At 47.5% G+C, this 144,179-nt stretch overlaps 2 protein-coding genes and 2 non-coding genes across 4 annotated transcripts in view; 3 read left to right on the plus strand and 1 right to left on the minus strand.

Annotated features, from left to right (window-relative positions):
* Window positions 1-41,379: 41,379 nt before the first annotated feature.
* Window positions 41,380-117,528, plus strand: FSTL1 (follistatin like 1). The gene is made up of 11 exons (XM_032799902.2): window positions 41,380-41,393; window positions 41,529-41,585; window positions 100,331-100,435; window positions 101,775-101,904; window positions 103,026-103,058; window positions 106,723-106,853; window positions 111,101-111,219; window positions 112,392-112,504; window positions 113,522-113,632; window positions 115,482-115,579; window positions 115,915-117,528. The coding sequence occupies exons 1-11, from the start codon at window positions 41,391-41,393 to the stop codon at window positions 115,957-115,959; spliced, it is 945 nt and encodes a 314-aa protein (XP_032655793.1). The 5' UTR covers window positions 41,380-41,390; the 3' UTR covers window positions 115,960-117,528.
* A 17,663-nt stretch (window positions 117,529-135,191) lies between these two features.
* Window positions 135,192-144,179, plus strand: part of LRRC58 (leucine rich repeat containing 58) — a 21,275-nt gene continuing 12,287 nt past the window's right edge. Inside the window, 4 exon segments of the mRNA XM_075071853.1 lie at window positions 135,192-135,233; window positions 135,236-135,327; window positions 135,329-135,388; window positions 135,390-135,686. Coding sequence (XP_074927954.1) covers window positions 135,192-135,233; window positions 135,236-135,327; window positions 135,329-135,388; window positions 135,390-135,686 — 491 coding nt within the window.
* TRNAI-UAU (transfer RNA isoleucine (anticodon UAU)) lies at window positions 139,596-139,689 on the minus strand. The gene is made up of 2 exons: window positions 139,652-139,689; window positions 139,596-139,631 (listed from the first exon to the last, which is right to left on the minus strand). It is a non-coding gene; the product is annotated as a tRNA-Ile (tRNA).
* On the plus strand, window positions 143,327-143,399 carry TRNAF-GAA (transfer RNA phenylalanine (anticodon GAA)). Its single transcript has one exon. It is a non-coding gene; the product is annotated as a tRNA-Phe (tRNA).

Genomic DNA, 144,179 nt, shown 5'->3' on the forward strand with positions numbered 1-144,179 from the left:
AAAGACATCGACAGTATCTCAAACCTACTACAGTGAAACTCATCAAGTCCCAAAACATAAACAGCAGGCATGTGAATACAATACACCAAATGTGGAGCTACGAGGGCCAGAAACATTTAGAGTAGAAACTTTTAATTTCATAGTTGATCATTTGCAACATCTCTGCAAAATCACATGGAAACATATTTGTTTATATAAAGGATTTGGGCTTCCTAACCAATTTTAACACTGTGCCCCACTCTGAGATTTATTCTGGGCTTGAGTTGCAAAATATCCTTGAGATTTTGAAGAAAATTGAGTTTGAAGTGTTCTGTTCTTTTACAACAAATGAAAATTGTAAATTGCCTTTCAAAACAGCGGAAGGCTCTCTACTTGGAATCCACTTTTCCAGACCTAGATATCGCTCTTTGCATTTATCTCCCATTACTGTTTACAAATACTGATGAACAACTGTCATTCTCCAGAATGAGCAGAATTAAAAGCTATGACCACTCAATGATGGAGCAGTCCACAATGAATGCCCTTGCCTTCATGTCCACTGAGAGTATCTTGACATGAAGCCTGGACTATAGTGACATAATTGAATTCATCACTGGACTGGAAGTTGGTGGTTGCCTAGGAACCAGTGAGCGTGACCTGATTACATTCAGCGTGGGCAGAGGATAGTCCCAACCAGTGATGCATATATTTGGTGCTCCAAAAGGGCTAATTTCCCCAAAATGAGGAAAATTATGAGTGAAATTGATTGGGCCTGCAGCCTGATAGCCAGGAATCTGAGCAGCCTCTTGAACATGTGTGTCCTCCTTCAGTCTCCAGTCATGGTCAAGGAAGCATGCCACCATTCTCTCCTTCAGTAGGGCTGTCTCCCTCTGAGCTTTCTGCTCCTCCTTCCTTCTCTGGTACTGCAGCCAGGGCTGGCTCCAGGCCACAGCGTGCCAAGCGCATGCTTGGAGCGGTATGCCGTGGGGGGCGCTCTGCCAGTTGCTGGGAGGGCGGCAGACGGCTCTGGTGAACCTCCCACAGGCGTACCTGCGGAGGGTTCGCTGGTCCCGCGGCAGTCCACCGGAGCCACGGGACCATCGGACCCTCCACAGGGATGCCTGCGGGAGGTCCACCAGAGTCACGGGACCGGCGAGCAGCAGAGCGCCCCCCAGTGGCGTGCCGCCGTGCTTGGGGTGGCAAAATAGCTAGAGCCGGCCCTGACTGCAGCTGATCTCCTTGCCCACAACGTCTTGTAGCATTTAGTCCCTGAGCCTGTTCCTTCTCATACACTGGGAAGCACACACTCTCCAAGAGTCCTGGGTAGATTCCTCAGTCCATCTGAGGTGGAAGGGCCTACCAAGGCAATGAAAGAGCACACTGAGGAAAGAAAAGGAAAGAAGGAAGAAAGAAAACCTCCCCACCTGACCCCTTTTGTGTTCAGCATCATGGGAAGGCTATAGGTTGATATTTATCATCTTGTTGTTTTTTTTTAATTCATTCTTTATATTAGTCTGTTAAGAAGCTCTGGCCAATCACATTGCCAGCCCAGACACATTAAAGTAAGAATTACATTTTTTAAATTGTTTAATAAAAATCAGCCTTGGCTTGGGGGCAGCGAGGGATATGGTGGAGGGAGGGAAGAAGAGCTTCCTTCAAAGAACCTGTTACTAGTTTGGATTTCATGTTATTGCAGGCAGGGCAAGCTTTAGAAGACAAATTTGCTAGAGGTGCCAGACTGGAAAGAGGGACTCCTGTCTCAGGCCAGCTGAGGAACACCATCTCTATGGAAAGGAACTTTTTTGGTATCTGGTGATTGAATGGCATATCAGTGAATGGAAGGGGCTAGTGAACTAGAGTAAGCTGTTGTAAGTCAGCTCTGCCCTGGAATCTGACCCACCACCTAGAATTTTTATTGTTTGAAAGCTTTTCAAGCTTCATCAGCCAGGAGCAGGTGAACAATTTGGCAAATATAAGATGCTGAACTAGGATGTAGACATTTACCAGCTGTGGAACCGACCCTTCTCCCTCCCTCCCCACACCCTGGACAGCACAGGCATCCTGGACAGCATGCCACAACCAGAGGCCCAGCAAACCAACTGTAGTCGCCCACAAGGACCTCTGTTTGCCTGCCTCAGCCATTGGGATATATAATCCTGACAGCTTGGAAAATGCAAGCAACAGTGAAACTCAAAACAGAGTTCTGGCATGACACAGTTAGAAACAGAGCATTATATGCAGAAATGTGCACTTGTGCTTGCTGAGGCTGTGACCCTAATCCCTTTTTCGAAGAAGAAGCATGCATTTAGAAGAAAATAATTGATAGCTGTCTGTTTGAATCCTCCCCTGGTCTCTCTTGCTTGGAATCCATCTTGGACCCCAAGTGGCATGGGGCCAGGAAATGGCTTGGCTTCAGCCCTTAACAGAAGCGAAATACAGCCTCCTGCATGTCATTTCTTCACAAACAATAATTGCATTGGTCAGAGCCCAGCAAATTCTCCCATTAATGCTGTGATTCCAAAAACTAAATATAGCAGATGCCACTTATCAGGATCTAGGTCCTGCTGCATTGCCACATCCTCACCAGCCCCATCCCTAAACAGGTCTTCTGAATATGGGCCCCCAGCCAATCTGCTCACATGGCCTGGGGTCCACTCCTGAACCTCCAGCCTCTTTGCCACTAGGTTCTCCTCTGGTGGTGTCCCAGTCCTTTCTGCCTCTGCTCTGAAAAAACATACTGTCCCAACTCAGGAGATGGTCACGCCTGACTGGTCTCTATGCTGGGGGCAGTTGCCAGCATCTGGCGGAATTCCTCATAGTAAGGCAGGTAGCTGGGAAGTTCCTGGACTTACCATTCCCATTCTTTGCCCTGTGGTAGGTGGCACTGAGGTGTTTAATCCTCTCCCTGCACCACCCAGCAGTTTTGTTGGTCGCCAACACTGCTGGGCTCTTGGCGATTGTCATAGAAATGCAGGTTTCTGCTGATTCTGCCAAAAGTCTGTGGAGATTAAAACAAACTAATTCACATTTAGCCCCAGTGGAATTAAAGGATAGACCCACTCTTCTTGTGCCTCTATGGTTAACACAAAGGCAGTGATGGTGGCATTGGTAATTGAAAATGAAAAATTTACCAGCCTCTACCAATCCTGATGTCTTTGCTCAAAAGGAGTAGTGGAATTTTCCCAGAGAGCTTTTCTTATCTCTACCATTTAAACCTTCTCTAATAACGTTTGTAGCTACTCCTAGGACCCAGTACTCTGCCTGGATACATGAAAGGGCCATGATACATTTGACTGCAACACATTGAGAGCATTAACGACGTGAAGATGGTCTACCTGTTGCACCTATAACCAGCCAGGTAATACGTTTGCTATCTTGTATTCCTTAATGCTGAGCTGATTGAAAGAAGTGATTAAGGGATGCAATAAGAAGGCCACATCTTGACCTATCGCCCCAATTTTACTCGCTAGAACCTCTTTATCTATGGTGTTTAAGACACTCAATCCTGTGCCCACCAGTCCTAGAATGGTAGCTACTGTATCCCTCCTCTGATATTTGGGCTGCTTTGGGAGTACACTGTCTAGCCAAGCATACTACCCAGCATGTAATGTGAAGACATAAGGTGCACATTTGGGCTGCACTAATGACAAATCTAACCGCAGAGGCATAATAACCTTTTTCAAGGTGTACCTGGGATTTACCATTAACAACTTGTTCACATCACTTTTTGCCACTACAGGCCCAGTAATACTTTTCTGTGGTTCAGGAACCACTACAATTTCTTTGACCATTGTAGTCCCATATAGACTTGTAACTGTCCAGTTACCAGTGTCATTAACATTAACATTGATTTTAACATTTCCAGTACACTTTACATGAAATGTGACATTTTTTCTGTCACAAAACTGGTTTAACCCTTGTCAATTATCTAAACAAGTTGTATTATGCATTACAGATTGCAACTCACTTTCATGGCTCTTAGCGGGGGTGACCAAATTAATTTCAATAGATTCCAAGTAATACTGCAGGCCCATTACTACACTGATATTTCTGGCTTCTACCCGAATCCATTGACCAACCTTTGGAGGAGTTTGCGGTCATTGTCACAATAGTGCAATTATTCATAAAATTGTCATTGAGGAACCAAATACATTCAACATCAGATTTTTGGATAAAGGGGAATACCTCTTCATTACCCTCTGACACGGTTACATTTTGTTCCTATTCTTTCTCTGTAAAGAAAAGTGGGCTTTTTTTTTCTTTGGCTTAATTGGCTTGAGAGTTGCTTGTTGGCTAGTTTTTGGCTTGTAGCTTATTGCTTGTTTGGCTTGTAGCTTGTTTTTTTTTTTTTTATTATTGGCTCCCAGCAAGCAGGGGCAAGGGGGGGCAAGCAGGGGCAAGGGGAGGAGAGAGTCAGGGGTGCACAGCGGGCCCACCACAGTCCCAGACTGCACGCCAGGGGGATCTTGTCATATAGAGTGTTGGGGTTCTTAGGGATTGGCTTGTTTTGGCCTTGTTTTGAAATAAGATTAGCTTGATTTTTGGCTTATTGTGAAAGTCGGGGTGCTTATTTACTGCACGAAAGTTGGCCACTATGCCTTAGATCCCTGCTTTAAGCAATCATCCTGTCACAGCAGTGAAATCAAAACAAGAAACATTTATTGACAACAATATGCTCAGGTTAATGTCACAAGGCCCAAGGTCTGGACCCAAATTACCCCACCAAGGGCCACAAACCTTAACAATAACAAGGATTTCTACCACCTTATTTCTGTGTGGGATACCAGGAACAGAAGCCAGACAACAGGAACCAGGATTGGAACTGGACCCTCAGGAATTAGGAACACAAGCACCCCTAATAGGAGCCACCAGCCAAAAAGTTGCCAACAGGACAAAAGATCTTTTGGAACAGGTAAGTCTTCGTCTGTGTCTTGATCAGACAAGTGACGATGGTGCACAGGCATTGACTGCCACAAAGATGGACAGCATGGAGCAACATGTGCTGAGTCCTTATATGCACTCTCTGTTACCAGGCAGATTACATGCTCAGGTCACATGATGTTTCCCGCCTTTTGGGTTGCCAGGCAGACTACAACTGTCTCCAAGCATTTTTCGAAAGCTTTTCGCCAACTAAACATTAGTACCAAAAAGGGCGCCAACCATGGCAACAAGAAGGAAGCCCACAATGGACGATGAACTGACTGAAGCCTAAACAAAATTGCTAAACCAGGTGACACCTATCCCTTGGATGAGCCAGGAAGCCCATGTTCAGGGACATACAGGCACGTGTCTGAGGACTGTAAGTATGGATGTAAGAGCGTGGGGGATAGGGGATGGAGATTGGAGCCTAAATTTGTGTCAGACCCAGGGCCAGATTTTCAGTTAGGCACAGTAGGTACACACCTAGGGGTGCCTAAAAATTAAATGTGGGTTAAAAGTTAAAAAGTGAATACATACAGTTACCCTGTGGGTGGCCAGGCTCCTGGCACAGGTTGGTGCCCACTCAGCATGTGGGGGTGGAGATGGGTGAGCATCTGAGTCAGCCCACCTGGGGTGCTGTGAGGCGCAGCTAGGCAGGGTGGGTGCTGAAGGGGCTGGGAGCATCCCAGCCCCTTCCCAATCTCTGCCACCTCTCTGCCTCTGCCCCATGCTGGGGAGGGAGAGGGAGGGGCATGGCTGGTGCCCATTCACTTGCATGGGCAGAGCTGGGGCATGGCTGCCATGCCAGGCTGCAGGAGGGATGGAAGATACTCGGGGACTGCTCATGTGGGGAGAAGTACAGTCCCCACCTTGCACCTCACCTATGGCAGGTGGGCTGCGCCGCAGCCCTGGGTGGGACTGCTGTGTGCGGTGAAGGGTCTTGTGCCTTCCTGGGGAGACTGTGTTTTTATTTCTTTTAATTTAATTTTTTTACAGAAAACATGATGGTCAGCTGTAGGGAGGGGTGGCACTGAAGATGCTGTGCCTAGGGGCACATAAGGTGTAAATCTGGCTCTGGTCAGACCCACACTGTAGACATATCCTGAGAGCAAAGTCAATGTGTTTAAGAAATTTGTTTGCTAAGCCTGTGTTCTCTGCTTTCCTGTCACATTGTCCTCAAAGGGTTTAAACTAGAAGCCCAGGTGCCAGCAGCCTAGGTGGAACTCTAGGGGAGCATGAGTAAGCAACTGAGGGACTTGGGAAGTCTGAGACACTAGTTTTGGCATGTAGGATGGCTGGACAGCAGCATCTCACATCTCAAGGAAGGGTGTCAGACAAGAAATCTGAGCCTGAGAGTGCCCTAGAGTTCCAGAGCTAGAAACATGACTAGACTCTACATGGACTCAGTTAGCTTGGACACATGTGGGACCCAGCAGTTGGGTCCACTTGCAACAAGCTGGTGATCTTACAAAATGGGGTAGTTGGCCAGGGGTGAATTCTCCATCCCTTGCTGTCTTCAGATCAAGACTGGATGCCTTTCTGGACGATGCTTTAGTCAAGCACTGGTTACAGGGCTCAATACAGGGATAGCTGGGCTTAAGGAGAAGTCTAGGAAAATATGAAATGTCAGTCAATAGAGATAGTCGAGATGTCCTGGCCTCCTGGTTCTCAGTGCAGTGCATGTTCCAGTTAGCCAAAAAAATTATTTTGAACATATATTTGAGAGGGACGGGGTGGATGGGCAGAGAACCTACCATGTAGTCCATCAGCAAGTCTTACTGTGTCCCATTTGGAGTTTGAGCTCCATGGGAAGTGCTAGAGAGAGCCACAAGGGCAGTACATGCACAATGCTATTGAATTGTAAAGATCTAGTGGCATGCTGCCAAGACTACAAGCTATCCTCTGCAAGGCAGAGATGGGGAGCGGAGATTTTTGACATTGTGTAGTTCAGCCCAATCTGAACAGATTTTTATGAGACCACCCAAAGGTACCCCCTCTGCCAAATTTCAGTCTTGATGCAAATCAGGAAGTCTCAAAGGTTTGGGGGTTGTTTTTTTAAAACAACAAAAAAAGTCATAAGAATTTTTAATCAAAGGAATGTGTTAGGGAGTGACCGACTAAGTTGCCAACTCCCCTGTAAAAATAGAGGCGTTTGAAACTATCATGGTCAACTGAGTTGTGTTCATACGCCACCAAAAAAGGGTCATATGGAAGGAGCGCACAACAGTCAGTACATTCTGTCAGTAATCCACAGTCCAAAGGTAATTGGTTTTAGTGCCAGTTAATCAAAATATAGAGGTTCGTGAAGGGCCCAGCACATGGAGTTTCACTTCAGCCCAGATTCCAGAAGTAAACAGTCCAAATCTTCAGGCTGCTGCCCACCCTCACACTCCCAAAAGTGTGGCTTTCAGCTCAGGCTTCAGTCTCTCCTGATAGCCTCACAAAGAGACCTACCCATTCTCAGTCCATCCACCCACATGCTTCCTCTTCAACATCTGATCCCTTTTGTCTCTGCCACATCCTGATTGTCTCTTGAGCAATGAAAGAGGTGTTAACTGTTTCCCTGCCAGCCCAGACGTGGGTCTGTGCACCTCATCATGCTCCTATAAGGGGAAAAATCATCACTGGTATATCTGATCACTGAGGCCTTAACTGTTGCACTAGAGTCACTTAAACTTGATCATTAAACATGTTAAGGAGAAGGGAGACAATCATTAGAATGAATTTATACTATGGAAGCTAGAGAAAAACAGTAAATGGAGCAAAATATCTATGAAAAAAGACACAGGAAATACATCAATTCATCAAAAATACAAAGGGAACATAATTTATTAGTTGAATAGTCCTTGTGATCTCAGATGATTTATCACAAAATGTTGCTTTGTGATTGGCTACTATGAGTCAGCATTTCTATTGGAAAAATGGGATTAATTGCATAGGCAATATTCGTTCAGGCATTACCTAACTTTGGAATGCTAGTCTTTTGCAGACTTAATGTTCTGTTAACACTGTTTTTCATCTCTGTTTTCCTAGGTTATTAAAATATGCAAATTATCTTATGCAACTGTAGCAACCCACCACATGCCTCATCAGCAGGTTTGAACAGGACCTTCCTCACTACAACACAGATCTCTACCACTTCCTCTGAGGGGCTAATCCCATTACCTGGCTACAGCAGTAGACTGTTATCCGCTGTGGACCAGCTACTAGTGGGAGATACTGTACACAGCACATAAACCAGTGAGTTATATTCACAGAAATTACCCCTTTTTCAGGCATCATTCCTAAGCATAAAGGTTTGGAAGGTTCTTTCTAGGAGCTGGTGTCCCAGATCCACATAGGAACTCAGGTGCCTAAACCCAGTTTTAGGCACCACTGCGATCCACAAAAACCCAGCTTGGCTGCTGCCTAACCTGTAGGCATCTAAACTCACTGGGTGCCTATGTTTTTCCAGCACAAGTTCCCTGGGCACCTATGTTTCTGCTCCTGAGCACATGCACTGCTGCCTCACTCTAGGCATCTGGATTCCTATCTCATAGTGCAAGCCACAGACCAGGGGAAGATAGGTGGAGAAGCACTTGTCTTGTCTGCGAGACACTATCTGGTAGCTGTGTTCTCAGCATGCCTATCAAATTGGGTCTCATTCAAAATCCAGCTGAAGAAGGCATTTCCTTTATAACATTTAGCCCAGTGGTTAGCATGCTCACCAAGGATGTAGAAGACCCACGTTCAATTTGCTTCTCTGCCTGACAGGGAGAGAGGATGTGAACAGGGTTCTCCTACCTCTCAAGAGAGTGCTTTTGCCACTGAACTATGTGTGGAACTCCCTCAAACTCTCCTGTTGAAGCTGGCCCACATTTTATAAATATTTAAATAGTCACTGGGGCACAGAGTAAGAGAACGAACCTATAGTCTGGTGTTTAGGGCGCCCACCTCGGAGCTGGGAGATAGTGGGTATGTCTATACTGCAGCTGGGAGCATGCCTCCCAGCTTGGGTGAATGGGCTTGTGCCCCTGAGTTCAGACCCACTTGACCCCCTGGGTTTGAGCTCAGGGGGCTAGTTTGAACCTCTGCCTGCGCCACGACGTCCATACTGCTATTTTTAGTGAGCTAACACATGTCTGTCACCTGGGCTGGGAGGTATGTGCCAGCTGCAGCGTAGATACCCAATGTTTCCCACCTCCCAGCTAGGTCCCCTCAGGCTCCAGTCCCCCCTGCTCCAGTGACTCTATTTATACAAAGTGGAACAGCTTCAGCCGGACAGATTAGGGGACATCCACATCCAGTTTGGCAGTTAGAAGCTATTGAAAATGAGATTATAATAGGGAGTGCCCAGCAACTTCGATGTAGTTCACTACACCTGTAGTGATGTTTATTAAGGAAGTTACTATTCCTGCTGAGCCAGTGCTGTTTGATGCATGAATACCCCCAAGTTATTATTATGATGGAGAGGTAGCAAAACCGTAGCTAAGGTTGTCAGATAATTGTGTTTAACAGATTCCCTGACCCCTTCCCTTCACTGCTCCCGGCCCTCCCAGCTCCCGAGTCCTCCACAGACATACTCTCAAGAAGTAATTCTGCCTCAATGTTGCAGAGGTTGCCCTTGTAGACAATGTGAAAGCAGGAAGGAATGCAGGAGATTTCCCCCGTAACTTGTGGTTTCTATACTTTTAAGATTTTGAACTGAAGGGGTGCCTTTGTGCAACCTGTCTGTCTCTAAAGGAAGGTTTTGTTTGTGTTAAGGCTGCATTCCCACTATGGTTCACAGCAGTTGTCATTTTCCATCAGGAAGGGCTCACCAGAGGACAGTACAGAAAATCTAGCGCTATTCTGAAGGATACACTCTCCTCTGTCTTTAGAGAGCTCATTACACTGTTCCCCGTTGGTATATTTCCATACACAAAGAATAATGTATTTTCAATCTAAAATAACTTATTTTATATGAGAGAAAGTCAGTAATAAGAAAAAGTAAAAATAAACTTTCCCTGAGAGAGAGAGAGCGAGAGAGAGAGCGCATGGGGTGTGTGCATCACCACGCCACTGTACCAATTTGCAGCCACTCTGAGGAAAAAGGGGCTTGATCCAAAGCCCATCGAAGTCAATGGTAACTTCAGTGGGTTTTAGCTCGGGCCCAAAACGACTGAGCCGTAAAGGTACAGTGCACAGAAAACAATGGCAACATGGTTTCAATAGCGATATACTGACTTCTACACAGAGGACTGCCTAGTAAGCACCTTCTACACCTTTAGAGGTTCTGCAATCTCATGGTTATATAAAGACCATTGTTACTCCAGGCAAGTCCACACTACAGCGCTATGTCAGCGCAGCTACTTGCCGACAGGAGAGCACTCTCCCATTGGCATAATTACTCCACCAGGGCGAGAAGTGGAAGCTATGTTGGCTGGAGAGCATCTCCTGTCAATATAGTACCAGTGTGGACAGTCCGAAACTTGCATCACTCAGGAGATGGGGAGGTTCACACTCCTGAGCATCGTAAGTTAGTGTAGACCTGCTCTCAGTGTCAAGCGCATCAGCAAATGTAATAAATATTCCACATGTGAGAACATGTCCCTTTTCACCCCTCCCACTCCCCTATGGTCTGACATCAATTACACTTAAGAAATCCTGTAGGGTGGGTCAATTACATAGGAAGGATTAGAAATAGAAACAGAAATAAAAAGAATGATCTAATTTTCGTCCTTTGATCACAAAAAAGGGACTTTCATGTAACAAGAAAAGCAAGCAGAGACAACATACAGCTGTGTGTATTGACTCAATGGAACTATCTGTATCCTGTGAATTAGGGAACAATACTCCGTTTTGCCATTTTAAAAGAAAGCTGGCAACTTTTTTTATTGCGAAACTTGAGCGTGCTCGTGCTTGGGAAGATGAGCTTGAAAATTGGCAGTGAGATGGCTTTTGTATCAGGGATGTGTTTTTTGCCAAATTATAAGCCTTTATCTTATAACTTGGATATTAGGAAAAACTATTTCACTAGGAGGGTGGTGGATCACTGGAATGGGTTACCTAGGGAAGTGGTGGAATCTCCATCCTTAGAGGTTTTTAAGGCCTGGCTTGACAAAGCCCTGGCTGGGATGATTTAGTTGGGGTTGGTCCTGCTTTGAGCAGGAGATTGGACTAGATGACCTCCAGAGGTCTATTCCAACCCTAATCTTCTATGGTTCTATCTCAGTTCACACATGCTCAGTAGAGATTTCTTTGAGTTTAGCAGCTAAAATCTCTGAAGATTTTGTCTTCACTGAGCATGTTCCAACCCCTCATAGCTCCTACATCTACCTGGATTGCTCATGCACCATCCCCACAGAGCCACTGAGTGCGTTCAAGTCCCAGGCAACGGGCAAAGCAGGACTTTCCCTATAATGGCTGTGCACAAGCTGCTCCTGGTCACAGTGAGGTTGGGCACTGGCTCTGAGAGCAAGTAGCCTGTCTCTCCTCCGCTCTCAATAACCCCATATTTGCTTTCAGACAGCATGGAGGAGGAAGCTGTCTGATTTGAAGGGGACAAGAGCCGGACCTGCGGGGAATGGAGACAAGTAGATTTGGGCACAGAGTTAGGTGAAGCTGGGACTGGAAGTGGGTAAAAAAAACCCACTGTGATTAGAAAAGTGGTGTGGGGAGAGACTAGGCAAGGAGACTGGGACTGGGAACCAGTGGGGTGGGAAATGGGATGGTGGGTGGGAAAATACATCCAACAAGGAGCTGTGATGCAGAAGAACGGTTGCTGGCTGGACTCAGAGCCAGAGAAGGGGTGGGTGGATGGGAGACTGAGATTGGAGGAGGAGGCCATGGAGGGAGATTTGAACTAGGAGCCAGTAAAGGGGGAAGAGGGGGAAAACACGGGTAAGGGACAGATGGGGGTCCAGGGGAAGGGAGAGTTAACTCAGACAAGTACTGGGACTTGCTGGGCTGAAAGAATAGGGACAAGGAGTAAAGGACAGGGAGAACAGGGACTGGCTGGGTTTGGAGACTAGGATTGGAGAGGGAGACTGGGACTCGGACAGGGAGCCTGGAGGGGGAGCCGAGGACTGGCTGAGCAAGGGGACTAGGATGAGAAGCCTGAGGAGTAGAAACTGGGCCTAGGTAGAGAGAGATAATGGGACTGAGATGAGGAGCCAGCAGTGGAGAGGAGACAAGACTGGGACAGGGATAGTTTGGAGGGGACGGGGCAGAAACAGTCAAGTTTGTGAGGAAGAGGCAAAACCATCTGTGGTCACCAAAGCACACTCCTCTCTCAAGCCTGGAATGGAAATCAAGATTCTTGAGTCTCGTCATTCCTCTGCTTCCAGCAGCTATTTGTGAAACCCACTGGCAGACCGTGTCTCATCTAGTGCTGTTCCACACAGAGGATGACAACCTATTATTGCTATCCTTGCTTAGTTAGCTCAAGTGGCAGAGGTCTGTGTGGTGGATCTAAAGGTTCCAACCCTGATGGTGACATATGAGGAAAATTACTCCAGGAAATTACAGTACTGTGTTGAAAGAACATTGTTAAGATTTCAAAGTCAAGCACTCCAAAGCTATGAAATGCCAGAATTAAGGTTGCCTGTGCAACTTCTATTCAGTCCCCGTGTGTGTATGTATTGTGATACAGGATCACGTACTATGTTTTCCACAGGTACTCCAGATCAGATATTACTATTCCAACTTTCCTTTCACTTTCTTTGTCTTCTTCATGGGCGATTTGTCTCCTTCTAACCTACACACTCATTTTCCACACTGTACGGTATGTCAGGGGATTGTGTGTTTCCATATCGTGGACTAAATCACAAACTGTTACCAAGCCAACCTGTAACACTTGTGATTACAGCGTGCCCTCTGCTGTCTTGTTAGTTGCTTAGGTTACTCCAGTGTTTGAGCTTTATGAAAGCTTGAGGAAAATTAAAAGAAATGTAACCCCTTCCCCCCATACAACCCCATCATGTGTTGTTAAAGGCCTACCCATCGTAATGGATGCACTTTCCATGCTCCTGTAGCAGGCACTTCTTGCCTCCTACTTTGAGAAATGCTGGTGTTTAGCTCTTCCTGATATGACACTTCCTCTTCTTCTTGACATGCTGTGATGAGCAGTGAAATAGTTAACCTTTCCACTTCAGGCATCATTACTGGCACCCACTGAAATGAATGAGGCAGATTCCACCTCAGTTGCTGTTTCAGACTCTGCAAATTCAGGCAGAGGTCTCCACGTCAATTATACTCCCTTAACATTCTGATTTTTCCATCTTTACTCACATTAGTAGTCCTGAATGAGTTCAGTGGGGATTAACAGGACCAGTCATGTAGATACTATTCAACATGAGTGAGGGGGGGCAGGATCAGGGCCTTGATTTGTTTTTATAAGGACTAGTGATTAAAATCAATTTTTTAAAAATGAAAATTGCAAAGAGAAAAGCAGCAGTTTGGGTAGATCATATGCAGTCTTCAATACTCAAGCACTCATCTGTTAACTACTCTCTTGATTCACTCAATATCACATGTCTGCTTGTGGACAGATAAAGCCTTTTTCATCCTTCACTTCCCTTGACTCTTATTATCGTTACCCATCCAGAACAGTCTTTGATATATTCCACTATATGTGAATTGTTAGTTTATCTGCCTTAAGTCTGGCATGGTATTACTCAGACATCATGGTTTCTTCTTTTGTTTTTCTTCCGCTCTTGCTTTTTCTTTGCCATGATCTAATCTTTCTTCCTGGGCTTCCTATATCACTGTTTAAACTTCGTTGAACTGACAACTGATCTATTGCCTCCTTAGCGAAGTATCTCATCCATTCAAAAAAGACTTCAATAAGTTGGCATTCTTAACAGCGAGGGAAAGGTCACTGTTGCTTTATGGAAACCACATGATCTTCATTCTGGCTTTGAACAATACAGCTAAAATGTTTTTAATTTTATTTACTGTTGCAATGTCTTGTTGCAGGGGATGGATGAACCAGATATATCCCTGGAGAGGAAAGCAAATGAGCCAGGTGAAGCACTGTAACATTATTCTTTAGATAAACAGTCAGTTTTTCCTGTCTTCAACTTACCAGTGCATGAAAAAGGGTTGGGCCTGTAACTCTGTTCTCTTCATACCATGTTCATTGCATGAGGAAAACAATCAGTGAGGATTTATGTGTCTGGGTGTGGTGGGCTATATCTTAATCCACTATTAATGAGACAAAACACAGTGAAGGAATTTAAATAATAAAATTAATGCAGTTATTCATGTGTTTGGAGGAAACATTTTTGGTTACTTTGAGGCTGTTTAGATTGCAGAATACTTACAGTGTCAGGGCCTTAATGTGCAGTTTTAGGATCAGTTGTAAATAAACAGAGCATACTTCCTTTTATGATGTGAGTCTGTGAGCTTTCCACTGACTGTCTTAAGGAAACACAGTCGGTTTTGTTTACAGAAATTGACAAAATAGATCACATTTTATGAGCCCTTGAACTGACCTTTAGGGCCTGAAAATCCTGCATCCTTGACCTACACTGTAGAGATCTGCAGGTGGAAAAGCTGATCTGCTTTTTCCCCGAAAAAAGATTTCGAGCCCTTTGTGGCAAAGGGGGTATGTCTACGCTGGAAAAAACCAACCAAACAAAAAACACCAAACAAACACAGCAGCAGGTCCCAGAGCCCAGATCTACAAACTCAGGCTTGTGCTACGGCACTGAAAATAACAATATAGACATTCCCACTCAGGCTGGAGTTTGGACTTTGAGATCCATCCCTCTTGCCAAGTTTCACAGCCTAGGCTCCAGCCTGTGTAGGAACATCTACACTTCCAGCGCTGCAGCTCAAGCCCCACAAGCCTGAGTCTGTAGACCGTATCTTTGAAACTCATTACCATGGATGTTTCTTTGCAGTGTAAACATACCTGGAGGGCCTTGAAAATATAACTTAATTGCTGGCATGGAAGGTTTAACATTGTGATTTTTTGGGTAAAGCTGGAAAGTTACAGCCTCTTACAGACGTCCAGGACAGGCTTTTGAAGCCCAGGAAATCCACAGTCACTGACCACTTGAATTTTTGGGGAACTGCAGACTACTTAGCAGGTGTGGAGAATAGAGTGATGCTACCTGAGTTACCGCTAATTATGTCAATGGGCACTGGATCAGACCTCCAGGCAAACGTCCCTCCTCAAAGTGATCCTGACCAAGAGAATCAGATTAAAAAAGGAAGCTATGAATTGTTTTTATTTCCTTCTTATTGAATTGCATATTTGAAGCAGACTGCACCTAAACATAGCCTTAACTCCAGACATACAAATTAATCCCCTGAGTATGTTTTTACTTTCAACATTTAATATGCCTGGATATTTGTTAATGCATACGGTTCACTGGTCATTAGTTTCAAGATTAAAAATACAGGCTTAAATACGTCCAATCAAGCCATTAGTTTAAATTGTGGAAACCTGCCCTTTCTTTTTCCTTTTCAGCCAAAGGTCCCAGAGTGCTTTGCAAACATGAATTAAGGCATCACAAATTCCCTATGAGGCAGTGTGACGGGGTGTGTCTACCTCACACTGGCCCCACAGGGGTTAACTGTGCATTGCCAGCTGAGGAAGCCATGCCCCTCTGTCCCTGCTGGGCATGCTTAGCCTGGAGACAGAGTATAAAGGGAAGCAGCCCAGCTTAGTTGGGCTGGACTGCCAAGGAGGACAGACTGTACTGTGAGCTCCCTCCACAGAGCTGTGGCAGCCCCAGTTTGCTGAGGCCAGGCATGCCAAACCCCAGGTGGACACCAGATGGCCAGTGGAGACCTGGGAAGAAACTGAGTCACTGCAGACCTTGCCAGCAGATGACCCCAGAGAGCCAGAGGACCCATGGATTGCTGCACTGGGAGAACAGGTAGGATCCTTTAATTTGCCCCATGCACATTCTATGGTCATTCTGCACTTGCTGAGCCTGTTGTTGAAGCGCTCCTTGCTGCTGTCAAGGTTTCTGGTGTAAGGCTCCATGAGGCACGGAAGTAAAGGGTAGGCTGGGTCTCCCAGGATCACTGTGAGCATTTCGGTATCCCCAACTAGCATCTTTTGGTCTGGAAAGAAACTCTCTGAATGCAGCTTTCTGTACAGGCCAGTGTTCGTGAAGATGCGTGCGTCATGCGCCTTCCCTAACCACCTCACATTGATGTCAGTGAGACAACATCAGTGATCCACCAGCACCTGCAATACCATAGGGAAGAAGCCTTTTCTGTTGATGTACTCCATCATAAGATGATCTAGGGTCAAAATGGGGATATGCGTCCCATCTGTTGCCCTAATGCAGTTAGGGAATTCCATTTCTGCAACACTATCCACTATTTCCCACGTTTTGCCCAGAGGCACCATCCTTCTTAGCAGGAGATGGCCCTGCACACTTGCATCACTGCAACCCCCACAGTGGACTTCCCAACTCCAAACTGATTTGCAACTGAGCAATAGCAGGCTGGAGTTTCCAGCTTCCACCCAGTGATCTCCACTCGCTTCTCCACCATTAGGGCAGCTCTCATTCTGTTGTCCTTGCCCTGCAGGGAAGGGGCAAGCTGCACAGAGTACAAGGAAGGTGGCTTTGTGCATATGAAAGTTCTGCAGCAACTGCTTGTCATCCCATACCTGCATCACAATTGGATCCCACCACTCGCTGCTTGTTTCCTGCCCAATAGTGAAGGTCCACCATGTGCAGCTGCTCCTTGAATGCCATCATCAATGTTGAATTGTTCCTTTCCATGGCTCACAGCAGGGCAGGCAGCACAAATTCCTATTCAGATTTGTAGCTCATGAAATACTACAGGATCAGCCACCTTGTGTTCATAACACTTATCACAACACTGATGAGCAGTGAAGGATCCATTCTTTCAGGCAGAGATGGCAGGCGCAAAGTTTAAAGAGGCAGTTGAAAAATGGCACAAAACACAGTCAGAAGCCCTTGGAATGATGGGATGGAGAAAACTGCATCATGGGGTGATGATTCCACCCCCATGATGCACTGCAATCCATTCCCTGTACTCCTAGGAGAAGGTGGCGAGTAGCACAGTGGGATAGCTACTCACCATGCTCTGCTTTCTCTGCTAGAGCATGAAGTGTGGACACATCCCGTTGACACACGGAGTGTTGTGTGAACATGCTTGAGTGAGCTAATTACAGTGGGTTATTATCATTGATGTAACTTAAGTCGACTTAACTCTGTAGAGTAGACATGGCCTTAGTTTGTTTTTACTTAAACTGATTCCTAATTAATTTAGGCTAAACTGACCTGGTTTAAACTGAAATGTCCTCACAGGGGCTTGCACTGCTTTAACTAAACAGGTTTAAAATCACACCTTTAGTTAAATTGGTGCAATTTTCTCATATGCATAAATTTCTATGTGGAATCTGTGTGGGAGGTAATACAGCTACTGCTCTGAAGTTGAGCAGGGGTCAGCCAATGGCTGTGTGGCTTCCTTTGTAACCATGCTGCCAGTGGAAAGGGAAGGGAGCACAGAGCCAGATGCTCTATAGTCGTTTTCTGTTTCTAGCCCAAAGTCTGTAAGGAAGAGGGGTGGGAAGGGGCGCTCCAAAATCCATTGCACCCCAAAATAATCCTTTCAGCAGAGAGCATGTTTCAAGGAAAACTCAGAGGGAATCTTGCAGTGTTGCCTTCCCCTCCCCAGACCTCTCCTGCAGGTTTTCCACAAAAGAGGGCAATCTGGCCCTTAAAGAGCAAGGAGTCATTTGATCTCACCAATTATAAATAAGTCTGAGAGCGGAACAAGGGCTCTGTTGTGGTAGATACAGCAGTGCTAATTATCAGTCAAAATTGTCCCCAATCACGCTAGTGTATTTTGTACAGTATAATCATACCACTAAGCAGAGCTGATATGCAGTTTCAAAGAATGTACAGTGTATTCATGTGAGTGCCAGCTTCCCTCAAGTAACTTTTCCAACTGTTACCTTGGAAGAAGAACTCAGCAGTTTAGGTGGTCTTGCCTACATTTTGCAGTACAAGCCTTGCAAGCAGCCTGGAAAAGGGTCTCTCTGACCAGATCACTGGCTCCTTTTCTCAGCCTGTGATCACAGAAGCCTCTGGAAAATGGATTGGAGGACTAGAGGCAGTCTTGGTAATGGGAAACATCTGAAGTATTTGAGCGCCTGTTTGCATTCCATAGACTAAATGCTGCCTCATTTAGAAAAAAACAATAGAACTACAACTTTCATTCATTTTGTTAAATGAACATACACAATTTTCTTTGTGGCAGCAGGGCCAGGTTGCTGCTGTTAGGGCTGGGTAGCCCCAGCCTGTGGCATAAATGAGTTAAAGGTACATATATGCTATTTTAAGTTTGTGACTTCCAGTTGTTGACAGATGGTCTAGTCGATTGCTTAACCACACTTTGGTTCATTATGAAATATATTCAAGAGATGAAATAACCAATATCAGTCAGGTTTATTGCAATAAGCCAATAATAATATAGTACAGGAAAAAGGTTCTATATGATACCAGTCTCCAGGAAGCCATCTTGTTCAGCAATGTTACATTCAACTTACGCAGAAGGTGAGCTCCCAAAGTTACAGGATTCAGTTAGGACTAGTTATAAGATATTTGACAAATTATAAAACTCTTTACACATCACTAAAATACAACCCATCTGTGCATCCCAGGTCCCTGGCTTGCTGCTCTGTTTCTTTCCTTATCTTTATTTTAGATCAGGCCTACACAACTTGTAAAGCGGCGAGGGCCATATTACTCCAAAGAAAAAAACTGAGGGCTGAACCCCACAGTCCTGCTGACCCCCCCCCAACACAACGCCCCTCCCAGCACCACCCAGCCCCCCTGAAAGACTTCCCCACACCCCCAGCACTGCCTGCTCCGTGGAAACAAACCCTCCTTCCCCAGCACCGCCCCACCAAAACAGCAGTATTGAACCTTGGTAATATGTTATAGTGGGCCCCTAAGGTAGTAAAATTAAGGTAAAAGAAAAATGTCTTTTTGCTAGAAGTAGAATAAGCTCTTCTCCCAACGTTGTAATCAATTGCCCTGTTGAATGAATGAGGTGTGACTGAGGTAGGTGTGGAAGGTAGGCACCTCCAGACAGCTGCAACTCTTGGAGAGGGGATGGGACCCAGACCAGATCTGTAGAACAGGTCAGCCACTGACACCTCGCTCACCTCCTCAGATACCTTCCCCTCCTACCCCCTGGTTCACCTACTCAATCCCCGCCACTGCCTGCCCACTCGCCTACTCAGACCCCCGCCCCTGCCACCAGCTCACATGTCCCTCCCCACTGCCCACCCCCCTCCCTCACCCACCACTTGCCTACTCTCTCCATGCGGCTGCACAGTGAGGCTATGCGGGCCGCATGCGGCCCCCAGGCTGCATGTTGTGCAGGCCTGTTTTAGATACTAGCACTGCAGGTTCTGACTGTGAAGTTACCACACTAGCTTGTACTAAGACAGAAAAAATGTATCTTGATTTTTACAAGTTTCTTATTTGTTTATGCCAAATGCTGAGCTGTACTACTGCACGGTATTGTGGGGTGTAGCTTAGCATGAGTGAACAGAACTCTAGGAAGAACATAGGCCAATTCAGCTCTTATAACTCCCAGACATTTGTGTAATGTGTTATATACTAACCTAACATATGTTTTGGGTAACAGGTCCCCAGTTGTCTCTCTATTATTATATCAGGGTGACACCTTTGCTAAATTAATATATGAAGTAGAGATAAGAACATTTGTTTGGAAGTTATACTCTTTTAGCAAAATGTGTAAGAGGCTGTATGTAATTAGTACAATTAAAACGAATATTTTTTGTAAGCTAAGCAAAGCTTTAAATGCAACTTCTATCCATATGTGGTAAATTATTTTGAATTTTGGATTTATTTTGAGAAAGTGAATAAGCATTATTATAGTCTTACCCATAATGCTACCTAAATGAGGAGTGAAACAGAAATTAGTGACATTAAAAGCGAGGTCTTTATATGTAAATTTCTTGTAATTAGTAACTACACAGGTCTAACCATATTATAGGTTACCCTTACTGCTGGTTGTCACCATCTAGTAAGCTTTGCCAAGCAGGAGACAGGAGCAGCTAGCTTCTGTGTCTCATACTAGTCTGAGTCATAGCGGCCACACGCTGGAGTCTCTGTGTTAGAAGTATCACATTGGCATACACATCAATATCCCTTAATGGAACATCAAACCACGTGTTGTATCCTTTTAGGTTTGCATTGTTGAGCGATACACCAGTAGCTAAGGTAGATCCCAACATTCCTTGGAGATGCTGTCCATTTGGTAGCAATTAAACATTAGTTAAATATTTGAAAGCATGAATTTTAATAACCAATACTTCTTTTTTAAACACAGCACAAAGGAAAAGAGTATAAAATTAAAGCAAAATAAAATTTAAATGTAGGTTTATGCAAATACTTGAAGGGTAATAAACTTTCATGACATTTGCTTGTGCTTGTCAGTATTCTGGATAGCCTGTGTCCCCTGGCTGACAGTCCAAACCAGTTTTGGCTTCTCACCTTCTGGGAGTAGAAGACAATGGTGAATGCCAACAATAGTTAAAACTTAGACTTGGGGCTGTTATCAAGGTAGATGGTTCATCTTGTACAGAAATATATGACCATGGATCTAGCTGGCGCAGCTCTATGTATTTTGCCGCCCCAAGCACGGCAGTCAGATGGCTTTCAGCGGCATGCCTGTGGGAGGTCTGCTGGTCCCATGCCTTCAGCATACCCACCGCCGAATTGCCGCCAAAGCTGCGAGGCCGGTAGGCCTCCCACAGGCATGCTGCCAAAGACAGCCTGACTGCCATCCTCACGGTGACCAGCAGGCCACCCACCACGGCTTGCAGCCCCGGGCACGCACTTGCTGTGCTGGTGCCTGGAGCCACCCCTGGATCTGGCCAACTAAAGTTAGGTATGAGTTTGTGCAAGGTGAAAGACTCAGACATCTGGGTCTCGTCAGTGGGGGGGCAGTTTATTCACAGCGCAATTATGTCCTAATTTTTCTGGGCACTAAAGGGGCCTGTTACTACTAGCTAAAAGACCATCAGCCATTGCTGTAGCAGAAAATCATGGTACAGCCTGTGGAACAGTGTACTTATTGGAGGTGTGTCCCCTCATGGCTGGGCATGGTGTAATGACTCTCCTCCTGCTTTGGCAACCTCTGCTGACTGATGCTCCGGCCCCACAGTGGTCTGCCTCTTCCTGTGTCTTGGCCCTCCAGCCTGGTCACTCTGTGGCAGATGACTTGGGCTAAGGGGCTGTTTAACTGCAGTGTAGACTTCCAGGCTTGGGCTGGAGTCCAGGCTCCAGGACCCTGTGGGGTGGGAGATCCCAGAGTTCAGGCTTCAGCCCCAGCCCAGAAGTCTATACTGCAATGAAAAAGCCCCACAGCTGGAGCCCCGCGAGACTGAATCAGCTGCCATGGGCCAGCCCTGGGGTCTTCTTTGCTGTGTAGACATATCGTTTTAGTCCGGCCTCTTTCAGGGAAACTTGAGTCCAACACACTACTGTCCTGGCAGCACCATAGCAGGGTTTGGTCCAACCTCAGGCTTTTGGGCCTGCCAACCACTGGCTTCAGGGTCTTCACACCCCAGCCCTAAGCGGCCAGTAGGGGAACCCAGATCAGCCCTCTACACTGAGTTCCAGCCCAGGGACCCTGTATGAAGCAGAGGAGATCTGTTTGTTCAGACCCTCTGCTGGATCCTTGGGCTGCTTCCTACAGTGGCTGGCAGCTAGGCCTTCCTCACAGTTTCTTCCCCAGCTGACTTTTCTGTTAGTCCCAAAACAAAGGGGATCCGGACTAGTTATGAGAAAAAACAAAGTGGCTGCACAAGGCCTACCTGTCCCAAGGAGGCTCTGGCCCTTAGGAATCCCTAGTTAGGCCCTGCCCCAGCTGATCCTTCCTCCCAGGCAGCTTCACGCAGTCTCTGGTTAGACTCTGGCTCCAGCCGAGCCTTCCTTCACAGGGCTGTCCACAAGGTCTTTCTCTCCCAGTCAGTCACCATTGACCTGGGTTTTCCTCTTTTGTCTCCTCCCTCAGGTGTGACACTTTACATATGTGTAATGGCGTGGGCCTGACAGGCTCTCATTAACCCCTTCTTAGTCAGTGTGGGGTCTGTATACCCCATCTTCAGCCATTTCAGTAAAGACAGAGACTCAAGTTCAATGAACCTTGTGTTCACTTTCTGTGCTATGGGGCTAGAACCTGTGAGTTCAGATGAAGTTCTACAGTCGGATCTAGAAAAGGGAGCGCGGTACTTCTACTGCAAATAGTTGCCCTACCTCAGCCTTCCAACAATTGTTAGGCCCCATCCCAATTTTACCTCTGTAACCTGTCTGCCTTTCTTTTCAGCCCTCCTCTTGGGAGGGCTCTTTCATTATTGCCTTTCACTCCTGTTTTCCCTCCTCCTCTCTTCCAATCTGTTTAGCTGTCAGAAATGTTATCTCTCATATCCCTCGTCTAGTTGTCATATGCTTCCTGGGGCATTGTGCTGACCCTGCATTGTGAGCGTCATATTAGAACTCCCCTTCCTGCAATGCCTATTCTCTGATGGCAACTTGTCCAATTTGGAACTGCAGCTCCTCATCTGTATTACGTCCTGTCACCAGTGTTTCCAATCCAAGATGCTGGCTGCAACATCTTCATTTTCTTCCATAGTTGGAAGCTGTGATATTTTTTTTCTTTTACAAATATTTGCTCTGCTCTTGGGTTTAAATGCTCAACAATATCTGTGACTGTCCAGTCTGATTGATCAGTCTGGCTGTAATAAACAATGGCCACCATTTTCAAATGGGGGCTGTCTAAAGTTTGACTCTTCATCCATTCTTAGCCCCCTAAATAAGTGGCCTGATTCCAGATGTGCTAAGCACCTATGATTCCCAGCCCCTTTAGTGGGAATTGAGGGGGATCAGCATCCCACAGGATGAGACCCTAAATAACCTTTCTGACAGCATGAAAGAAATTCCTTCAAGGATTTTAAGTTTGCAACTGTACCTCTCTATGGAAAAAGATGAAGCGATATATAAACCTTTGGCTTTCACTTGTCCTACATGGTGTTGGAAGGAAACATTATGCTCTCCTAGAACTGCTGAGCAATGACACATACTTGTCTCTTGGGTGACTGTGTTCACTCACACACTTCCCTGATTAGCAGTGGCCAGTTACCTAAACATTTTATAACTGTTAATGTGCTAATACACACAGTCCTAGACTCATATAGAGGAGTCCTTGGGTTTCAGTGCTAATGGTTCTGGGTTCTGCTGATAATCCATGGGAGGGCTGGGGACACACACAGTCCTAGACTCATGGGAGGAGGGTTGAGCTTGCCATGAGAGACCCCAGGGTTCAAGCCCTTTTGCTTTGCAGGAGCATGGATGCAGCCCCATGGACTTGTGCTTGGGAGATCTGGCCAGAAGTACCACTGGCAATGTTTATTTGTCCTCGGGACAGTAAAGGTTTGGGTGTGGAGACTGTAGGTTTCCCATACTGCACCCACCAAAAAAGGAGGCTAGAGCAACTACATTTGGCAATGCATAGGAAGCCTGGGATATGGCTGATTTGACTCCAGCTTAGCAAAGTGCAATGGAGACACTTGGAGTCCCCAGGCTGAGATCAACAACTCTACCTGGGTTAGCAAATGAGTATAGATGTTCAAGCTCCTAGTAGTGAACAAACCCAAGTGTCTGCTCACTCCAAATTCTTCCTAACCCCGGCGACATTGCGCTAGACATTGCTTTTGAGTCTCTGAGAGGTGCTCATCCAGTGCTGCTGCTGCAGAGCTGTGCAAAGGAAACCACTCCTGACGGTTATTGCTTTCCACATGAAACTTTCGTAGACCTCACGTATGTCCAGGCATGGCTCATTAACCTTTGTGGCCCCAGCGAGCCGGACAGTTCGCCATCCCCTGTCTGCCGAGGTTCTCCCATACCCACTTCACCGTGGCCTCTGCCCCACACAGAGGGGCAGGAGCAGAGAGAAGCAAGCAGCCCGTGGGGAGAAGGGGGCAGAGGGAGTGGGCGGGGCGATAACAAGAATGGGGAGGGGGCAGAGACTGAAGCAGTGGCGCAGGGCCTCGGGCGGAAGAAGAAGCTGCATGGAGGCGGCTGGGCGGTGGGGCCTTGGAAGTGAAGCAGTATTGCAGACTGAGAGGAGGGGCGCGGGGCATGAATAATTGGTGATAGTTTAGCCAGGGAAGTTACTTTTCTCAAACTGACTGCATAAGGGAACTGTATATAATGATTGAAAAACAAGCCAAAAAAGAAACTACATCAAAGATCGAACATTTGTAACAGTCCCTAGCTACTGTTACATCTACACTACTGTTCAGAGGTGAGCTTCCGTGGACTGTTATCTAGCCAGTGGTCCCCAGCGCGGGTGCCCGATGGTGCCCATGCCGCCGGCAGGCATTAATGCGCCCCGCCCTAGTGTCCAGCAGGGGAGAAGAAAGCCCGGCCCCGCACCTGCCGGGGACCCGAATATAACTCCGGGGTGCAGGCTTCATTCTATGTACAAGTAGTATAATAAAAATATATTATGGACCAAGCAGTTCAACATTGTTTTACCTTGTTTAAACATAAATAAGATGAAAAACTGTTTATGATATTTATTTTGTAAAACTCCTTTAATTTTTCTTTCAGGTAGATAAACAAGACAAATTCACATGATCAAGTGAAAGGAATTGCCAAATAACTGAATTAATACCTTTACATGTAAAATTGCCTTATCTATGGATTCTATATTAGTAATATAAATATGAGCATTTTGTGTATTATTTAATGTAACAGAATACTAAAATAAGCCTTGTGAAAAATTGTTTGCCGCCCACCACACTCTTTGAACATGATGTGCCTGCCACAAAAAGGTTGGGTGACCACTGCTTTAGGGCTCCCCGCTGCCTGTTGTTTAACTGTGCAGTATGATAAGTCCCCAGCAAACCCTCCAGATTATCAGCAGAACCAGACCATTAGCACTGAACCCAAGGACTTCCTCTACATGAGTCTAGGATCTTGTGTGTATCCCCAGCCCTCCCATAATCTAGGACTGGGTGATGTCCCAGCCTCCATGGATTATAGCAAAACCAGAACCATTACGCACTGAACCCCAAGGACTCCTCTACATGAAGTTCTAGGACTGTGTGTCATCCCAGCCCTCCCATGAGTTCCTAGACTGTGTGTGGTTCCGCCAGCCCTCCATGGATTTATCAGGCAAGAACCCAGAACCATTAGCACTGAACACCCCAAGGACTCCTCTACATGAGTCTAGGACTGTGCGATATTCCCCAGCCCTCCATGAGTCTATGAGGGACTCGTGTGGTCCCACAGCCCCTCCCATGGATTATCAGCAAGAAAGCCGCCAGAACACATTAGCACTGAAACACCATAGGACTCCCTCTAATGAAGTCACGACTGTGTGTAATTAGCACATTAACAGTTATAAAACTGTTAGGTAACTGGCACACTGCTAAATCAGGGAAGTGTGTGAGGGAACACAGTCACCCCAAGAGACAAGTATGTGTCATTGCTTAACAGGCAGTTCTAGGACGAGCATAAATGTTCCTTCCAACACCGATGTAGGACAAAGTGAAAGCAAAGAGTTTATATACTCGCATTCCATCTTTTTCCATAGAGAGGTACAAGTTGCACAAACTTTAAAATCCATGGAAGGAATTTCATTCATGCGTCAGAAAAGGTTATTAGGGTCTCATCCTGTGGGAATCTGGAACCCCTCAATCTCCACTAAAAGGGCTGGGAATCAATGGTGCTCTACACACATCTGACATCAGGCCACTTATTAGGGGGGCAAGAATGGAATGAAGAGCAAACTTGTAGACAAGCCCCTCTGAATGGTGCCATTGTTTATTTAACACGCCAGAACCTGACCACACCATTGCAGACTGGACAGTCCACAGATATTCGTGAGCATCTAAAACCCCACAGAGCAAGCAATATTGTAACCAAGAAAGAAAAAGTATCCACAGCTTACAACTAATGGAAGAAAAGAAAGCCCCCTCCTCGCGCCAGACATCTTGGATTGGAAACACATGTGACAGGAACGTTAAATACAGATGAGGACTGCATGTTCCAAATTGGACAAGTTGCCAATCAGAGAATAGGCATGCAGGACAAGGGAGTTCTAATATGACGCTCACAATGCAAGGGTCAAGCACAAATGCCCAAGGAAGGCATATGACAACATAACGAGGGATAGAAGATAACATTTCTGACAGCTGAAACAGATTGGAAAAGAGGAGGAGGGAAAACAGGAATGAAAGGCCAATAAGAAATGAGCCGCTCCAAGTAGCAGGGCTGAAAAGAAAGGCAGACAGGGTACAGAGGTAAAATGGGGAGGGCTCTAAACAATTGTTAGAAAGAGCTGAGCGTAGGCAACTATTTGCAGAGAAGTACTCCCTACCCCCCGCGCCGCCTTTATCTAGATCCGACTGTAGAACTTCATCTGATATCCTACCAAGGTTTCTAGACTTCTCATATACGGCGACACGAAGGGAGTGAACACAAGTTTCTTGGAATGCTGAGTCCTGTCGTTATACTGAGATGAGCTGAAGATGGGGTATACACGAAACGACCAGCCACCATGAGCATACAAGAAGGGGGTAATGAGAGCCTGTCAGGCACCCATTACACATATGTAAAGTGTACACACTGGAGGGAGGAGACAAAAGAGGAAAACCACAGGTCAATGTGACTGACTGGGAGAGAAAGACCTTGTGACAGCCCTGTGAAGGAAGGCCTCGGCTTGGAGCCAGAGTTCTAACCAGAGAGACTATGCGTTTTTGAAGCTGCCTGGGAGGAAGGTCAGCTGGGGCAGGGCCTAACTAGGGATTCCTAAGGGCCAGAGCCTCCTTGGGACAGGTAGGCCTTGTGCAGCCACTTTGTTTTTTCTCATAACTAGTCCGGATCCCCTTTGTTTTCTGGACTAACAGAAAAGTCAGCTGGGGAAGAAAACTGTGAGGAAGGCCTAGCTGCAGCCACTGTAGGAAGCAGCCCAAGGATCAGCAGAGGGTCTGAACAAACAGCATCTCCTCTGCTTCATACAGGGTCCTGGGCTGGAACTCAGTGACATATGAGGGCTGATCTGGGTTCCCCTACTGGCCGTTAGGGCTGGGGCTGTGAAGACCCTGAAGCCAGTGGTTGGCAGGCCAAAAGCCTGAGGTTGACCAAACCCTGCTATGGTGCTGTGCCAGGACGAGTAAGTGTGTTGGGGACTCAAGTTTCCCTGAAAGAGGCCGGATAAAACGATATGTCTACACATGCAAAGAAGACCCCAGGGCTGGCCATGGCAGCTGATTCAGTCCTCGCGGGGGCTCCAGCTGTGGGGCTTTGTCATGGGTTGCAGTTATAGACTTCTGGGGCTGGGGCTGAGGTAAGCCCTGAACTCTGGGATCTCCCACCCCACAGGGTCCTGGAGCCTTGGACTCCAGCCAAGCCTGGAAGTCATACACTGCAGTTAAACAGCCCCTTAGCCCAAGTCATCTGCCACAGAGTGACCAGGCTGGGAGGGCAAGACACAGGAAGAGGCGAACCCCAGACCACTGTGGGGCACGGCCGGAGATCAGTCAGCAGAGGTTGCCAAAGCAGGAGGAGAGTCCATTACACCATGCCCAGCCATGAGGGACACACCTCCAATAAGTACACTGTTCCACGGCCTGTAACCATGATTTTCTGCTACAGCAATGGCTGATGGTCTTTTAGCTAGTAGTAACAGGCCCTTTTTCAGTGCCAGTAAAAGAAAATTAGGACATAATTGCGCTGTGAATAAACTGCCCCCACTGACGAGACCCAGATGTCTGAGTCTTTCACCTGCACAAACTCATACCTAACCTTTGTTGGCCCAGATCCGGGGGTGGCTCCAGGCACCAGCACAGCAAGTGCGTGCCCGGGGGCTGCAACCGTGGTGGGTGGCCTGCTGGTCACCGTGAGGATGGCCAGTCAGGCATGTCTTTGGCAGCATGCCTGTGGGAGCCTACCGGCCTCGCAGCTTTGGCGGCAATTCGCGGTGGGTATGCTGAAGGCATGGACCAGAGACCTCCCACAGGCATGCATGCCGCTGAAAGCCATCTGACTTGCCGTGCTTGGGGCGGCAAAATACATAGAGCTGCGCCAGCTAGATCCATGGTCATATATTTCTGTACAAGATGAACCATCTACCTTGATAAACAGCCCCAAGTCTAAGTTTTAACTATTGTTGGCATTCCACCATTGTCTTCTTCACTCCCAGAAGGTTGATGAGCAAGCCAAAAAAACTGGTTTGGACTGTCAGCCAGGGGACACAGGCCTATCCAGACATTACTGACAGCACAAGCAAATGTTCATGAAAGTGGGTATTACCCTTCAAGTATTTGCATAAAACCTGACATTTTTACTTTTATTTTGCTTTATCTTTTATACTCTTTTTTCCTTGTGCCTGCCTTGTTTTAAAAAGAAAAAGTATTGGTCTTTATTTTAAAATTCGATGCTTTTCAAATATTTAACTAATGTTTTAATTGTACCAAGATGGACAGGCATCTTCCACGGCAATTGTTGGGGATCTACACTTAGCTACTGGTTCTTATTTGTAGCGCTCAACTAAATGCAAACCTTAAAAGGATAAACACGTGGTTTGATGTTCCATTAAGGGATAATTGATGTGTATTGCCAATGTGATACTTCTAACACAGAGACTCCAGCGTCTGTGAGATGCGGGGCCGCTTATGACTCAGGACTAGTATGAGACACAGAAGGCTAGCTGCGGCCTGTTCTCCCATGCTTGGCAAAGCTCTACTTTAGTTGGTGACAGAACCAACCCAGCCATTAAGTGGTTTTAACCTATTAATATGGTTAGACCCGTGTAGCCCACTAATTACAAACTTTTAATCACTACATTTGATAACGGGACCTCGCTTTTAATTATTATGCTCGTTTGTCACTAATTTTCTGTTTTCACTCCCTCATTTAGGGGTGAGCATTATGGGTAAGACATTCATGGGTAATGACTTATAATCACTGCGCATGTTCACTTTCTCAACATCAACATCGCTACACTTTCAAAATAATTTTGCGTGAGATAGAATATCGAGGAATAGAATAATGTTTGCATTTAATAAAACCTGCCGCTTAGTTTACACCACGCAGAAATTAATCATTCGTCGTTAAAGCCCCCTGTAAACTAATTACATTACAGCTCTTCTTGCTACACATTTTTGCTAAAGAGTATGAAGTTCTAACTCTCCAACAAACAAAAAGAGGAGTTTCTTATCTCTACTTGACACCGTACTGCGTCATAAGTTTAGCTCAAAGGTTGTCACCCTGATATTTAATTTAATAGAGAGACAACTGAAGAACTGGACACAATGTATTACCCAAAAAGCCGATATGTTAGAGATTGAGTAGGTATACACACATGATACCACAAATGTCTGGGAGTTATAAGACGGCTGAATTGTCAGGCCTAATGGTTCTTCCTAGAGTTCTGGTCCCATACCCTGTCAGCCTAGCTACGACCCCCACCAATACCCGTTCGAAGGACCAAGTTCTTGGAGCGTTACTGACCTTAGAATCCCTAGTATAGGACCCTCTGCATCCCACGCTGATCCTTGATCCCTCACTCCAGGAGAGCCCTATCACGCAGCTGGTTAGCCCACTCTGGCGTCCAAGCCCGAGACCTTCCTTCACAGGCTGTCGCAACAAGGTCTTTCTTCTCCCAGGCACACATTGTGACCCTGGGTTTTCCTCTTTGTCTCCTCCCTCAGGCCCCTGTGACACTTAATCCATCGTCTGTAATGGCGTGGCCTGACAGCTCCATTACCCGCTTCTAGCAGTGTGTCGGGGTCTGTATACCCGCATCCAGCCATTTCAAGTAATCAAGACTCAAGTTTCAATGAATTGGTGTTCCTTTCTCGGCTATGGGCCCCTAAGAACCTGTCAGTTCAGCGCGTCACTGTTTGAAGTTTACATCGGATCTAAGAAAGGGAGCGCGTACTTTCTACTGCAAATAGTGTGCCCTACCTCAGCCTTCCAACAATTGTTAGGGCCCCTTCCCAATTTTACCTCTGTAACCTGTCTGCCTTTTCATTTTCAGCCCTGCCTTCGGGTTGTGAGGGTCATTTCATTAGTATTGCCTTTCATTCCTGTTTTCCCTCTCTCCTCTCTTCCAATCTGTTTTCAGCTGTCAGAAATGTTATCTTCATATCCCTCGTTCTAGTTGTCATATGCCTTCCGTTGGGCGCATTGTTGCTTGACCTTGCATTGGTGAGCGTCATATTAGGGAAAATCCCTGTCCTGGCAAATGGCCTATTCTCTGATGCGCAAACTTGTCCAATTTGGCAACTGCAGTTCCTCATCTGTATTTACGTCCTGTCACCCATGCTGTTTCCCCAATCCAAGATGCTGGGGCTGCAACATCTTCTTTTCTTTCCATTAGTTTGGTAAGCTGTGATATTTTTTTTCTTCTTTACAAATATTTGCTCTGCTTCATTGGGTTTTAATGCCTCAAACGTAATATCATGTTTGACTGTCCAGTCTGATTTGGATCAGTTCTGGCTGTGTTAAATAAACAATGGGCCACCATTTTCTAAGATGGGGGCTGTCTACAAGTTTGACTCTTCAGTCCATTCTTTTAAGCCCCCTTAAATAGTTGGCCTGATGTCAAGATTGTGCTAAGCACCATTGATTCCCATAGCCCCTTTGTAGTGGGAATTGGAGGGGGATTCAGCATTCCCACAGGATGAGACCCTAAATAACCTTTTCTAGCTCAGCATGAGAAAGAAATTCCCCTTCAATGGATTTTTAAAGTTTTGCAACTGTGTACCTCTTCTATTGGAAAAAGATGAATGCGAGTATTATAAACCTTTGGCTTTTCACTTATGTCCTACATCGGGTGTTGGAAGGAAATCATTATGCGTCTCCTATGAACTGACTGAGCAATGACATCATACTTGTCTCTTGGGTGACTGTGTTCCACTCACACACTTCCCTTGATTTAGGCTAGTGTGCCAGTTACCCTAAACAGTTTTATATACTGTTAATGTGCTAATTACACACAGTCGTAGACTTCATTAGAGGGAGTCCTATGGTGTTTCAGTGCTAATGTGTTCTGGCGTTCTTTCTTGCTGATAATCCATGGGAGGGGCTGTGGGACACACAACGAGTCCCTCATAGACTCATGGGAGGGCTGGGGATACGCACGAGTCCCTAGACTCATGGTAGAGGAGTCCTTGGGTTTCAGCTGCTAATGGTTCTGGGTTCTGGCTGTATAATCCATGGGGGGCGTGGGGACACACACCAGTCCTAGTAGACTTCATGGGTGAGGGACTGGGGATTACACACAGTCCTAGACTTTTACATGTAGAGGAGTCTCTTGGGTTTTCAGTGCTAATGGGTTCTGTGGTTTTGCTGGATAATCTCATCGGTAGGGCTGGGGACACACACGAGTCCTAGATTTCATGGGAGGGGCTGGGGATACACACAGTCCTAGACTCATTTGTAGAGGAGTCCTTGCGGTATTCCAGTGCTAATGGTTTCTAGGTTTCTGCTTGATAATCCATGGGAGGGTGGGACAGTTAATCATACTGGTGCACAGTTTAAATCAACATAGGCAGCGGTGGGAGCCTTAAAGCAGTGGTGTTCCCCAACTCTTTTTGTGCGCTAGTAGCATCATTTCATGTTTTTCAGAAGAGTGTGTAAGTGGCGATTTTGGCAAACAATTTTTCAAGGCTTATTTTGTATTTGCTACATTAAATGAATACAAAAATGTGTCATATTGTAATATTACATAATATAGTTGAATCCATAGATAAAAAGGGCAATTTTACATGTACAAAGGTATTAAATTCAGTTTATTTGGCACATTACTCTTTTCACTTGATTCATGTGAATTTGCTCTTGTTTTATCTACCTGAATCTACCTGAAAGAAAAATTAAGGAGTTTTTACAAAATAAATATCATAAACAGTTTTCATCTTATTTATTTTAAAAAAGTAAAACATTGTTGAACTGCTGGTCCAAATATATTTATTATTCTTACTTTAACATAGAATGAAGCCTGCAGCCCCGGAGTTATCGGTCCCCGGCAGGTGCGGGGCCGCGGCTTCTCTCCCCTGCTGGACACTAGGCGGGCGCATATAAATGCCCTGGCCGGCGGCATGGCACCCACGGGCACCGCGCTGGGGACCACTGGCCTAGAGTAACAGTCACGGAAGCTCACTCTGACAGTAGTGGTAGATGTAACAGTAGCTGGGACTTGTTACAAATGTTCGATCTTTGTGTAGTTTCTTTTTTGGCTTGTTTTTCATCATTATATACAGTTCCCTTATGCAGTCAGTTTGAGAAAGTTAACTTCCCTTGGCTAAACTATCACCATTATATCATGGCCCCGCCCCTCCTCTCAGTCTGCACTTCACTCCAAGGCCCCACCCCCAGCCCTCCATGCAGCTTCTTCCCGCCCGAGGCCCTGCCACTGCTCAGTCCTTTCTGCCCCCTCCCCATCTTGTTTCCCCGCCCACTCCTCTCTGCCCCCTTCTCCCCACGCGCTGCTTGCTTCTCTCTGCCTCCTGCCCTCTGTGTGGGGGCAGAGCACAGGTGAAGTGGGTATGGGACCTCAGGGCAGAGCAGGGGATGGAACCATGGTCCAGGTGCTGGGGCCCACAAAAGGTTAACTGAGCCATGCCACTAGCATATGAGTCTCAACATGTCATTTGAAGCAATAACCTCAGGAGGGTTTCTTTGCAGCTCTGCAGCAGCAGCACTGGATGAGCACCTCCTCCACAGAGCACTCAAAGCATGTCTATGCTGCAATGTAAGCCCGGGGTTAGTAGAATTTGAGTGAGCAGACACTGGGTTTGTTCACCTAGGGCTTGAACATCTATACTCATTTGTAACCCTAGGTTAAGAGTTGTTGAATCTCAGCCTGGGGCTCCAGTGTCTACATTGCACTTTGCAAGCTGGAGTCAAATCAGCCATATCCCAGGCTTCCTAGTGCTATTCCAAAATGTAGTTGCTCTAGCCCCTTTTTTGTGGGGCAGTATGGGAAAACCTGACAGTTCACCAAACCTGACTGTCCCGAGGACAAATAAAATTGGCCAGTGGAATACTTCTGGCAGACTCCCAGAGCACAAGTCCAGTGGGGCTGCATCTGCTCTGCAAAGCAAAAGGGCTTGAACCCTGGGGTCCTCTCATGGCAAAAGCTCAGACCCTCCAGCCCCACAGGATGCTGGGACACTAAATCCAAATCCTGGGTTAATGCAATTTGCACGTAGATGGGAAAGGGATTTAGACTTGAATCTGGGTCCGGCCCCGGGGGTTATGTTGAAATGTAGACATACCCTCAAACAGCACTTCAGCTGTGGCTGCAAGCAGCATTGAAGTGGCACAAATGGAGTACTGATGCCATGGGAGGTGAACATGGCCAGATTGTTGGCGAGGGAGAAAATTAGACCATTTTGGCAGGTGTCAGCTCATGGTGAGTGAGAGCAGCATCATATAGCATAGTCACAACAGTTTGGCTTTTCCTTTCAGAGACAGACTACACTAGACCTTGAGGTGACTGAAGTCTTTGGCAAAGCTGCTTTGCTCAATGCACAATCTTGTGTTAGTTGCTGGCAGAGCCATTTTGCTTTTGTTACTGTGCTCACCAAGCTCTTGCATTCTCTACAAGGACAAATGTACAAGCCCACACTTCACCCAACTAGCTCTCTGACACAGCATCTCAAAGCCACAAACACCTATAGCAGAGCCATTAGCAACAACCTTTCTCTGGTTAAGGGGGTTATTTTTCCCCTTTGTAACACAACAGGAGGTCAGACTTTGGCATCTTCCATCAGAATGCTAAACTATTCTGCTGACCATACCTTTCAAAGGGCAAATGTGACAGCAGAAGTTGGCAGGTGTGATACAAGGACGGATATATGGAACATTTGTATTTTGTTGCAGATCACACCACAACTGATAAGTTATAATAGGTTTTAAATCTTTTTTAAATGATGTTTTCTTGTTGTATGAATTAAATAAATCAGCTGTTTTAAAGAACACTGGACAAACCAGAAATTTTATTATATGCAATCATAAGAATGGCTACATGGGTTCACACCGAGATTTGAACCCTTCACCCCATCACAGACCCCTTCTGCTTGTGCCAAAGGAGGATTTTTATCATATATGAGAACCAAAATTTGTCCATATGTTATACAATTATTTGCTAGTCAGCAATAGAATGTTGGGAATAAGGATTCCTGGGATCTACTCCTGCCCCTGGAAGAGGAATGTGGTATAGTGGTTAAAACAGTCTTTATATGTAGGCGAGCTTAAGTACATCATTTTAGCATACTTACTGTGAGAGGCTCGGTGGGTCAAACTTGGGCCTGTCCTAATAGAATCTTGGAATCTAATCTGCTAGAAATGACCTTATTCAACCTCTCAGTTAACTTATTTGTAAAATGAGCAAGTGTGGGAAATGATACTGATCTGCCTCAGGGAGGAGTATAAAGTCATGTTTAATAAAAAGTGCTATGAAGTACACAAAAATATGAACAGCAATGTGTGGAAGAGGTGAGCTTAAAGCTTCTCACTGCTGGCGTAGAAACCCTTTTGACACACGCAGCTCCAAGCACCAGCAAAGCAAGCACTGCTTGGTGCAGCCCATTTTCGGGGCAGCAGCCAGCAGGGATCCAGCCTGATAGCTGAGAACAAACAGGGGGGCCTGGGAGCTGTAGTTCCTTGGTTAGCTCCGTGTCTATAGAGCCAGCGCTGGTGAAGGGAAAGAACTACATTTCCCAGCATTCCCTTGGCCGCCATCAACAGGAAAGGGAGGGGGAGGGAGTGAGATAGCTGAAACCTCATGCTGCAGCTTACTGTGAATGGAGAGCTGACTGCTAGAGCTGGGTGGTACTGTGAATGGGGAACAAGTGTGCCCAAGGAGTGGAAGGCTTTGTCCCCTTCAGAAGACATCCGTAGACTGGGTTAGGGTTACTGGTGTGACCTCACCTTGCAGCCCCAAAGAAGGAATTGAGTGGACGAAATGGAAAGTGCCCCTCTCTATCTGAAGCCAGCAAGGGAGGTATGTGGATCCCACTAGAATTTAAGATGGAAAGTAAGGGAGGGGAGGCTCTGCTGGACCCAGGCAGCTTTAGATACAGTACCAGGCATGTGGGAGGATTTCCACTTCTGAGCCATGGAAGCAGAAATTGACTTTTCCTTTTCCAGATTTAGCTAATATTTAGAAAGGAAATCTAGCACCTGGCTTCCAGATTTGAACACCTCAAAATTCATGAGTGCTCAAGCTCAGTTTGGGCAGCTGTTACTTCATTTCTTCCAGATAAAATATTCTGATCCACTGTAATTTGCTGTTGAAAAAGTAGGATAAAATTGAGCAAGAAATGCTTCCCAGTGGTTTTTAGGACTGGAATTGCTATTTTCAACAGCCATTGCCTTTTTTTTTAATTTTTTTAGTTTTATTTGTTTAAAAGGAAGGCAGTGATATTGCATTGGCAAATTCCCCATAGAAATAAAGAGTGGAACAAAAGAATAATAAAGGCACCTCAACTTTTCCTCATTTATGGAGGACAGTCTTATAACCGGCATCCAGATATCCTCCAATCACACAAGCTGAAACTTGTTCCACTTTACTGCAGTTCTGTAACCATATGGGAACCAATCCTGTCTGTGTTCTGTGCACATCCAAAATTCCTGCTGAATGACCCAGCCTGGGAGCAAGCTACCAGTGACCCAGGGCTGGCGCAGAAGGAGGGTGCGGGGGGAAGGGGGGGGGAGAGCCCAGGGCTGGGGCGGGAGTGTGTGGGTGGGGGGCACTGGTGGGGGGGAAGAGAGGAGCCCAGAGCTGGGGCAGCACGGGGTAGCGGGGGAGAGCCCAGGGCTGGGATGGCAGGAAGGTGTGGTGGGGGAGCCCAAGGTTGGGATGGGGGCAGCCAAAAAACCTAGAGCCGGCCCTACCTTTTGATAACCTATTTTGTGTGAGAAAGGGGAACAAATGAATACACACCCATGCCTGAAACATGGAATGTTACACAAAATCTGGAACACTTGAGGAGTTTGCTGCTGACTATCTGTAGCAACGAGAGCAGGTAGATCTCATTAGCTCCAGCTGAGGCCGGGAGTCTTTCAGACGTTAAAGACTAAACTCTAAGAACAGTCAGCTCAGGAGGGAAGTTGGAGATAAAGTGCCAGATTTTTAAAGGTATTTAGGTGCCTAAAGATGCAGCAAGGTGCTTAGTGGGAGTTTTGAAAGTATCAGTGAATCAGTCAAATGTATTAACCACTGATGAATGCATTTTACATGGACCACATTACTTGCAGTGCCAGAGTGGTAATAAAAGGGCACACAATACCCCCCAATAAAACCTATTAAAATGAAGACATCTGCTGTGCACAGAAAAACAATCACAAAGTCTTGTTGAAAAGAATAGGTTGTGCATGCACTGAAATAAAGCCTTAGGACACCACGATCAGTACAACTGCTATAGCTGGGGCAGGAGAAGGGTCTGGAGAAGACACAGTGAGGAGGAAAATTAAAAGATGCTGGAAATGATGCAAAAAATTAAACTGGAAAGGAGAAAAAAAAAGTTATATTTAACTAAGGAAAGCAGAGAACCACATCTTGAAAGATGACCTAACTTCAGGAAAGTGATATTAGTTACAGAAAAAAATACACTATAGAAGGGAGATGTAAATAGTCTAGACTCCATGGTATGTCTTCATTGCGGAGTTAACCCGGGCTCTGATCTGGTTTTACCCCTAAGTCCCCTATCATCCACACAAAAACCTCTGCCCTGGGTTTGGAAATGCTTTAAACCCAGAGTTGCTGGGGACATACATTAACATCCAGATTCCACTTAAACTCTAACACCCACTTTCAGAGTGGATGCAGGCTATTTAACTCAGGGGCCCTATTTTTCTGCCCTTCTACCTACTTCTTTCTGCACCAGCAGTCACCTACCAGTTTATGTACCCCGGTCAGTGTTTAAACCCCACAGTCCATGCAACTTGCTACAGTTCTACCCAGTACTTGAACAGAGATGCCATTTGGGAAATCATCCTCCCAGCATGATGCCAGCTCACCAGAGGTTGACATGAAGGCTCCGGTGAACCTCTCAGGTGAGATCAGTAAGAAGCTTCATTTGGGGAGATACATCGGAAATCATCACATCTAAGCTGGCAGAGGAGGGGATTCAGGGACATCAGTCCCTGCAGAGGAAGAATCAAAAACCTAAAGAGCACATACCACAAGGCCAAAGACTTTAATGGACAGTCCAACAACTATCGACCTGCCCCTACCACAAGGAGTGTGACCAGGTACTTTGTGCTGCTCTGGAGCCCCATGCTATGCTGGACAGGCTTTTGAAAGCAGTTGGTGTTATTACTGGATTAGGGGCTGGTGAATGAGAGGAGCCAGAAGAGACCCCGAGGGAAGATAATCCAGAGGAGATGGGATAGATCCATGGGACAGATGAACTAGAAGAGATGGAACAGATACTTACTCCTTTGGGTCACAGCCATTATGAACTCAGCCCAGAGTCCTAGGAACTTTTTGGGATGGAGGCAGAGGACTAACCAGGAGACGAAGCAGCAAAGGAACCAGCATCACAACAGTTGGGTAAGATGCAACTGCCATCATTGATATGGGAAATATTATAACAAAGAAAGGCTAATTTGGTCATAAACCAGCAAATCTCATTACTATTATAGGGGGTGTTACATGCTGTGGGTGGTTTTGCCTCACTTAAGGCGGGGAAGAACCTCCATTTCCCTGTCCCCTTCTCCTTTCCCCTGGCCACATGTGATCCAAGAGGGCTTCTAAGTATGTGTGTGCGTGGAGGGGGAGAATTTAAACATGTAAGTAGTGATTTATTGTGGCACACACTACTATATGCATGCACAGCAGAGATTATTAGTGGAAGCCAAGCAATGCCTGCAGATGCAGGGATATGGGTCAGCACAAGTTTTTATATCATATATATGTGTGTGTGCTTGTGACACCCTGCCCCTTATGTTCATCCTTATAATATGATTGTGTGGTATTCAATGCAAAGTTTGTCATGTCGGGTGTCTTTGGAAGGCTCATGATGCACTAGCCATTGTTGTTATAGCAATGTTATAGGTTGTAATTTCATGTATGTAGTTATGATGCTGAAAATGTGTCCTCACGGCTTAAAACAAGCTCAGGCAAAACTCTCCAGGAGTAGAGGGGCAGTTTATACCTCATGAGGGCATGTGTGGGACAAACCTAGCTCAGCCTCACAAGGAACAAGGGACATTGGCCTAGGCAGCAACAAAGGATCTGCTGGATTCTCAAGTGGAGTCACCCCCCTTCCCTTGGTCAGTTTGGGAGTGCAGTGAGGTAATGCTCACCTGACCCTGAAGGGGGGCGGGGCAAAGCCAAGAGGGAAGAAAGAACATGATAAAAGGGAGAGACATTTTCCATGCTCTCTCTCTTCCACCTCAATCTACAGACACCACCACCAACTGACTGAAGCGCTGATCAAAGGGGACAGCCTGGCTGAAGGGCAACCAGCCTGTGCTGAGAAGCATCGAAGTTTGTAAGGACATTGAAAGTGTTAAGGTTAGCTTAGAATGCGTTTTGTTTTTACTTCATTTGATGAAATCTGACTTCTTGTGCTTTGACTTATACTCACTTAAAATCTATCTATTGTAGTTAATAAATTTGTTTTTTTATTCTACCTGAAGCAGTGTGTTTGGTTTGAAGCATGTCAGAGATTCCCCTTGGAATACAAGCCTGCTACATATCAATTTCTTTGTTAAACTGATGAACTTGCAGTGTCCAGCGGGCATAACTGGACACTGCAAGATGGAGGTTCCTAGGGTTGTGTGTGGGACCGGTAATATTGGCTAGTGTCATTCGGTTGCACAATCCAAGCAGTGGCTGGCCAAAAGTGCTCACTCACGGAGCTGGGAGCAGCTTACATGTTGTACATGAACAGCCAAGGAGTGAGGTTTCTCACAGCAGAGTGGGGTGAGGCTGGCTCCCAGAGTCAAGGAGTGGGATGACCTAGCAGATAACACCAGGGATCCAGATAACGCAAGGGGAATGTCACAGTGCTGCAGTATGTTTTTTTTTCTCATACTTGGGGAAATATATACATAATTTGTGCTTCTTTGTGACTCAGATGCTATAGATGTAAGGAGGAGTTTGGATTAATAGCAGCAGTGATTGGAAATACTGATGTATGTAATTTTATTTCTGTACAGGCAATACCTTTCCTCTCACTAGTGCTTCTGATTCAAACTCTTTGTTATATATACAATACATAAACCACAAGGATTTCTGACTGATTATGTTCTTGCATAGTTAGCTGTTACGTGCCCCTCACTCATGGCCTGCATTGTTAAATGTTAAGTTTTGAATTTTCAGCTATAGAAATGAAAAGTATATCAGACAGTGTGCTGTAGTCAGTTATGTGACTGGTGTGTGTTTGTTTTTTGTATACAGCAGTTTTAAATCTTTAAGGATTCTGCTGTCTATGGAGGCCATCAACCATTTTGTGTTCTTTCTGTGCAGACTGTGACAGAGAGATGCACACTGTACTCTCAGTGAGTTTACTTTTTTTCTTTTTTTTTTTTTTTTGTTCTCTTAATCTAAAGCAAATGTCATTCGGACTGAATATATGTGGCTGGTCTGTATGTATAGAAAAACATGATAGTACCATTATTTATTCCTGAAACATTTTTGAGAGCCACAGTAGAGTGTTCAGGGACTTTGCACTTTGCATTTTTCATACACACTGCTACACCTCCAGACACTCAAGGCCCAAATCACAGCCACCATCTTTCCACTGTGTTGTCTCTGTTGAGTCAAAACGTAAAGGAATCGGAGAGAAGGAGGCCATGGCTGGCACTTACTGCACCCCAGGGGTGTAGGCACAGGTGGGCCCGAGTAGTCCACATTCTCCCCACAGTTACTGCCAAGGCCTACCCAAAGCTGAGCCTGTGAGCCTGCACCCCACCACCATCGCAACTACTGATTCCTCCCTGGAGGAGTCACCACCTCCACTGGAAGAACACCCAGCTCCCATTGGTTCCTGTGGGCACACAGCATAAGGCAGGAAGGGGCTTGAGGGCAGGAAGGGGCTGATGCCAGGTTTGTGCCCCAGAGGCTCAAGGCACCTGCACCAGAGCAGCCCTGCACCCACTATGTGTCAGAGTGATGGGTGGGCTGAGCCACTCCAGCCACGGGGCCTCAGAGCCACCACCACCACCACGTTCCTGGAGAGATCCTGAGCAGCCGTGCTGAGTCCAGTCCCTCCTCAACACATGCAGATGAGACATGTGCTGCTCCCTGAGCCTGGCTGCTGCTATCACGTGGAGACCTGCACCCAGGGTGTGAGCAGCGCCAGCAAGTGAGTGACAGCCTTTGTTTGGGGTTGGGCGCTGTAGCCGTTTGCAGTGGTGGAACTTGTAAAGCTGTTTTGCCACAGGTTGGAAAGGAGGTGAGCATGTGGCACTGGGCTTGGGAGGTGGGAGGGCACTGCATCTTAGAGCTAGGATTGCCCATTTTGGTTGGTCGTATTCCTGGAGGTTTCATCACATGACGTAACTCACTACAATTTCTGGAGACTCCAGAATAAACCCTGGTGGGTTGGCAATCCTACTGAGAGCCCCCACTGCAAGAGGTCCTGCACCTCTGGGTCTGGCCCCAGAGCCTCTTACTTGCAGGGCGGGTGTGACTGCCCCTCTGCCAACCAGGGAGCGAGCAGGTGCCTCTGTGCCCCTGGGGCATCTCACACACGGTGGGTCCAGCTAGCGTGACTGCCCATCTACCAGAAGTTGGGGCCCACCTAAAATTCAACTCTTAAACTATGTCACTGCTGCATCACCTCCACTCTCTCCCGTTATGCAGCTCCCATCCACCCAGATTGGTGTAGCCTCCCTTCAGTGCTGGGGGAGACATTGGCTAGGTCTCATCCCCACCCACCCCCTCCTTTCTTCCTCCTTCCAGCTGCTGGGCAACTCCCCCCTCCCCCAACGAGACAGCCCCTTCCTCTCCTTGTAGGGTTGCAAGTTTTGGCTGGACATATTCCTGGCGGTCTCATCACATGACATAAGCTTTAATTAAAGAGTCATCTTTAATTCCCGGAGACTCCAGGCCAGTCCTGGAGGGTTGGCAAGGCTGACTCCTTGGCACAGCCTGATGCCCCCCTGGAGGGGCTGGCAGGCTCTCTAGGGCCTCTGCCTGCACGTGGTAGGGATGTATGGAAACCCTCGGCCGGTAGCCCCATAGCAGCTCTGGGTCCCTCCCACCTAGGGAGTCGCAGCGGGAGGAGCCAGCGCTGCCTCGCACACGCCGCTGGCCCCGGGTTAGCAGCAGCCGGGGGGGAGGAGCGGGTGAAGGGGGCCGGGGGAGGCTGGCTGGGAGGGGCGGAGCTGGAGGCAGATGTGGGGGAAGCGCTTCCCTCCCAGAGACCTGATCAAATTTCCAGAAAAAGAAGAAGGGGAAAGCAGCAAAGGGCCCGGCTCCGCTTCTCTCCAGCCTGCCCCGCTCCCCGAGCCAGGAGCGACATGGTGAGCGGGGCTGCGGCTGGGGAGGGAGAGGCTGGTGCTAGGAGGGGACCTCAGAAGAGGGGAGCCCGAGGAAGTTTTCTGGGGCGCCTCCTTCTTTCCCTGCCCCCCTCACACGCATCTTTCTTTCTTTTGCAGCTTTGGAAAAGTCTGGCCCTCTTCGCCCTTGTGGCCATCGCCCGGCTGCACGCTGAGGTATGTGAGGGGCTCCGGGCTCCCCCGGGCACTTTTTGCCATGACTAGATTTCCAGCTCGCGCACATGCACGGCATATTATTAAGTGTAGCTGCAAACAGAGGCTAGAGAGCCCGGGGATATTTGGGGTGGTTCGTGCTCGTAGTCCCACGAATCGTGAGCAGCTTTGATCTCCTGCAAAGTTCGAACCTGAAATCTAGGCAATGGATGAGCATGAAAGCAAATGTATATCTTTACCGGGGGAGACAAAGCATCCAAAGCAGGGGGATTTGGGGAAAGACTGGATCGCAGGGGTGGGTATTTAGAGAAAGTAATGGATATCATCTGGGGTTTTCAGAAAAGCTCCCTTGATGATTTACACTTTCCTTCGAGCAGTTTAAACAATTAACAGTTTCTCCCTCCAAAGCTTTCAAACAGTGTCATTTGGTGAAAAATACACCCACAGTTGGGGAAAATAATTTTTTTTCTTGGGGTAAAAGTTTCAGCATATAAGTGTGAATGGAGATGTATTCCTTTGGGCAGCTAAAAGTTACATCTGCCTGGTTTACTGTTAGTGCCTTCTTATATTTTAAAAACCATAACAGAATTTTGTTCCCATGCACTATATTAGATCTGTAAATCCTCTGCCAAAGTCCTGTTGTGTGATCAAGCTTTAAAGTGAGACTGTACTTTCTCTGAAGAGTTCCTTTTTTACTGCATTGACCTTCTTCAGGAATTAAAAGTTATTAACTCCAAACTCATAAACCCGAAAGTCTGTTGATAGAAAATAAGCGAGGTCTGAATTCCTGGTGCTACAGTCTTTGTGAAAGTGAGGTCTGAAACAAACTATCTTATAATTAAGGCAGGAAAATGTGGAAGTGATTTAAAGAAAATGAACTCAAGCTGCACTGGGGAGAGAAACAGAATGTGCATGTATGAAGAAAAGAGATCCCTGGGGGGGATCTTTCTTTCCACTTGCATTTTATCCCTTCACATTTGTTACAGATGGCTAGCCACACCCTGAAGCATCACAATTTGGCTCTGCCTAAAAATGTATAAACACATCTGATTTCCTACAAAACAGCTCATTTTTCTGCCTCCCACCCATTGTCCTCACTGCCATGGTTATAGCAGAGACAGGATTTAGAGTAATACAAAAGATTTAAAAAAACTGAAGAAACTAAAGCTCTCCAGTACACTCTCCCAGATATCAGCATCTTGCTGAGGAGATGAAAAATTCAGAGTACTGTGGCATACCAGGAGTGGAGGTGAGATGGAGAGGTGATGGGGGGTCACAGCTAACACTGCCAAACCAGCCTTAGTGCAGTGTCCATGAAAACTGAGAGGGAGTGGATTTGTGCTATAGAATGTATTAACATTTCACATTTTTATGTGCATAATAATACAATAATACTAGGCTTCTCTTAACACCTGACATCTTACACAGTCAGTATTTCCATACATCAAGAAGCTGGAATTCAAACAGGAAGCAGTGTTATCCATCTTCTTAGGCACATCTACATTGCGAGCTGGGGTGTGAGATTCCCTAGTCATGTAGCCAGACTTGCACTAGCTCTCATCAAGTTAGCGTGCTCAAAATAGTAGTGTAGTTGTGACAGCACAGGCCACGGCAATCAGTTGCATAGACTATTTGCCTTGAGTACAAACCTACTCGGATCCCACAGGTGCATACTCAGGGAAACTAAGATGTGCCGCTACTGCAGCTGCCGGTTCTACTGCAGCTACGCTATTGTTTTTAATGCACTAACTTGATGAGAGCTGGTACAAGTATGTCTACGTGATCTGGGAATCACACTCCCATCTTCCAGTGGAGATGTAGGCACAGGATAGGTCAACACTAAGGCTATGACTACGCTACTGCGGTAAGTTGACCTACGCTGTGAATAATGTAGCTGGAGTCAACGTGCCTTAGGTCGAATTACTGCAGGGTCTACACCTGTCAATTTACCTTACTTTTCTCATCGGTTTGAGTACAGGGGTCGACTGGAGAGCCATTTGCTGTCAATTTGGCAGGTCTTCACTAGAGCCTCTAAATTGACTGCCGGTGGATCAGTCTCAGAGTGTCAATCCCTGCTGTAGTGTAGACGTAGCCTTAGAGTGGCATATACAGTAGAGATAATGCATGCCCAGATAGCGTGGGTATAAATAGCAGGGTAAACGGTGAGGCACTGCTTAAGTGAGTAGCACAGAGTGTCGTACACGCATGACCCCCAGGGTATATATTCTACATGGTTCTCTAGAGTCTAAACCCCCAAGCATTGCTTCCCAAGTCTACACTGCCTCTTTTAGCAGTGTCTTGTCCCGCTGCTGAAGCCTTTACTCACTGCCTCCCCAGGCTGGAGCCCTCCACATGTAGGTACACACCACAGTGAGTGTGGACTCAGCCTGCCTCTGTCACTATGGTGTAATTAATTCTGGTCAATGTATAAGACAAAATCTCTTTGTAAGGAGGTGTGCATTGGTACAACTGCAATATAAATGTTAAATAATAACCATGACAGTGGTCTGCGCACAAGAATAGGAGCTAGTGGATTTGGATCAGGGATGAATTTGTACCCTGATGCCAGCTGTGTTACTAGTATTCTGGTTAGCCCAGGGGTTCTCAAACCGGGGCTCAGGGGCCCTCAGGGGGTCGCAAAGTTATTATGTAGGGGGGTCACGAGCTGTCAGCCTCCACTCCAAAGCCCATTTTGCTGCCAACATTTATAATGGTGTTAAATATATTTAAAAAAGTGTTTCTAATTTATAAGGAGGGTCACACTCAGAGGCTTGCTGTGTGAAAGGATTTGTAGATGCCTTAATTTTTTTTTATGCCCAAATTTAGGCACAATAATATCTCTGTGCCTGAATCTTCCCATCTATAAAATTGGGATAATAAAAACTTAACAGCCAAGATTTTCAAAACTGGGTTTAAAGTTATGCTGTTCAGTGTGGATTTAGGTATCTGAATAGATGGTTTGATTTTTCAAAAGTGCAGAGCACCTTGCATTTCCATTTCAGTCTATGGAAGCCGGTGAGTGCTCAGCTCTTTTGAAAGTCAAACCATTTAGATACCTAAATATGACTGGCACATGCTATGGGAAATCCTGACCTATATGTCTTATGAAGCTGGTTGTGTCTGAAGACTGACTAGTTAGTGTTTAGAAAACATTGTGAAGTTTAAACCCCTTATCTAAGTGCTATGTATTATTGCTATATGTCAGTGAGATGCAATAATATTGTATAAGTACGTCTTGTTCTGCAGTAAAGTACACATCATAGAAACATATTGTGTGCCTCTTTTAGATTTCAGAGATGGTAACCTCTCCAGTTGTTGTCTGCTTTTGGTGGATTCTTTGTTTAGTGTATTCAGAAAATTAACACTGGGCATTAAACCTGTAGTCCCTATGTAGGGAAAATTGCTACTAAGCTCCACTGGAGTATCTCTCTCTCTCTCTACCTGTCTAGATTTTTATCCTGCAGTCACCCCAGTGCTACTGTTAGGCCCATTAGTAATCTTTCTTGAGAAGAAACTGCTTCAAAAAAGGTTCCTGCAGTTCTTTTGTGAAGACTGGAAAATTGTAGACTTGCCAAACCATGGGAGCTTTTCTTGGCCAAGCTCAGTAACAATCACAAGAGCAATAGACCCTGAGCCCTACCACCCAGATGGAATCCAGCCATCACGCTCATGTAGTTCTATTTATCTTTCTCCTCTGGGGTCAGCATCTGGAATCCCCCTCCTGCCCTCTGGTCGTGTCGGATGATTCAGCTGGAGGGATCAGGATCTTAGTGCAAGATTTGTGTGCTAGTGTCGCAGGGGCTGCCATGAAGATGGGACTGCTTGTGTTCATAGCTGGCCTTTCTCTGGGTACAGGGGTTGATTCTTGGAAGCAGAGTTTATAGTGAGGTGACTGGATGGGATAGAAGAGAGGAAAGCGAGACTCAAAATGTCATTTACCTTCTCCATATCCTCTCCCCTGGGAAAGAAAATGAGTGCTAAGAGGTGAAAACATTATCTAAAAGTTAATCTTTAAGCCTCTAAATCTCCTATATGGTGCACATCTCATCCCTGGGTGCTGAAGGAATAGTATGTAAATACCCAATTAACAAGAAAGGAATCCAGATACTGTTCAGTTGTCTTTACGGAGTCAGAGGACTTGTATATATGGGAAAGTTTTACCAGATTTTTACACATAACTATGACATATTAAAACCCTATTGTAGACAGGAAAATTTGTATTTGAACATATGTTAGCGGGCAGGGGTCAACCCTAGTAGTTTACCTTGACCAGCTAACATGTGTCAAAACTACAGCATGCCTTTGTCTACTGGTATAGACATGGCTTCAAGCTAATGGGAATGGTGCCATTGACTTCACTGGAAGCAATATCAGACTCAACATTACTTTGAATTTTGTCCTGTCTGATATTTGTGCTCTTACACCATCTACCACCTTGGAATCCTGCCTTTGCATCTCCGTTTGACAGGTGGTTGAACCTGCATGTCCATGGTGATGAGCTTATTATAAATGCATTAGACAGAAAGAGACAAGTGACTTAGCTAATGCCACACAGCAAGTGCTCAGGCCTGCAGGGTGTTGAATCCTTTGGCCAATCCAGCAAAACACTTAAGCTTGTGCTTAACTTTAAGTGCTGTGCTGTATTAGGCCAGAGAGCTGAGCACCTTGCAGGACTGAGGGCTAAATCCGTAGGTGAATCAGCACTAGAACCTCAGAGCTCTGTCCCAAGAACCCAGTGCTGTGCTCTAACCCCTACACCACACTGCTTATACATAGGAATGTTACCAATGATGAATTCAGCAGCCTGGGCTGGTTGGGTGCATATTGCAAGCTTCAGAATATGACAATATGTAGAGTGTGTAATGCATGAGTGTATGTGACTCTGTGGCATCCCTCTGCAAACAAAGCTGCTGTTTACTGACAAGTCTGGGCTGTGCAAATTCACCAACATGCAGCGAGGGCCTTCATCTGCCAGAGCACAAATTCTTTGCCTGTGATTAACAGGGAGCTGCTGGTGAGAGGCAGCGTAGTGTGCAGATCCCCTCCCCACACAAGACGAGGGGAGTAATTGAAACTCATAATGTTGCCTACTGTTATTGGAGCAGCTGCTTCCCCATCAGGAGGGACTGGGGGCACCTTTGATCTTTCTTGTGTGGTGTTACATGTCGAGGAACATTTTTCTTTGTACAGATGAAAGTTTATGACAAAACTCTGCCAGATGCATCCTTCCAAAGTAATGAGACTCCTGTTAACCAGACTTTGTTTTCACATCCCATCCCAGGAGCCAGATGAGATTCCCAGAAGTGCCTCGTTCAGCCAGATTGTGTCTGTCTCCACGGGGGCCTCTGTTATAGACGTTTCTGCTATATTCCAGCTGGTCTAAGAACAAAGTGAATGTTCTTTGTAAAGGTTTATCCCTCATCCCCTCGTGTCTTTGGTGTTATCAAAAAGAAAAGACTAAAACTGTTAATAATCTGGTTTATTTTAGGGATGGGTCTGAACAACAGAGTTGGACCTAGATCTAAACTTTTGCAGAGTTTGTGGGTGCTCTGAGCTATGGTTATGAGTTCTAATGTATTCTATGGCATCCTGTGTGTCCTATCAGTTATGAGCTCTCTGGAGCTGGAACTGTCCTCTTTGTACATATCTGTATGTAGCCCAGCACAATGGGTCCCTGGTCCTTGATTGCAGTTCCTAGGCCAGGGGTGGGCAAACTACAGCCTATGGGCTGGATCCGATCCTTCAGGGCTTTGGATCCGGCCCGCGGGATTGCCACCCGGCACCACATCCCTGCGGCTCCTGGGGGCAGGAGCGGAGCAGAGGGCTCCATGCAGTGCACTTGCCTGTGGGTACCTCCCCCGAACCTCCCATTGCCCAGGAATGGGGAACTGTGTCCAATGGGAGCTTTGGAGGAGGCACCCATAGGCAAGGGCAGCTCCTTGAGGGGCCACAGGAATGTGGTCCTGGCTGCTTCCTGAAGCGCTGTGGGGCCTGGTGAACAGAGAGAGTGCTCAGCCACACGTGTGACTGTTTCCATCGCTTCACGCTGGTTCAGCAGACTTAACAGTGACACATAGAGTGATAATCCTGGAATCTTTTTATGTAGATAATGAAGAAGGTGCTGGATTGCCAGGCCTAGAGGCTTATGTCCTGTGTTTAAGCAAGCTTTTCCTGTCATTCCATCAATGTGTCTCAATCCTGACCTCCTTCAGTGGTCAGAGGGGAGTTCCAGCCTGTGACCCATTCAGTCCTTGTTCTCTCTGCTGGAGCTGCCAGTTTAGATACCAAAGTGCTCCGAACGCATGGTGATGGGCACCATATAAGGTTGCTGATAGTCATTGTCATTTATGCTGGCACTGATAGCAATAAGAGCTCCTAACAATTCTGAAGTGGGCTGAGACCAGTGCTTCATCTCACCTAGGCTACCGAACAGACATCAGATAGTAATAATTGATTATTATTTGCTTGGTCTGCAACTCTAACCAGCTACTTAGAGGTCAGTGTCTGTAGAACCTATTCCCAATCCCCTGAGCCCTGTGAAGTCTGATTTCCTATTCCACTCCCTAGTTCCCTAATTCCTGCAGTAAATACTTGCAGGCCCAGATGTTGTTGCTGATTCCTGTTAGTTACTGTACAGTTAAATTAAAGAATAGCCTTTGTGACCAGTCAGTTACAGCAAAGATATTGGGACCCACTGGGCTGGGAGTCAGGCTGAAGGCTCCTTTGTGATGAGCTGGCTAGAAAGGGGTAGGGTGTCAGGTGGATTTGCAGGGAAAGGGATCTCATGTCTCCTTAGCTCAGCTGTATCTGGATCCCTCAATCCCACTTTCAAGCAGCCGAGCAAATGTGGGGTGAAGCAGACTAAAGACTGATTTGAAAGCAGGAGCTGGCTTAATGGCTTTTGTATCATTGGGGGATAAACGACTCCTCCCTTGCTCTCTGAAACACGCCCAGAATGCAACCAGACAGCCAAGACATAGGAGCTACAGGCGGAAAAGATCTGTTAGGACCCATCCAGTCCATCTCCTGCTGAGTAGCACAGGGTGGTTCCCCATAGTGCTCCGGGGCTGTACCCAGTCCACTTTTGTCCCAAATGGTATGATGTACACCATTTCCTTGAAACACTATTATACTGTCTAATGTTCTCACAGGTAGCAAATTGTTCCTGCTGGTCAGCCTACGTTTTCCTTTGCTTATGTCATCCCATTATTCCCAGTAATACCACCCTAAAACTGTAAGCTCTCTGGCGTGCAGATTAACTTTTGTTTATGCATGTGTACAGTGCCTAACCCAGTGAGGCCTTGATCCCTGACCTGGATCTCTAGGTAGGTGCTGCCGCAATCCTAACAGAGAGAGGAATCAGTGCAGACAGAGGATTTGAAAGACTAGGTAACATGAGAAGAGAAAGGGGCAGGTGTCAGACTAGGAATGTAGGGCGACTGAGCATGCCTCATGATCCACCACAGCTGTCCCAAGGTAGGCTCGGGTAGGGTTTGGAGCAGGCCAGAGGAGGGGCCAGGGAGTCCATGGACTTTAAAGCATGGGCACCTGATCTTCATCCATTGACAGGAGATCATCAGCCACCATCACCAGTGCAGTGTCTGCACAGCTCCCAGACCAGAACCTCAACTGAACAGGTCAGAGACATTTGGACTCTAACTCAAGCGTGGGGAAACTGGCCCTCGAGCTCCTACTGGGGAGCAGGGTCTGGGGCTTGCCCTGCTCTGGCACTCCAGCCGGGATGCAGGGTTGGGGGCTGCTCCATATGGCTTCTGGAAGCAGCGACATGGCCGCCCTCTGGCTCCTATGCACTCCAGTGGCCCCACTCCAATGGCCCCCTCTGGCGCTCCAATGGGAGCTGCAGAGGCAGTGCCTGTGAAAGGAGGCTCTGCATGCTGCCCCAGACTGTGCCTCCACGTAGGAGCCAGAGAAGGGACATGCTGCAGCTTCCGGGAACCACTTGAGGTAAGTGCCACCTGGAGCCTGCACCCCTGAGCCTCTCCCCTTGCCGCTGCCCCAGCCCTGATGCCGCTCCGAACTCCTCTGTCCCAGCCCAGAGCACCCTCCTGCACCCCAAACTCCTCATCCCCAGCCTCACCCCAGAGCCCACACCCCCATCTGGAGCCTGCATGCCTTCCCACACCCCAACCACTTGCCCTGATCCCCTCCCACATCCTGAAATCCTCATTTCTGGCCCCAACCCAGAGCCTGCACCCCCGACCAAAACCCGCACCCCCTCCCATACCCCAACTCCAATTTTGTGAGCATTCATGGCCTGCCATACAATTTCTAGTCCCAGATGTGGCCCTTGGGCCAAAAAGTTTGCCCATCCCTGCTCTAGATGCTGCTGGAGTTATCTTGTTCTTGATGATTTTCCCCAGAAATTGGCATTTCAAGATATGCTGATAGCTGGAAAGATTATCTGCAGCCAAAGGTAGTTTCTTTGTAATTTTACACTAGGTCACACAGAATCTTTGACAGAGCTAAGACTAGAAGCCAAAATCTTGATGATCTAGCCAGTAGGTGGGGCCTGCTCCCACCTTGCTCCCTGCAGATTGCCTGTAATTTGTGAGAGTATTTCTTTGACTGGCCTTCACTGGTAAGAACTCAAAACCATAAGCTTTCATCACAAAGCTCCATTTGCTGTTGATTTCATAGTTAAGTCTTCTCAGGTGCCTGTCCTGCCAAGTAGGAAAGTCAGTGGAGATTCAGAATGTCAGGAAGAGTGGGAGGCAGAGTAACCTGATGCGTGACTGAAGCCCAGAGAGAAATGTGCCGATCTCAGAAATCTGTCCATACTTAGGACACAGTATGGGACAATAAATCTCCATCTATCGCGGTGACCCAACAAACTGCAACCTCAGGGCCAAGTCTGGCTCTCAGGATCCTGTAATACAGCCCTTGGCTAGTCCCTCCTTGTAACTGCTGCACAAGGATAAAGTTGATTAGCTCCTAAGACTTCAGGTGAAAAACGAGGAGTTTCTATGCATCCATCAGGAGAGAGACAAAAGAGGCAGAACCCTCAAAGTTGCTGGCACGTTGCCAGCATGGCTCTCAGTGGTGCACCGTTTGGCTGTTGCTCCAGGTGTACAGTCTGGGGCTGTTTACTCGATGCCTAATCAGTCTGGAATGCAATTCCTAGAGGCCTTTCTGTGCCACTGGGACCACTGCCATTAGAGCACAGGGAATTGTAGCCCGAAGCCAACTGCTTTCCTGCTGCATGATGTAGCTCTTCGCAGATGTGCCAAGCTACCTTTGGGCTTTCTTCTTCAGCCCTGTCTTTGGCTACTCTCTTCCTTTACGGTTGAGGAAAGGGCACTGCATATGAGGAACTGGTTTCCAGCCCTCAAAGCTCAGGGGTCATGTTAGCCACATCTGGATTGTTGTCTGTGCGTGGAAGAAGGAACATTCTCCAGGGACAGTGCGAATGGATGATTTGTAAGGGTTGTAATCCAGGTCCAAAGTGGGTAGACTCATGTTGGAGAACAGTTCATGGAATCCAGGAGTATGGACAGCTTAGGTAGTGAAACTGGACCATTCATCTTTAGGTCACTGGTCTGAATGTGGCCTGCATCAGCAGAAACTGTAGTATCTTACTGACAGGCAGACCAGTGTGTCAAGAAAAACCTTTTATTATGAGCAGGGACTATGTATAGCAATGAGATGATAAACTTCCTACTACCCTGTGTACTGTAGCTTGTGACTGCCCTGACCTGGGCTGCTTTGTTTCTGACCCAGCAGGAAGTATGTTCCAGGAAACCCAAAGACTGCATGAAGGGTGTACAGGAACTCTTGTAAGTGCATTACTGCACTTCCTGGAGGACATAGGCCTTGTCTACATTGCAGAGACCCCAGCTGTATAGCTCGGTCGATGTAGCAGTGCTGGCATAACTCTTTAGACATAGCCTACAGTGATGGAAAAGGTTTTTCCATCACTGTAGGAACATCACTTCCTCAAGCGACAGTAGGTAGGTTGACAGAAACATTCTTACATCACGTTGGCTGTATCTACACCGGGGTTAGGTTGGCTTAACTACAGCACTCGTGGGTGGATTTGTCACATGCGAGTGCTGTAGCCTCACTGACTTAAGTTTTACATGTGTACCAGGCCTGACTCAATAGGAGAGAAACTGCAAGTCTGATGGCTGTTTGGTGGCTCCATGTGATGTGAGCTGGTGAGCTCATTCCTGTCCCTAGAGGTGGTGGTGGTGGTGGTATGAGGAATAATAAAATAACCTTGCATATAGGGTACTCATGGGGGCCGTCTCAGAAAAGAGGCCAGGGATTGAATTGCCACAGAGGCTCCATTTCTCTTTTGCCCCTGCAGGTGAGGATCCAGCTTGTGCTAAGTCACGTCACTAGGGGGTGGTATGAGGGAAGCTTGTTCTGCCACTGCCCAGGCTGTACCTATTCTGTGGCCAAAGAAAGGACTTCAGTGTTCAGGTTGTCAGCTACAGCACTATATCCACCCAGATAAAAGCAGCTTCGCCTGGCAAGAGGTGATTATTCTTACCTTGTGAAAACAACACTGTGGTCCACTGTCACTGAGTGTCCCAGGTGTGTGTGTGTGTGTGTGTGTGTTGGGGGAGAGGGGGTCTTGCCAGCCCCTTGCTAGTCTAGTAACAGTTTATAGACATTCATTTAAAAAATGGCCACCTGGACTTTTAACTCCACGTAGCAGAGTGTGGCAGGGCCCCCTTGGCTTGTGCCTCTGCTCGGTTCACAAAGCCACTCAGAGACCCTTGGTTTAGTAACCACTGGTGCACTTTATTCTCAGGCTTGTTCCCACCACTGTTTCACCACGTACAAGTAACCCTTCACCATCTGCAGGGAGGGGAGAGCTACCTCCTTGCTTCCATTCCCTGCCTTTTCCCTTTCATCCTGCTCTCCCTGCTTCCTTCCCCTGAGGCTTTTAAGCAGCCCCAGGCTAATTAGGTAGCAGCTGTCTCTGCCTCCCCAGTTAGGGCCAGGTTACCTCCAGCCCACTCTAATTTGTTCCCCTAACGAAGAGTCGGTGTGACAGGGCTGAATCTGCCACCCTTTGCCCAGCACCCTGTTACACTCTGCAACAGAGAAAGTTTGTCACACTTTGTAATTGAAGGTGCAGTCGGATTGTCAGGCCATGATGTAGGGCTGGGTGTTCTGGGTTAGGTCCAGTGAGCTTTTCTCCTGCCCCAACACCACCCAGCACCCCCTCTTAGGAGAAGCAGGCAAACCTTTTTATATCACCTAAGGAGTCTGGATTGCTAATGCCTGATGGAGGTGCTTGGAGACCTAAGTTCACTGCCCGTCTTCCCCAGGTGACACTGTTCTTTGGGCCAGTGGGGGCACCTCCAGCATGGGGCAGAGAAGAGGTATAGTACAGTAACTCCTTGCTTAACATTGTAGTTATGTTCCTGAAAAATGCGACTTTAAGTGAAACGATGTTAAGCGAATCCCATTTCCCCATAAGAATTAATGTAAATGGGGGTGGGGGGAGGTTGGTTCCAGGCCACCTTCCCCTACGCTGCAAACACCAGGGGTGGGAGGCTAAACCCTCAGTCCGCCCACTCCAGCCCTTCCCCCAAACCTCCACCCTTGACCTGCATCTTCTCCCCCCACCTCCTCCCCCTTTACTTTGCATGCTGCGTCCTGGCTCCTCCCCTCCCTTCTAAAAGCTGCAAGCCAGCTTATTGCTGTGTTCGGGGGGGGCAGGGGAGGGGGGAGGAGGCATGTTGAGTTCTCGCTGCCCCCCACCCACCCGCCCAGGGCAATCAGCTGGCTTGCCACATTCAGGAGGCAGGGGAGTGAGGGGGAGCCTGCGCGCCGAGTCCTTGCTCTTCCCCCCTGCCTCCGAAACACCACAAGCCAGCTGATTGCTGTGGGCAGGAGGCGGGGGGAGGAGAGGGAAGGCGCTAATCCATGGGGTCTGCCAGTGGGTGGTAGACACTGGAGGGGGCGTAGGGAGGCTACCAGCTGTGGAGACAGCAGGCAGCCAAACAACATAAGAGTGGAGCATTGCACAGCTTTAAATGAGCATGTTTAAATTGATCAGCAATGTAACAATGAAACAACGTTAAGCAGGAGGACTTTAAGTGAGGAGTTACTGTACGCCTCACACTGTTACACATCCCCGACTCACTCGCGCTGTCTGTATTGTGCTTTTGAAAGAATCCTTGTGCAGGTCTCTGGGTTCACTGCGCTGAAGAGTCAGGACTCTATGGTTACAAAATAACGGCGTGTAGATAAGCACACTCCCTGTCATGCAGAAATGCTCCCTACAATGCACTTATTAAGCCATACATTTCAAATGTGGCTACTGCCCAACCTGATACACTTTAAAGGGGCCTGAGATTCAGAATTTGCCAAGCACCCATCTGCTGAAAAACCAACCCTTTTACAGTGTCTCAAGTTGGTGCCAAGAATCAGTCGTCACTTTTGCAACTCCTGGTCATTAGTGTCTTAACCAGTCTATAGCTTTTTATGGCCCATATTATGCTGCCTCCGTCCTATTCTTTGCAGAGACAATGCCACAACCTAATATCTCTCCAAGTCAGCCAGTTTTTCTTTATATTCTTCTCAAATAAATAAGGTAAATAATATTGCCTTTCCTTATTTCATTCCATTAGTTTTAGTTATAGCCCTATGTTCATGAATACATAATTCTCCTCCCTCCTTCTTATCTCCACCCTTCAGATATTACAGATCTACGTTGCTTCCACTGCTCCATGTTTAGCTCTTTAATGTCCTCATAGCACAATCCCTGCCAAAGAATGGTCACTCTTTCAAGTGTCTCCAATTTGGCCATATCGTTTTGGTAACATGGTGCACAGAACTGAACATATAACGTCCTCTCTAAACACTGTGGAGGAAAGTGATTGGAGGTGCAGTTAGTCATGGGGCACTGGGGATGACATGTCAATCAGATGCCTGCATGGCAATGAAGTACAATGGGATCCTCCCCGCTAACTCTGTTATCTAATGTTTTGCCATTGACTGAAAGATCTCAGATGCTCTAACAGCCTAGGAGTGTATGAGACACCAGCACAGAGTCCTTGGAGAGGTGAATTAGTTGGGGTCATCATGATTTTATCAGGACAGTTTTACATCCTGTGCACAGTATTAAATTATGTGGAGACCCTCTGCTGAAGTCTGTAGCCAGAACTTGCCCAGAGTCACAAATGCATTACTATCAGTGAAGCTTTTTGAGACCCTTGGATGGAAGGTGCTGTGGACATGCAAAGAACTATTATTACTTGTTTTATATTTATCAGAGGGGTAGCTGTGTTAGTCTGCATCTGTAAAAGCAGCAAAGAGTCCTGTGGCACCTTGTAGACTAACAGACGTTTTGGAGCATCCGACGAAGTGGGTGTTCACCCACGGAAAGGTCATGTTCCAAAACGTCTGTTAGTCTATAAGGTGCCTCAGGATTCTTTGCTGCTTTGTTTTATATTGTCTGTTGTTATATTAATAATGTTTTTCCAGCCACACTGTGGGCTAAATTATTGAAAAATGAACAGATGCACATGGGGAGTAAATAGAGTTCTAAAATGGGGACCCCCCTCATTTGGGATGGGGTACACTCGAATGCTGTTGGCTGACCCAGAGATAGAGAGAGACATTCATGGAGGCAGAGTAGTGTATAGAGGTGGGGGGTGGTTGCGTTTTCAAAGCTTGCTTCCTCTCTGAGGGGAGCAGGAAGTGGCTTTCATGGCTTATCACTTATTCATGGCTTTTGTTTGTAGCACAGAGATAACAAATGGAGACATGCTGTAGGGATGGCACTTGACATTATGATAATGTAGATTCTCTATTAATTTAATGTTGTAGTTAGGCAGCAGCTCTATAAACAGGGCAGAATTGCTCACTTTCCCTGACAGGCCTATCTAAGGTTGACAAGGAGCAGAAGATGGGTTAGCGAGTCCCATTGGTTGCTATGGCAACCACCAGAAATTACTTTCCTTCCTCCACCTTTTTTCTTCCCAGCAGTGAAGATGTTAAAACAACAAGGTAACATTTTTTAAATATTTCAGCTGCTGTCTTCTGATTTTAAAAAGTACGTTATTAATATTTTTATAGCAAAGTCTTTATGTATAGGAAAGTAGAGGCTATAGACTAGTGATTAGAGTGGGGTAGGCAATCTGTGGCACGGGTGCTGAAGGCAGCACGCGAGCTGATTTTCAGTGGCATTCGCACTGCCCGGGTCCTGACCACCGGTCCGGGGGGCTCTGCATTTTAATTTAATTTTAAATTAAGCTTCTTAAACATTTTAAAAACCTTATTTACTTTACATACAACAATAGTTTAGTTATATATTATAGACTTAGAGAAAGACCTTCTAAAAATGTTAAAATGTATTACTGGCACGCGAAACCTTAAATCAGAGTGACTAAATGAAGACTCAGCACACCACTTCTGAAAGGTTGCCGACCCCCAGATTAGAGCAAGCAACTACTTTTCAGAGACTATGTTCCATGCCTGGCTCTGCTTCCAATTCACTGTATGACCATCTACAAGTGTCTTACATCCAAATTTTCCAACTTGGAGGCCTAAAAGAAGGCATGAAAAACCATGCTTTGGCACCCAAGTAAAAATGGTCTGTTTTTTTTAAAGTGCTGCAGATCATAGAATCATAGAAAATCAGGGTTGAAAGGGACCTCAGCAGGTCATCTAGTCCAACTCCCTTCTCAAAGCAGGACTAACACCAACTAAATCATCCCAGCCAGATGATTAGTACTTCTGAAAAATTTCCACGTGTAAGAAAGGGGAATACTAATACTTGCATACTGCACAGTAGATTTTGAGGATTAATAAATTAATGATTGTAAAATGCTTTGAGAAATTCAGATTAAAAACACTAGCAAAATACAAAGTGTTTTTATTACTGTTTAATGTAAATACAGCTCTTCCTCGATATAACGTGACCCACTATAACACGAATTTGGATATAATGTGGTAAAGGAATGCTCCGCGGAGGTGGGGCTGCACATTCCGGTGGATCAATGCAAGTTGGATATAACATGATTTCACCTATAATGCGGTAAAGTTTTTTGGCTCCCGAGGACAGTGTTATATCGAGGTAGAGGTGTAAATATATAATCCCACCACTAAAAACAGAAGTAATGCTCTGCAGAACAGTAACTGTAAAAGTAGTACGTTTATATTTGTACACTACTACTGTCTGTGCTCTCTATGAGATTCCAGAAGTAATCTGCTAAATTTAAATGCAAAAACCCTCTGCTAATGTCATACTGAGACCACATACATAAACGCTCAAAACTCAAGAAATGCAAACGCTGACATTTTCCTAATAATGTGAACTCATCCATCTTGCACATATATACTATTTTCATATTAGTTAGGTCCTACAAATCATATCACAGTATGTGTGACTTTAAGCACATGTGTTTTCCCATTAAAGGCGATAGGAATAGTCACATGCTTAAAGTTAAACAGATCTGTAACTGTAGGACTGGGTCCTTAAAACTATTAAAAGCTACCTTTACTAATGTCAGAGAGCCCTTATTCACACAAGCAGTTGAAGCACAATCTAGCCCAAGATGAACACCTGTATATATTGTCCCTCTTCTGACCTTAGTATCCCATTTGTTACATCACATTGCCCCTCTGCTGGCTGGTAGCAAAGTTCTAGGGCCATACAGGTTGGCTTCCCAGGAACATGGAGTCTGGGTATATTCTAAGTGTAACTTTGTTTTATTTACACACTTGCACCAGTCCTCCTGGAAGAGAGGTGGTCACAAATAGCATGCAGACAGTCCCCTCTTCCAGAAATCTCAGTGCAGCACCAATGACAGATTCCTACCAACCTGCGCTGGCTCCCAGATTGACTCAAATTAGCAAGATTAAGGTAGAGAGCAAATTCTCGTGCTGCTCCCCAATGCTTTCAGAGGATTCTTATATAACCAAACTAACAACAATACAAGCATTTCTTCTAAGACTGAAAACTTGCTTGCCCCGGATGCCTAGTGGGGGCAGCAAGATACATGCACCTAGAAGGGCTTTTACTGCACAAACTTAGGCACCAAGTGAGTGTGGGTGCCTACAGGGTTCGGCAGCAGCCAAGTGGGAGTTGAGTGAATTGCAGTGGAGCCTAAAACAGGGACTTAGGCACCTAAGTCACTTTGTGGATCTGGGCAGGGTCTGAAGTACTGTGTCACTGTGACAGCCATTTCCAAACTGTGGGACCAAAGATTCTTCTCTGACTTCTGGCCAAAACAGAACTAGGACCCAGCACCGAGAGCTCTGATTCAAGCTCTGTCACTGACTGTCTGTATGACCCTGGGCAGATCACTTAACTGCTCTGTGCCTTGATTTCTGCTTCTGTACAATGAGGATAGTATCACTTTACTACTTCACTGGGGGGTGGGGGGGTGTTGTTTGCAGGGCTAAATTACCTAGTGTTTGTGCAGTGCTTTGAGATCTGTGAAGGGAAGGTGCTTCAGATCCAATGAATTGCGGTCTTTATCAGCTGCCCTTTTCCTTCAGAATAGAGTTTGGGTGTTGTCTGTGCTGTTGTTCTTCTAATAAATGGTGCTTCTAAGAAAACAAGAGCCCCAGTTCTTGTCACAGTGAACAGTCTGACCCTCCCTCCTTGTCCTCTGGCAGCTTAAGCCCAGCATACAGGAAACTGTTTTAGAAATGAGTCCATTTACCTATAGAAACGACCTATTTGTGGACATTGAACATAGATTCAGATTGTTTGGCTAGCCCCTACTACTCCTTCACCCTCTGGGTGTCCCAACCTTCCCCAGACTCCTTGAGGTGAGGTTAGTTAAAGTCTAGACAGTTTCTGCTGAGTTCTACATTTCTTCCATTCAAACAGCTCAGTCCAGCCATCTGCACGCCCTTCTGTTTCCCCCATACAGTGAAACTGCAGCATAGGCATGGTTCTTCCGGAGAAGCTGGGACTGATCTTGGGTTTGCCTGTGATACTGAGGGGGTTTAGTAGTAGCTCTGCTACTGGTAAAATGAGAGAATAATCTTCCCACACACACCTGGGTAAGAACAGAGCGAGCTTGGCCTCCACTGAGTTTACAGCAACCTCTGAGGCAAACTGGCAGGCCTTATTTTCTCAGCAGGGGAAGGCTGAGATAATAATTGAAAAACCTGGAGATTGCAGGGGGGCACATTGAACCTACTGGCTTAGCCCAGCTCAAAGAGATGTAATAATCTGGTGATCGATGCTCAACCCCTTCTGTAAGGAATGACACGTAGCTGTGCTGCCCTAGGGAAAGCCCTGAGAGTTGTCACCTCCAAGATGCAGAAAAACCGGCCAAGCCCCCTGACCAACCAAAAGGGTCCTTGTGCCGACTCTAGTTAATTACTCAGAAAATGTTTGAGAATCATTTGACACAAAAAATAACACAGCCTGTGTATTTTTATGTTGGTCTATCATTTTTCTTCCCTTATCCTAACATGGCTCTGCAGTCTGGACTAGAGGGATGTGTACTGTGGAGACCTCTGATGTGTCCCAGTAGGAAAAAAAGCCAGCATGTTAAATCTGTTCACTGGCAAGGCAGTACAGAAACCAGGGAGGCCAGTTAAAAATTAGCCAGTTGGCAACCCTAGGAGTCCTGGGATTGTGCCTCAGTTATGACTCAGGGAGTTGCTGCCCCACAGCACTTCACTAGTCTATGCTCCTCATTTCCTGATGAGGTCACAGGGCAGCAACGGTTTGCATCAGCTTGGGATTTGCCATCATGCTCTTTGTCACTGGTCTGCACTCCCCATCACCCCCAACACTGTGGAGGGTGCAGCTGCCCCGACTACACAAGAGCAGGGCTACAACAATCCAGAATCCTTGAATTCTCACTAAGCTGACTGAACTAGTGAGAGTGCAACCAGGTGGGCTTTTTCCAGACACCTTCCAACAGTGCTCATCCTGACCCCCGGCCCATCAGCACAGGGTGTAACCAGAATGACACCACCAGGCTCTTGGGAAAGGGCTACAAGGGTTTCAGCAGCTTTAACCGCCCTGCGAGTGTCCTGCCTCCCTAAGCCCAGCAAGCAGATGCTGAGTTTAATTAGGGGACATGAGAAGCATATCCAGAATAGTCTCAGGCTTTGCAGCAGCACGTCCTGGCATTGATCCAAAGAACATTGACTCACCCATGGAGCAATTTGATTAGCACAGTGCAACATTTTGAGAACCCCCTAGAGCAGGGCTTGGAAGCGTCCATGAGAAGGTCCTAATGATGCTTTCTGAAGAATGAAACAGCAGGGAAGCCAGGGATTTCCTTCCTTCCTTCCCCTTTAACCTCTTTCTGTTTCCTCCTTCTTACTATGACATGCAAAGAATCCAGATGCATAAATAACCCTAGAGGTGGGGCCAATGCCTCTGCACTGCCTGGAGCAAATTTATTCATTCCACACACAAACTCCACATTGTGCGTTTCCCAGTCTAGGTGATCTATTCCATATTCAGGAAAATCACAAAGAAAGAACAAACATAAAGGGCCTGATTCTCCAGTGCTTTTCACTTTGTCTGATCAGATATACCTGTGCAAAATTAGTGTACAATGTTATCAGTGATGCACGTGTGAGAGGAAGGATGGTCCAGTGGTTTGGGCTGTAGCCTGGGACTTGTGAGGCCTAGGATTTAGTCCCTGATCCTCTACAGACTTCCTGTGTGACAAGTCACTTAACCTCTTTGTGCCTCAGTTCTCCATCTGTAAAATGGGATAATAGCACTTCTCCATCCTACAGGGGTGTTGTGAGGATAAGTTGTGGGGGGGAGGGATAGCTCAGTGGTTTGAGCATTGGCCTGCTAAACCCAGGGTTGTGAGTTCAATCCTTGAGGGGGCCAGTTAGGGAGCTGGGGCAAAAATCAGTACTTGGTCCTGTTAGTGAAGGCAGGGGGCTGGACTCAATGACCTTTCAAGGTCCCTTCCAGTTCTAGGAGATAGGTATATCTCCAATTATATTTAAAAAAAAAAATACATTACAGCTTGTGTGGTGCTCAGATATTATGGTAATGGGGACCATATAAGTATCTAAAATCAAATTCTGATTGGGTAATACTTCATTCAAGTGTAAATGAAAAAGTATAAAACAAGAGTCAGGCCCTATGTCTCTGGCTGTCATGCTCCTGTTCCAAATATGGACCGGTTACGCGCATGGGCGACAGGTATAATAGGCCAGGGGAGGCTAAGTCTCCCCTGGCACAGCCGCTGCTGACCCAGACACCGTATGCCTGTGCTGTGGTGGCCCCGCTTCTTCCCCTCCCTGCTGGGAATGGGCTTCTGCCAGAAGTTTTTGCTTATTTATTATGTGCCATGCAGGTTCCCAGGCAGCTGTGGAGGTGGTATATGCTACTCAGCTTCCTGGGTCCCTTGGACCCCCCAGGGAGATTACTGAAGAACCCAGGAAGCTGAGTAGCAGATACCGCCTGCTCAGCTGCCGGGAAACCTGCATGGTGCATAGAAAAGCTCAGTGTTCTCTGCCCGCCGCTGCCTGGCTTCTCTCCAGCACTCAGCCCCCGCCTCCAGAGGTCCCCGATGTCACTCGCCAGTTACTCCTCTCCTCCCCACTCAGCCTCCTCCCCACTTGGCCCTCTCGCCATGTGCGTCCCTCCTCTCCTTGCCCCCCCCCTCCGTTCACCCCCACCACCACTCACTGCACTCCTCTCCTTCCGTACTCAGGCCCCCTCTCCCCCCTGGCCCTCAAGCAGGGGGAGGAGAAGAAGGACAAATGCAGCGAGTGGTGGTGGAGGGACCTAGTAGGGGAGGAGAGGAGGGATGCATGTGGCAAGCATGGAGGGGCGGGGGAGAAGAGGAGGGACACATGGTGAGCAGTGGCAGGGGGGCAGAGTGAGGAGGAAAAAGAGAAGGGATGCATGCAGCAAGTGGGGAGGGGGCCGACTGAGGCCTGGGGCGGAGCAGGGGTGGAGTATGGGTGGGGACACGGGTGGAAGAGGCGGGATTGGGAGCTAGCCTCCCCAAGGGGAAGCTTCACCCGCTGCCCAGGGTTACACAGAACTTGTTTATAACACCAGATGTATTCATCAAGATCCTTTAATGCTCTGCCAGGTATGACTGAGGTTCCTTTAAATAAGGTATTTTACACACAGTGTCACCTAGTGGCCAAACAGTATAATACAGTTTATCATTCTATTACACGTCTCCCTTTTAAGTTCTACATTCCTACCATTTACAATATTTACACTGTCATGCAGTTTTTGATGTTTAGCACATATATGTCTATTAAGTGTTAGTGAGTTGTACTGGGTTTCTAATTACGTAACCCAAACACATAACACTTGGTAAGCTGGCTGTCCATTAGTTGTAACGACTGACTGTGGTTCATCTGGCATCTTTTTTGTCTGATTTAGCTACTCTCTTCACTTCTGGCCACAGTGGAAATATGTTCTTTTCCATAGTTGGATCAGTAGTTCTGAGTTGTCTTCCCATCAGGAGTCATGTTGGACTATATCCAATAGCCACTATTGTTGTTGATCCGTAACTCAGAAGAGCAAGGAATGAATGTAGGATTTTCTTGCTGTCTGTACATCTCTCTCAGCCTCTCCGTTCACTTGTAGGTAATGTGGGTTGCTAATAATATGACCAGAATCATATTTTTGGGGGGAATGACTTAAATTCTACTGCAGTGAATTGTGGTCTGTTGTCCGTCATTAGTTGTTCTGGATCAAAAGTTCACTTCAGTTTCTCAATAACACTGTGATACGTTATGTCCTTCAAGTTCATTATTTCTATATACCTGTAAAAAATAGTCCACTACAACCAGGTAATGATGTCTTCTGAATTCACATAAATCTGCAGCTAGTCTATTTCAAGGCCTTTCTGGTAGGGGTGTTTGTACATTGTACGTTGTATTGTTCAGCACTGTCTCTTAAGTTGATTTGTACTGGATCTCATTGCAAAAGTCCAATGTCATCAAATTCTCCATCAAGTTCTTCCACCTTTCTCATTAAACCCATCATGGCTGCAACATTGCGGCAGGGAACACTGTTGGTCTATGATCTTTTGATCACATACGCTTTGAATGCATAGCTTTTGTCTTGTAAGTTATTGCTGTGATGAACTGGCCCATGCAGTTCAGAATACCTCCAGGGCTAGTCAGAGCTGTGTCAGGTGACTTTAGGTCAGGTAGGGGTTCAAGGTGTTTGCAAGTCTCTTCTGAGATGACTGTGATGTCAGCTCCTCGGTCAGTTTTAAAGTCAGTAGTGTGGCCATGAATATTCAATTTCACTCTCCAGGCAGACTGTCTTCATAAGTGATAGATCCCCAAAACAATGGCTCTTGATTGTAATATGAGCCAACTCCATGACTGCTTTGGTGCAGAAAACAGCTGCAAAATGTCTGAACTTTATGCAGATGTTACACTGTGTGCCTCTGGCTGGACATGCATCATCTCTTGGGATATTATTTTTTCCATACCTTGGGCATGCAGGCTAGAATTTATCCCTCTTAAGGCTTGTCTACACTTACAGTGCTGCGCTGCTGTAACGCTTAGTGAAGACACTACTTACACCGATGGGAGAGCTTCTCCTGTTGGTGTTGGTACTCCACCTATCTGAAAGCCTTAGCTCTACTGATGGGAGAAGACCTCCTGTCGACATAGCGCTGTCTACAACGGAAGTTAGGTCTGTAGAAATGCAGAGATGTGGATTTTCCACACCTGGGAGTTCTCTCTCCTTTCCTCAGGGGTTTTATGACGATGACTTTTAACACTCATGTATGTGTCTGTTTGTAGCTTCTAAGCTGGTTTCAAGTTTTTCAATTGCTCCTGCCTTTTGTTTTGTTGTTTGATTAATTCTGACTGTTCGCTATCTGTACAAGCTGTGGTTAGGGTTAAATCTCTCTTCAATCATAGCTGTTATGAAAGGTTTTTATCTTTTATCAATAACCAGCTCCAGTCTGTGATGTTTTCGTGTTTTGTATTTCCAAAATCACAGTTTTCAGCCAATATATGCAGGGCTCTTATTAAACATTCAGCATTATCCTCACGTTCTTGAATTCTCTAGTGAAAACATGTTCTTTTGTAATCCACATTTCTCTGATGCATATATTATACCTCAAACATAGCTAGAATCCTTTCGTAGTCATCTTTGTGACTGTCTTCAATAAAGTCAGAAGAGTTAAAGATATACTCTGCCTGTTTCCCCATAGCATATATTAAAAACGATACCTGTATATCTCCAGTTTCTTTGTGCAGCTTGGTAGCAGTGTGATGAAATCTTGCAAAATATTGTGTCCAGTCTGCCCATTCTGAATATTGAAGTTCTCTGGGGCATTGAAGAACAGCATGTTGATGAGACTCTGCCATGTTTGTTGCTGTTCCTTCTGTCTGCAACCTGTAGTTTGTTCCTTCTATTTCTGTTCTTGTTTACTCCTGACCCCGTGTCATATGCCAGAAATGGACTGGTTACACAGAGCTTGGTTATACACATCAGATGTCTTCACTGTGGCTACGTCTACACTACAGGATAAATTCGAATTAGCTTAAACCGATTTTATAAAACAGATAATATAAAGTCGATTGTGCGCGTCCACACTAGGCACATTAATTGGGTGGTGTGCGTCCATGGTCCGAGGCTAGCATCGATTTCTGGAGCAGTGCACTGTGGGTAGCTACTGTAAAATAATGAGGCCAATAATGTTGATTTCCGTCCACACTAACACTATTCTGATATAGTAATATCGATTTTAGCATTACTCCTCTCGTTTTGTAGGAGTACAGAAATTGATTTAAAGAGCCCTTTAAATCCATATAAAGAGCAGTGTAGTGTGGACGGGTGCAGCATTAAATCGATTTAACGCTATTAAAATCGGTTTAACAGCATAGTGTAGACCAGGCTTGTAAGATCCTTTAATGCTTACTCAGGCATAATGTGCCTTAGGGTCATTTTTAAAAAAGGTGTTTGACACACAGTGCCACCTAGTGGCTGAACTGTATAGTGTAGTTTAACATGCCGTTACACCAGGGCAGGCCTGCACAACTCGTAAAGCGGCGAGGGCCACATTACTCCAAAGTAAGCAGCTGAGGGCCGAAACGCACCGCCCAGCCCTGCAGAAACAAGCCCTCCTTCCCCAGCGCTGCCCCGCCAAAACGGCTGTGGGCCAAAAAGGAAGGTTGGGGGTGGGGAGGTGATACTTGATTTTAAATCAGTCAGGGGCTCCCAGCTGAAGAGGTGGCTGGGAGCCCTCAGGGGCAAATTAAAGGGCCCGGGGCTCTGTTGGCTGGGGGAACCCAGAGCTTTCCGGGGCTGGGGCAGGGATTTAAAGGGCCCAGAGCTCCTGCGCTGAGGGGAGCCCAAGCCCTTTAAATCGCAGCCCCAGCCCATCCGCTGGAGCCGCGGCCGGGTTTCAAAGGGCTCTGGGCTGCCCGCAGCGGCGGGGAGCCCTGAGCCCTTTAAATCTCAGCCGTGGCTGGGAATCTCTTTGAGCAGCCCATAGTCCTTTGATTCCCGGCTGCGGCTGGGATTTAAAGGGCTCTGGGCTCCTCGGGGCTGCGGGCAGCGCAGAGCCATTTGACTCCCAGCCCAGCTGGGATTTAAAGGGCTCAGGGCTCCCCACAGCTGTGGGCAGCCCAGAGCCCTTTGCCTCCCGACCGCGGCTGAGATTTAAAGAGCTCTGGACTGCCTGCAGAGGGCTGTGTGCGGGCGATTTAGAATCCCCCCACGGGCCGCACAGTGAGCCGCCGGGGGCCATATGTTGTGCAGGCCTGTACCAGGGGTTCTCAGACTTCATTGCACAGCAACCCCCTTCTGACAACAAAAATTACTACATGACCCCAAGAGGGGGGACTGAAGCCTGAGCCTGCCCAAGCCCCACTGCCCCAGGTAGAGGGGCCAAAGCCCAAGCCCCAGTGCTCTGGGCAGGGGGGGCAAAGCTGAAGCTCAAGGGCTTCGGCTTTGGCCCTGGGCAGTGGGGCTTGGGCTTCAGCCCTGGGCCCCAGCAATTCTAAGCCAGCCCTGGTGACCCCATTCAAGTGGGTCGCAACCCGTTTGAGAACCGCTGCATTACAGTATCCCAGAGAGAGTGAGCACACTGTGATTGTCTCTGTGCTATTCTGCATTGGAACTGCAACACAAAATGACATCACAGCTGCCACTGCAGCAGACAGTGACACATCTCTACATGTGAAGGAGCAGTACACAGAAAATAGAAAGCTATTTATTTCCTTTCAGTTCCATAGCTACAGTGTAACTATACCTCCACCTTAATTTTGTTTTATTGGTGGGTTTTCCTTGTGTCTCACTTAGAGGGTTCATACCTTTGTCTTTTAGATAAAATATAAAACCAAGATCTTCAGACATTTTTTGCAATGCTAGTACAGTTCTGATCACATTACAGCTCAGTTAATTCCATGCAGTCTCCCTGAATTCCTCCTCACTTCTTGTCCTACATTTTTGTATAGTTTTGGGCAGGATGGGAGAACTTTCCACCTCAGAGATGGCTTCATATCAATGGTGGGTGAAATGATCCTTGCGTATTTGGTTTGTTGAGAACTTTGGAATTTCTGGAGGAGAGGGACTCTCCATATGCCAGTCATTATTATTCATGGTGTTGAACAATAGATTGTCGGGCGCCCCACATGCTGCTGGCTGCCTTCCCAGTATTAGTGTCACTTGATCCCTCTGCACTGTAGTGTTTCAAGAAAATGACAATGACTTGGCTCAAGTGGGGGTAGAAAACTAGGAAAAAGGCAGAGAAATATAGTACTGTAAATTCCAGCACTGAAGTGTGTAGAAGATTAGTGTCTTTCTTGGAGTGTTGCTTAGTACATTTGCTGGGGAATTAGGAGAGCAGAGAGGGGTCCAACTAACTGCTTACACTGCTGTGCATTGAAAGAGCCTGCATTCTGTGGCACTGATACTGTGGTTTGTCAGAACACGTTAGGCATTTAAAGCTTGGTGGATTTTTGCTCAGGCTGAGCACTCCTCTTATCCTCCAAACACTTACTGCTGAGAGTAGGCTTTACTCATGCAGCAGTCCCATAGTGTCAAAGGGGCTACTTGCATAAATAAGAAATGTTTGCATGACGAAAGGTTTGGCAGATTGTTTGCTAAATTGATATCATAGCCAACATACCAAATTGAAAGTTTTTAGCATATCCAAACAGATTCTCTGTGCTTTTCTACTGTGAAAGGTATAGGATCTGCAGTAAGGAGCTTCTTTTCCTTCTCTCGCTCTCTTTTTTTTTTTTTTTTTTTATTTAAAGAAATAGCACAAATTTATTTTAAATCACCCAGAGTTAAGGATGACTGGGCTCAAGAGGCCAAAATTAAGATAAGCTGGATTCTGAAGACTCTGATCTGAGTAAGCTGGATTTGAGAAGCCTGCTCAAGGGTAGCTAGGTTTGGAAGGTTTGAAATCAAATCACCCCAAAATGATAAAACTTACATTCTTTATAAGTGATTGTCTTTGTTTTCTTGTGGAAAACCAAGCAAACAAGGATATCACTAGCAAAGAAGGCTATGTTACTGCCCATTCTAAAGTCAGGCAATGTCAAAAGCTACAGCTGTCCACACAGCCTCAGCTCTGCCCCATTATGGTTCCATCTGTAATGACTGTAATTACACTATTTCTCAAATCACATTAAAGGTAACAGATATATTGCCCTGCAAACTTACATACACGTGTAGCAATTTGTATTACTCTGCACAACCGTGTGTATGTAACACAGAGTATGAAAATGATTGCTGTGAAGAATGTACTTAAGCAGTGTCAAAACCTTAGTATTCAAAGGGTTACTACCAAATATCCTAGCTCTGTTGGTTCATAGCCAGTTCCAGAAACATATTTTAATAGATGCTTTGTGTGTGTGTTTCCGTGGTTTTTTTTTTTTTGGGTGGGGGGTGTTAATGTGTATGTTGGGGGAGGGAGGGAGAACCTATTGTACCTCCTAAGATTCCTGGCTCAGGTTCTTTAAAACTGCATGAACACACTAAAAACTCCCTTCCCCAGAAGGCTTGACATGATGGAGTAGAGGATGTACTGAGTTAGATTTAAAAAAACACTGTTTATCTGTTCAGTTGATCACAGAGTGTCTAAAGCCAAGTGCCAGAAATTAGAGGGCACTTCTGAAAATACAGACCTTGTGGCCAAATTCTCCCCTTGGGTTTGTGCACTTGGACTGGAGTCCATGGAAGATGCTCATTCACAAACAAGGGCAAAATTTGGGCCCTCAGCTTATAATTAGAATTTATAGTTACAAAGGGCTTTACAAACAGGGAGCCCTTGTCACAGTTACTGGGCTAACAGCCTCTAACACTTCCTGGTCTCTTCAGGTACATCCCCCTCAGGCACTACCTGTCACCTTTCTTAGGGTGTAATCATGCAGTTCTCCCACTCTCAGCCCAGGCCGTAGGTTGTACTCCTTGTTCAACTGCGATTACCTCAGCGGTTCATTTCCCTCAGGGACAATGACAGTGATACCCAGTGACCAAACAGCCTTCTTAAAGCAAAGTGTTATTTATTTAGAACAAAAGCATTCAAGAGAAAACAGATCTTACAACAATAAACAGACTGCGTGCATGTCTCGCTTACCAGGTGTCTGTCCATCTTCCACAGGGCATTCCTGATAGGTTTAAGCCTGCTATAGACCTCCCAAGACAGTGAGGGTCTGGGTGATATAATCTGTTCCTTTAGCTCATAAACCAGTTCTCTTGCCAGTGTTGAGAGAATATCCTTTAAAAGCTGCTTAGTCCTTTTGATCAGCCCCAGTGTATTTCAAGTGTATGCCAAGATGTTCTTATCTGGGGAGCCATTGTGTGATCACCCTATTTGTTCTGCCAACAGCCCTCATTGAATTAAAGCGGTAAAAGTCTGTAATAAATGTGCCCCCCCCCATATAAGTTATACAATCTATCTCAGTAACTAGGGTACATATCAATATGCTTAGATTATTACATAGCAGATCCATGCCTGTCAGAGTCCAGTTCTCCTATTGAACACTATGGCAAAACTCCCATTGACTTCAGTGGATGCAAGATTGGAACTTATCTTCTCACAGGAGTTCCTTCACCTGCCACTAGAACACAGCAGCTTTTAACAGGGTGAGGTAACACTGCACACAGTTTAGGACAGGATGTAGAGTATCCTGATTTAGCTGAAACTGCAGGAAAGATTTAGGAAGGTAGATGTAATTAGTAGAGGTGGAATGTGACCAGACCATGCCAGCACCACACAAAAAAGCCAGGTATTTTGTTAATGGCCGCAAGTGGTTAGGGCCTTAGTTTTAGGTCTCATCCCACAGTACAGGAGAAGGTATGCCATAGGCACTGTGGGGCCTTGGCATACTGCAGCCATGTGTCACTCACAGCATTGCTGCCATATTGCAAAAATAGAGTGGACTCTTTTCATAGTTATTTGTCTTGGTCATTTAATGGGAAGTTTTCTCTTCTCTGTCAAATATCAAAATTTATACTACATTAAACACTAAGAACTTGCCAAATATTTTATGCTTGTTAACTTAAAATATGTCCAGACTTTTTTTTTTTTTAACTCTTTGATTTGATCTCAGCATGAACTATGTAAATGTAGAGTTTCAGCCTGGAGCAAATGTTTCCATGGCAGTTATAAAACTCCACAAACAGGGGATTGAAACAGAAATATTAACTGAGCCATTCCTATAACCTGCGTAGGCTTTATGGAACTGAGTGCTCTGAAATTTAGGGGGAATTATCCAATTTTAGGTTGCCACAGGTGGCCTGATTTGCAGAGATGATTGATACTCACCTCTCCTATTGACATCAGTGGGAATTATAGGTGCTCAGCGTCTCTGAAAATCATGTTATTTAAGGGAAAATCCTGACCTAGCAGCAGAACCAGTATGGCTCCACTGAGTAAGGAGAGACATGATTTGTGGGGTTCTTGCAAGATTGTATACAGCGGGCTAGAAGTGAGAGGGTAAAGGTCTGCCTCATTGTCAATCCTCCAGTCCATGACATGGGTACTTAAGGGGAATGGAAGGCTATTTCAGCCAATAAGCAAGGCAACGTCAGATGCTGGGAAGAATGGTACATGGTAGCTATGTTAACTATGTTGTGGCCACAAACCATGGCCCTAACTGGTTATAATCTTTGTTTAAAGCAGCCTAAGACAGCTCCCATTCATTGCTGCTTACACTAGGACACTGAAACGCCTCCACTGCCGCCTTTTTCCTCCCTGTCACTAGGGAAAGTAAATTGATGTGGAATAAACAATTTAAAAAAACAGAAGGTGAAAATAATATCTCCTGTAGTATAAGTGAAGCTGGGTATAGGTCAAACCCAGTAATTAAAGAGCTGTTGTCTTTGCAGGACCAGCTCTGTTCAAAGTGCCATTGAAGGTTCTAAGATTTCAATCCCCTGTAAGCCAGAGGCAGTGACCAGTATGGCCACCCATTCACTCTGACTGCTTGGACAATGTGAACTGCTGTGTAAATGTTGTAAACACCCATGTAAGCCAAGGATTTGTCATCATCTTACTCCATCTCCCCCACCCTGCCTAGGATGCCGCTTGTGGCACTGTGACATACTCCAGAGTTCCATGACAGACATGAGCTGCAGCTGCTTTTTCATGAAAAACATTTCTTCTGGGAGTTGTACACAGTTGAGGCATGGCTTGTTTGGTGGTTGCTGTTTATGTAGCTGGGGCACAGGAGTGAATTGCTTCTAACCGACAAAGCCTGGCTGCCCAGATGGACCCTGAGCCCTAGAGACAGCAGTGCAGAACTGTGGGCCAGGGGAAACTGTCATCGTAGAAAGACAGAGGTGAATGGACCATCAAGAGGTCAAAGATCCCAGAGAAGAGACTCGGGGATGTTGCAATACAACTGTATTTTGTATAGTATCCTTCATACACATGTCATCCCCAAAGATGTTAAGTGACACAATAACAGAGGCAAACAGTTGTGATTATACTTTGCCTTCCAGAACACCTTCCACCTCAGCGTCTCAACGCACTTTGCAAACTAGTTAGTTAAGCCTCATCCCAACCTCTATAAGGTAGATCAGCCTTAAACCCTTTTTACCGTTGAAGAACACGAGGGACAAATATGTGAAGTGACCTTTCCAAGGTCAGAAAATAGGTTTGGTAGAAAGCTTGAATGAGATTCTTAGTCTCTGCTCTGACTACCAAACCGCACTTCTCTTCTAGAGATATGAACAGAACCTTACAGTCCAGACTCCCAGTCTCCCCTTTTCAACCCGTGAAACAACACTTACTTTCAAAGAAATACATGGAGAACAATAGCAGAGGGAGAGAGAGTAGCATAACAGTTACTTTGGCAGAGAGAATTGCTGGGCCAGAGATGCTGTAAAAATTCCTGAGACATCCCCTGCCTCGTCAGTTCACAGCATAGAGGGGGCTCACTGCATGAGATGCTAGTTTGCTTTTTCCTTACTGTTCAAGGTGTGGCCCCAGGCCTCACTTATTGTACATGATTCAAACCCTGCTCTGAAGACAAAATTATTCATTTCTTTGTGGATTTTTCTATAGCACTCAGTGCTTTTTATGAGTATTTTAATGCTTCATGAGCATTAGTTAGTTTATCTTCACCACACTCCTGCGAGGTGCGGGGTTGCATTGTCCCCATTTTACAAATAGGAAACAGATACAAAGAAATTAAGGTCAAAAGTTATCCTCACCTAATTTGGGGTGCCCAATTTGAGATAGCTAAAGCCTGATTTTTTCAGAGTATTTAGCATTATATAGTACTTTACAAGTTCAAAGCACAACTCCCATTGACTTAATTGCTATGAGCACTCAGCACATCTGCAAGTCAGACCCCGGAGTCATGAGATGAGCATCCAGAAAATGAAGAACACACAGTTAGTGACTGCCTGTGGAAAGTTTGGTTTAGTCTAGGTTTTTTAAAAAGCACGCTGAAAAACAGAAATTCATGTGACATCACATTGACGTCCACAAGAATCATCTGCAGGGTTTGGACCTTTAGATCCACAGCACAGACTTCTGCCACTTGAGCTGTCAGAGAGTTACTGGTAGCAGTAGTAAGTTGTCATCCTCTATGTGGAGCAGCACTAGAGGGGGATGAGATACTCTGCTGGTGGGTTTCACAGCTATTTGCTGGCAGCAGAGGAATGAGGAGACACCAGAATCTTGGAGGGGAGTGAGCTTTATCTCTTCCCCCTTGTCCCCTCCAGCCTTTCATTGTCCCAGGCCTGTCTTTTCTATCCTCCTCCAACCTTGACTCCTCATCCCAGTCCCAATCTCCCTGACCTGTCAGTCCCATCTTTCCCTCCTAGTTTCCTGTCAGAGATCCAGTTTCCCTGCACCCCTCTTGCTACTTATCCAGTCTCCCACCCCTAAATAGCTCCCAGTCCCTTACTGCTTCTGTTCCTCTTGGTACCACAAGTTCTTCTTTGAGTGCTTGCTCATATCCATTCCAGTTAGGTGTGCGCGTGCCACGTGCACGTTTGTTGGAAGATTTTTACCCTAGCAACCCCCGGTGGGTCGGCTGGGTCGCCCCCTGGAGTGGCGCCGCCATGGCACCAGATATATAACCCTGCTGACCCAACCACTCTTCAGTTCCTTCTTACCGCCCATGTCGGTCGTTGGAACAGTGGAGCGCGGCTTAGCTGTCCTCCACTTCCCTAGCTACTCCTTGTTTCTTCGCTATCTTTGTTGTATATAGTTGGTTTTATATATAGTTCTAGTTAGTTTGATGGTTCTTAAATAGTTAGTGTATATAGTTCAGCGGGGTTTGGGCATTAGCCCCTTCCCCGCACCTGGTGCCGGGGCCCATGCCCGGTTCACCGGGGTTCAAACCATGCTCGGCCTGTCATAAGCCGATGCCCACAAGTGATCCCCACGACTCTTGTCTAAAGTGCCTCGGGGAATCGCACATTACAGATAAGTGCCGTATTTGCAAGGCATTTAAACCAGGACAAAGAGAGAGACTTTGGCCTAAAGAATCTCCTCATGGAGGCAGCTTTGAACCTTCCCTCCTCAGCACCGAGCGCTGAGCACTCTGCTAGCAGCGCTCCTCCAGCTCCGGACCGTGCCAGCACCACCAAGACACCGTGGCACCGGCCATCTCCGGCGCAGGGACCTGCTCGGCACCGATCTCTCTCCCCGAAGCAGAAGAGGTCGAAGTCCTCCACTAGCTCTGTGCCCTCAGCGCCACAGACGCAGCCTCGTTCGGACCGCCCGGCACCTGCCCCTGCCGTGGCACCAACTTCTGCGGTACCGCCGAGTCTGGTCCCTGAGAGCTCCCCGCCGAGGCCTGTGGTTGAGCTTATGGTCCCCTCTACACCGGAGACATTCTCCGCAGCCAGGGACCTTATAGCCATGACGTAGTCTGTCCTGCCTCAACTCCCGGCACTGCTGGTGCGGGTATTACACTCCAGAGGCAAGCCAACCATAATGAGACCTCCTTCTGTCGGCTCGGCAGACCAGCACTGATCACGATCCAGATCCTGGCGCCGTTCGCGGTCTCATCGACGATCACGGTCCCGACGCCACTCACCTATTCAGTACCAGTTGTACTCGCGGCATAGATCGACGTCTTGGCCTCCGGCCCAGTACTCTCGGTACCGCTCCAGCTCCCGGCACTGCGGCTCTCGCAGCCGTTCCCGCCGCAGACCTTCACGATCCAGGTCGACCTCCCAGCACCGCGCCAGTCATGGGTCCTGGTCTCGCTCTCGACACCGCTATGACTCCAGGTACCGATCCCCGGTGCCGAGGAGATCACCAACGGCGAGAGAGAGGGACTCTTACCATGGTCTTTCAGCTCCTCCCTGGCTGTCCCGGCACCCGTCCATGTCTTCGTAGGCGGACAGTGCATATGCCCAAGACAGAGACGCCGATGTGCCTGCCACGATATTCCACGAGCCCCAGGCTCGGGATCACGGACCTCAACAGTGGGCATTCTGGACACCTTGGGCATATCATCAGGCCCAAGGTGCACATCCAGGCCCATCACGCTCTGCCACATCAGAACACCGGGTGCCGGAAGCCACTATAAGCTGCCCTCCTCCTTCTGCTTCGGAGGAAGTGTCGGTCCAGCCACAGGACTCCCAGATCCCAAGGGGGACAGAGGCTGTCCACCAAGAAGAGCCCTTGACTGACCCGCTTGTCCCAGGTCTCTCCTCATCCTCCTCCCCTGACGAGGCGGTAGCTGGAACGTCATCTGTAGGCCCTCCACCAATCGACCTGAGGGCCCACCAGGACCTCCTCAGGCATGTGGCACAGAATATGAACTTGCAAGTTGAGGAGATCCCGCAGATAGAGGACCCAGTGGTGGACATTTTATCATCTGATGCCCCCACGAGAGTGGCCCTCCCCTTTATACGGACAAGCCAGGCCAATGCCAACACAATCTGGCAGTCTCCGGCCTCTGTCCCACCTGCTGCCTGGGGAGTGGAACATAAATATGTGGTGTCCTCCAAGGGTACAAATACTTATACGTCCATCCCCCTCCTTGCTCCCTCGTTGTCCAATCGGTCAACGAGAGAGAACGCCATGGCCAGCAGGCTCCAGCCCCGAAATCAAAAGACGCGAGGCACATGGACTTGCTGGGGCGCAAAGTCTATTCTGCAGGGGTACTCCAACTCCGCATGGCTAATCAACAAGCCCTCCTTAGCCGCTATAATTTATAATACCTGGGCGGCGGCGGACAAATTCAAGGAGTTGCTCCCACAGGACTCCCGACAGGAATTTGCGGCCATCCTGGACAAGAGAAAAAAGGTGGCTAGAACTTCCCTCCAGGCTCCCCTGGACACCGCAGACTCAGCGGCCATGACCCTTACCTCCGGGGTTACTATGAGGTGTATCTCATGACTGCAAGTCTCAGGCCTTCCCCCGGAGCTCCAACATACAATCCAGGACCTCCCCTTTGAAGGGCAAGGCCTATTCTCCGATAAGACAGACCCTAGGCTGCAAAGCCTAAAAGATAACAGGGTGCAGACGCTCCTTGCCAAAGGAGCCATAGAGGAGGTACTGGAACACAAATGGGGCATGGGGTTTTACTCCCGCTACTTCCTAATCCCCAAGGCAAAGGGGGGTCTCAGAGCTATCCTGGATCTGCGGGAACTCAACAGATACATGATTAAGTTGAAGTTCCATATGCTATCCCTGGGGACCATCATCCCATCCCTGGATCCTGGAGACTGGTATGTGGCCCTCGACATGAAAGATGCGTATTTTCACATAGCCATCTACCCATCTCACAGGAGGTTCCTCCGGTTCGTAGTCAACCACCAACATTTTCAGTTCGCGGTCCTACCATTCAGCCTCTCTGTAGCCTCAAGAATATTTATGAAATGCATGGCTGTAGTTGCCCACCTCCACTGCCTTTGGATACACGTTTTTCCGTATCTAGATACGACTGGCTTATCCGAGGGACCTCCGAGGCACAAGTGATCCATCACGTTGGCATTGTCAAGGACCTTTTCCTACATCTAGGCCTAATGATCAATGCGGAAAAATCAATTCTGATTCTCACTCAGAGGATAAACTTCATTGGCGCCACCCTGGACTCCAACCTCGCCAGAGCCTGCTTACCGCTGCCCTGGTTCCAGGCAATGGTGGCCATCATCCAGAGTCTACCAGCTGCTCTGTTGACTTCAGTTCACACTTGCCTCGGTCTCCTGGGTCACATGGTGGCCTGCACGTTTGTGATGAAATACGCCAGACTGCGCCTCCGTCCCTTCCAGTCGTGGCTCAACTAAGTGTACCGACCAGGCAGGGATGGTCGTCACCATTCCCCTGAGCATCCTAGGCTCCTTTGAATGGTGGCTGACCCCCTCCCTGGTATGTGCAGGGCTGCCATTCCATCCGCCTCAGCCCTCTGCGTCTGTGATGACAGATGCATCATCTCTCTGCTGGGGTGCTCACCTCGGGCCTCTACGCACGCAAGTCATTTGGTCATCTCAGGAACTGGCCTTGCACGTCAATGTCCGGGAGCTGAGAGCAGTCCGCCTTGCTTGCCAGGCGTTCCAACAGCACTTGCAAGGCCGTTGTGTGTCAATATTCACCAACAACACAACAGCCATGTACTATATAAACAAACGGGGCGGGACAAGGTCCTCGACCCTTTGTCAGGAGGCCTTATGACTCTGGGACTTTTGTATAGCCCACTCTATAGACCTCATAACGTCCTTTCTCCCGGGGGTTCGGAACACTCTGGCGGATCGCCTCAGCAGATTCTTCCTTTCTCACGACCGGTCGCTTCGCCCGGACGTTATTCTTTCGGTCTTCCGGAAGTGGGGATTTCCCCGTGTAGACTTCTTCGTGTCCCACGAGAACAGGAAATCCCAGATGTTCTGTTCCTTTCAAGGCCTCTCACAGGGTTCGATAGCGGACGCTTTCCTGATACCGTGGACGACTGACCTGCTATACGCTTTTCCACCATTCCCGCTCGTCCACAAGGTCCTGCTGAAAGTACACAGGGACAGAGCCCGCTTGATCATGATCGCTCCAGCGTGGCCCAGGCAGCACTGGTACACAATGTTGCTAGACCTGTCAATAGCTGACCCTATCCCACTACCTCTTCACCTGGACCTGATAACTCAGGACCACGGCAAACTGCATCACCCAGACCTACAGTCCCTCCATCTCACGGCATGGCTTCTGAGTGGTTGACCCAGTCTGAGTTGCGTTGCTCTGCCCCAGTGCAACAAGTACTCTTGGATAGCAGAGAACCTTCCACTAGAGCAACATATCTGGCCAAGTGGAAGCGTTTCAGGTGCTGGTGTGGAGAGCATAACGTTCTTCCGGCCGAGGTCTCCATCCCCACCATCTTGGACTACCTCTGGTCCCTTAAACAACAGGGCCTAGCGGTATCATCTTTGAGGGTGCACTTGGTGGCCATCTCTACCTTCCACCCAGGGGAGAATGGCCGCTCGGTGTTTTCACATCCTATGGTATCTAGATTTCTCAAGGGCTTGGAGCGCCTATACCCCCACGTACGCCGCCCCACCCCAACCTGGGACCTCAACCTGGTTCTTACCAGAATTATGTCATCCCCATTCGAGCCATTAGCAACTTGCTCCCTTCTCTACCTGTCCTGGAAAACCGCTTTCCTCGTGGTCATCACATCGGCAAGACGAGTTTCCGAGCTCCAGGCTCTCACGGTGGACCCTCCATATACTGTGTTCCACAAGGACAAGGTGCAGTTGCGACCACACCCAGCCTTTCTCCCCAAAGTGGTATCGGCCTTCCATGTTAACCAGGAGATCTTTCTTCTGGTCTTCTTCCCGAAGCCACATTCATTGCGCAGGGAGCAACAGCTGCACTCCCTAGACGTCTGTAGAGCACTCGCTTTTTATATTGAGCGGACAAAGTCCTTTCGCAGAACACCTCAACTCTTCGTCGCGATGGCAGAGCATATGAAGGGCCTACCCGTTTCCTCACGGAGGATTTCATCCTGGGTGACATCGTGCATCCGCACCTGTTACGACTTGGCTCATGTTCCGTCGAGCCACCTCACTGCCCACTCTACCAGGGCTCAAGCCTCATCTGCTGCTTTCCTGGCTCATGTGCCCATCCATGAGATATGTCGCACAGCTACCTGTTCCTCGGTCCATACCTTCGCCTCTCACTATGCCCTGGTTCAGCAGTCCAGGGATGATGCAGCCTTTGGCTCCACAGTATTACACTCTGCGATATCTCACTCTGACCCCACCGCCTAGGTAAGGCTTGGGAATCACCTAACTGGAATGGATATGAGCAAGCACTCGAAGAAGAAAAGACGGTTACTCACCTTTGTAACTGTTGTTCTTTGAGATGTGTTGCTCATATCCATTCCAAAACCCGCCCTCCTTTCCCTCTGTCAGAGTAGCCGGCAAGAAGGAACTGAGGAGCGGTCGGGTCGGCAGGGGTATATATCCGGCACTGTGGTGGTGCCACTCCAGGGGGCGACCCAGCCGACCCACCGAGGGTTGCTCGGGTAAAAATCTTCCGACAAACGTGCACGCAGCGCGCGCACGCCTAATTGGAATGGATATGAGCAACACATCTTGAAGAACAACAGTTACAAAGGTGAGTAACCGTCTTTTCCTGGCCTAGCCAGCTCCATTCTCTCCTGCCAGTCCCAGCTCCTCATTCAATTTCAGTCTCTCCCATGATCCCTGATTCTAGCCCCCACCTTTGGCTCCCTATCCCAGTATTCTTGCCCAGCTGGTGCCAGTCTCCCCTGCCCCTCCAACTCCCAGTCCCACTCTCCACCCCACCACCCTGCCTGCCTGAGAACCGGACTCATCTCCTGCAGCCATGAGGATGTTTCGTAAATGTTGAATACTAAGAAAATAATGATTGGCTTTGGCTTTATGGTTTTCTCATGTGTAAGCTTCATCAGAATTAACTCTCTCTTTTGGCAGACATGATGATTATTGGAAAATGTTAACAAAATAATTGCAGAGAAATGCTTTAAAAATACCCTCTGGAAATATATTCTTTATTACATTAAGACATGATGAGATTGTAAGTGTATGGATGTGTTTGCATTCCATTCCTCTTCCTTCTGCTTATTGTCTAGGCTTGGTTTCCTGGCCTATATTTCATGGTGAAAGTGTGCATTGTTCTTAGGAAAGGAGTCCAACTAGAAAGTGCTGGACACTGTAGTACAACCTTCCCCTGCATCACTCCGGTCCATATCCCTCTGGAGGTACCACTTCTACAGCTCAAAGGGAGATTCAGTTTCCACAGCCCATTCAAGTCTTGGCTTCTCTTCTGTGGTTGCCAGCCAAGGGGTCAGATGGTGCCAATGAGTTCAGTGCCATGAATCAGCCCTCAGATGGATATGACTTCTGGTTTCCAGTGACCTGGGCCACAGTTGAAAACTATGATCTAAAGGTTAAAGGATGCATAACTCAAGCCATTGTAACAACTACCTTTTGCATATCCTTGACCTTTTTCCATGTATTTCTAAACACTGCAGATCTTTGTGTAGGAGCACATCTCCTATTAGAGTTCATCGTGTCCTTCAGTCTGTTCATGCAAAATACTCACGCTCACTGTGTCAAGGACAACATTGCCTAGATTTAATATTATAGGATTTGCCCTGGGAAATCATATAAAAAAATTTATAACAAATCCATTATGTTGTCAAAATTTTCCATTTCTCTTGCATTATCCAGCAGCCAGCAGTGATGGCTAGGGAAAGAAAGTGATTAGTTTTAAAATTTTCACTAGCAAGAAAAACGGGATGGAAAGAAAATGAATCTATGATTAAATGGATTTATTAGCAGGTTGGATTGATAGAAGTTTTCTGGTTGCTGCTGCTGGGTTTTTTGTTTTGTTTTTAACTTAGTGAATTTAGTGCCAGATTGGCAGCCATGGAGACTAAAGTCCATTATTTCCCCAAAGAACAGACACAAGACAGGCATCGGTAATGCAAGCTTTCCTGACACTGTTCCCAAAATATTCCTCAACTCCTGATCTGAGGGGGTCATCTCAAATGGGGAGAGGGAAATTCAGATTCCATGGTCCATTCACCCTCTCTGCTAAGGATGCCAACAAGGGCAAGTGATTTGCACAACGTCACACAGCAAGTCAGTGACAGAGCTGGGAATGGAACCCAAATCTTCTGACTCCCAATCCCAGGACTATAATGCCCCTCTAGATAGCAGCATTTTTTGGGGAGGGGCAGGATTTGGATCCATTTTCACTTGACCAGTTTTGTAAGTATTACCTGGGGAGCTGTTAGGGTTGAGGTCACCACAGCTGTTGTGGGAATGTAGAGAAGAATGACTATATGTCTAGCTGATTTCAAATGGTTAGTAAAAAAACTTCCTTTCTGTGGGAGTTAGGAAGCAAAGTGTGAAAGCCAGATGTGAACTGGTCTGTGGCAGCTTGTACCCCTTCCCCCTCCCACCTCCTAAGGAATTGTTCTGCAGTCTTGAACACATTCCATCGGTATGGGCCTGTGAGCTTAAATATGTGAAGGAATCCCAGGCCGCAGCAACAATTACTGCATGCAGAATGGTGATTTTAATTGCAGGATGTGTAACTCTGGTCATTGGGGGGGGAACAATGATGGTAAATGTTGCTTTTCTTCTTTTGGCTACTGACTGAGATCATGGGTGACTAACAGTGGATACTCACTTGCAAAAAGAAGAGAAATTTGTTTTGGTGGAGTGCTAGTCCTTCACAGTTTATGGCTGAGGTTCGCTTCCCAGTATAAGCCCTGTTTCTAATCACTCCCATAATAATGTCATCAAAACCAAACGAATCCCCCTGAAATTTTACATGCTGCTTCTTGTTTCAGGGTAGGATTTTTTGCTTGGAAAATTTGGGCCAAATAAGAAATTTGGGGGATATGGTTGATTGCAATCTTGATTTATTCTTCACTTTTCAAATCTTGGCCAAACTTTTTTTTGTTGTTGCTTGTTGTAGGTCTAAAATGGCTTAATCTGAACATTTCAAACCTGATTTATATTATGGTCCCTTACTAACAGCCATGCCTTTGACTGATATGGAGGGGTTTTGGATAACAATTATTTCTATATTTAAAGGTGTTATCAGGTAAAAAGCATAACACAGATGGTCCTGAACATAAGAACGTACACATACTGGGTCATACCAATGGTCCAAGTAACCCAGTATACTGGCTTCCAACTGTGGCCAGTGCTAGATGCTTCAGAGGGAATGTACAGAACCGGGTAATTATCGGGTGATCCATCTTCTGTTGGCCAGTCTCAGCATCTGGCAGCCAAAGTCCTAGGTATACCCAGTGCATGGGGTTGCATCCCTGACCATCTTATCTAATTTTTTTTTTAATCCAGTTATAGGTTTGGCCTTCACAACATCCTCTGGCAATGAGTTCCACGGGTTGACTGTGCGTTTTGTGAAGAATTACTTCCTTATGTATGTTTTAAATCTGTTGCCTATTAATTTCATTAGGTGAGCTCTGGTTCTTACATTGTGTAAAGGGATAAATAACACTTCCTTATTTGCTTTCTCCATACCAGTCATGATTTTATAGACTTCTCTGATATCTCCCCTTAGTCGTCTCCTTTCCAAGCTGAATAGTGCCAGTCTTTTTAATCTCTCCTCATATGGTAGCTGCCAAAAACAGCAGGGTAAGAAAAACATCGGAGTAGACCAAACTCTCCAAACTGGGTGTAACCCTGCCACCATGCACATCACTAAAAGGGCCCCGTAATACTAGTCTAGTTGCATAAAGGGACTGCTACAGGGCTAGCGTAAGCTGTTTTATGCAGCTCTGCTCTTCCTCAAAGCTTCCAGCCCAGGAGAGTGCTGAGGGCAGGAAAAGGAGTGGCCAGAGTGCTCTGTATCCTGGAATGTCAGGCTGTGAGGCAGCCTCCAGGCAGCCTGGACAAGGCTGCTATAAGCAGCAGTGATTCTCAACCTTTCCAGACTACTGTACCCCTTTTGGGAGTCTGATTTGTCTTGCGTATCCCAAGTTTCACCTCACTTAAAAACTACTTGCTTATATCATCAGACATCAAAATACAACAGTGTCACAGCACACTGTTACGGAAAAATTGCTTCCTTCCTCATTGTGTCTGTATGAAATTTTAGTTTGTACTGACTTCACTAGTGCTTTTTATGAAGACTGTTGGAAACCTAGGCAAATATTTAGATGAGCTGATATACTGCCTGGAAGACCTCTTTGTACTTCCCTGGGATACAGGTACCCCCGGTTGAGAACCACTGCCTTACAGCAGTGTTTAAAGCTGTTCTGATTTGTGCCAGGGAATGGACTAGCCACGGGAGCAACCCAGAATTTGAGAGGTACAAAGGTGGCATAAAATGACTGCACCCCCTCCTGCACTGTGATTTTTGTACTGCACCCCTCGTAGGTACATGACCGAATCAGACCCTTTGACACCTTAACTCACCCTAACATTACTCTAACCAAGTGCTGTAGCTGGCACAGGAAAACTGTGGGGTTGCATCAGCTGGGGGAAGGAATCTTGATCTTAAGGAGTGGTCCAGAAAGAGCCGCTGCATGACCGGATCTGAAAAAGCTTCCCTGCATAGGGAGAAGGGCTTTAGAGCTGGGCTCTGGCTCTGCTCCAGCTCCAGGCAAAAACCTGCAGCTCCACGGCTCCGGAGCTGCTCTGTGCACCAGCTCCAGGCTCCACTCCAAAGCCCTGGTAGGGAGGCTGTTATAATAACCTGAGTGTATGGTGTGCAGCCTCTATAGAAATACAGATTTTAGTGCTTGAAGCTTCACAGAGAGAATGCACAATGAGCCAAAAGCTCCTCTCTGCTGAGCTGACTTCAGTGGAGTTCCACTCGTGGGCCTTAAGGGAGAACTTGGCTTTATTGCTGTTGTTTTACACATAAAATACAATGATACTTTACAGCACATCACACACACTCAGAACCACACTTCTCCCGGGATAGACTGACCCCTCACACAGAAAAAAATTCAGGCTAGAAATAAAGCGCAAATTTTTAACACCGAGCGTATTAGCCATTGGACTAATTTACCAAGGGTTGTAGTGGGTTCTCCATCACTGACCATTTGTAAATCAAGATTGGATGTTTTTCTAAATGTTCTGCTCTCGGAATTATTTCAGGGATGTTCTATGGCCTGTGTTATGCAGGAGGTCAGACTATGAAATCAGCAGCCGGGGTAGAGTGACCAGGAAACTGTGTATTCCCTTGACAGTTTCTAAGGCTATGTCTACACTAGAGATCTTACGGCTGCACAGCTGTACCAATGTAGCTGCATTGCTGTAAGATTTCTTGAGTAACTGTTCTGTGGCAACGAGGGAAAGCTCTCCCAGCGTAATTAAACCACCTCTAATGAGTGGCAGTAGCTACGTCGGCGGGAGATGCTCTCCTTGCCAACATAGTGCTGTGCACACTACCACTTATGCCAGCAAAGCTTGTGTTGCTTGAGGGGTGTTTTTTTTCACACCCTTGAGCAACATAAAGTTTTGCCAACATAAGCAGTAGTGTAGCCATGGCCTAAGTAATCATACCTCCAACTGGGAGGAGCTTACAGGTGTGAAGCAATAAGAAGACATGTCCCCGCTATCCCCACTCCCACAGTTCCTGGGTGAAATCTTGGATTGCTCTGCATGCTGTTTTTTCTAGCATGTTAGTAATCCCCTGTCTTCATTTGTGAGGGGGAAGGCAGTTGTAAACAAGCAGGTTCAGCATCATGATCTGAAGTCGGACAGGCTTTTGTTCAGTCTTATCTCTGCCAGAAACTTGTTCCACAGACAAGTTCCTCAAGAACAATCTCTGGCTCTCATGAGCTTGATCCTAAACAGTTAACTGCATTCTGCCAGAGGAGCAGAGCTGTTTCAGGGGTCGTGGAGGTGGTCAGGGAGGTCCATTCCATTGATGACTTTGAAAGTTAAGACCAAGACCTTAAAAGGGAGCTTTCTATAAATTACATAAGACATTTTTTGGTGTCTCCACTAACCCCTTGTAACACTTTGTAACAATGAAACAAACATGCAAAATTAAGCCCACCCCGCCCCTGATGTATCACAGAATTTATGGATAGCCCCTTGGAGGTGAAGTGGGAACCAGGGGAGGGTGGGCACATTGGTGTGAAATCCTGCAAAATGCTTCAGAAATTCCCCTTTGTGTGCAGAGATGGGCTTGAACTACAAAATTTGGAACCAGAATGAGATCTAGATCTGAGTTTCCTGGAAGTGTTTGGATTCAGGGTTCTGATTTGGCCCATTACAGAGCTGGGCTCCGGATTTGAAGTATGGACTAGTAATTGAATTTGAGCTTTACTAGTATTAAGGGGTGTTCATTCTCAAAGTTCTGGTGTAACCCAAGTCTTGAAGTGTAGATCCAGGTCTCAAAACTCTGTTTGGGGCTCATCCATAATTTTCATATACACCTCTACACGATATAACGTGGTCCTCGGGAGCCAAAAAATCTCACTGCCTTATAAGGTGGTCCAGTACAGTGTATCGGCAAGAGCCGGTATGCTGTGCCAGACTGGACCGGCTTCCCTGGTGGTGATTTAAAGGGCCCAGTGCTCCAGCTGCTGCGGGAGCCCCGGGCCCTTTAAATCACCCGCCAGAGCTCCGGCAGCAGGGCTAGGGTGGTGATTTAAATGGCCCGGGGCTCCACATGAATTCGGATATAACACGGTAAAGCAGTGAGGCTCGAGTCGTGCTTTTAAGGGCCTGGGACTCCCCGCTGCTTTACCGTGTTATGTCTGAATTCATGTTATATCGAGTCGTGTTCTATCGGAGTAGAGGTGTACAAAAGGAAATGCAGCAAGGATTTTTGGGAGTGCCAACATTTTCAGTGCCAGTTTAATGGAGGTGGTTGGGCAGATACCTATCACAATTCATCCCAAAGTCTGCATTTCATTGGAAGGCAGGTCATGATACATACACACACAGTCTGTGAAGTGCTTTGGGAACCTTGGGGACAAAAGAAATAGAAATGTAAATGACTATTAGGTAAGATTGCTTGCAATGAGCACCAAGCCTTGGACATTTCTGTACATGGTCTCTTTAAGGCCATTCCAGTCCTCAGACAAAGTAGAGAGCAATGTTTTCTGCTCCATTAGTTCAGCCAGCAGGTCCCAGGGGGTCGCTGCAGTTTTAAAGCAGGGCTTTTAACTCCAGCCTTGTAGAGTACCTGGCATACTCTGATTGGTCAGCCTCTCGGAGATGCTGAAATCTGAGTGGGCCGCATGGTTTCTTTTCCTCCTCCAGCTGTGCATTTGCAGCTGTTTCAGGGAAATTATGTGAGCGAAGAATGTGTAAGGAGGATGGAATCTGCATAAGACCTTTTATCTTTGAAACAGCGTCTGGCCAGGCCCTGGGGCAGAAAGTAAAACGGCAGGAAAAGTTTAAGAAACATTAGGGAATACTTTGTGTCTTTGGGCCTTACTGAAGCATTTGTCCAGTGATCTCCTTGCAGGGAATGAGGGGATCATGAGCTACAGGAGAAGTTAGGTGGCTTGGGGCATTGGTAAGGGAACTCTGGGCCTTTTTTCTATAGGTCACTGCCTCAAATCCAGTGCAAGTTAATAGAGTAAAAATCATTAGTGTCTGATGGCCATTCTGTGACCAGTATGAAAAAAGAGAGGTTAGTGATCTCCTTTTGTGCCAGTATCCACATCGCAAAAATAACCATCGCAGCCAGCACCAATTGGTTCCCTTGATTGGCAGTCTCAGCAGAAATGTCAAGGTTTGAATGGGCCGTGGAGGTGCTGAGCCCATTTTTCTGGTTGACATCAGTGGGAACTGCTGGGTGCTCTGCATCTTTGTAATTCAAGCCACCTATCTAGGTGCCTACATATGGATTTAAGAGCCAAACTTTAGGCAAGATAGAAAATTCTGGTCAGAGTGGATCACTGAAAGTCGCACAACAGAGAATGGAAAAGCTGGGAATAGAACCCAGGAGTCCTGACTCTGTCTTCTGATCTAACCTCTAGACCAGGGGTCGGCAGCCTTTCAGAAGTGGTGTGCTGAGTATTCATTTATTCACTCTAATTTAAGGTTTCGTGTGCCAGTAATACATTTTAAAGTTTTTAGAAGGTCTCTTTCTGTAAGTCTAGAATATATAACTAAACTGTTGTTGTATGTAAAGTAAATAAGGTGTTTTAAATGTTTAAGAAACTTCATTTAAAATTAAATTAAAATGAAGAGCCCCCTGGACTGGTGGCCAGGACCCGGGTGTGTGAGTGCCACTGAAAATCAGCTCGCGTGCCGCCTTTGGCATCCGTGCCATAGGTTGCCTACCCCTGCTCTAGACATACTATCTCTTAGCAGACAAGCTTAATGTCATCCTAAATAAATGGCAGTGTGATATCATTGTTGCAGGACAATGCCAAACAAAGCAGCTCCTCCGTTTTTTCTCAAAGCAACTAGCACAGGCTTCTAAGGAAACTGGGCATGGGAGAATGGGGGGGGGGGGAATATGGATGTTTAGAAGGGGGTTGTGATGGAGCAGAAGATGGGGGCCTTGCAGCCCAGACAGAATTATGACAGAGAGTTGCCTGGTTATAGCAGTGTTGTACACTTAACTAGAGTGAGTCAGAGGAGAGCTGGTCCCACTGCAGCACAATTGAGTTTGTTAAAGAGAACCATGGGAATGTACATCAGAATTCTTCCTAAGTGGCTAATAGACATTCCAAAGCCTGTGATAAGAGAGAGATGCTAGAGTCCTAGATGAGTTATTATTAGTTACATACCCACTATGGTGGAAGGGCCCAGATTGCAGGGGTGGAAGGAATAGGGAAAGAATATCTCCACTTTAAACACAAAGTGGTGATGATTTAGGAGTTATTAGAGGTCAGTAAACCCTAGGTTTATTCCTTAAACAATCACAAAACTCCTGCTCTTGAGCCCCCAGGCCTACACAGTCCCGTGCTTCATGCTCTCAGTGGCACATAATCCACATAGGATGGTTCTACAGATGTTAGAGCAGGGAACTAAATGCTATTCCCAGTCCTGTGAGGGATTTTGACTGAGGGGAGAGAGCAGGGGGCTGGGAATCGGGACTCCTGGGGTTTACTGCAAAAGAAACCCCCCAAACAATCCCTCTTTCTAATTAACACCCAGAACAATGTAGTTGGCATCCTTTGGGCACGTTTCTGGTCCCGCTTACATTTTCTGGTATAAATCAGGAGTAACTCCTGGGAAATCAATAGAGACACACCAGGGTAAATCAGGGCAGAATCCAGCCCTTTGTGTTTCCATTGAGCTCATTGTTCCCTGCCCCCCCCCCGGCAAAAAAAAATAGGCTTTATTTTAAAAATTTGCTTCATTCTGCAGGTCTTAAGAGCTGGGTCCTGAAGTTCTCACGCAAGCTCTGTTCCCATGAGGCTAAATCCTCTGATCGTTTCTCTGTTGCTGCTCAGCCCTCATGCTGAAGTGTGTCCTCTGGGGAGTGCTTGTCTACACTTACGGAGCAATGATCGATGCAGCGGTGGTTGATTTAGTGGTTTTAGTGAATGAGTTAATACTCATAATTCTGTAGAAATCCTTTCAGTGACTCACCATAAGCTCTTCTCATTCTAGCAATGCAAAGTGCCCAGACCTCCCAATGATCTGTACTTCGGATTTAGCAGGTCTAGTGAAGACCCACTAAATCGACCGTAGATCGCTCTCTCGTCGACTCCTGTACTCCGCCGGATTTAGAAGAGATGGGGGAGTTGACGGGAGATGCTCTCCTGTCACATAGTGTGGATCTCTCAGTAAGTAGATCTAAGCGACATCGATTTGAGTTAAGCTATTTGCATAACTCAAATTGTGTAGCTTAGATCGAATTTCCCCTGTAGTGTAGACAGAGCAGTTTGCCTGAGTAAGGCCCTCAGAATTTAGCCCAATATTCAGCTTGAGAGAGTTCTGTCTGGTGCAGTCTGTGACTGTAGAGATCAGGGAAAAAGGTGAAGGGGATCATGGTGCCCATGTGTGGTTCGTGACCTCACCCCACTCTTATGTCCATAGGCATTTCTTGGGAAGACTAGAACCTTTCCCTTTGACCAGCAGTTGCCATAGTTACAGAATGCAGGAGCACATTTCATTCCATCTGCCTTCTTCCACTGGATGTCCCCCAGCAGTCACCACAGGCTCAGTGATTAATCACGATTAATTTTTTTAAGTTAATCACATCAGTTAACTGCAATTAATTGACAGCCCTAGTTTACACTGAGATCACCAATTTTCTGCTCCTCTTCCCTGCCAGATTCTTCGCCCTATCACAGCTCCCTTGTTGTCAGTGTCAGCAAAGAAACCAAGGATCAAATGGGACACAAAGATTTAACTCCTCCCTCACTGGTAGAAAGGCCCCCTCCTGGTTAGAGAGGAGCAACAATGGTCTGTCTCCAAGGCTGTCAGTTTGGCAGCATTAACTGAAGGAAAATAGCCAGTAGTAGCTCAGGGTTCACAGTTCCTCTTGTGCTGGTCCCCAAATGGCTCAACTTTGCTATTCAGGGGAATCAGCTGCCCTTTTAAATTGGGGGATCGGCTTGCCACTGGTTTGCTGTTTCTAGACCCCTGTGAGAAAAGGAGAGTGTCCCTCTCTGAAGCATTGTATCCTTGGGAAGCCCCCTCTGCTCTTCTTGTACTGATTCTTCACTTCACTGAGCTCTTACAGCTGGGTTTTAACTCCCCTCCCTCTCCTTCCCAGACCCACACATTCATTTGCTCCCCAGTTGTCAGGACCTCAGTAGAAAAAATATCACATTGTAAAAGCCAAGAGAGCCCCCTTCATTCCTATCGTTACACAACTGCCTACCCCTCAAAAGTTGCTCCCCTTCCTTGGGGAGGTTATATGGCAAAGCTTTGCAGCACTGGCATTCCTGTCTGAAACCCCATATATCTGCAGACCTTTTCCCCTGCATGCCCCTTCTTAGCAAGCCCTACCTCTCAGCAGAGCCTTGTTCTTCCCCAGATCCTTGATCTGTGGCAGCCCCTCACCAGTGCCCTAACAGATCCTGTGTGTCTCCCCCAGACTCCCCCACTTTGGCAGATTGCTCTTACTCCATCCCTTTTCAGAACCTTCTCGTAGGCTGTTCACACACCCCAGCCTCCAGCCTGGACACCCACGCCCCTTAAAGTGAGTGCCACCCATTGGAGACTGCAGTTGTAGAAGAGAGTTAAGACCAAATAACCCCAGCTCTTGGTGTTATTTCCCATATGTTTTCTTTCCTTCTGAAGGAAATAGCAGAGGGGGAAGATGGGAGGAGCTAAGAGAGTTCCTTGGGTCCCTTAAAGATAGTCTGGGAGCTATTCCCTAGGCTACCACTAACTCACTCTGTGACCTTAGGCAAGTTACTTCACCTCTTTGTACGTTAGTTTCCACCTTGTAAAATGGAGATAGTGATCTGGATTCTCCATCCTGCCCTGACCCCTGTGCTGTGCCCCAGAGTATTGAGGGGCAGTAGTGGGCTTTCATAAGTAGTCCTGGTGGAAGGGTACTGCCTGCGTGCAAAGAGTTGCCAGAATGTTTTTTTGCTGCCCCACTGGCAGGAGGAACATTTCAAAGCAGGGAAGAGGACAAGGCAGGCAGGAGGGAGCCACTGCTGCGTCAACTCCCTGTCCTTACCCGCCAAACCCAGAAAAATTACAGCCTCGTGGACTCCCATGAGTGTGAATGAACTCGCCCTAAGGGGAGAGTTCCTGCCTCTCTCTCATGCAGCCAAGGGCTCAATCTGGCAGCAGTTAAGGTTGTCAATTAAGCTCTCGCCAGCTCAGGCACCCACCCATGTGCAAAAATTCCCGTGTCTGAAGTCATGGATATTTTTTTAAAAAGCAAACAAACAGGACGTGAAAATCATAGATTCCATAACCCCAGCCATGACAACATGGGGCCTTCCTTGTAATACAATGGGCTCTGGGAACTAGAATCGCCACCCACTAAGAACAAGGAAACTTGTCAGATTATTGTCCTTTGGGTATGAAAGGTAGGCATCTGGTCTTGCCACTGGTTCAGGGCACTGAATAGCTTTGTTCTGTTCCCAGCTCTGCCTAGTCACAGTGTGACATTGAGCAAGTCACTTCACCTCTGTGCCTGTGTTTCCCTATCTGTAACAGGGGTATAATGGCCTAATAAAAACAGGACTGTGAGGCTAAATTAATTAATGACCGTAAAGTGCTTTAGATTCTCAGATTGACGTGCCAGATGTTTTTGATTAAATGCAATACAAAATAAAACATGCTACGTGTCCCTCCCCACAGTATTCAAGCCCGTGATTATGGCCAGCAGAGTGACTCTTCAGCAGTGGTATCTTGTTGTCTCATAGCTCTTCCCTTCCTTTTGGGATCAAATCTGCAACCTGCACAGCTGAGACTGCAAGCTCAGCTTGGAGTCTGGAAATCAATTTCTGCTCTCACTGTCCAATGCCTTGTCCCTAACCAGCACTGACAAGGAAGTTCCTGCAGTGAGGGTTAGCTGACAGTTTTGTTGCATGGAGAGGCACAGTGCAGGCCAGCTCCCTGCTCTGTAGATGCTGCAGTGCCAGCTGGAGGAGAGGAAGAACGGTACCGTGGTTTTGGCCATTAAATTGCAGTGGTTCAAAGAGGTTCCCAGGAGAGAGATGAGCAGACCCAGGGGTAGCAGGGAAAGTGGTGCCGACGGAGTCATTCTCTTCCTTGTTTTCCAGATCTGTTTTTATTAGCCTAGGAATGGCCTCCTGCAGGGCGGAAACAAGAAATATTCCTAAGAATTTCAGGCCAATTCTTCCCTGGCCCATCTGTCTCCTCTTCTAGGCTGGGTACTTGATTCAAATGCCTTGATCTCCAGCATAGTCAGAAATGCCTGCCTTTATCTTCCATTAGCAAAACCTAGCCTAGCCTCAGTTAAATATTCATATTTTAAGCATTAAAAATCTTCTAGGGGCTGCATTTTATTGTGTGATTCATTTATAACAACTGAACCAATCCCCTGGTGTTAGCTGAGAACAGAAGCTGCAGGAAGGGATTAAGCTGGCTCACGTGCATTGTTGCAGTTGGATTGATGGATTTGGGGCACAGGCATCTCTACAGTTGGGGCTTCCCCAAGGAAGGGCTTCCATTCCTGGAACCGTGGCATACCGGCTGTTAGCAGCCTCTCTGCACTGCCAAGCAGACATCCACTTCTGTTGGAACTTTGCTGATCAATGAAGAATGAAATAAATGTTTTGACAATGGAGGTGCTGTTAGAGGCAGATTAAGTAGGTTTGCCAACTTTCTAATCACACAAAAACGAACATCCCTACCCTTTCCTTGAGGCCCCATCCCTGTCCTGTCCCTTCTCCAAGGCCCTGCTCCCGCCATCCGCCCTCCCTAAGTCACTTGCTCTCCCCACCCTCACTCACTTTCACCGGGCTGGGACAGGGGGTTGGGGTGCGGGAGGAGATGAGGGCTCCAGCTGGGGGTGCAAGCTCTGTGGTGGGGCCAGGGATGAGGGGCTTTGGGTGCAGGAACAGGCTCCAGGCTGGGACAGGGGGTTGGAGTGCAGTGGGGTATGGGCTCGGGGTGTGGGCTCTGGGTGGGGCCAGGGATAAGAGGTTTGGGTTGCAGGAGTGGGCTCCGGGCAGGGGCAGGGATTGGGTTGGGGTGGAAGGTGAGGACTCCGATTGAGGGTGCAGGCAGGAGGGGTCTCCAGGCTGGGGCAGGTGGTTGGGATGCAAGGGGGTGAGGGTTCTGTCTGGGAAGGTGGACTCTGGGGTGGGACCGGGGATGAGGGGTTTGGGGTGTAGGAGGGGCTCAGGGCTGGGGCAGGGTATTGTGGGGGGTTGCGGACTCCGGGAGGGAGTTTGGGTGCAGGAGGGGACTCTAGGCTGGGGCAGGGAGTTGGGGTGTGTGATGGGGTGCTGGGTCCCAACGGCGCTTACTGTGGCTCTCAGGAAGCATCAGCCAGGTCCCTTCTGCCCCTAGGCAGAGACGCAGCCAGGCAGCTCTCCACGGTGCACGATGTCCTCTTGCCCACAGATGCTGCCTCTGCACCTCCCATTGGTTGCAGTTCCTGGCCAATGGGAGCAGTGGAGTCAGCAGTAGGGGCGGGGGCAGCACATGAAGCCTCCAGGGCCGCCATGGGGCCACAGAGACCTGGTAGCCACTTCCGGGAGTCACACAGAGCTAGGGCATATAGTGAGCCTGCCTTAGCCCCTGGACCCCTGCTGCGCTGCTGACTGGACTTGTAACAACCCAGTCAGTGGTGCCGACTAGAGCCACCAAGTGTGTTCCAGGTGTTCCGGTCAAAAACTGGACGCCAGGCAACCCTAAAATTAAGGTGGGAGACTGAGGCTTCCTGTGGATGAGGGGAAAATGTGGAGGAAGGATAAGAGTGGAGTGGGTTTAAAGGGCCTTGAAAGTGCAGTTCCTTGGGGCCATCCAGCCTCCATCCAGATATCTGCAACTCCATGTTATGTATTTGTCTCTTCTCAAGCTCCATAATGGGTAAAGACCCAGGACTTAGAGGAGATCTGGATTCTTTTTCTGGATCTGTCTCTTTGATCCAATGATTCTACCTCTAAGGATCTGTTTGCAGTGAGAGGAAACTGTTACAGAGGCATCAGTTGGAAGAAATGTTTGATTCCCTCGCATGTCCTTGAGATGGTTTAGCAACTGCACAGAGCACAGCTTACAAATGTGGATGTGCTAGTGCAGTCTGGAACTCCTGATTCATATCATTGTGCTCATTGGCACTGGTGGAAGTGTCTTTTGAGTACTTTCCAAACACAAAGCACTGCTTTGTGAGAAGGGGAAGGAAGACTGGCTGACCCAACATAGCTGCAATGCTTATTTTCTCCCGTCTGTCTCAGGAGGCTGTGGTAAATTGGACTGATTACACCTAAACTGTGACTTTGTCCCAGGTGTTGCAACCAACGGATGCAACCACCTGTGGACTCAAGGGGCTGCATAAACTTTATAAACACAGGGTGTTCCAACCAACATTTTATTGCAACTTCCTTTTGTCTAGCATATGCAGGGGCTTCTGTGCCTCGTTTTTCCCCTTGTAAAATGGGCATAATGAACTGCTTCCCAGGCAGGCTTGGTTCATTAACATCTGTAAAGCACTGTGATCTCCTTGGATATTGAGCAGGACAGAAATGCAGTCTTGTTACTACAGTGAACAGTACGGAGCCTAGTATAAGGGGGTCTGGGAATTTTACTAAATTCTGTAACTAATTTTGGCAGACAGGAGAAAAAGAAAAGAGCTCGAACCTACTTTCACTACAGTCAGTGTCACAGCTACCTGTTCATGTCAATGGCTGCAGGATTGGGTCCCAATTGAATAGCATGAATTCCCTTCCTGTTGCAGCCAGGACTGTAGGTAAGGGGGTAAGGAGAAGAGAGACGATTTTACAGTGTATATATCTACACCAAATGACCTGAGTGCTTTGTTTCCTAGCTTGTTATTAAGCCCCCTAATGTAACGAGTTGGTTTCCTTGCCAATTTCTCATAGCGTGTATGCCATTGGGAATAGCTGCCTCACCACAGGACAGGTTTTCAGGGGAGCAGAGTGGACATATGGTCACCTGCACTGTACCATTTGTACCCACCGTTCTCCTCCATACAGCTGTTTTTGTTGTAGAACTGCTCACATTTCTGCCTTCCCCAGATAGTCACATTCATCTTGGGAAAATCCCCACATCTGATTTGGAAGTTTGTAAAGTAAAAGTGACTAATGTGGCCCAGCTCCCAGCGCAGTTGTGAGCACCAGGCAAAGCAAGGAAAGGTGCAGTGCATACAGGCTTCCCTGGACGAACATGCAAGGCTAATACTGCGCGTATCTTGAGATAGTTGCCTGTCTTTAATATGCAACTATAGCGCCTCCTGCAGACTTATCCTCATGTACACATGCACCTATGCTCACTGACAGGGTCATGTACACACATATGTGCACTCTTGCATGCCATTCCTACACAGAGATATAGACATACAGACAGGACCGGCGCTAGGGTTTTGAGCGCCCTAGGCGGATGGCAATTTCGCCGCCCCACGTGCTGGTCCTGCGGCTCCCGCAGTGGTGCCTGCGGGCGGTCCAGCGGAGCCGTGCGAGCAGCTGACCGTCCGCCTGCAGGCACCACTGCGGCAGCTCCACGGGAGCCACAGGACCAGCACGCGGGGCGGCGAAATTGCCGTCCGCCTAGGGCGCTCAAAACCCTAGCGCCAGTCCTGTCTGTATGTCTCTATCTCTGACCCAGGGTGAGAGCGCCTCTGCGGCAGCCGGCAGCCCGGGGTTTCCCTGACCCAGGGGACAGCCTGGGCTGCCGCGATGGGGCCCTGACGCGCGGGCGTCCTGGGCTGCCGTCTGCCGCGGCGGCGCACTGACCCAGGGGGTCCCTGGACTGCCGGCTCCCGCCGGCAGCTCAGACTCCCTCTCTGTCCTACCAGCAGGACTGCTCAACCATTTAAAAAAATTTGGGGGTGCTTTTTGGCGCCCCCAAATCTCGGCGCCCTAGGCAACCACCTAGTTTGCCTAAATGGTTGCACCAGCCCTGCATACAGATATGGTGCCCCTCTCTCCGTACTTGGGAGAGAGGCCCTGAAATGCTCCCATAGAAATCCCCCGTGCTTCAGACACTTTCATCACTTACAGTTTGTGCTGAAGGAGAGAAGCCAAAATATAAACCCAGCTGCCTAATTTTAGAAATCCACTTTGAAGCCTGACGTTGTCTGTTGCCATGGCGATTCCTTGTAGCAACACATGCCTGATGAGCACCATTGCCTACAGGTACCTGGTACATGTCTCTTCCCTGCCCACTCACTCTCTGCAGCTTGGAAGCCTCGGCTGAGGAAGGAGGCGTTTTGTGTGTCTCGCTGCAGGTCTTCCTCTGCAATTCCAGGCCCTGTGCCCAGCACAGCACTGCCGTCCCGACTGAACCATTCTTAGACCCCCCTTGCAAGAGTGCTTGCTAAATGCTCTTTAAATAGAACTTGTTCCCATCCACACTGCCCAGCCTTCTTTGAAACCAGCTGGGTAGGTATGTTTCCCAGCCCAGTGTCAATAGTCTGGGCTGTGTGTGAAGCTGACCAGGACATGGCTGCTTTGGGTTTTGTCCCATCCAATCCGTATACACTGATGGTAGTAGCAAGCAGCCTTCCCCAGGATCTCTGAGAAAATAGTGAGTTTATGGCTACTACAGCTTTAGCAGGGAGAGACCGAGAGTCCTGGATCCCGCTGCCCAGAAACACTGGGGGACTGTACTCCGTGGAGAATGAGAATCTAGAGAGATTTCAGTCCCCGTGCTGGGCTCCTTCCTGCTTCCTCCTGAGTCTGAAAAGGAAAACTGGCTTTTTATGAGTATCCTTGTAAATGTCACCATACAGCAGTTAATAACCTGCTGCCCTTTTCTTTCTCTCTGTCCAAGCACTTTCTAGACATTAAATAGACTTCATAAACCCACTGTGACAGATGAGGAAACTGAGGCACAGAGAGGCCGCAGTGTCACCAATCCCAAGTGTTCAGAAATCACTAGTCAGGCCTACAAATATGAGATTAGGTTAACTATCATAACATTCCAAAAAATACATTCTGGGTTCTTTTTATTTGCCTTCTGGTGTTTGTGTCTTGACTGATCATGTTTTCAAGCTTTTTTCTGCAACCGTGTGGGCTAACTTTGTACTACTGAATAAAAGCTGAGATTCTCACTTATTCACATGACTCCAGGAGTTGGGGCTTTAAAACAAACACCAAATATCACCAGACTCAAGATACAGCTATGAAAATTTATATCACTGGGAAAGTACTTTCCCAGTGGCACCAGGAAGCCTGTAACAGAGCCAGAGTAGAGCACAGAAGTCCTAATTCCCATCTCTAAGCTGTTTACCTTCCCTTGAGTTGCTCCCCAGACTCCATTTAGGGGATCCATGCAGATGATAGCCCAGAATGTAGTCTGGGGTGCAACTGGCTGAGTGGAAGCTGGAGGAAGAATACATCATAGTAGTGGCTGGGCAGGCAAATCACATTTTTTCAGTCATTCAGTAATTTCTACAAAGAAACCGTTCTGTTTTCATTTTCAGCCTCACGCCTGAGGGGCCCCTCAGTCAGTGCAGCTGGGATTTAAATGCTGCTCCTAACCAGGGGTGTATGGACACAGGACTGGAAAGGGCCTTTTGGGTCTTGGAGTCTAGTCCCTAGCTATGAACAATACAGATTAATTCGAAACAAAACTCAAAATATCTCACTTTGATTTAAAATTAAAACCAGAGCAACTGGATTTTCTATTCTGGCAATTGCATTTGAGAGGCAGGTTGTCCTTGGACAAGTTGCCTTAAAAGATCATTTCCTGCTGTGTCATCCTGCCAACATTCCTGTCCCACGCCTGGCGAGCAGCCACCCTTCTCCTGGGGTACAAGGAAGGTGCTGCTGCCAGGGGTGGGATATTGCCAGCCCACAGCGGTGTGGTTTGAGGAGGTTTGAGAATTCCAGCTAGCTTGGCTGTGCCCCCTCCAGGCTTCTATAGCTGTTCTAATGCTACTAAACCTCAGTTTAATGAGAACAGGAGACTGGGTTGAACTTCAGAGGAGGCACATACAGAGCACACATGCTGCAGCCCGTGGGAGAAGTGGCTAGGGAGAGGGAGGATACTGCCACCTGTTGCTAGACACTTGAATTGCAAATCTGGTTGATTTAATATCAAAATAACATACAACTTTATTTCTTTTTGTTCTGGAATCTGGTCTTGTGTGCTCCTTAGTATGGTGCAGTGCTTGGCACTATATATAAAAACTTAAAGTAGATTATTAAGGATCTTACAGCATATTTTAGAAGATTAGATACCCTACCCAAATTCCAGCTTGGATAGCTCCATATTGCTCCCCTAACACCATTCCATCCATGCTGATGACAGATTATGCTCAATAACAATCCAAAGCAGCGTGGACTAATGCATGTTCATTTTCATCATGTGAGTCAGAGGCCACCAGCAGAAGACTGATTTTCTTTTTTGGTGGATTGGATTCCTTAGTTTCCACATCAAAGTGTTGCTCTTTTAAGACTTCTGAAAGCATTCTTCACACCTCGTCCCTCTCAGATTTTGTAAGGCACTTCAGATTCTTAAATCTTGGGTCTAGTGCTATAGCTATCTTCAGAAATTTCATATTGGTGTTTTTTGCATTTTGTCAAATTTGCAGTGAAAGTGTTTTTAAAATGAACAACATGCGCTGGGTCATCGTCCAAGACTGTTATCACATGAAATATATGGCAGAATGCGGGTAAAAGAGATTTTGTCATGGATATTTTTAGTAAAAGTCAGGGACAGGTCATGAGCAAGAAACAACAAAAAATCACGGAAGCTGTGACCTGTCCCTGACTTTTACTAAAATATCCATGACAAAACGGGGAGAGAGCACCCTGCCCTTCCCCCGCCTGCAGCAGCAGGGAGCTGCAGTTTCCATTGCCCTGTGGAGCAGGGCGGGGGCGGGTTCCCAACCACCACCAGTTGGGGAGCTGTGGGAGCTCCTTCCAGTAGCTGCTAAGCAGCTCCGGGATCCATCTGCATGCGCAGACGGAGACCAGCTGCTCGTGGCGGGTGAGCAGCTGCAGGGGTGGGCCCTGGCAGCGGTGGCAGCTGGGGAGCTCAGGGGTCCCTGCTGGAGGCGGGTCAGTTGCGAGGATTGCCTGCGGAGGCCGGGCTGCTGCAGAGGTCCCCTGCTGCTGGCTTCAGCAGATGTTACTGAACATTTTCAGTTTTCAGTTCGTGTGAGCATGCTCAGTACACCCTAAGTAGCACATTCAGTCAGATCGCAGTTTTTCACACTACAGGGTGGCTGGTCAACTGTGGGGGCCCCCAGTGTCACAGAGGTCGCTGGAAGTCACGGATTCTGTGACTTCTGTGACATAATCATAGCCTTACTCATAACCTTTAATGTATTTACCCTCACAAAACCTCTTTGAAGTCAGGCTGGACTATTAAAAACCTAGAATGATATACAATTAATATGGCACACGTTAAATGGATTAAAAACTAGCTAACTGATGGTACTCAAAATGTAACTGTGAATGGGGAATCGTCATCGAGCAGGTCTGTTTCCAGTGGTGTCCCACAGGGATCAGTTCTTGACCTTATGCTATTTAGCATTTTTATCAATGACCTGGAAGAAAACATAAAATTATCACTATAAAGTTTGCAGAGGACACAAAACTTAAGGGTGTGATAAATAATGAAGAGGGCCAGTCACTGATTCAGAGTGAAGTGGATCGCTTAGTAAACTGGGTCAAAGCAAACAATATTCATTTACATTTGGGTAAATGTATTCATCTAGGAACAAAGAATGTAAACCATACTTACAGGATGGTGGACTCTGTCCTGAGAATCAGAGACTCTGAAAAAGATTTGAGGATGTAGAGGATAGTCATCTGAACACGACCTCCCAGTGTGGACGAAAAAGCTAATGCAATCCTGGGATGCATGAACAGGGGAATCTCGAGTAGAAGTCAAAAGATTATTTTACCTCTGTATTTGACACTAGACTACTATGTACTGTTCTGGTGCCTACAATTCAAGAAGGATTGGAGAGAGTTCAGAGAAGAACCACAAGGGTTAGAAAACATGCCTTATATTTAAGGTTAAGATTTTGTTACAAGTATTTTTAGTAAAAGTCATGGACAGGTCACGGGCAAAATTTCATGGAAAATTCATGGAAGCCTGTGACCTGTCTGTGACTTTAAAATGCCCAGAAGGGGCAAGGAGGACTAACTGGGAGCCCCACTGAGCGGGCTGCCAGCCAGCCACTGGTCCAACCCTGCTGCTGCCAGTAGAGTAGCTAGGGAGGGAACGAGGGGAGCGGTCGCTCCCCCACCAAGCACAAATGGCACCTTTTTAATTTTACTCGCCTGGGTTCCAACTCGCACCAGTAGGGAGACCCCCCCCTTCCCCCTCTCCATTGGTCTATCCAAACTCTCCCCTTCCCCACCCCCTGCCACCTGGGTGATCCTTTAAAGAACTTTACCTACACCTCCCTCCTTGCATCGGGTTGTAACATGAAGCAGCAGCTGATTGGTCAGAAGGCTCCCAAGTTATAATTTGATTGGCTAATACTGCACCGCCCTAGGACAGAACGGACTGCACCATGTGCTGGAGAGGGGGAAGGGGTTAGCGGCACAATATGCGATCCCTGGAGAATAGGCGCGGGGGATGGGGTTGGGACTTCCCCACCCGGCAGCTGCTTGGGGGTGCTCCACTGGAAGCATTAGTCTTCTGGGGGTGGGGGAGCAGGGTCCCCTCCAGGGAACTGCAGCCCCACCCTGCCCTCGAGATGGTACAGCCTGGCTCAGGGGTCCCCTGCTCAGTGTGCACTGTGCTGAGTCTGGCCCGTCGACTCCGAGTCTGCGCTGCCCCTGAGGTGATGTTGCTGCCCCTGCTGAGAGATCCTCACTGCTGGGATCCAGGGTCTCCCCAGCAGCATCCCCTCCCCACGTGTTCCCCCCACACACTCAAGCCACCCCGGTATGCGGGGTCCCAGCACCGCAGGCACTCTGGCCACCCCCTTCCTTCCACGTGCGGCCCAGCCAGGCCTGATGATCTGCTCCTTGCTGCAGCTTGGGTGTAAACTGGGCGCCACCCGCTGCGGCTCTTTTTCTGACAGGGCAGCACTCCGGGTCTTTCGCGGCACTTTGGCGGCGGGACCTTCACTCCCTCTGAGTGTCATCGCTGAAATGCCGCCGAAGACCTGCGGAGTGAGTGAAGATTCCAACCCCAAGATGCCGCCGAAGACCCGGAGCGTTGCCCCGTCAGTGAAAGGGCTACGGTGGGTGACGCCTTTTTTTTTCCACTCCCCCTCTTACCTCCACATGGCTACACCACTGGCTGCTGCTCCTGCGTTGGGAGCTGACTGCTGGTTGCTGCGCCAGTCCTGCCATTGCTCAAGGCCTGCAGTTGCAGCAGGCTGAAGCTGAAGAAATCATGGAGGTCTGTTAAAGACACAGAATCTGAGATCTCTGTGACACAATCGTATCCTTACTTATAGTGACAGACTCAAAGCACTCAGTTTGTTTAGCTTAACAAAGGGAAGGTTAACAAGTGACTTGATCTCAGTCTGTAGGTGTCTACATAGGGAACAAATATTTAATAATGGGCACTTCAATCTAGCAGACAAAGGTATACCATGATCCAGTGCCTGGAAGCTGAAGCTAGATGAATTTAGACTGGAAATAAGGCATAGATTTTTAACTCTGACAGTAATTAACCATTGGAACAACTAACCAAGTGTCGTGGTGGATATTCCATCACTGACCATTTTTAAATCAAGATTGGATGTTTTTCTAAAACATCTGCTCTAGGAATTATTTTGGGGAATTTCTATGGCCTGTGTTCTACAGGAGGTCAGACTGGTGATCACAATGGTCCCTTCTGGTCTTGGCATCTGTGATCCCATTTTACAAATGGGGAACTGATGCACAAAGAAATTCAGTGACTTGCCCGAGGTCAGACTTCCTGAATGTGGTAGAACAGGGAGCCGAACCTGGGACATCCAAGTTCCAAGCTAGTGCCCTAACCAAGGAACCATCTTCCTCTCATAGCACAAGAACAAGGGGGTCACTCAATGAAATTAAAAGGGAGCAAATTAAAAACTGATAAAGGCAAATACACTTTTACAGAGTGCATCACGAACCAGTGGCAACCATTGTCTCTAGTTGTCATTGAGTCCAAGAGCTTAATAGTATTCAGAAAAGGATTGGACACGTGTAATAGTAACAAGAATATTTGCAGTGACATTGGATAAGATAAAAATGTATTAGGCAAATAAACCTCATGTTTCAGGTCATAGGACAACTACTACCCATCTGGGGCTAGGAAGAAATGTCCCCCATGGGAAAGTTATTGCATAGTTATCCATTATGGAATTTCTTCCTGTGACGCATCTGATACTGAACTACTAGTGGAGGCAGGATACTGGGCTATATGTGCTGGTGTAGTATTGCAGAAAGACACCGGGACAACTAGGCCCATTGGTCTTATCCATGGCGTTTTCTCTGTTTCTGTTCAGGATAGAACTCTAGAGTGTATACGCTCCAGGGCTCCGTCCAACTTACTTTTAAGGCTCCCACAGAAGAAAGCTTCCACCCCTTCCCTTGGGAGATGATTTCACAGCCTAATAGCTCTCACTGCCAGGAATGTATTCCTGGCAATCAGACTAGATCTTCTGCTCAGATTCACCCCATTCCTCGTTATATCCCCTTGCATCACTCTGAGCAGATCCTCCCGTCTTGGAATTTGTACCCTTTGCAGCGATGTCAGGTTCTCACAAGCTCTCAGTCATTGGCTGGCTAAGCTGCACAGATAGATTGTCATTTTCTTCTCATTCGTCCACCCATGAGATGCCAGTCTGGGCAATTTGGTTCAGTCTAAAATGTACACGAACTTTTCAAAAAGCTATGACCCACTGAGCTGAAGGTCAGGCTGTTTTCAGTAACACTGTCTCTCACTTTGTATCCTTCAGGAAGAGGCAAAGAGCAAATCCAAAATCTGTGCCAACGTTTTCTGTGGAGCCGGGCGGGAGTGCGCAGTGACGGAGAAGGGGGAGCCCAGCTGCCTCTGCATCGAGGTAGGGCATAGAGCAGCTTCCAGATGACCGGAGGTAGAGAGGAGATGGGAATTTCTTGAGGTCAAAGCCCCAAACCAAGAGAGGCCCTTCAGTCTACAGCCCCTTTCCTTCCCAGCTCTCCCCTGCCAGTTCCTCCTCCCCAGTCACACACACTCTCTCCGCCTCTGTCATCCACTCTGATACTGTCCTCCTGCATGCCCAGAACTGGCTCCGTTTTCTCCTCTCATGAGCCCCCAGTGCCCTGCCACAACCTGGTGCTCTCCTCTGGTGCATTGCAGCACAGATGCCGACCCACGCAGGGTAGTGCCAGTGTGGCTGAGCTGCCTATACCCTTGTCACTTATCCCAGAGCCCAGAGTGTCAAACTATGCAGGGGAGAGCTGGCTGGAGCACTCCTCATGTGGGGAGGGTGTGGCAGGGTGTCAGCGAACAGTTGGACTGGTAGGGGGAGGGGCACATGCACTCAGCAAGCCTGCTGTCAGCATAGCCAGTCTGGGTCAGTTACAGAAACCAGCACTAAACACTTTTTTTTTAAATAAAAAAAAATCCATCTCAGTACACCTGTAAAGGCCTTACAAAAAGGGACAGGTTTAGGGACATGGAACCTGCCCATTTTGCTGTTCTCTTCCCATTACAAGAAGCCATGCGTTCTTACACCAATGGAACATTGGTTTTTAAAGAACCCCTCCTGTCCTAACTCCCTCAGCGTTTGCAAGCCAGATGCTGACTCCCTGAGAACTGGAAAGTGAAAAGCGCTGTAAGCAAACTGACTGGGTTGATTACCTTTGCCCAGACTAAGAGAAATATAGAAAGGAAACCCCCAGGTCAAACGTTGGCAATGCCAAATTGGTTCTCAGCTGCGAGCCTGCCTTCGGTTCCACAGCAGAAACCTTGAGCTTGTGTCTGCTGCCCATGCAAACAGATCCACCCAAAGAAAGACTTACACACACACACACACAAAGTCATGCAGAGACACCCAGGTTTGTGCACACACACAAACACAAACCCAGAAGCAGAGACAAACATAGCATAGATACTGAAGAACACAGAAATTAATCACTAGTAAATCTGCTTTCATTAAGTCACCTGTATGGTGGTAGTGCTGGAGGCTGGGGAGACAAATGTTTGTGGATGAGGGGTCCCCATTTTACAGACCACTCGGCTCCTGCACAAGATCTTACAGGTTCTGGGTAGTTAGTATCTCTGTCCCTGCTTACGCTGAGGAAGACGTGCACAGTGCCCACAAGCTGGGCTGAGACTGGGGCTTACACACTGTCCCTCCAGCCATCCTGGGACCCGAGGCGTTGGGCAAAGCTCTTCTCTTTCTGGCTCTTTTTCAGCAATGCAAACCTCATAAGAGGCCTGTGTGTGGCAGCAATGGCAAGACATACCTGAACCACTGTGAGCTGCATCGTGATGCCTGCCTTACTGGCTCCAAGATTCAGGTGGACTATGATGGCCACTGTAAAGGTAAAGCCAGCCCTGAGGGCTTTGGACCTACTGTCACTCAAACAAGACCACCCTGGGAGGAGGTGCAGTGGAGGAGAAAATGACCTCATGCCTCCTGTTCCCTCACAGAGATCACAGATGAGATCAAGGGGCACCCATAACATGGCTCCCAGCTGCCTCTTCCTTCCAACAACCAATACAATCAACATACCCTTTCCATCCACCTGTTGAGGAAGATTCAGGTCCACTAAAAGATGTGGAGAATTGGCCAGGTCCAAAAGCCCTTCCTCAATCCTTGCTCAGACAGAACTCTCACTGACTCCAGGAGCCAGGATTCACTCTATGTCTATGCTACTGCAGTAAGTCGACCTAAATTACGCTAGTCCAGCTACCTGAATAACATAGCTGGAGTGGACGTAGCTTAGGTCAACTTACTGAGGTGTCTTCACCGCGCTGGGTCGATGGGAGACACTGTCCCATCGATTTACCGTACACTTCTCGTTCAGGATGGAGTTCTGGGCTTGACCGGAGAGCCATCTGCGGTTGATTTGGTGGGTCTTCACTAGACCTGCTAAATCGACCCCCAGTCCATCAATCCCTGGAGCATCGATCCAGCTGTAGTGTAGATGTAGCTTAGGATTTTGCCTACTTGAGTGTTGCTCTCGGGCTCCTTGCCAGTTGCCTACGTGGTCCTCTGTGTCACACAGGGTGGGTGCCCCTGAGCTACAAGAAATCTGTGCCCATGTCCCATGTTCTGACATCACTTCCACCAAATGGGAACAAGAAGGGTCCTGACCTTTCCAAGGACTCACACTGTCTCTATGGTAATGCTGGTCTGTTAAAGGAGCAGCTCCAAGGGGGAATATGAAGAAATGTGCTAGGGAGCGCAGTCCAGAACTGCCTGATATCTCAGCAGGAAGGATAAGCCCCACCATCACCAAAAGTGCCCTGTTGCTAGGAGGTAACAGGGGTCTTCAGAGGCCGCAAACTCACAGAGCTGAATCCCTACCCCTCACCGCCATTTGTTCCAGGTGAGGGAGAGTCTCATGTCACTCTGATACAAAGTATCAGGACGTAAATGTAATAGTGAAACCATTTTTTTTCCTGCTCTTTAACATCCTTTCCCATGTTTCCACTAACAGAGAAGAAGTCTGAGAATCCAGCTGCAAGCCCAGGTAAAAAACCATTTCCTCGCCCGCCACACCTGAGAGCGCTGAATTCCTCCTAGCATATGTTCATGGTGGAAGAATGGGCAGTTTGACAGGGAACTGCATAGCTTTAAGGTGGAATGAATAGAAAAACGTGTCTGTTCCCAGAATGGGGACAGAATTTACCTGCAGACTTTCATATTACAGAGCCTGTGCCTGGCTAAGGGACAGGGATATTGAGAGGTACAGTGTAGTGGGCTGAGCATAGGACTGGGAATCAGGAGTTTTCATGTCTATTCCTAGCTCTAATACTGATTCCCTATGTGGCCTTGATCAAGACTTTTCACTTTCTTGTGCCTCAGCTTCTCTGTAAAACGGGGGTGATAATAATACTAATGGTGGTAAAGCACTTTGAGGATCGATGCACTTACATAATTGCTAATAATAGTAATAGATTGTTGTTTATTTTCAGATTGAAGATAGGTTAAAAAAATAACTATGTAAAACTGGTCCCTCCTTACTCCACAGATGGGCTGCCTGGGTGTAGCAGAGTCCAAGCTGCTGATTCTACTGACTGAAATATGATCTGACTGCTTTTTACTCCTGTTAGACATGCAGAGCTCTATGTTGGTGAGGTAATACCTTTTAATGGGATAACGTCTGCTGGTGAGAGAGATGAGCTTTTGAGCTTACACATAGCTCTCCTTCAGGGCTGAGAGAGGTACTCACAGGATATATCTACATAGCAAAGAAAGACCCGTGGCTGGCCTCTGGCAGCCAACTCAGTCTCGCAGGACTGGGGCTGCAGGGCTGTTTGATTGCAGTGTAAACTTCTGGGCTGCGGCTGGACCTGAACTCTGGGACCCTCCCACCCCACAGGGTCCTAGAGCCTAGACTCCAGCCCAAGCTCAGAAATCCACACAGCAGTGAAACAGTCCCTTAGCCCGAGCCTGAGTCGACTAGCATGGGCCAGCTGCGGGTTCTTCTTTGCTGTGTAGACATACCCAGAGTGTCACAACTAAATACAAGGTGGAACAAATTGTTTAGCATAAGTAGTTAACACACATTTCAAAAAAGCTAGTGGTGAGCGTTTACCATCACCCTCAACCTTTTTTCCCCTCCTTTCCCCCCTATGACTGGAGAGGTGTTAACTGGCCACTTCAGCTTGAAAGGTCCTTTTGAAATATGTGTTAACTATTTATGCTAAAGTTGGGGTTCTCAAACTTCATTACGCCGCAGCCCCCTTCAGATAACAAAAATTATTACACGACCCCAGGAAGGGGGACCAAAGTCTGAGGCCACCCAAGCCCTGCCTCCCTGAGAGGGAGGGCCAAAGCGCTTCAGACACAGACAGTGGGGCTCACGCTTTGGCCCTGGGTGGTGGGGCTTGGGCTTTGGTCCTGGGCCCCAGCAAGTCTAATGCCAGCCCTGGTGACCCATTAAAATGGAGTTGCAACCCACTTTGGGGTCCCAACCCACAATTTGAAAACCACTGTGCTAAACAATCTCTTTCACCTTGTGTTTAGCTATGACTGAGTACATTTCCCAGATCTGAGGGCAAGTCTACACTACAAAATTAAGTCAACCTAAATTATATCGACATACAGCCACTGCAGTAATTGAATTGGTTTTACACGTCCACACTACGCTTCTTGTGTTGGCGGTGCGCGGCCTCACCAGGAGCGAATGCACCGATTTAACTGTCAGTGTGGGGCATTGTGGGATGGCTTCTGGTGTCGATGTAAGCAACCCAGTGTCTACACTGACACTGCATTGACCTAACAACATTGACCTAAGCACTACATTTCTGGAGGAGGTAGAGTTATTAAGTCGGTGTAGCAGGAGAGTTACATCGATGGGAGCTGCCTTATGTCAACCTAACTGTAGCGTAGACCAGGCCTGAGTGAGGAAGAGCTCTGTGTAAGCTTGAAAGCTTGTCTCTCTCACCAACAACAATTGGTCCATTAACAGATATTACCTCACCCACTTTGTCACTCTACTATCCTGAGACCAACATGGCTACAACAACACTGCAAACAGAGCTCATACGGCCTTGGAAAGAGAGTTGGATTCTGTTGAGGCTTGTGCAGAATTGTTAGCATCAGCAGAATTGTTAACTAAGTTCCAATTGCAGAATCTTTAGTGTGAGGGGTACAGAGGCAGACTGCTCAACTGCACTTTCGTGGTCAGAGTTACTGGTGATGATGCGCAAGATGAAAAGAACCCAGCTTGACTCTCAGGAACCAGGCTGAGTTGGTAGTGCTGATACATAAAGCAGCCATCCTGTTCCCTGAGCACACTTGATGTGGAGTCTTATACGCAGTAAAACATGTAGTCCCATGTCCCATTTTTATGCAGACACTTTCCAAAGTATGCTTCAAGGATGGCTACATTATTGTGCCGGTGAAAGAGGGCAGCACTGTTTGTGAATAGGGGACTGCACTGAAAGTCAGGAGACCTGGGTTCTCTTCTACCAACCTGCTGTGTGACTTTAGGGAAGTCTCTTAACCTCCCTGCACCCATTTCCCCTCCCACTCCTTGTTTTATCTGTCTATACTGTAAGCTTTTCAAAACATGGACTGTCTTTTACTATGTGTATACTGCATACAGTGCTTAATACAATAGAGTCTTGCTTTCAGTAAAGGCTTTTAGGAGCTATCATAATACAAATAATAATTAATAATCCTTATAAGACAAATCAATTCCCGAATGCAAACCTAAGGCAAAGGACCTTCTCAGGGCATGACAGTCATATCATAATGACCAAGGAATTCATAACCGACCTTACAAAACCCCCAGCTACTGTCTCCCTGTCTGTCTTGTTATTGGAGGTTTTCTTTTCAGCCATAAGGACTAGATCCTTAGGGCCAGATCCTCAGCTGGGGTAAACTGTCATAGCGCCCTTGACTTCAATGGAGATGTGACAGTTTACACAAGTTGAGGGCCTGGCCCTAAGTTTTTGGGTTTTTTAAATAAAAGATTAGTTTCTGGCACATACAACTGCAACCACCATGGGAGAGTGATGGCTTAGCAAACAAACCCAGTTCCATCTTTGACTCTCTTCCTTTTTGTATGCAATGGTGTCACAGCCGTGACAGACATAGTGGAGCAGCTTGGAGACCGAAATCCCTTCCCCTTGAGAGACACTGGCAGAGGGTGTAGTAAGGGAAGTTTGCCCAGCCCACGCTATCCCTATACTGTGGATAGAGAATTTTATTCTCTCCATGGCTGCCAATCTGGGGCCTTTCACCTGTGCTAAATATGTTTGCTCTCCCCATGACAGCCAGGATGGTCAGCCTCCTTCCCTTCTCAGGCTGGGCGTTCTTTCAACCCATTGGAGGATAACATTGTGTGTGACCAGAGAGTAGTCTGCTCTGGATCCATCTTTGTCATCTTCCACATGCTGCATGACAAGAGAGAGAGGAAGTCACCAAAGCAATGGGGATTGAGAGGTTTAAGTCGTTACCATTCTCCTGCCTTTCCACTGGGTGTCACCCTCATCCCAAACATTGTTCACTACTCAGCACCTCCAGCTGGGGTTGGAGATTGCTGATCTCCAGTTCCCACCCCTTCTGTGATAAAAGGAAACTCTGTCACTTGTAACCTGGTGTTAGTTTTTCAATTGTTTCTTGATGTTCTCTCAACTGTATTTCTTCTTGGCTCACCCTTTCTTTCCCTTCTTCCTGAGCAGTTGTCTGCTACCAGTCTGACAGGGACGAGCTCCGGCGCCGCATTATCCAATGGCTCGAGGCCGAGATCATCCCAGATGGCTGGTTCTCAAAGGGCAGCAATTACAGCGAAGTCCTGGACAAGTATTTCAAGGTAAAGAGGGCTGGGGCAGCCCTAGAGAGGAGCTCTTGTTTCCTGCCCTGCACTGTTATGCAGTGCTGCTGTCACTCTGCAGTGACGTGCCAGGTGGCTACAGTAAGTGAAACCCGCTGCAGTGTGATTAGGGCCAGAGCATCTGGGGCGGTTCTTATGTAATATAAAGAGTGATCAAGCATGGGTGCGGGGCTGCCTGCAGCAGCACCTCCCTCCCCCACACGGGCAGCTGCCCCCCCGCCTGCCCCTCTTATCCCTCAGTTGAGGTACAGGAGCATCTTTCAAACTATGTAATACATTAGGGGATGGGTGGGTCCCGAATGTTGCATGTTTGTTTCAATGTTACAAAGTGTTGCAAGGGGTGGGTGGGTCTTGAAAATCACCAAAAAATGTGTTATGTAATTTATGGGCAGCTCCACAGGAGCCAGAGCAGCTGAGAGGCAGCAAGAAGCTGGAGCCTCCTCCCATCTGAGGAGGGCTCCTGGCTCCAGCTTGCAGACATGTCCTGGAGGGGGTGGGGGACAGACCTGAGTGGGGTGGGAAGAAGGGGACAGGTCTCTTGGGATAGGTGGGGCTGGGGAACTGGAGAGGAAGATGTAAGTGCTGAGCCTTCAGAGACAAGAAACCCAGAAGGGAAAAACAAGGAAGAGGCTGGGGATGGAGGGTGGTTTGGGGTGGTCCTAGCCCTTTGCCCCAATTCAGATTGGGGTGGGAGGCATGTGGGGGCTTTTCCTTGGGAGCCCAATCTCAGGATAAAGCCCCTGATGCGGCAGAGACTTGGCTCAAATCCCTAGCCGTAAAGAGAGAGAATAACCTCTTATGCTTCCCAGCCTTTTCATTCAGCGCCTTCCCTGGAGTCAGTAAATTCCCCTTCCCCCATCCCCTTCCCTTCTGTAAGTGGCAGATCACACACTTCCTGCTTGCTTCTGCCACCCTCAGCACATCTCTCCCTCCCCATCCTGACATGGCCCAGAGCCTGCGAGGAGTTGGGGACTAGGTGGTTTAAATAAGGAGGTGTTGACAGTGAGAGATTAATGGCACCTGACAGGAGTTAGCTCTGAAATTTGCCATGGCAGTGGGACCTGAGAAGGCAGCCAAGCTCTCAACCTTTATAGCTATTAACACTGGTGTCTTTTATGGGAGCCCTCTAATGATTCACTGCCTTAGGCTTACCCATGGGCACCTGCCATCACCCCAAATGATGGGGTGACCTGCAGAGTAGAGCTACGCAATGCATGGGACCCTCGCCATCACCCCAACACATGAACCGGCGCCTCACCCCGCTACGTGCCATCGCCAGTGAGAAACGTAGGCTACGGCCACAATCCCCCCTCCCGCTCCCCCCCAACCAAACACCTTCGTCCACAGCTCCTATCTCAAGCGGCCGCCCTGCTAGCTCACGACCACCCCCCCCCCCCCCAAACACTGTCCCCAGCTCCTTCCTCAAAGGGCCGCCCTGTGCCACAGGCTGTGATGTATTATCCAGAGCCAGCCATGTGCTCACTCAGCTGATGTCAGCACTCTGAGGAGCACGCCCCCTGCTATGAGCCTAATGAAAACCCTGTCTGCAGCACAGAGGCAAACCAGCTCCTGCTGGCTTGACTGAGTATCTCACTGTTTCCCCTTTCCTTTGTCTGCTGATTCCAGCCTCAGGCTGGGGAATACTCCTGTGACAAAGCCATAGCCTTTCTCCGCACAAAAGCTAACACCCCTCCCCTCCCAGTTTATCCTGGGCATTTAATGGCATCCACCAGGAATGTCCATTCCCCAGGGGCTTTACAGTATTTTGGGATGAAATTCAGTATGTGTGAGAACTGGGGACTAACAAGGCTGATCTTAGTCAGGCATAATAAATGGTGGCGGAGATTGTGCAAATATTCCTCCATAGCTTGACAAATGCCTGCTAAACCCAGGGTTGTGAGTTCAGTCCTTGAGGGGGCCAGTTAGGGATGCAGGGCAAAAATCAGTATTTGGTCCTGCTAGTGAAGGCAGGGGGCTGGACTCAATAACCTTTCAAGGTCCCTTCCAGTTCTAGGAGATAAGATAGAAAATGCATCTCAATCTTGACCTGTAGGAATTCTACTGTACCCATGGGAACCTCACCCAGTATTGGCCAGTGCCTCTCACTCCTGCCCTGCAGCCCTCTTTTCCCCCCCTCACCCCCAGGCTATTCCAGCCCTGGGGTCCCCACACAGCTCTGCCAATGCCCCTCACTCCTGCCCTGCAACCCTCCCCCCGCCCCAGGCTATTCCAGTCCTGGGATCCCCACACAGCTCTGCCAATGCCCCTCACAGCTGCTCTGCAGTTGTTCTTCCTCCCTGCCCCCTGCTATCCCAGTATTGGGTTCCCCAAACAACTTGGTCAATGCACCTTAATCCTGACCTGCAGCACCACCTATTTATCCACTGTGGATATTGCAACCCATTTTTGTTCAATTCAATAGCAGGGGCTATAGGAGGAAACTAGTTTCCTCTTCTCTTTGAATAGTGGTCAGCAGTTAAGGGGCTAAGCCATTTCCCTTATGAGACTCGTTCTTGTGAGATGCATTAATGTGACTCAAGTATGGGACATGAACCACCAAAGCCTCTACCTTCAAAGGGATTTGTGTCAAGTGCTATTAGGCCTCTTGATCCCATACAGGGACCTCAGGGCAGCAGAGGGACATGCAGTGCTGGACAAAGCAGACTTCACTGAACCTGATTCTGTGGAAACTGTGGCCCTCCTTGTAAACAATGTTGTGGGACATGTGGTGTTCAGAGCCCATGGAGCTAGAGACATATTAGCAGGACAGTTATGCACTGGCTGCAGAGAGGATAATAATTTTCCCTGCCTTACCACTTTTCATCCGAGGGTCTGAAAGCAACCTACAGGAACTGATGAATGGAGCCTCAGGCACCAGAAGGGACTAAGACACAAGGTGTGGAAATGTCTTGACCCAGCCACACAGCAAAATTTCTCCAGCACCTTTTATAGCATTCTATAAACAGGATTCTTTACTCCCACCTCTGCATTGCAACCACCTGAGTTGGGAAGGGACACAGCAGCTACTGAAAAGTGCACTGCAACACTATGCACCAGTTTAGGATAGGAAGTGAAAAGGAATCCTGCATCTATGTGAAACTGCAGAAGGAATTTATGAAGATAGAGTGTAATTACTCTCCTTGGAATTTAGCTAGGACATTGTGGCTAAACACTCCGCTCTTGAGTGACATGCGGCCTTCATGGCTACTGTGAAAATATCTGTTCTTTTTCTTTACATCTGTAGCTGGAACACAGGCATATGGGGGCTGAGGATGGTTCTAGACAGAAGCTCTGCAGTGAAGCAGAGAGAGACAGAGCAGCTTGAGGGATAATACTCGTTTCCTTATTCTAATGAAGTCTCTTGTTCAGAGTTAGCAGAAATTGACTCTTCCTGTGATTCTTTGCCATTAGCACATGACAGTCAAGACCCTGGTTTTACACCTGTCTGAAAGTTTGTACCAACCCAGCACCTCTAAAACATAATTGGTCCATTTCATGCCAGAAAATGGCTAAGGGTCACCTGGAACAAATGGAGGAAATGATCTGATCATGCTGCAGCCATAAAACAAGCAGCCAGAGGTGAATCAGTGAGAACTAGTGGCCAGTGCAGAGGAGTGGGAATCCTGCATTCTCATCCGAGCTCTAACACCAACTCCCTGGGTGGTACAGATAAGTCACTTCCTATCTATAAGCCTCAGTTTCCTTTTCTGCAGACTAGCGGGGAATGATATGTGCCCCATGAAAGAGTAGGGGTTTGAAGATGCAAAATGCTACACAGCAAATAAAGCTAGGTGAAAATTTTTGGACCTCTAGTTTATTTGATGAAAATTGCAGTTTGGGGTGACCAAAACTGTTCAGAATTTGACCTAAATAGTTTTGGCCATGGACAAAATGGCCAGAGGAAGAGATGGTGCTGCAGCTGCTGGCACTTACCCCTTCTTTCCTTCTCTCCCTTTCCATCCGCTTCCCTTGCCCCCCATCCCAGCCTTTAGCCCAGTGAGAAGGGCACTCACTTGGGATGTGGGAATCCGGGCTGTAGAGCAGACTCCATTTCCGATTCGGTTCAGCCCACACCAAACTTTGTTTTTCCAATTTATTGGCGTTGCCACTGAGCTAAAGAATCGATCATTCACCCAGGTCCCTTTGCAAGTGTGTGTGGAAAAAGGAAGGGAATGGGAACAGGACAATGCCTCAGCCCTCTAGTGTCCATCTTCTCACCCCTACAGAGCTTCGATGGTGGGGATTCTCGCCTGGACTCCAATGAGTTCCTGAAGTTTGTGGAACAGAATGAAACTGCTATTAACATCACCACCTATGTGGACCAAGAGACCAACAAGCTACTCAGGTAACCTGGGACAGGGAGGCAAGCAGGAGGGGCAGCAGACGGGAAGGGAGAGCTAGCTGCTAATTATTAGTCAAACCACCATTGGGAAGTGACACTCAAAATGGCAAGAGAATTCACGCCAACCTCAAGTATCAGAGGGGTAGCGGTGTTAGTCTGTATCCACAAAAACAATGAGGAGTTGGGTGGCACCTTAAAGACTAACAGATTTATTTGGGCATAAGCTTTCGTGGGTAAAATCCCCACGTCTTCAGATACAGGGAGCAAAAATTACAGATACAGACATAGATATACTGGCACATGAAGAGAAGGGAGTTACGTTACAAGTGGAGAACCAGTGTTGATGAGGCCAATTCAGTCACGGTGGATGTGGTCCACTCCCAATAACTGATGAGGAGGTGTCAATACCAAGAGAGGGAAAATTGCTTTTGTAGTGAGCCAGCCTATTCAAGCCCAAATTAATGGTGTTAAATTTGCAAATGAATTAAACTCTGCAGCTTCTCTTTGAAATCTGTTTTTGAAGTTTTTTTGTTGAAGGATGGCTACTTTTAAATCTGTTATTGAACATTCAGGGAGATTGAGGTGTTCTCCTACTGGCTTCAACCTCAGTATCTTGCAAATCCAGTCCTCCTTGCTTTCCAAAATGCCTGAAATAAAAAAAAAATCACATCAGGATTAAGCATTTAACCGGACTTGAAATTTTTTCAACTTTTCGATTCACTAAAAATTGAGAAAAAAAAAATGTGTTTTTCAGTTTGACTCAAAAGGAAACACTTTTTTGATTTTTTCAGACTTGCCAGCTAAATGAAAAGTCCATTCCAGGCCCATCTCTACCTGGGGTGCTGGTGGGGGCAGGGGGAAGGCAGAAGTTCACAGCGATGCCTCCATTCTGCAGTAAAACTAACAATAAAATATCATTGATAAGGCTGAGCTGGAGATTTGCTTCTGCTACTAACTTGTTCAGAATAACTCCCCATCAAAGCAGTAATGGAAGCCTGTTTCTCCTCTGTTGTATGTAGTAGATTGTATTACAACAGTCGCTTTGCTGGCCTGGCCCCAAGCTCTAGCGCTTACTGCCCTGCACTTACTTGTCCAGATCCCTGCACCAGGAAGAGCAGGGGCCATAGAAGAGGCAGCACCCTGAGCCCATGCCCGTTGTATCTGTTTCCTTTCAGGGGACTCTGTGTGGATGCCCTCATTGAGCTGTCTGATGAGAATGCCGACTGGAAACTCAGCTTCAATGAGTTCCTCAAGTGCCTCAACCCGTCCTTCAACCCACCAGAGAAAAGTATGTTCTTCTTCCCTCCACCAGGGGCAGACAGAGGCTCCAGAAAGTGGGGAGAGAATAGACGAGCTTAGAGCCAGACACAGGAGGCAGGCACTCTAAAGTTCGTCCAATACACCTCACTCCTGCCCTGCAGCCCCCCTCCCCCCCGCTTCTATTCCAGTGCTGGGCTCCCCACACAGCCCTGGCAATGCCCCTCAGTCCTGCCCTGCAGCCCCCCTGCTATTGCAGTGCTAGGCTCCCAACACAGCCCTGCCAATGCCCCTCAGTCCTGCCCTGCAGCCTCCCCTTATATTAGGGTGTATGGGACGTGGGTTTCAGAAAGGCAGGTCAATGGGAAATGTAAGTTTGGATGATCAAGTAAGGGATTCAGCAGTGGGGAGATGAGTCATGTGAGGAGGAGTGCGTGTCTGAACAATTGAGGTGGCTGGGCACTGGGCAGGTCTCAGTCCAGAGAAAAGCCTTGCCTTCCTCTGGCTTTCAGTTACCAGATACCCTCCCTGACCATCTTCCTGTAGCTCGTCAGCCTTCTGAACCCAATTTGGATTTGCAGTTTACATGGAAACGGCTCGGCGTTCTAAGGGTTAAACATCATTTAGCAACTGATCTAATTGTCTCACTAGGGAGTGTACTCCCCAGTAGGCCAGGAGGGTCGGCATTCATGTCCTACACAAAGGCTTAGTGTGATGATACAGTGAACTCAGTGGTTATGATACAGTGCAGGCCATGGTGTTACTGCTAGTGGAACAGTAAACTGAACTCCCTCATGCCCCTTCCAGTGGAAAGTCAGACACCCCACAAGCACTCCCTGAAAATGCTGTCCATGGTGCTCTTTGACAAAAGATGGGGCTTCAGGTCCCAGGGCGGGTGGGAGTGACAAATAGAGGCTGTGGCGGCCCCTGCTGTATTAACTCACAAGTGCTTTGGGGAGACTTGAGAAAACAAAGAACTCCCAGAATCCAATTGCCTGTATCTGCCCTGTACATCAAAGCCAATTCCCCTTGTTCTTGCTCCTTCTAGAATGTGCCCTTGAAGATGAAACATATGAGGATGGAGCTGAGACCCAAGTGGAGTGCAACCGCTGTGTCTGTGCCTGTGGGAACTGGGTGTGCACTGCCATGACCTGTGAGGGTAGGTACAACCTGCAAAGGTCTGGGGCAAGTAGGAAGTTACAGAGGAAGTTTTGTCTTCTGGTTGTTGCAAGGCACTGGGTTTCTGTGCCTGTGACTTCTATTCCCAGCTCTTTAGAATCACAGAATATCAGGGTTGGAAGGGACCTCAAGAGATCATCTAGTCCAACCCCCTGCTCAAAGCAGGACCAATCCCCAAATCCCTAAATGGTCCTCTCAAGGATTGAACTCACAACCCTGGGTTTAGCAGGCCAATGCTCTTCCTCGCAGTCATTGTAAGACCTTGAGCAAGTCACTTCCCTCTATGTGCCTCAGTGTCCCCAGCTTCTGTAAAATAGAGATTATGATCCTGTCCTACTCCAGAGAGAGGTGAGGAGACTTGATTCATGACTGTTAAGAGAAGTGCCTTGAGAGCCTTCAAATAAAAGCTCTTACAGAAGGAAAAATAATTATTATTTGTATGAAGGGAAGTATCCTTTATAATGAAACTTGACCAATCATCCATCTCTTGTCCCTTGGGATGTCTCCTCACACCTGTTTCAAGCTGTGACAGCCGTGCTACAGCTGGAGAAGCCCTAGTGGGTTTCTTAATTGGGCGCCTTACATCAGGAGGATCAATTCATTTCACAGAGTTCATTGCGCATTTGGAAGCCCATTGGTCTCCCTGTGTAAGACTTTGAGAAATGCTTTATTCTCTTGATAAATAGCCAGCCCACCCTCACAGCGCTGCTCTGCATTCTTCTGGCCTCCCTGCTTCTTATGAACAGCCTTTGCATGGAAACAGGACTTCTGTTTCTTAACACATTACCTCTTAAGAGTGTCGGTAGCATGGTAGCTCCCACTGAGAGAGACGCCAGCACCATGAACAGATGTGGAGATAGTAAAACAGTGACTAGTGTTAACAGAATTACTTCAAAAATTCATTTGGTGATAACACAGTAGAGGCCTCTTAATTGATTCACCCCAGTGAACCATTTCCCTTTGCCCCTAGTAACAGGAATTCCTGATTCAGAGAAGATGCTGTTTTAATCCTGATATTGTTATCTAAGGAGTTGTGGATCCCTTTATGCTATGAGGCAGGCCCACGGGGTTGGGTGGCTGGGAGAGAGACTGTATCTGCTGTCTGCCCAGTGCTAGCATCAGAGGTGGCTGCAAGATACCCTGCATGGCCACCCTGCATGGCCACCGAGCATGGGTCGTTGAAGTGGAGGGAGAAAACAAGTAGCGTGCAATGGGCTAACAATTCTCGCCCTTTCTGCCTGTGTCATAGCTATGGTGGGACCAAAGGCTGCTGTCAGAGAAGTAAGCAGACCAAAGTGGCATGAGTGTCAGGCAGATCTGAATACTAGTAAATGAGCAAAAAGCATCTCCATTAAGTGGAATTAAATATCCTTGGGCTTTGTATGTTCCCTGAGAAAGGTCCTGAATAAGCAGATGTGCCAATTAAATGGAGTGCATCCTGCATATTTCTATCTGCCTAATATTTGTTTAACCAGTGAAAGTGTTTAGTTGTGACTGGCTTTCTTTTTCGATAATAAGCAGGAAGGGAAGAGCCTAGTTCATTTCTGATGTATTTATCTTTTACTCTTGGGGGAATTGCATGGATACATACCTCATGTACCCCAGGCGGAGGCAGACTCCTCCCTCTTTCCTGACAGCAAAGAAGGAGGGGTCAGAACTCACCAGCTCTCATTTCTCCAGACAAAGCAAGCCCCAGTGAGCCTGAGATCTGTTGTGGCATGACACAGGCTGAACCTACCCTGGTTCTCTCCTGGCCTCCCACCTCCATATCACCTTCTGAGAGTTCTCCTAACATCTGGGATGGCTCTAAACTTCACTTGTGTTTTCAGGGAAGAACCAGAAGGTCCCTGTAGGCCGGCAGCAACCCGAGGAGGAGCTGACTGAGGAGGAGCTGGCCAGATACGTTCAAGAACTGCAAAAGCATCAGGTTAGGCTGGAATCTCTTTGTCCAGAATCTGTGTGGAAATTTCTCCTTGCTAGAGATCTCCTTCCTCTGTATCTCAGATATTTCCTGGCAAAGAAGGGGAATACACTGGTTTGTGGGAGGGGGGAACTCCCTTTCTCTCTTTGGGATGGTCCCTCCATGGCAGGAGTGAGGCACATTCAATGGAGGTAGTTTGAGGGGTGAGGGTGGAATGCCGGGCCTACTGCCGCCTGTGTTGTACCGTCCTAGGGAGAAACAGAAGCCTTCAGTCTGCTGGCACCTCTCACTAGCACTAACGTGGAATCGCAGGGTCTCAGTCTAATGCTGTCTTTCTGCAGGAGACAGCTGAGAAGACCAAGCGAATGAGCACCAAAGAGATGTAAGGGACCTCCCCACTGGAGGAGCCCAGGGAACAGGCCAGATCCGCTGTCCTGTCCTTCAGCGCCGAGCTCAATATGCACAAGTGTCTTCTACCGTCGCCCAGTCACAGATATTTACATTGTTTAGCGATGAGGTTTTTGTTTTGTTATTAAAAAAGGAAGCAGGGGAGGGGAGCACAGTCCACCTGGTTGGGGGAGTCACTGCTGGAGACTAGTGAGAACAGAAGGGAATTACAGCAGCCTCTAGGATACCCCTCACAGAGGACATCTTCTCTGCAGTCCAGGGCAAGGGCCCATTAAGGCAATGAGCAGGGAATTCTGTGCCAAAAGGAAGACTTGGGGAAGGGGAAGGTAAGTGCTGGAAGAGGGGGGTTAACCTCCTGGGAATCTTCCAGTTTCTAGGGTTTAGCATGCACCCGCTTTGGCAGCAGGAACATGTAAGGGAATGTTCTGTGGCTGAGCATACGTCCTGTGGGGCACGATCAGCCAGGGATGTGGCCTCAGGTCACCATCTTCTTGTCTTCCCTGTGCCTTTCTGCCTGCCCCCAACCTCCTTCTCTCCTGTTCTCCTTTCTGTCCTTTCCCCATCCTCCCTGTCCACCTGGCACTGTCCTTCCCCTTCCAGCTTCCATGGGCCTCACCTCAGGCATCTCCCCTTGTGTTAATTGACTTTACTTGACTCCTGGAGTTCCTAGTGAGCTGCCCAGCATGCTCCTCCCTGCCTGCAGCCAGCCACTCCTAGCAACTCCTACCATGCCTTGTGGGCCTCAAAGTCACACTATTCCCTTTGACATCTTCCTGGCCCTTCTCTCCAGTCACCGTACAAAGATTCTACATTACAATATTTTCTCTTATCACACTCACACCCTTTTTGTTTTACAACTTTATTTTCTAGGATAGCAGCTGAGCTTTTGTATTTTTAGGCAGTAGCTTTAGATATTTTGCTATTGAAAGTGCTGCAGTTCCTATGCATGGTTTGCATTTGCCTGTATCCAGCACGTACGATCAGCACAACAGCTTCAGGGCACCTCTCAGCTTAGTGCTGCAGTGTCCCTCACAGTGGAGGGAGACAGGATTCGATATAGTAAATATAAAGGGGATTCTTTATTGAGGCTGCTGGACACAGACAGACCCTGTGGTTCTCTCTCTGACTCTCTAGTGTGCAGACTATCCCACCCTGTGCTGCCAGGTTTTACTGCAGGAGGTCTCCCTAAATCACATGAATGCCTGGAAGGAAGTGCAGGCTACACTAAACAAGGGACAGAGGGACTGTCCTTCTACCCCGATGTAACGCGGCCCAATATAACATGAATTCAGATATTACGTGGTAAAGCAGTGCTCCAGGGGGGCAGGGCTGCGCACTGCAGTGGATCAAAGCAAGTTTGATATAACACAGTTTCACCTATAACACAATAAGATTTTTTGGCTCCCGAGGACAGTGTTATATCGGGGTAGAGGTGTATATCTATCAGCTGCAGCCTGCAATGTGAGTGATCATCTCTCTCCCTCTGTCCAATTTGAGGGTAAATCAGCCAGATTGTCTTTGGCCTGTATTCTGAGGTCCCACCTGAATTGGGTTAACATCAGGGACATGCGCACATCCCCCTGTGGCAGCCTGCCAAGCCTATATGTTCCGATCAGTCCATAGCTGACTGTCGTAGCTTCCCTTTCAGGATCATTTTCTTATGGCCACTTTTTTTTTTTTTTTTCTCTGAGCACTGGGCCTAGTTACAACTGTGATACTCTTTGAGGGAATGGTCTTTTGTCAACGACCCCGTCCCTTCAAGCCCAATGGGTTCTCCTGTCATATTCAACTTTATTTCATATATACACACACACACGCCCAATTCCCTGTTCCAGTCGTGCCTTGATGCACATTCCCAGGCATTACGCTTAGGCTGAGTCAAGATGATTCTGGCTTCAGTCTTCTCCCTTTTAATAAGCTGAACGATCACCTCATGTCCTGCACTCTAGTGATTACTCAAGCAAATGTCCCTTTGGCCTCAGTTAGAGTTAGTTCTGCTTGAAGCAAGATTAGCAAGGCTGAGCTGTAGCCTTCCCTTTATTCAAAGCGCTTTCCAGGCAGAGAAGGGGAAGAGTGAGTTAGTGTAGGGAAAGAAGAAAGCTTGAACTCTGGTACAGTTATCAGCTAATCTCTTGTACTGTTGTCTTGGTCTTGATGTTGCCACTGTCTCCATACTGTGGACTTCAGAGAGACAGGGTCAGACTCTGATCTCAGTTACACCTGTGTAACTCTAAGGTATCTCCATTGACTTAAAAAAATTGGAGATATACCTATCTCCTAGAACTGGAAGGGACCTTGAAAGGTCATTGAGTCCAGCCCCCTGCCTTCACTAGCAGGACCAAGTACTGATTTTTTCCCTGGATCCCTAACTGGCCCCCTCAAGGATTGAGCTCACAACCCTGGGTTTAGCAGGCCAATGCTCAGACCACTAAGCTATCCCTCCCCCCCACTTCAGTGCAGTTATTCCAGATTTACACCAGTTGGAGATCAGAATCTGCCCATAATGCTTCCAGGCTTTGGAGTAATATGCCAGTGAGCTGATTCTGTGTTCATGCTGGTGTAAATCAGGAGTAATGTCAGTGGCATTACACCAGGTTTACACTGGAGTAGGTGAGAGGTGAATTAGTCCCTGAACTCAAGGAGGGACCCAGTTTGAGGGGAAAAAACAATGCTGCTTGGGGAATTCAGAGTGAAATGATTGTTGTTCCCTCTCCTTCATTAGTGGTATCAGAGGAATTGGTTGGTGTGATGGGAGTGCCCGATGGACATGCCCCCTATTCTTCCCACCTACTCTACAAATGGACATATGGAGCACATTGTGTCTGGAGTCACTGGCACACTGTTTTAATTCTTTGCCTTAGTCTGAAATAATGAAAGTAGCTCATACCTCCCACCTCTTCTCCTACCACCTTCTCCATCTGAGACCACTTGCCCCATTAAAGTGCCTTAGGGAAAGTGCAACAACATGCCTTAAAAGGCAAACATCTTATTTTCCAGCCAATAAGATCCCAAAGTAGGAAGGGTCAGCTGAGAAGCCAAGTATGTGCAGTTAGGGGGACGTCAAACCATGGCTGAAGGCGTTATGCAGTTTTCAGAGTTTTATGCAACATGGTCTGTGATAATCCTCCAGTGTACTGTACGTGTGTAGGCTGTGGAGACTACAGATCCCAGCAGACAATGCAGTTAGGCTGCTCAGGTCAACGAGGAGCATTGCATGCTGTGTGATCTGTAGTCTCAACCGTGTGACCCTAATGAAATAGTAGCCACAATCTCCTCTGGTTTATGCAAAATATGTGGTGCCCTTTGACAAGCCACAACAGTAGCCCTTGGTGAGGCAAAGTCTGGGCATGTGAGATTTCACTGCCACACAGATCAAAGCAGGACAACTGGGGCATAGTTAATTGCCCTCTGTAGAGACAGGGCTGCCTCCTACAGAACGTTTTCATTTCCTTTGTTTCCCCTATGAAGAATATCATTTAAGATGTAACGTGTTGAAAACATCACTGGTTTCAAGGGCTATTGTACCCAAATGATGCATGAACATCTCTCAAGTCGAAGGGTGTGACCCCAGTATGTTATATAAGAAACAGTCCTACCCAGGCTGAGTGGTAAAAGACCATATCACACAACAGGCTTTTCTATCTCTAATTCCTAGGGTGTGATCTGGCAGGTGAGTCAGAAAAATGCTGAGCTCCAATGCTGGGATATTCGCTGTAGAGTCCGCAAGGGGCAAGAGAGGCATTTTTTACAAAAGCCAACATAAATTAACCCCTTCTCTCTCTATTTCCCGTGTGTGTGTGTGAAATGTATCAGTATTCTGTAGGTTTCATTAGTGCACTTATTTTACTTGGTTTTGTATTTTTTGTGGGGAGGGAGTTGGATATAACTGCCAAATAAACAAAACAAAATCATAGTGCTTCTTTTGTTCCTTATTTTTGTTATAAGACCAAAGTAGAATCAGCTTTAGGATTTCTGAGCTCCCTCTACAATCCTCACAATCGCTCTAGCTTTCTCAGCAATGAAAATAAGAGTGTTCATTATTTGCACTTACAGACCATAACTGCTTTCCTACAAGGCTCAAAGTACTTTACACGTTGCGCCTTCATGGCACCCAATATAGGGCCCTGCCAACCTGCCACCCCCTCAGTTCCTTCTTACCACCAGAGACGGCTAGCTGGAACAACTGTCACTCTTGCATTCCAAGCACTTTTGGTAGTGTCCACTTCATTTTTTCATAGTTTTAAATAGTTTGTTAGTTATTAGTCATAGTTAGTTGTTGTAGTTTTTGTGATTTCTTGGGGATTCCCCCCAAACAATGTCTTCCCCGGTTCTGTAGTATGCCTTGGTCCCCAGGGTTCAAACTCTGTGGGGACTGTGGCAAGTTTATGCCAAAGAGTGACCCGCACTCTTCTTGTCTATGGTGCCTCGAGGAGGAGAGCCACCAGAAGGACAAGTGCAGGATCTGCACGGGATTTTGCCCTAGAACCCTTAAAGACTCAAAATCCTGCTAATAGAAGAGGCGCTCCGATTGCAATCCAACCTGGGGTCAGCAGAACACGCATTGAGCACTTCCTCATCAGTCCAGCAGTGCTCCGGCCCCAACAGTGCACAAGCTGGTGCCGAGGAAGGACCCTAAGGACTCATGGCTCCACCCATAAGAAACCCTCTTCTGTCTGTCCTCAGTCCCCAGTGCCACAGAAGAAGAAAAGGCCAGATAGGGGTCGCTCTCCCCCAATAAAGACCAAGGGGCCTGCGGCATCAAAACACATTTCGAGTCAGGCCACCTTGTGTCTCCCGCCCTCCAGGGTCTCGTTGACTCCTGCCCCATCTGGGGTACAGTTGAGTCCGAACCCTCAACAGTCCCCGGACCGCCAAGGTGATCACCTCCAGCTCCCCTCAACGCCAGAGGCATTTGAGGCAGACCTTAAATGCATCACGGCACCATCCTCCCCACAAAGAAGAGACAAGTCGCTGGTGACCGTGCAACCCCACTTTCAATCAAGGGGCAAACCACCAATCATGGTGTGCCGATCCTCATCTCCCTGGCCCAGCCCACCCATGAGGGGGATCTGCACCGGTCCCTGACCTCTCTGCACCGCTCTGTGGTGGCACACAGTACCGTTCCTCTGTGGTCCTCCTACTCAGAGACCTTGGAGGCGACAGCGGAGTCCTATCGCTCAGATAGGACCAGGAGCAGGAAGTACAGATCCCACTGCAACCACCAACCCTACACAGCACCGTGGCCTCCACAGTGGCAACCTCCGATGCAGTGGCCCTTTTGGATACTCTGTGGATATCACCAGAGCCAGGAACAGATCCAGGGCTCAAGGTCCAGGTCAGTGTTGGTGTCCTCGGTGTCCTTTGTCCCCCCGCAGGAATCGCCAGCACCATCCGCAGCAGCACCACCAACAGAGGCGCTGCCAACACCGCTGTTGTCCCCTGCATGTTTGGCACCGACCCTCCCATCAGTGGCACCGTTGACAGCTGCAGCCTCGGTGCCACCAGCATTGACAATATCAGCACCACCAAAATCAATAACTTTACCATCACCTGCCTTGGCACTGATATTTCTGCCCCCAGCAGCCCCAGCATGCACACTTCAGACCTAGGGGCTCAACAATACCACGTTCTGCGAGACCCACAGGGCACTGAAAGGAGTGAACAGGGCCCGCTGCCAGGCCTCTCCTCCTCATCCTCCCCAGATGAAGCTGTGGCAGGAATGTTAACGGCCCCAGCTCTGGAGGATAACAGAGTCCTCCAGCAGCTGTTACATCGTGTTGCCCAGAACCTGGGCATAAAGGCAGAGGAGGTGATGGAGGAATCCGACCCAGTTGTCAACATCCTCGCGCCCTCCGGTCCCTCTCATATCGCCTTGCCCTTAATAAGGATTATTGCAGAGACAACGAAAACCCTATGGCAGACCTCTGTATCTCTGGCCCCTACAGCCAAGAGGAATGAGAGGGATATGAACATGTGTACACCCACCTACCCTGACTCCCTGGTGGTTGATGCAGCCAATCAGCAAGAGTGCCAGGGCTACCAGGGCCCCACCCCTAAGAATAGGGAAGCAAAAAACTCGACCTTTTTGGCAGGAAGGTCTGTTCCACTGGGGGACTACAGTTCCGCATTGCGAACCAACAGGCCATCAGGAGCAGATACATACACAACACCTGCGCTGCAATGGCCAAGTTTGTGGAGCTACTGCCACAGGACTCTCGCGCAGAGTTCTCAACATTGGTGGAGGAGGGAAAACTAGTCTCCCGAGCATCCCTACAGGCGACATTGGATGCAGCAGATGCAGCTGCACGTACAATGGCCACGGGAGTTGTAATGAGTAGGGCTCCTGGTTGAAGATCTCTGGTCTGCCCCATGAGGTCCAGCAAACAATCCAGGACCTCTGCTTCAAGGGTTCAGCCCTCTTTATAAGACAGATAAGAGAGTCCAGAGTCTGAAAGACTCGAGGGCCACCCTCAGATCTTTGGGGCTCCATATACCAGCCACTCAACATAGGCATTTCCGGCCACAGCCTCCCTCTAGGTTCTACCAACCTCAGAACTGCCAGGACACTCCTTGTAGGAGGAATAGGAACGGTAGAAGGAGGCAGCACCCCTCCTCAGGCAGGGCTTATTCTTATCACTTAGCTAGTTTTAGAGGTATAAAAGAAAGAATCAAAGATCACTGTCTGTGTAATGGCCTTCTCTTACTGTGACAGGCTAAGGCCTTCAGCTAAGATGTAGTTAGGCAGCCATAAGCTGGGAAGTGTGTGGTCACATCCTCACATTCCAAATTAGTCACATTGAAATAAGGTGCTATTGGGCTATTAGGAATACAGTCCTGTTCTGATATTCCTATCACCTCCAGAGAAAAAGAAGAGCCTAGAAGATGTAAAAGGAAACTTGGTTTGATAGCATCCTGTCTGGCAAGAACTCACTTATCAATAGACACAGCTGGAAAACCCTTTTTCTGCATTGTTCTGTCACTGTAGTCTCCACTTCCCTTATGTTTATTTGCATGGTCTCTGTCTGGTTCTGTAATTGTTTCTGTCTGCTGTATAATTAATTTTGTTGGATGTAAACCAATGAAGGTGGTGAAATATAATTAGTTAAATAACCATGTTACAATATGTTAGGATTGGTTAGTTAAATTTCAGTAAAATAATTGGTTAAGGAATAGCTAAGCAAAACTCAGGTTTTACTGTATAGTCTGCAGTCAATCAGGAAGTAAAGGGAGGGGGAATGGGAACAAGGACTGGGGATGGGGGAATTGGGATCATGTTTTGCTAAAGGGGGAATGGGAACGGGATGGGAACAGGGACACAGGCAAGGCTCTGTGGTGTCAGAGCTGGGAAGGGGGACACTAAGGAAGGAAACTGGAATCATGCCTGCTGGAAGGTCACCCCAATAAACATCGAATTGTTTGCGCCTTTGGATTTTGGGTATTGTTGCTCTCTGTTCATGCAAGAAGGACCAGGGAAGTGAGACAGTGAAGGAATAAGCCCCCTAATAGGTACAGGTGTTCCTGTACCTCGACTGGCTGATCAAAGACCACTCCAGATCTGAAGTGGAGGCGCAGGTCGGCTTCATAAGAAGGATGTGTGATGAACTGGGTCTCCTTATAAACAAGGCCAAATCGACACTGTCCCTTCTGCAGAGGATAGAGTTTATAGGGGCAGTGCTAGACTCGACTCAAGCCAGGGCATACCACCTGGAAGCCAGGTTTCAACCACTGGGTGACATCAAACGGGGCCTCAGGCAGTGCCCCACCACTATAGCAAGGAATTGCCTGAAGCTCCTAGGGCACATGGCCGCTTGTACCTACATAGTACAGCATGCCAGACTCAGGCTTCACCCACTCCAGTCATGGCTAGCGTCAGTATATTGACCAGTTCGGGACGCTTTGGACAGCATCATAACCCTGCCTCACCCGATACTAGACTCCCTCTGGTGGTGGCTCGACCCACAGGTTGTATGTGCAGAGGTCCCCTTCACCAGCCCCCAGCCATCCCTCTCATTAGGACAGTTGCATCAGATCTGGGATGGGAGGGCACATTTGGGAAGCCTCAGAACATGAGGTCTCTGGTCTCAAGTGGACCTTGCTCAGCATATCATGTCAGAGAACTGAGAGCAGTGCACCTGCTGTGCCAGGTTTTCAGAGCCCACATATCAGGCAGAAGGAGTGGGGCGGTTAAATGGGGTGGCAGGGGGCAGTCAGGGGCTGGGGTTCCCCACAGAGGCAATCAGGGGACAGGGAGAAGGGGTGGTTGGATGGGGCAGGAGTGCCGAGGCGGGGGCCATCAGGGAATGGGTGGGGTTGAATGGGGCAGGAGTCCCGGGGAGGGGGGCAGATAGAAGGTGGAGGCCAGGCCATACCCCCACTCCCCTAACCAGCCCTCCATACAATTTACGAAACCCGATGGGGTCCTCAGGCCAAAAACTTCACCCGCCCTGGTGTGAATACACTGCAAAGCTTTCCCTAATGTGCTCTCTGAGGGCTGGTTTAACTCACAGCGCTCTACATCTGCAAGTGTAGCCATGCCCTGAATCAGGTCAGGCACGTCAGCATAGCTATGTCAGTAAGGGGTGTAAAAGAACCACACATCCTGGTTGACGTAGCTATGCTGGAGAAACCACTGGTGAAGACACCGCTATGCAGACAGAAGTGTTCCTGTCGGCATAGATAATGTTATTTGTGAAGGTGAACTCCTCATTCTGTTAGTATATGCTGTGTCTATGCTAGGGGTTCTGCAGTTTTAGGGTATATAACAAGTAGTAGTAATGTAGACAAGGGCTTATATTGGTACAAAAATCTATATGGAGACCAGTTTCCTTCTCCAGTCACTAGGGCACATACTGTCCTCCGAAAGCTAGCACATGCACTGGCAACTTTCCCATGCTCAGTGCCAGTAGCTGCTATTAAAGATAATAACCTAGAGTGAAATCCTGACTCTGTTGATGTTGATGGGGAGACTCCCATTGACTTTAATAGGGCAAGGATTTCACTGAGTATTTCATACATCTTTGTGAGAATCTCTCTTATTTCATTGGATTTTATTTTACTTTTTTGTTCCTTTATGACTTTATGATGTATAAAGCCTGAAAGGGTTGGTTGGTTGGTATTTCCCAACACCACTGCAAAAGTGCTTAAAGTGCTTTAGGCTGAGTTGGGTTTGTTGTTAGAAATTTGGGTGTTGTGTACCCTGGAAAACTATGGACAACAGAAGAACTAGGCATATTATGACATCACAGATAAAAAGGAAGTGAAGCTTGATCAAGTGAGATGGGAAGTGATTTTTTTGTATTCAGACTGTTTATAGGCGACCTGCAAAGAAAAAAATAAATAAAAAACATTAAGCTACTGCCTTTGTCATCAATAAAGGAAGATGGAAAGATTTATTTTACATTAAGGATTTTTTTCTGCTTGTTTTCGCCACTAGACATTTGATTGTTAATTTTTTTTTTCAAACCTGGAAGACTTTATGGTGACCAAAGAACTACAAAAGAACATAAAAAGGCCATACTGGGACAGACCAAAGGTCCACCTAGCCCAGTATCCTGTCTTCCGACAATAGCCAATGCCAGGTGCCCCAGAGGGAATGAACAGAACAGGTAATCATCAAGTGACCCATTCCCTGTTGTCCATTCCCAGCTTCTGGCAAACAGAGGTTAGGGACACCATCCCTGTCCATCCTGGCTAATAGTCATTGATGGACCTATCCTCCATGAACTTATCTAGTTATTTTTTTAACCCTGTTATAGTCTTGGCCTTCACAACATCCTTTGGCAAGGAGTTCCACAGATTGACTGTGCTGTGTGAAAAAATACTTCCGTTTGTTTATTTTAAACCTGCTGCCTATTAATTTCATTTGGTGGGCCCTAGTTCTTGTGTTATGAGGAGTAAGTAACACTTCCTTATTTACTTTCTCCACACCAGTCATGATTTTATAGACCTCTATCAGATTGTCCCTTAGTCATTTCTTTTCCAAGCTGAAAAGTACAAGTCTTATTAATCTCTCCTCATATGGCAGCCATTCCATACCCCTAATAATTTTTGTTGCCCTTTTCTGAACTTTTTCCTATTCCAATATATCTTTTTTGAGATGGGGCTACTACATCTGCATGCAGTATTTAAGATGTGGGTGTACCATGGATTTATATAGAGGCAATATGATATTTTCTGTCTTATTATCGAACCCTTTCTTAATGATTCTCAACGTTCTGTTAGCTTTTTTGACTGCCGCTGCACATTGAGTGGATGTTTTCAGAAAACGATCCACAATGACTCCAAGATCCCTTTACAAAAACCATGATGACTGTTCCCCAACAATAATGTTCATCTATGTGTGTGACAATTTTATTCCTTACTTTAGTTTCAACCAGTTTACTGGGTACTGAGGTCAGGCTTACCGGCTTGTAATTGCAAGGATCACCTCTGGCACCCTTTATAAAAATTGGCACCACATTAGCTATCCTCCAGTCATATGATACAGAAGCTGATTTAAATAATAGGTTACAGACTACAGTTAGTAGTTTTGCCATTTCAGGACTCTTGGGTGAATACCATCTGGTTCTGGTGACTTATTACCTTTTAGTTTATAAATTTGTTCCAAAACCTTCTCTATTGACACCTCAATCTGTGACAGTTCCTCAAATTTGTCACCTAAAAAGAATGGCTCAGGTTTGGGAATCTCCCTCATGTCCTCAGCCATGAAGACCTATGCAAATAATTCATTTAGTTTCCCTGCAATGGCCTTATTGTTAGTATCTCCATCGTCCAGTAGCCCCACTGGTTGTTTATCAGGCTTCCTGCTTCTCATGTTCTTAAATTTTTTTTTATTACTTTTGAGTCTTTGGCTAGCTGTTATGACATCCCAAGAATCAAGAGAGTGAAAGTTTACCAACCGAGTGGAGAAGAGCCTTTTAGTCTAACCTTTTAAAAGCTTGTGCTAAATATTAGGAGACCATCAGTGAGTCTTGGAGTACAATCAAATTTGATATTTCTGAGGTTTCTCAAGTAAAAACCACTTGGAAAAAACTTTATGAAAAACCCTTTCATTGTGGCTTTGTGCATCACAAAGATGCATAAAAGAGCACAGCCCCTCCTATTTTGTTATTAAGCTCAGTTTCTGTTAGGCCTAAAGGTTGATTTCTTAGGAAAAGTGCTCGGGAATGTCTATTTACCCATTGTGAAAACACTTTGCTGCTTATGCAGATAAGTGATAACTGATTACACAGCTTTTAACCTGTGTCCAAAGGGCCACAAATTGAAATCAAGGAGCTCAAAATGCCCTGCTAAAGTAATTCCCAGTCATTCTGGGCTCAGAGTGCATCACGTGCTTTCCTGCCAAATAACAATGTTCCTTTGGAACATTTCAGTCTAAGGGCTGGTCTACACTAGGGGACGGGATCGATCTAAGATACGCAACTTCAGCTACGTGAATAGCGTAGCTGAAGTCGAAGTATCTTAGATCGAGTTACCTACCGTCCTCACAGTGCGGGATTGATGTCTGCGGCGCCCCCTGTCAACTCCGCTACCTCTGTTCACGTTAGTGGAGTTCCGGAGTCGACAAGAGCTCATTCGGGGATCGATATATCGCATCTAGATGAGACACGATATATCGATCCCCGAGAAATCGATTGCTACCCGCCGATATGGCCGGTAGTGAAGACGTACCCTCAGGCTGACTGGTCTTCCTCAAGCAAGCATCAGATTCAGGAAGATCCAATGGGAGCTATTTACAGCAGATAGCCAATGAATCATTGAGGAACTCCATTTTTTACAAACAATGGGGAAAATTCCCAGGGAAGTCTAAGGCAGTGGTTCTCAACCAGGGGTATGTGTGCCCCTGGGGGGGTACACAGAGGTCTTTCAGGGGGTATATCAGTTCATCTAGATATTTGCCTAGTTTTACAACAGGTTACATAAAAAACACTAGTGAAGCCAGTACAAACTAAAATGTCATACAATGACTTGTTTACACTGCTCTATATAGTATACACTGAAAAGTAAGTACAGTAAAAACTTTTTTATCCAGCATGTTGGTGGAATGGGGGGTACTGGTAAGTGAAATATGCCAGTTAACTAAGAGGGAGGGAGTTTGTGTGGGAGGGGGCATGGGGCTGATGTGTGGGAGGGGATGTGGGGCGTGGGTTCTGGGAGGGAGTTTGGGTGCAGCATGGGGTACGGGGCTAGGGGTTGGGGCATGGGGGGGGGATGGGGTGCCAGATCTGGGGGGCACTCACTTCAGGCGGCTCCCTGCAAGCAGCAACCTGTCCCACCTGCTCCTAGGCGGAGGTGCAGCTAGGCAATTCTGCACATTGCCTCCAACCGCAGGCACCGCCCCCGCAGCTCCCACTGGCTGCGGTTCCCAGCCAATGGGAGCTGCAAAGCCAGTGTTCAGTGCAGGGGCAGTGTGTAAAGCTGCCTGCCATACCTCTGCCTAGGAGCAGGCGGGACAGGTCACTGCTTCTGGGGAGCCAGGTGGAGCTAGCCAGCCCTGCACCAACCAGATTATAAACGGGACTTTCTATGGAGATTAGAAATGCCAGTTTATAGAGCTTTCTGGTTGGTATAGGGCTGGTTAACACAGCTTTTACTGTACAATATTTATATTCCAATTGATTTATTTTGTAGTTATATGGTAAAATGAGAAAGTGAGCAAATTTTCAGTACTAGAGGGCTGTGACACTTCGATATTTTTATGTCTGATTTTATAAGCAAGTAGTTTTAAGTGGGGTGTAACTTGGGGGTATGCACAACAAATCAGACTCCTGAAAAGGGTACATAGTCTGGAAAGATTGAGAGGTACTCATCCAAGGGATTCTCAGCATCTTATACTTTTTTCTAGGCCCTTCAATATTGCACTAAGGCAAGGTTGCAGCTACATCGCTGGAGCACTTCTGGGTAGACACTCACTATAGCAATGGATGGAGTTCTCCCATCCCTGTAGTTACTTCACCTCCCTGAGAGATAGTAGCAGTAGCTAGCTAGAATTCTCCTGTCAACTTAAAACTGTCTATACCAGGTAGGTCGGCTTAACAATGTTGCATAGGAGTGTGAATTTTTCACACTACTTTTTAGTGTAGACCTCAGCTAAATTAGGGGAAATTCATTGCTGTACCCATGCAGACACTGATGCAAAGACCAAGAATTGGGACCCCAATTTCTGGGTTACCAGAGAATGATTCAGCCCCAGAGGTTGGACTTGCACCCTGGCTGCAATGACCTCTAAGATCTTTGTGGCACTGGGGAACAATTGGCATACAGGAAAACCTTGGCCATGCTACCTCCTGCCTCTGACTCACTACTTACACCTCCAGAAGGACCGCTGGCACGTGCTAAGGAGGCTCTCTGCATTCGGTGCATTCTCCAGTGCAGGCCTTACAGTTCCTTTACACCAACTTTATGTTTCCCTCAGTCAGTTGTGTCTAAATCAAAGGTGATTTAAAATGGGAGAAGTGTAAATTACACTTCAGTTACTGAGCTTAAGGAACCCTACATCAGTATAACATACATGCTGAAGGACCAGAAGGTGTGCATTTCACCAGTTTAGACTCAATTACTCATTTGGCCCCAATGTGCTAATGGAGTAAACTGCAGGATCAGAGTCCTAGTTTACAATCAAAAGCATAACAAAATTGGGGCGGGGAGGGAAGCTGACTACATGGGGAAAAGTAAATTAGACTTTTACTGTTATTTTAGCTTCAGTAATCTGAATTATATTGGTAACTAGAGCTGGCTGAAAAATGAAAAAAAAAATTGCAAGAAAAACTTTGAAGTCCTTTTCTTTCTCCAGAATTCAAAATGAACTTATTTTTCATGGTTTTTTATCAAAATGGTTACCAAAATGGTTTAAAAAAATTTAAATAATTTTATAAAAATGTAAATTAAAAAAATGAAACATGTAATGCAAAATATTGATATACAAAATTCTGAACAAAAACTTGGTTTAAAAAACAACCATTGCCTATAAAAAGAAATTTAGTTCCAGAAATCCCCTCCAGTCCTGTTATTAATTAACATGGATAAGGTATTATCACTTTTTTACCTCAGCGATTAGCCAATTTTCAGAGTCCAAAGGCGTCCCTCCATAAGGAGGCAAAACTGATGATAGTCAGCAAAGGAGGGGGGTGGTTATGCAATCCTGTTTACTTTAAAAAAATGTACAAAATTGTTTTTTCCCTGAACACAGGAGGAATCAAACAGGAGACAGTTTCTTTGCTCACAGTCCCAAGCTCCTTTCCAGTCAGCACTCTAACCAAAAGCTCTACCCAAAAGTTCTCTCTTTTAGCATTTGTTCTCAGAGCCATGCTATCCAGGTTTCTTCGGCTGTGTTTAAGCCTTCTTTATTCCTTCTCTGTGTTTCTGCAGCTTCATGCATACATACTTCACCACGCAGGGCCGATGCAAGGATATTTTGCACCCTAGGTGAAACTTCCATCTTGCACTTCCCCCCCCAGCATCACTTATTAGACAATTTCAAAATGAATGCTGCATAATGTGGCATTGTTCATTAGAATTAATACACGTTTGTCTTGAAAATTTAATTATTTAGTCTATATATTTAATGAAAATAAATGAATAACCTGACAGTACTGACATTGTTATTGTTTTCACTTTGCACAACATAGCATGGATCTTAAAACAAATCACATACCTTATACACAATACACTGTCACAGAGTAACACATTATAATTTATTTTTCCACGCTTTCAGTTTAGCAAATTTAGAAACAAGTTCCTTCAAGTCAATGCTGCAAGCAATGTCATGTTCTGTTGACAAGGTAGATAGCCCAACAAGTCTTTGTTGCAACATTGATGTTCACATGTATGTGTTTATCAACCTGAGCTTCGAGAAGCTTCGCTCACCACTGGCCACATAAACTGGGAGAGTCAAGAGGATGCGAAGAGCAATAACTGTGTTGGGGACACTATCAGTTTATTTGTACATATGAAGTTCAATACATCTTGCAGTGATGCACTCTTTTGGACTTGTCATGCAATAGCTTGCAATTCGTTGCACAAGTCAAAGGCATCAATATCTTTGGATTCACCATGTTGCAAAGCTTGCTCCAGATTCAAGCAATTTTCCATAATTTGCTTTGGTGTTGTATTTTGCAAACTGTAAACATCATATAGGAAGCCAAATACTGAACAAATTTTCTGCATCAATGTGAATCTTTCTTCAGCTGAATGTATTGCTGTGTCGATGACTGCAAAGTAAAAGTTCACTTTGAATTTTTCTTTCAGATTATAAATAGGTTCGTCATCTGCTTCATATGTGAACTGCTTCCTCTTTTTTCTAATACAGATTGGATCTGGTTCAAAAAGTGCCGGTACATCTAACTCCTCCGCAAGTTCACCTGCATCTACCAATGTTTTCTCAAAGTCTGCATCACTTCTGCAGCCTACAAGAAACTTCTTGGTTTCTCCAAGTTGATTAATGCAGTCACTTATGTCAAATTCTTTCGCCTGAAGCTGTTTGCTAGTCATGTTGATCTCAAACAATATATCATACCACACAACAAGAGAAACAAGAAACTTGAAACTAGAAATGGCTTTTGCAAGATCCTTTGCATCAACTCGTGACGTACTGCCAGATGATCCTGTTAGAGTAGTGTCATTATAGGTCTCTATCAGAGCATCATAGATGTCACCAAGCTGATAGCAAAGAGGTTTCAAAGCATCAATTCGACTTTCCCATCTTGTTTCACTCAATCGTTTAACTGTGAGATTAGATACGTGGTGTATTAGAACTTCCTAGCGATGTGTAGAAGCTGAGAACTACACATAAACACATTGAACTAAATCAAAGAAGGCAGTTGCCTCCAAGCAACACTTTGCAGCATCATTAACAACCAAATTCAATGAATGTGCACTGCAAGGAATGAAAAAGGCTCACAGATTAATATCCAAAATTTGTCGCTGGACACCATTTTCTTTCCCTTTCATATTGCTCCCATTATCGTACCCTTGACCACACAAGTTTTCTATAGGCAGTGACATCTCTTCTAACTAGTGAAGAATAGTTTCTGTCATACCAGCTCCAGTTGTCTCAGTAAGCTACACAAATCCCAAGAAGTGTTCCTTTGTGCATACTGATTCAGTCTCATTCTCTGTTTCTGAAGTAGGCCTATCCACAAACCGAATTATTATGGTCATTTGTTCAATGTGGCCTGCATCTGGTGCACAATCTAGAATGACTGAAAAGTATTTTGCAGCACAAGCAGATGCTAGGATTTTTTGTTTGATGGCATTGGATAGAAGCTGAATAAGCTCATTCTGTATGTCTTTCCCTAGGTGACGTAAGAGATCAGGATGACTTCTCCTGAAAATTATGCAATGTTGATTGTAATCAGAAATACACCCTTTTTGGTCACCTATACTTCCTTCCTTCATATCAAAATCTACTACATTTTATTCTACCTTTATAATATTGAATTATTTTCATTAATAAAATTTATAAAATTAGAATGGCAGATACTTCGTCATACTGGGGTATCGGGTTATGTGGGGAAGGGAAGCAGACTGGGTTTGGTCAGTGGGGGTTCGGGTTTGGCTGAGGAGTGCAAGAGGGGCAGACCAGATTTGGGTGTGGAGGGGGGTGGTGGATGGGGTAGAATTCAAAGAGCCGCAAGGTGAAATGGGCGCTCCCCTCTCCAGTCCCTGGCATGTAGCAGTGGGCCAAGTCCATGCAATTGCAACAGGGTAATGGGGGTGTGTCACCAGTCCGTCCTGCACCCGGGCTGGGGAGTTGAATGCTGGGCTCTTGCTCTAGCAGGGGGGCAAGAGGCAGGCAGAATTGTGAGGCAGAGAGTGCACGGCCCTCACACCAAAGCAGGGTTGGGAGGGTAGAAAGCTGGGGCACAGGGAGGTGAGTTAAAGCAGCTTAGACGCCCCTCCACACAAGAGAGCCCACAGAGCTGCCAGCCTTGGCCTCCCTCCCTTCTCTCCCCAGGGAGCAGGCCTCTGCCCTGGAAAACCTGCAGCCTGCTCTCCGAGGAGCATGCCCTGTGCAAGCCAGCCCCAGCTGCACCGCTCTGACAGCACAGCTCAGCCCCAGCGGGGTGAGGGGGTGTCTTACACCCCCCCACCCCCAAGCTGCTCCACTCTCCTCCTGGCTGCTGCTGCGCAATCTACTACAAGACAGAGGAGGAGCTAGTACTGTAATAATGTATCTACCAACACAGCAATCTATACAATGAGTGATTCACAATCAAAGGACTTCACATGGCAGGAGTCAGAGAGCAATTGGGACTTTGCTGGCTTTCTAAGTGGCAGGCCCCAGGAGTCGGAGAGCAACTCACTAGGAGCGTGGTTCTTATCACCACCTCCTCCCTATAATCTGCCATCTAACCAAAAGACTTCGCTGGCTTTCTAAATGGCAGTAGTTGGAGAGCAATCAGGGCCAGCGCTTCCATTTAGGTGACCTAGGTGGCCACCTAGGGCATCAGGATTTGGGGGGGCGGCAATTCAGCGGCAGATCCTTCACTCGCTCCGGGACCCACCGCCAAAATCCCCCAAAGACCAGGAGCGCGGAAGGACCCCCTGCTGCAGAATTGCCACCAACAATCAGGAGCGCGGAAGGACCCCCACCTAGGGCACCAAAAACCCTGGTGCCGCTCCTGAGAGCAATTCATTAGGAGCATGATTCTTATCACCTCCCTATAGTCTGCGATCTAACCAAAGGACTTCCCTAATCACTGCCTTTGTAAATGGGAGGAGAGCAATTCAATGGGAGCGTAGGTCTTACCCTCTTCCTCCCTATAGCCTGCAATCTGCAGCCTGAGCCTGCATCTATTTTTAGGCACAGGCTTTTCAGCGCCCCCCAGATCTCAGCACCTAAGGCGGCTGCCTAACTTGCCTAGTGCTTCCACCGGCCCTGCCACCACTCAGTGCCCCATTTTCTACATCGATCTCCAGGGAAACCATAAGCTACTCAAGGCTTGCCATGTGCCTGTGTTTTGGGTGGTGGCTCCTACTCTTACAGCTACTTCTGGCTATAAAAAGGAGCTTGATTGTTTCTTATATTTTTCAAGAATGATGGACAGTGGCTATGCTCATCAGCGTCAATGAGGCTTTTATGGGCTAAATTCCTCCCTGGAATAACTCAGTTGCTGTAAATGGTCATCTGAGATGAAGACGCCTGAAGTCAGAGTGCAGTCAATGGTACCAGCGCAGTCCCTCTGTGACATCTGCAACCCCTTTCAATAAGCTTCATACGCACTGCTGTGCACGGTCTGACTCAGGAGCAAACTCATGCCACCATGGGTCTAGAAGCCAGGTAAAGCCTTAGGCTGGAGTCTGAGCTTATCTACAAAAAGAACAGGAGTACTCGTGGCACCTTACAGACTAACAAATTTATTTGAGCATGAGCTTTCATGGGCTACAGCTCACTTCATCAGATGCATAGACTGGAGTCTCTAAGGTGCCACAAGTACTCCTGTTCTTTTTGTGGCTACAGACTAACATGCCTGCTACTCTGAAACCTGAGCTTATCTACAGTCCCGTAAATCCTGGTCTTCGCAACAAAAAGTGTGGGGTGGGGATACACATGCAAGTGATATAAAGTGGGGGGAGGGCAGAGTATCACCCACAGAAAGGGTCTAAAAATTAGTGGAAAAATAAAAAGCAGTGCAAGGCTCACCAGCTGGGCAGGGGCCCCCTATTGGCAGCTACAGACAGCCCGGCCGGTGGCACCCCCAGCCCCACGGAACCCTGCACCACACCTAATACATAGGCTAGGTTTATGTCACACAGGTCACGGGCTTCAAATCCCCAACTTCCAGAGACCTCTTGTGCCAGTCTCCGCTTCCCCGCAGGGGCTGTGGACTCTGGAGCCGGCAGCCAGCGGGGCACTGCAGGGTTCCAGGGACAGACTCCTGGGGGGCGGAAGGCAGCAAAGGGTTGGGGGGGCCTGTTTTCCCTGTGGGCGCTCTGGTCCCCCAGCAGCTCCCAGCGAGGCTGTCGCCAGCCGGTCCCCCCGGACCCCGCACCTGCAGCCGGGCGAGCATGTCAGCAGCGGGGTGACGCACGAGGCGGCGCGCGGGAACCCGCCTAGCGCATGAGGGGCCGGTAGTGCGCGTGCAGGCCGCGCGGCCGGGACGGGGGGCGGGCAGAGTGCCCGCGCGCTGCATGGGCACCACGTGCCGCGAGCCCAGAGACGCGAGGGGGCGGGGCGATCCAGCGCGGCTCGGGCCTAGCGGGCGGCGGGATGGAGCCGCGGGAGGCGGCCGGGGCTGCGGGTGGCGGCGGCGCGGGCTGCTGGAGCTGAGCTGGAGCTGCCGCGGCGCGGGCGGGCGAGGCGGGCGCGGTGGGGCCGAGCTGGAGGCGCGGCGCACGCGCGAGACCGGCGGCTGTGCTGTCGCGGCGGCTGTCGGGCCCGCTGCCCGCGGGGCTGGCGCGCTGGTTCCGGCGCTGGAGTGCTGGACGTGAGCGGCACCGGGCTGGCGGCGCTGGGGGCCGAGCTGCTGGAGCTGCCGCGGCTCCGCACCCTGCTGGCCAAGAACAACCGGCTGGGCGGGCCCGGCGCGCTGCCCAAGGGGCTGGGGCAGGCCCCGCTCGCCCGCTCCCTGCGCGTCCTCAACCTCAGCGGCAACCGCTTCGCCGAGCTGCCCGCCGCGCTGCTGGGCCTGCGGGGGCTGCAGAGCCTCAGCCTGGGCAGCAACCGGCTGCACAGCATCCCGCCCGAGATCCAGGCCCTCAGCAGGTGAGAGCCGGGCCACGGGGGCGGGGGCCGCTGCTGGCGAGGGGGGTCCCCGGAGAGCCCCGGGCCGCTCTGGCGGGGCCAGACAGGCCCCCGAGGGGCAGCGAGGATCCCCGGCCCCGTTTCGGCTGGGGAATCTCAAGCGCAGGGAGGAGAACACAGGTGCGCCGGTTCCCCTCCTGCGCCGGTCGGGCCCTGTGCTGCCCTGCACGCTGCCCCTGAGGAGGTGGCCAGGCTAGGGCAGAAGGTGCCCCTACGGCAGGGCAGCTCGCGCTTTGTAGCCCCTTTATCAAACTCCCCTTTAACACGTTAGCTGGCCAAGGTGTCGCATAGGGCCTGTCAACTGTTGGGAACAAGCCACGTCCACCTTGACTGAATTGGCCTCGTTAGCACTGACCCCCCCACCCCCGACCCCCCAACGTGACAAGGCAACTCCCATCTTTTCCTGTGCTGTGTATTTATACCTGTCTTGGATTTTCACGCCATGTATCTGATGAATTGGGCTGTAACCCATGAAAGCTTATGCCCAAATACATTTGTTAGTCTCTAAGGTGCCACAAGGACTCTTTTTTTTTTTTTTTTTTTTCTTTTTTTTTTCTGATATAGACTAACATGGCTACCCCTCTGAAACCTCTTGTGACAGTAAGGTTGCTTGTGGTTTTCATGTGAGTTAACATGGTCAGGGTAAACCCCTATGTAGCCCTAGAGTCTCTACCTTATGTAATAGTGACAAACAGCCTTAATGCCTTCACTTGGATTTTACCTCCTGTTAGGTAATTTAAGAACACATGTATTTTTTTTCTAGTGAAGTTGTGTCCTGAGAGTATGTCTAGGCTATGGGAAAAGATGTGGTTTTAATTGATTGGCTCGTTTGAGCTAGCCCACCTCATTTGAAATACTTGTAATGTAATCTAATTGCATCAGACAATTTAACACTCGTACACCCCTGTTACCTGGTAAATGCTGAATCTAGGAGACAGCTTGAGGTAGCTGTTTAAAAAATGCACTTTCTCTACTATAGAGTATTCTAACTAGATAGACAGAATCGAATGTTTTTTAGTGTTTTATCAGGCTACAAGCTACAGTTGTCCAGTCTTGGATGTTAAACATTATGGGTTTCTACTTCAGGTTATTTTTCCAGTTTTAATCAAACCTCTGATGATTTAGCCAGTCTGGTGCTGTTTCTTGGACTGAGAAAGTAGTGAGTAATGATGCAGGCTACGGCTACATTAGAAATTTCAAAGCACTGCCGCGGCAGCGCTTTGAAGTGTGAGTGTAGTCAGAGCCGCAGCGCTGGGAGAGAGCTCTCTCAGCGCTGCTTGTAAACCACATCCCTTATGGGTGTAGCGTGCAGCGCTGGGAGCCGATCTCCCAGCGCTGCCACCCTGATTACACTGACACTTTACAGCGCTGCATCTTGCAGCGCTCAGGGGGGTGTTTTTTCACACCCCTGAGCGCGAAAGTTGCAGCGCTGTAAAGTGCCAGTGTAGCCAAGCCCTTAGACATAAACTGGGGTTGAGTGATTCCTAGTTCTGCTGGACAAAAGCAACAGAAAAACTCAGGCTTTGGCTAGCATCTTCCCACTTTTTAAACCCCATTCCCAAAATTAGGACCCTGGTCCTGGAGTCCTTATGTGACTGGTTGGCACCTAGATGCGATGGTGATGGCTGGGCACCCTATAAATACCTCAGATTTATACAGACAGATGGAATATACTCTATTCTAGTCTAGACTACTAGCCCCAATGATTTTCAGTTAGAATACTTTCATGAGTGAGAATGGGAGGATCAGCCTCTAAATGAGTTAATCTTCTAAAAGGAGTAATTTCTATAATTTCAGGTATTATATCACACCAGTTGCATGAGAGGAAAAAATTCAGCTATCGTTTCTAAATCAAGAAGAAACATACAAACTGAAGCCTTACATGTAAATAAGATAAGGCCTGGATAGGACAGAGTAAAGGAAAAGGATGAGTCTGTGAGGATCCCAGTTTTGCCAACTCTTGCGACTTTTGTCATGATATTTAATATTTTCCAGTTCAAGTTCCTGGAGTCCTGATTATGGAATCTCAGATTTGATTTTTTTTTTTTTTCTCTTCCAGACAAGGAGGCCACCTGATCTCTTTGTCCTCAACACCTTCAGTTGGCACCTTGCAGAGGAAACTGAGGCACCCACACAGTATTCAGAGAAAACATTAAGAACATTCCCACAAAATATAACACCATATATTGAAGCAGGCAAGTGCTGCTTCTGACTTTCCACTTTTAATTGACGCTTGTAATCTTGTGGCGCTGACGCGTTGTCGATTCATTTTATCCCAGCAACAAATTCTTGATTTGTAGGACCACTAATAATCAACAATGGATTTTTCTGATAGTGATATTGTGCAATAAAGAGAAATTTAAATGCTTACAGCTTCCAGTCCATGTTTACACTATTTAATAAAATATAAATATATCGGCTTACAGGGCGGGAGTGGGGGGGGGGAGGCATCACCATTTTGGACACCACCAAAAATTATACAAACCTGCCGCCTATGCCCATCACCACCAGATAAAGAAACAGATCTTAAGGAGCAAAGAGTCCTGTGGCACCTTATAGACTAACAGACGTATTGGAGCATGAGCTTTCATGGGTGAATACCCACTTTGTCGGATGCATGATCTTAAGGAAGCATCTGATTTGGCAAGAAATCCCTTCTCCGTGGTTGTGAAACCGTCATTTCTCTACGGTTTATCTTTATGGCCCCCACTTTTCTATTGTCAGTCTGTTTGGTTCTCTGATTGTTTCTGTCTGCTGGAGAATTAATTTTGCTGGTGTAAGTTAATTAGGGGCGTGGGATGTAATTGGTTAGAGAATTCTGTTACAATAGGTTAGAATAGGTTAGTTACATTTCAGTAAAATGATTGGTTAAGGTCTAGCTGAGAATATTACTGTATAAACTGGGGTCAGACAGGAAGTGGGCAGGGAAATTGGAATCATGCTAACGAGGGGGATGGGAATAGGAACGGGGAACAGGGACACAGGCAAGGCTCTGCGGTGTCGGAGCTGGGAAAGGGGACGTGGGGTAAACACTCTGCAGTGTCAGAGCTCATAGACTCATAGACTTTAAGGTCAGAAGGGACCATTATGATCGTCTAGTCCGACCTCCTGCACAATGCAGGCCACAGACTTCACACCCACCCACTCCTGTAACAAACCCCTGACCTATGTCTGAGCTATTGAAGGCCTCAACTCGTTGTTTAAAGACTTCAAGGTGCAGAGAATCCTCCAGCAAGTGACCCGTGCCCCACGCTGCAGAGAAAGGTGAAAAACCCCCAGGTCTCTGCCAATCTGCCCTGGAGGAAAATTCCTTCCTGACCCAAATATGGTGATCAGTTAAACCCTGAGCATGTGGGCAAGACTCACCAGCCAGCACCCAGGAAAGAATTGTCTGTAGGGATGTGGGGTAAACGCTCTGTGGTGTCAGAGCTGGGAAGGGAATGCTGGGGAACAGACTCTGTCAGTGTATAGAGATCAGCCTGACTGGTGTGAAGGGCTTCAGAATCTGCTTGCTTGGAAACTAACCCCAGTAAACATCCCTTTGTCTGCGCTTCGACTTCTGGTCTTTTGCTGCTTGCTGTCTGCCTGACAAGAGCCAGGGAAGTGGGCAGGGGAAGGGAAAGCCCTCTAACAATGGCTCCTTGCTCCTCTCCCTCCAGGCTCAGGGATGGGCAGGACTCCAGGCTCTGCTTGAGAGATCCTGGCATAGGGGCTGGTGGGGGAGAAAGGATTGTAAATTCTGACCTGCACTCTGGAGAGGAGGTAATAAGGGCATTTTTGACCCCTCACCTGCCTCAGTGTTCCAGGGCTGGAGTTCTACATTCCACAGGGCCAAAGGAGGGGTGAAGCTATTTGGTTAATGAAAACCAATGCTCCAGGTGAGGCTTGAACTCACAACCTCAGCATAGCTCCTCTCAGCACTGCTCTATAAGTACTGTGCGCTAGCCAATTGCGCCACTGGAGCACTTGTTAATTGTGATTCTCCAAACCCCCCTAGGCTGATAAAGCCAAGGCGTGACCCCAAAAATTCTCAGTGGGGTTGAAAGCAGGTAGCGACAAGTGTTGTACTCAGTAGGGTGGATTCTTCTTAAGGCTTCCAGGCACCATTTCACCCTTTTGTTAGTCTCTGTGTAATAACAGAGCTGATTAAGACTCAATGGAGAGTCTTGCTGCAGACCAACAGATCTGAAATCACTGAAACCAGCTCTAAGCATTAGTCCTGCTTTGGGACAGCGTCTCTCATACAAGAAACTGCCAAGTCTGTGCTAGCAGTGAGGCTCCCTCACTAACAGCTGAAATCAGGGAGAGCTGCGTGAAGTGCAGGGCCCAGGGGTGCCTGAACAGGGGGGAACAACACCCCAGGACTTTTCAAAATGGGAGGGCTCTGCCTTACCACTTTGTAATGACCGTAAGGGTGGTGAGGGTGGGGAGGGGGCAGAGAGCAGTGAGCGGGAGGCACGGTCTTGGGGGAAGAGGCAGCATAGGAGTGGGGCCTTGGGGAGAGGAGTGAGGCAGGGGCGTGGAGTTGAGTGGAAGGGATCGGGCTCTGGTGGTGGCCGCTACTTTTAGGTAGGGCTGCCTGGCAGAGGGGGGGCAAGTGGGGCAATTTGCCCCAAGCCCCAGGCCCCACAGGGGCTGCGCAAGCCCTGGCCAAGAATCCCTTCCCTGGCTAGAAGCGCCTTTTTTATTTTTTATTCACCCAGCAGCGATCCAGGTCTTTGGATGCACTTCAGCAGTGGGTCCTTCAGTGCTGCCGAAGACGTGGAGTGAGTGAAGGACCTGCTGCCACTGAAGACTCAGACGCCGCCCAGTGAGTACAAGCACCACAGCAAGTGGTGCCTTTTTATGTCCACTCCCCCGCTTTGCCCTAGGCCCCCGAATCTTCTGGGTGGCCCTGCTTCTAGGGACCTGTTCCACTCCTGGTGGGACCACAAGACATCCCAGAGGAGAGAGTGTGGCCAGCAGAGCGGTGCCAGGGTAGCCTGAGACTCTTCCCCGCCCTGCCTTTCCCTGACTATGAAGCCTGGCCCTGGCACTCCTTCCTTTGAATGCCATGTGCACAAGAGGAAGAGTGTGGCAGCTGCAGGGACCAAAGTTATGGACATCAGGTGAAGCAGTGAGAAACAATCATATGGTCAACCCGCAGGACTCTCTAACAAGACTGTTAAGTTCTAGGACCCCAACCTATAGCAGCCAGCCCATTGAACTGGCCAGACCAAAGACCTGTCTCCAGTGGGCATCAGTCACCCAGCATGAGGGAAAAACCTCACTCTAGTTCATCCTGAGACAGGAACCAAACACACTGAACTCCAGGGCTTTGCAGTAAACCAACGTACCTGCTGGAGGTTCCACTGAGATGTGAACGCAGATTGCAGGATTCAGAGTCCTAAGTGCTGCCCATTACACCATGAGACCTGCTGCTAGCTTGCTTTCTAGACCCCTGTGACCCTCAGCTGGCTGGCTTCCACTCTGCACTTATTGCTTCCCACCAGCGGCTTCCTCTCGCGGGACTCTCTCTCCTCCTCCAGCGACTGTGGTCCTCCACTATCAGATCCGTGGGGTCCTGCCCTGAGTCCCAGCATCCCCCTGTTTTGTCTCCATTCCCTGCAGTCCGCAAAAATGTCAGCGGAGGCCGCCCTCTCCCTTCACTTGGTGCTCCCACTCAAATCAGCCAGCGGCAGCCTCATCTCCTGGAACTCGGCCAGCTGTCACTTGATCCGGTCGTACAGTCACACGGCTGACTGGCTCCTCAGCATGGATGGCCTTGTGGAAATCTCACAGGTGATGCTGGGGGAAGGGGTAGAGTGGGGGCAGGGCCTGGGGAGGAAAGGGGGGATTTGTCCCAACCCCGTACCCCTCTAGGGCCAGCCCTGAAGGGAAGCACTGACTATTACAGTGACAATAAAACTGACCAGCATTGCAGGGGGCTGAGGGAGATCCGCACTCATCAGGTCTCTTCTCTCCCCCAGGGTGAGCCAGACACTGCTCTCCCCTGGCTCTCACTCTAGCAGCTGGACGCCAAGGAGCCATTTCCCCACAGGAAGTTCATTGAGTGCCCCTGTGGTGGTGCTGGGGGGGCTGGCGCTGCTGCTGGCTCTGGGGCTGGCAGGGGGCTGATGTCTGCACAGACTCTCAGCTGCCTGCCGGAGGGGGCACTTGGGACCTTACCAGACTGGCTCAGTGAAGACAGGGTTTGACAGACCAATACAGATACTCTCCAGAGCACGGAGCAGCATCCACTATGCAGCCAGGCAATGAGCATTTCCCACAGCCTGGAGCCAGGGGGAGGCAAGCAGCTGCTGTTCCAGCTCCTGGGGGACAGGCCCTGTCAGCCAACAGCCACTTCTTACTCACCACAGCTAGGGGCGTCGGGTTCCTCCGGTGGGAGTGTGGAGCAGCAGTTCGTTTTCCTGTTCGCACTCCTCTGCGGTGTGAAAATCGGAGAGGGGGAGGCAGAAGCCCACTTTGCTCCCAAAATGACGTCCAGTGGGGGTGTCATAAACAGATAGTTAAGGGTTAATGTCTCTTTTACCTGTAAAGGGGGGTTAAGAAGCTCAGTAAACCTGGCTGACACCTGACCAGAGGACCAATAGGAGGACAAGATACTTTCAAATCTCGGTGGAGGGAAGTCTTTGTTTGTGCTTGTTGTTTTGGGGGTTGTTCGCTCTCAGGACTGAGAGGGACCAGACGTCCATTCAGGCTCTCCAAATCTTTCTGAATCAGTCTTTCATGTTTCAGAATTATAAGTATAGCCAGGCTAGGCGGATTAGTCTTATGTTTGTTTTTTTTCAACTTGTAAATGTTCCTTTTTTCTGGAAGGATTTTTACCTCTGTTTGCTGTAACTTTGAATCTAAGGCTGGGGGGGGGGTCTCTCTAGTCTATATGAATCTGAATACCCTGTAAATCATTTTCCATCCTGATTTTACAGAGATAATTTTTTTTTTTCTTTCTTTAATTAAAAGCTTTCTTTTTTAAGAACCTGATTGATTTTTTCCTTTTTTAAGATCCAAGGGGATTGGGTCTGATCTCACCAGGGTTTGTGGGGGAAAGAAGGGGAGATGGTTAACTTCTCCTTGTTTTAAGATCCAAGGAGTTTGGATCTTTGTTCACCAGGGAATTGGTGAAGTCTCTCAAGGCTGCCCAGGGAGGGGAAAGTTTTGGGGGATAGAAGTGTGCCAAACACTAAATTTTGGCTGGTGCAGCGATACCAGATCTAAGCTAGTAATTAAACTTAGAAGTGTTCATGCAGGTACCCCACATTGTACTCTAAAGTTCAGAGTGGGGAAAAAACCCTCGACAGGGGGAAGCCAGAACAACAGGGGTGGGGTGGCAAGTGGTGGCCAGACTCTCATCGCAGGGTCTAGTCTAGCTCAGGGTCCAGGTCAATCTTCCCCCCGCACCACTGGCCCCCAGTCCTCTTCTGCCACCAGGTTAACCCGGGAACTCAGGCAGACACTGGAGAGGAAGCAGTCAAGCTGAGCAAGGCAGGCCAAAGTGAGTTTTGTCATCATGGGCCCGCTCACAATGATCCTTTTTGTGTGCAACTGCTGCAAAAACATCCCGGACAGAGAGCAACAGGCCAAAACACTCCCACACAGCTGCCAAAGTAGCTCAGTTGGGAGAGCATTAGACTGAAGATCTAAATATCCCTGGTTCAATCTCAGGCTTTGGCAGGCCCTTTCATTCCTCTTTGTGCAGTGGTGTCATGTTTTCTGAGTGAACAGCAATGCCTGCACCCCAGATGAGATCCTGATCTTGGGCTCTGCAGTAGGAAAACATAGAATGGGCTTCTGCTCCAAGTTGGCCCACCTGACCTTTAATGATGAGAGATGGGAGCTGTCTTTCCCAACATGGCAGCAAGTGAGTGAGGCAGGGTGGCCCTCAGGAATGGTGCCAGAGGGCTGCTGGGCAGCGATTAGGGATGAAAACTCCTCTGTGCAACTGAGCAATGGCAGTCCCAGGGAAGGGGCATCTGTAAAAGTGGCCATGTGGAAGGTGGCAGGGATTTGAGGGCCCAGGAGGAGGTGCTTGATGTTCAGTGCCTTGGAGCAGCTGGACTTGGACATGGTGGCTGTTCAGGAAATGCACATTAACAATCTAAAGTAGCTCAATAGGCAGAGGGTGATAGAGGAAGGGGCCCATCTCTCTGGTCCTCCTGGCCAGGGAAGAAGGATGGGTTGGAGTGTTGTTCTTCACATTCACAGTACAAGTACAGAAGGTGCTGGAGGGCATTACTGGTAGATTTTGTGCTCTGTGACACTGGTTACTGCTATATTAGGAGACCTGGGAGATGGGTTGGAAATAGGAGGGAGAGTGGGCCATAATGGCAGAGAGAAAGGAGGGTCAGGGCAAAAGTGGGAGGTAAGATCAAATCAGTATCTTAGATGCCTATATATAAATGCGAGAAGTATGGGTAATAAGCAGGAAGAACTGGAAGTGCTAATAAATAAATA

The sequence above is a fragment of the Chelonoidis abingdonii genome, chromosome 1 (assembly GCF_003597395.2).
Source record: "Chelonoidis abingdonii isolate Lonesome George chromosome 1, CheloAbing_2.0, whole genome shotgun sequence".
NCBI classification, from domain to species: domain Eukaryota; kingdom Metazoa; phylum Chordata; order Testudines; family Testudinidae; genus Chelonoidis; species Chelonoidis abingdonii.

Coding starts and splice junctions, on each gene's coding strand:
- FSTL1 (XM_032799902.2), top strand. Junction 106,854..111,100: donor TCCTGGACAAGTATTTCAAG/GTAAAGAGGGCT, acceptor TCACCCCTACAG/AGCTTCGATGGTGGGGATTC. Junction 113,633..115,481: donor CACTGCCATGACCTGTGAGG/GTAGGTACAACC, acceptor TTGTGTTTTCAG/GGAAGAACCAGAAGGTCCCT.